The 144,179-nt window shown below is 40.4% G+C and overlaps 4 protein-coding genes across 9 annotated transcripts in view; 2 read left to right on the top strand and 2 right to left on the bottom strand.

Moving 5' to 3' along the window:
* Positions 1 to 31,012: 31,012 nt before the first annotated feature.
* On the top strand, positions 31,013 to 52,634 carry KDM3A (lysine demethylase 3A). 2 transcript variants are annotated; one of them, XM_075193997.1, is made up of 27 exons: positions 31,013 to 31,701; positions 32,532 to 32,710; positions 38,850 to 39,005; positions 39,461 to 39,571; positions 39,996 to 40,098; positions 40,260 to 40,384; positions 40,803 to 40,872; positions 41,117 to 41,196; positions 41,271 to 41,426; positions 41,933 to 42,093; positions 42,208 to 42,743; positions 43,712 to 43,913; positions 44,585 to 44,799; positions 44,886 to 45,038; positions 45,150 to 45,248; positions 45,391 to 45,509; positions 45,601 to 45,766; positions 45,893 to 46,062; positions 46,194 to 46,430; positions 46,714 to 46,885; positions 47,251 to 47,341; positions 47,969 to 48,099; positions 48,469 to 48,588; positions 48,683 to 48,822; positions 50,263 to 50,439; positions 50,628 to 50,762; positions 51,784 to 52,634. In XM_075193997.1, exons 2-27 carry the CDS (start codon positions 32,540 to 32,542, stop codon positions 51,862 to 51,864), a joined length of 4,077 nt encoding a protein of 1,358 aa, XP_075050098.1. In that variant the 5' UTR covers positions 31,013 to 31,701; positions 32,532 to 32,539; the 3' UTR covers positions 51,865 to 52,634. The 2 variants fall into 2 exon arrangements, with proteins under 2 accessions (XP_075050098.1, XP_075050097.1); XM_075193996.1 differs by having other exon boundaries at positions 31,014 to 31,701; positions 45,391 to 45,518.
* A 14,206-nt stretch (positions 52,635 to 66,840) lies between these two features.
* On the bottom strand, positions 66,841 to 111,446 carry LOC142113426 (charged multivesicular body protein 3). Of its 4 annotated transcripts, XM_075193992.1 has the most exons (8): positions 111,291 to 111,436; positions 108,637 to 108,891; positions 105,666 to 105,805; positions 85,135 to 85,195; positions 76,172 to 76,351; positions 72,524 to 72,645; positions 70,683 to 70,797; positions 66,841 to 68,549 (listed from the first exon to the last, which is right to left on the bottom strand). In XM_075193992.1, exons 2-8 carry the CDS (start codon positions 108,860 to 108,862, stop codon positions 68,404 to 68,406), a joined length of 990 nt encoding a protein of 329 aa, XP_075050093.1. In that variant the 5' UTR covers positions 108,863 to 108,891; positions 111,291 to 111,436; the 3' UTR covers positions 66,841 to 68,403. The 4 variants fall into 4 exon arrangements, with proteins under 4 accessions (XP_075050093.1, XP_075050090.1, XP_075050087.1 ...); XM_075193989.1 differs by lacking the exons at positions 105,666 to 105,805; positions 108,637 to 108,891; positions 111,291 to 111,436 and adding an exon at positions 87,655 to 87,793; XM_075193986.1 differs by lacking the exons at positions 66,841 to 68,549; positions 70,683 to 70,797; positions 72,524 to 72,645; positions 76,172 to 76,351; positions 85,135 to 85,195 and adding exons at positions 99,758 to 102,283; positions 102,803 to 102,918 and having other exon boundaries at positions 111,291 to 111,446.
* Positions 111,447 to 115,801: 4,355 nt separating this feature from the next.
* RMND5A (required for meiotic nuclear division 5 homolog A) lies at positions 115,802 to 133,481 on the top strand. Of its 2 annotated transcripts, XM_075193984.1 has the most exons (10): positions 115,802 to 116,084; positions 116,166 to 116,612; positions 125,409 to 125,551; positions 127,574 to 127,708; positions 128,924 to 129,024; positions 129,500 to 129,666; positions 129,875 to 130,040; positions 130,751 to 130,853; positions 131,420 to 131,574; positions 132,408 to 133,481. In XM_075193984.1, exons 2-10 carry the CDS (start codon positions 116,438 to 116,440, stop codon positions 132,469 to 132,471), a joined length of 1,209 nt encoding a protein of 402 aa, XP_075050085.1. In that variant the 5' UTR covers positions 115,802 to 116,084; positions 116,166 to 116,437; the 3' UTR covers positions 132,472 to 133,481. The 2 variants fall into 2 exon arrangements, with proteins under 2 accessions (XP_075050085.1, XP_075050086.1); XM_075193985.1 differs by having other exon boundaries at positions 115,805 to 116,579.
* Positions 133,482 to 138,151: 4,670 nt separating this feature from the next.
* The window catches only part of LOC142152192 (T-cell surface glycoprotein CD8 alpha chain-like), a 26,613-nt gene continuing 20,585 nt past the window's right edge, over positions 138,152 to 144,179 (bottom strand). Inside the window, exon 5 of the mRNA XM_075208990.1 lies at positions 138,152 to 138,312. Within this exon, the coding sequence (XP_075065091.1) occupies positions 138,152 to 138,312 (161 nt within the window). The remainder of the gene's footprint in view (positions 138,313 to 144,179) is intronic.

Here is a 144,179-nt window from a genome sequence, read left to right as displayed (position 1 = left end):
ATTTTATCTATGCTAAGAAAATACTGAATCATGAAATAGAAACTTTATATTATGTTAATCTGATATACTGTATAAAGCAATCCATTTACCATTAATAATATAAAAATGTGTTATATATGTTATGGGTCATGGCTGTTTGATAAGCTTCTAGAATCAGACTGGTAGAGCTCTTCACCTATAGTAGCCGCCGTTCCTGTAGAACTGGTATGTTCGGAGGTATTCGGATGCCCCCAGGACTGAGCTCTATAGTAGTAGAAGCTTATCAGAATTTACTGTAGCGCCAGGTAGAGATGAACTGGAATATTGTATGCGGCTACCAGAGACAGTCCAAAGGTCATGGGTCAGATGCGAGCAGGATAGCCGAGGGACAGGCAAAAAGTCAGGGCAAGTAGTAAACACAGGTAATTCAAAAACAGGCCGAGGTCAAGCAGTACAGGAGTTCAAAGATCAAGAAGAGTCCTGAGTCAAGCCAAAGGGTCATAACACGGAATCAATACAAGGTGGCAGGAGATACACAGGAACAGGGGAGCTGGTCAGCAATATGTGCAGGCACATAGAATGCTATAACCAGCAGGGAGGCTAAGCACTCCCTGCCTTATATACAGGTATGCACCAATCAGAGGGGTGCAATTCATGTAGGCCCCACTCAGCCTCAGGAGGCTGTTAATTAATTAAAACATTATATGCACACGCCCGGCTGCCCAGATGTGGTGAAGAGTACAGAGCGCCCCGGCCGTTACCATGGTGATAGCCGGGACGAGGAAGAAGGAAGTGATGTCCCGGCTATTACCATGACAGCCGGAACACAAGCCGGGGAGGCGAGCTGCGGGTCGCCACGGCTCTTAACAGCATATATGTAGAATCCAAAGTAATATACAATAAAAATGTATAATATAATCACTAAGTATTGGCATTATTGCAAAATTTATTACAATCTGCATTTGCGTGCAGATATAATTATAATAATAATCACAAAATTCATACATATATATTGAACTCAATAAATACATTATTCAAAAAATACAGTACTCATAAAAATACATTAAATATAATTTAAAAATTGAAAAAAATACTAAATCATCATGAATAATCAAACTATGGCAATATCCCCCATTCAAAGCAAAAGAAATAGGAGTACTGAGTTGGTGAATTTAATATTTTTTATTTATTTTTTTATATATTTATTTCATTGTGATTAGTCAATAGGACAAAAAGATCACAACAGTTTTCAATTATATATGTTGATAAATATAAAAATTAGATGTCAATACAGAATTAAATTTACTATTTACTACAAGAGAGAAAAAATGTCTATGGAGGTGAAAATGTGGTGGAACATGACTACGTTAAAAAGTATTGAGAAGTGGGGCAAATCTCTCAAAGGTTACTTTCAGTGCCCACTTCATGTTGGCAAACGCTACCACTCAAATAGTGTTTGGTGCCTTGAAAGATAAACTAGCAAAAAATAGTTAGATTAAAAATAATAGATTTGCTTCTTTAGAGTCTCCAAATACCCAATGGGTAAACATTTTAGTTTATAGAGACAGGCCATCAGAAACAGCCAAGATAACACTAGCAAAAAAGAAAAACTTAATGGGCTAGATTTACTAAGCTGCGGGTTTGAAAAGGTATGGGGATGTTGCCTATAGCAACCAATCAGATTCTAGCTGGCATTTTGTAGAAAGTACTAAATAAATGAAAGCTAGAATCTGATTGGTTGCTATAGGCAACATCCCCACTTTTTCAAACCCGCAGCTTAGTAAATCTAGCCCAATATGTGAAAACAGGTTCCCCCCAGGTACCCAAAGACAGTTCTAACCAAAAAAAGGCAAAACGGGGAGGAAGCAAATATTCAAAAAGAAGGACATTTTCTAAAACAGGTGATTACAGATTTATTTTTTTTACTTATCTTCTAAACCACTGCCACCATGACAAGATAAAATACTTAAAAGGATTGAGCTTTGCCTCCAGTGGTTACACTAATAGTTTAAAAATATTTTTAGAGCTGAGTAAATACATTAAATTTTTTACTTTGAATCTGCATTTATTTTAAAAAATAATTTGATATAAAGTCAAACAAATACAATATATATTCACAAAACAATTTGAGTTAAATTCTACCCTGTTGACTCATGTGGGAGTCACATTGATGTATTCTATGATTTTAGAAAAGTTTGCAATACTTTGCAATTGATTAGTGTTTTCCATAATATGAAAGACAGGTCCTTTCTGACCCCAAACATACTTTACAATACATATTGGACAAAATGAATGATTTTGGAGAAATGTCTGGATTTTAAATCAAACAGGACAAAACAGTAGCAATGTACCTAAATCCTATTATGAAATCCTCCCAGTTTATTCATTAATTCTCCCAAGCTAAAAGCTCTATAACTATGCAGGAATACTTCGATTCATAAGGGATTGGATCCACATGAAGGATTCATATGCCAACACACAAATGGAACAATTTCGGCAGTACCAAAATTAAGTCTCATTCTTGCATACTCACAAACAGGAAATTTCCAAGGACATTCTCCAAAATCCTTAATGTCAACATGGAAAGTGTGTCAACACACTTACCATAAATGGAATTTTAATAGTCATCATTCTTTATTTTAAGAGGGTCAAGCTCAATATCCATTTAACACATAGCTGAGATTGGGAATTGGTAATGCCTTCTCTCTATTCTCCTAACCTACCTGATATGAAAGTAATGGATTAATGGTGTTTCAATTTAATAAATAAGCCTCCTTCCTCTAAACCATGCCCAACTTTAAATTAAAAGCATTTCCATTTATTTTGCAGATATAACCCTCCACCCCCATTAAATTTCTCAAATTCCCATTTATTATGTAGATGATCTACTTCCCTACCCTCAACCCCGACATTAAATTAATAGAATTCCCAATTAATAAACAGACATATCTCCTCCACCAGCCCGACAATAAATTAATAACATTCCCATATAATAAATAGGCCTATTTCCCCCCACCAATCAAATTAATAGCTTACAATTTTTACTCACATTTATTAGAGACAATATTTGCTAATAAAGACATCACCACCTTTTAAACACTGATTTATTTTTAATAATTATATTTAATCACTAATTATGTTTTATAGTATTGATGTGCCATATATTTATGCATTACAAGTTAGCTATCTTCTTTCCTTTTTTCTTCTTGACACTTCTCTGCTACTGCGTCTTCTTTCTTCTTTGCTTCCCTGCTCCACTCGGCTCCTCTGCACTGACAGCGTTGTGAAATCACGTTACTGCCGGGAAGATGTTGAAATGGCAGCACTGCATTTATATATACCTAGGGCAAATAGCAGGTGGCAGTTGCACCCTGGGTGATCGCACCACAGGCACCATTTAAAATTTAAATGCAAGAAAATGTGAGAAATATTAAACATGTATTTTTTCGTTACAGTTTATTGAGTCATCTTGTTCAAATGCATAATATAAATCTGGCTAGTTTTAGAATTAAAGTTATAGAACATGTTGAGCTAGTTCCTAGAGGAGGCAACAGAGAAATATTACATAGAAATGTTCCTATGCTGTGACCTAGGATTATTGTTTATAGCTATCATTATTGTTTGTTTGCTATCATTCCTGCCTCCAGAATTTCAACTGTGTTTTTATGTTTTGGATTCATTGTTTGTTTCAGTGTTTTTCAAGCCTTTGTCCATTTTCCACGGGTCCTTCAAAATCACCATCTCAAGTGGGAACCACGGTCATAATAAAGTTTTGTTTTGCACTACTTCCAGGATAGATTAAATGTATTTATACATTCTCACTTTATCAAACACACATAATTGTGTCAATATCATCACTGGATTTTTAGTTTAATCCAGTTGCAAATACCTCACAATATTATGAATGTATTTATTCTTTTTTATTCACCTTTAATTAGAATATTAAATAACACTAAATAAATATATTATTAATTATTGTCTATCAGAAATATGTATCACAAATAAATGTATAAGGTATAGGGATGATCTTAATTATTAGTTTCACTTAATAGATTTAGAGTCAATTTTTGATTAATTTATTCACTGAATCATCTTACTCATGTTTTAATTCATTAGTATATCTCACAATTAATTACACCTATACCATTAATTTATGGAATCAATACTAATAAAACAATCGTCAAAAAGAAAACAATTCTTGAAAAAATAATAAAATATATAATAATAATAAAATATGAAAAATAACATACTTAATATCAATATGCAACTCTAAATAAATCTACTGTGCACATAATCCAAACAGATCATCTGTTTTTACATGCAAAATACAATATTGACTACTACATTTTTAAAGAATTTAATGATATATATATACTATTAATACTTCTATCCCAAACTTTTAATATTAATTAACTAGCCTACTCATAATATCCTATAGACAGATTGCTACATTAAATAAGCGAATTTCACCTTAGCAAAGTAAAAACAATTTATAGCAATACATGGCATCATTATTACGTACATCATAGGTATATTTTTAGAACCAGATGTACCATTCTCTCATTTTTATATTCTAAACTATTACTTATGCAAAATCCTTTTGATATTTAAAAAGATATATTTATTGTATAAAAGCGATAATGCATAAAGACATATCATTTATTAATTGTTCAATATACGTCACAATATATGATCTTATTTTTCCAAGATGTATTATGTTATGTGCAGATTTGCATTTTGAAATTACTTTATGCTATCAATATCTGTGCAAAAAGATTTTTAAAAACTCATTTAATTGTATAGATCGTCGCATAGATGGAGATATAACTTTCATTTTATTACTGACAGCATCCTATATCTGCTTAAGCAAGATTTGTTGAATCATCACTATACTCGAATTAATGAATATGGATTTCTATACATTTTAATAGTATGTATTAGTATACCTGAACTGGTGATATGAGGGTGAATAAGTCTCAAAAAAAAATGACCAATTCAGAGGCTAACATCTACTGGCCCCATGATTGGTCAACAGTGGTTTAAATGTCCCACTTTATTGGCAATCGGTTTGCCTTGAAAATGCAATCTTCAGAATGTGGCTACGAGAGTCAGAATAGTTAGTAGTAATACTCATTCACTACCCCTTGCTATCGTGGAGAGCAGGGAGTAATAAGTCTCTTAACACACATACAATTAATATTAAGCAATAGATTATCATATCTGAGATGACAATGCAGCATTGAATCTAGCAGAATCAATTTGGTATCGCTTACTATATATTACCATATATTATATATATTACCAAGATGTAAAGTAATAGGCTGGTTACATTTTATTATAACAGTTACATTGTATTATATATGAACCATCTGAGGCTCATTAGGATTCAGAGTATATGTAACTGTGAAGTTACTTAACAAAATCGTTTAAGATAGAAACTCCTTGGTAACGCATATTAGGAGGCATACTAGACATCTTCAAGAATAGATACTATGTTCTAAACATCAAATTCTGTGATCATTGTTAGGATTACAAGACCACTTTAATACCCTAATATTATTTTGTAAGAACTATTTATCACACTATTTTATATATTAAAGGTAGGTCCTCAGTGTACATTTTTAAAAAACCTATGCATACAGGGCCTGATTCATTAGCGATCAAATCTGCCGTTTTTTGCGGATCTTACGAAAATCTTCTCTGCGCATGGCCAGAAAAGGGAGATAAGAAGGAAAATCCGTTGCGTAAACTAAGATTTTCTTAAGTTAAGATGAAAATCCTTCTTAACTTCTCTTAAGAAGTTTTCTGACCACTTAATAAAAAAAGGGTTGGGAATGGGAGGAGAATGGGCGGAGATCCGAAATAAGTTAAGAAGAGTAGGTGTTATTTGTAATGACTTAAGAAGAGTAGGCGTTACCTCCGTATCCGTCAGATAGTTAAGAAGAAAAGCTATGAGTTTTATCTTAACTCCTTGGTTAAACTTAAGGAAGTACAGGGTCATGTTTAAATCCAAAGCAGCTACAGCAGCAGCGCTGAGGAACAACAATAAACTGTTCTAAAAGCACTGTTCGTTTAAAACACTCACAACTAAATATGCACAACCTACATCTTAATACACTTCACCTAAAAAATATTATTATTTTGGGGGGGAATTTATTTTATATTTATATCAAATATTAAACATTGTGTACATTTTTTTAAAAGCAACTTCTTTTTAATTACAACCACAATTGTAATAAATCGCAATGTAAAGTGGCTGATGTGTCAATAGTAGTTAGCTGAGGACATTTGTAAAAAACAGCTTACAATACGCTAGTGATAATATAAAAGAATAACAGCTTAATTTATGAAAATTGTACAGGTAATTTGTGCGAACTTAAACCAAGCGAACTCTTATATAAGGGACACATAGGAAATCCACACAAACATGGGAAGGATATATAAACTCCAGAGAGATAAGGGCGTTGGTGAGGATTCTAACTCAGGTTTCCACTGTTGAAAGGTGGATTGTCTAACCACTACACCAACGTGCAAGTGAAAACAATATGTGCATGAAACAGACTAGAAGGAAAAGCTGATCATCAACTTCTTTCATAACAATCTTTTTTCCTTTTTTAATTTTTAGCAATGTCAATAATTATATCTTGAAATATTAAAGACATTAATCATTGGTACATGCACAGTTTAAATATTTGGATATGGAAATTCAGTCATGAATAATAATAATAATAATAATAATTATAATAATAATAATTGGACTTCAAATTGATTGCCTTTTTTTGGGGGGGCACTTAGGATTTTAAGCTTTCATCTGTGGATATTTTCTATGTCTTTGCAATCAAGTTATTTTGAACAGCTGCTTTTCTGTGTTGTAGCTGCACACAATTTTCAACATGCAATTTAACCATATTCCACAAAGTGTAGCAGGAATCACTCATGAACCCACTGATGAAAAGTGGATTGTCTAACCACTAACCCAACGTGCAAGTGGAAACAGTATGTGCATGAAATAGACTAGAAGGAAAAGCTGAGCATCAACGTCTCTCATAACAAACAGTTTTACTTTAAGGGGCATATTCAATTAGCTTTTGGATTCGCGGTAATGCGCCGGAACAGCCGCGAAACGTAATACACGGTACCGCAATAGCGTGGATTTTCGTTCGCAACCCTATGGGCTGCGAACGAAAATCCACGTTAATGCGGTACCGTAATACCCGCAAGAACGCGCACTTTTCGCGGCAACGCGCGTTACCACGAATCCAAAAGCTAATTGAATATGCCCCTAAGAATTTTAATTAATGTAACAATCAATGAATTATATTATTATTATCAATTCTACAAAGAAATATTGGAGACCTAAATCCTTGGTACATGCACAGTTTAAATATTTGGATATGGAATTTCCCAACACGACACATGCATTACTGACAACATGAAGGTTTAAGGATAAACAATAAAGAATTTCACACACACATTCTCTTGTTCTCCATCAAGAAAAATGTAAATAAACGTAGATGCGCATGTAATGTCTAATAATTTGCAATCATAAATATGTCCGATACTCTAAAACCATATATTAGCGTACTCTTCTATAAGTGACACATCGGAGTAAATCCACGGAAACATGGGGATATACAAAGTCAACACAGATACAGGCATGATTTTGGATTTGAACTCATGACTCTGCTGTTGGCAGTTTTTTTGTCTAACCACTAAGGCAGGGTTTCCCAAACCCAGTCCTCAGGACTCCCTAACAGTGCAGGTTTTCCATATCTCCTTGCTGGAGCACAGGTGTATTCATTACTGACTGACACATTGTAACAGATCCACAGGTGGTCCTAATTATGTCACATGTGATCCGGAAAACCTGCACTGTTGGGGAGCCCTGAGGACTGGGTTTGGGAAACCCTGCACTAAGGCATACTTCAGATTGAAACACCCATACAACACAGCACAGGAACTATTGGCAAAATAAAGTGTTAATGAGCATACTTAAATGAACAATTGCACACACCTTTTTAGTAACAGACATAAAGGATCATGTTTTGTTTTATAAATATTAAAATATGAAAGTCTATGCTAATGCATATCAGAATAATTCACAATCAGAAATAAATGCAAACATTTTTTAATCAGTATAAAAGGAAGCAACAGATTTCCGTAATCAGCGTTGCATAGACCCAGCATCAGATCTTGTCATCTTACACCACAATGGGCTATACACATGCATATACTTGTTTCATTACAATCCACTATAAAAGCCTGCTTCATGCACATTTGAAGTTGGTTAGGACTCTATAGTGTTTTTCTGGTGTGGCTTTATATAGTGGTCTTTTAATTGTATTGAGAGTTATATTTTAGTTTACTCTTTTATAGACACTTTAAATGTTTGTGTTTGTAAGATATTTTATGTTACACAATAACAGTGGATCTCTAGTTTCATATGTAATGTGCATTTTAATGTGTGTGTTGTGTGACTTATAAATTGTAAGCCAATTTTTTTTTTGTTTTGTTGGGGGAGGGAGGAGTGTTGTGAAGCTTTTCAATCTAATATCTATTCAGATAATTCTTATGTGTTTTTGCACTTTTCCATGTTGCATGTTTATCCAACAGATCCCCAGCACTCTTGAAACTGTGGAGGCAGGCCACTTTAGGTTCAACACTGATTTGCAAGATAAAATCTTTTTCTAATATGGTTTATATCACACTTTGAAAATTCTCTGACATCCTAATAATACAATTGTTTGTTGATGAAAGTAAAGGCCTGTTTCATTTTTAAAAACATATACAAATGCATTCACCAGATAGTTTGGACTTACCCAAATATTTACCCTTGAAATTGTGCTGTAAAGGCTGCCTCTGCCCCTGCTGAGATTATCAGATGTGCCTTTTATAGCCATAGCACTTTGAAAACTAATGGTGAAGCTTGATTGTTAGTTTTGTTTAAAATAGACCAAATTAAAGGCTTTCATTGATGTACCACCAGGCCTTAGCTGGGACATGTCTGCCTCACCTAAAAAATATGCAGTAATCAAGGAGGTTTGGCAAGTTTCATTTCATGCAGAAGGATCAAGACATGGAAGAGTTATCTTTTACAGCATGTATGTATCTAGTTAACAATACTATTCCTTTTAGTTTATTGGGGGATCTGTGTTACAGTTAAGGCAACAAATAGTAGATTTTACTGCTGGAAAGTACAGGTTTGTACAAAGTACACAGTCAACAAATATTATTATCAAAATGGCCTAAGCTTGATTTTTTTTTTCTCTTATACTTTAAACAGAGAAAGAAGACACATATTATGGGTTCCAGCATGACCTGCCTTGCAACACTTATAACAAATGGGATTAAACCAACATACATGTGTTAATATTTTTTAATTTAAAAATGAGTTTCTATTTTCAGTTTGTTTTCATGTTGTGTTTCATTTGATTACTGTAATTGTGTTTATAAATATTAATTTATTTTTGCAATACTCATTCTCTTGTAACTCTCTGCTGCTTTGGACACTGTTTAACACCCTTTCTCCTACACATCCTTGACTCCAATGTCCATCTAGAAACAGTTCTCTCCTGGGACATTACCTCTCTAACCGCTCCTGTAGTGTACCCACTTCTGGCACATTCTCCCTCCCATTCTCACTCTAATGAGGTCTCCCAAGGATCCTTTGCTTTGCTAAATGGTGTACTTTAACATTGTACATATCTAGTCTTGGGGTACTAATTTGGTCATTTGGCCTTCAATACCACCTCTACGCCGAGGACACCCAAATGTACATTGCTTCCCCTGACCCACTGTCTTTCTGCATGCATCCCATGGATATCACTACGATAGCTAAAGCAAATCATGTTTTATACAGAGCTCATTCTTGTCCCTCCTGCCAGAGTCACCAAGTGGCCTCCAATCTCACTCTCTGACAAGAACTACACACCTGTGTAGGCTAACATTTTATGCCTCAGTAAGTTTGTGAGGATAGGAGGACCAGATTAATGAGATAAATGAGTGTCCATTAAAATTTTTACTTTGATTCTTGTCAAAACCATATCACAAAGTTAAGTTTTAATGTACAGACGCATATTTTAAATAATAAGTAAATTCCTGTCTACTTTTTGTGGCAGTTACCTCAAAAAGTTACACTTTATTTCTACACTTACATTTACAACTTGGCTATATTAAAAAATATCACACTTATAAATCTAGTGCCTGTTACCATTTGCCTGCAATTAAATTTTCCTGTTAAAAAGTGCCAATAATTGCGAATAGCAGAGTACATTTCCCATCGTTCCGCCCCTCGGTGCTAGGAGACGAATGAATGATAGGTAGACATTTTGCATACAGGTGTAGAAAAGATCTGCGAGTGACGTGAGCACGCCCCAACGTGATCTGAGTACCAATCATAGAGCAGATTTTTGGAAAAAACATCATTTCCAAAATGAGAGCCAGCACTTTCGCAAGGCGTAAGCTGTGGGTGTTAACAGAGATGAAACTGCGGGCATACCAGAGGGTGCGCTGATTCATCTGGTGGCGGTGCAACCGGCGCCGATCTGTGGTGCAACTACAGCGGCACTGGAGCGACCTGCGGCGGCGGCAGTCGCAATTATTGCAAGAGCTAAGGAAGGAGATTATTAGCCATGAGTTCTTTATTAATCGGATGACATACTGTGATATAAACACTTGCTTTATTTTTAAAAATACTGTCAAACTTTTTCCAAGACAAGGCCTACCCAAACATATCAATCTGTCCACAGATTATAAAAGTAAATCCCCCTCCAATGCAACATGCTTTTGGCCATGTGTCAAGTTAATTTGTTAAGGGCACGTTTGGGATTAAAATTCATGACCCCAGTGGTAGGAGGCCAAAGTGCTAACCACTAAGGAAACATGCTGATAATAAATTTCAAAACAATTTTAATAGAACACTAGGTCAACGCACAAATTAGTGCCACCCTCGTTTTTCCATATTATAGGGCCTTACCCAAATATCTCCCTAATCTGTCTGAGGGGGAGGAAGTGGCAGCCGTGCCAGAGAGGGAGGAGGACGAGTCCTATGTTGCGGCTTTGGAGGAATGTAAGTTTTCTCCACAAACAAAAATATATTTTTACAGGTGTGGGTAGGCCCCCCTGTATTAATCATAAAGCACTGTTTTCCCACCAGCCATTTAGCCAATAGCTAGTTATCCATTCCACAATTTTCAACCATGATGGCCACAATAGTTCTTATTGAATCAAGTTTCCTCCCACCTGGCCACCACACAAATATATGTGTGAATATATATATATATATATATATATATATATGAGACAAAAATGTATTTGCCCTTTGCCTACTAATGTGTTTACCATGCCATTAAACTTTGCAGCCAGTTGTAACTTACATCACACTTCGCACCTCTGCTGGTTCCGTCAAACAACACCCCAAGAAATAGTTTATGTATGAGAAATAACCTAAGCATGCTAATTGTGTTATTTTTCCTTGTTTTTAACAGCTCGAGAAGACACCAAAAATTGAGAGGGAAACCCTCCATCGGTGGGTTTCCCTAATGCAGAAAATTGGAAAATACAGAAAAAAAATAAAAATAACAAAAACTGCAAAAAAAAACAATTTTAGTTCATGAAAAATTTTATGGTTTAGTATAATTTTTTAGTTTTTTAATATTCTGTTTTGGTTGTTGCCTAATATTGGCGTTATTTACATTTGAATATGACAAAACAAAAAAAAATTGTGTGTGTCTTTTATGATGTAATTATAAAATATGTATTCATGTCACTTTTGCAAATAATGATTGCACATAGTCACATACATTAAGCTTCATTTTCCGTGGGTCACAACATGGATTGACCAAGGTTCAAGTTCCTGTTTGGTTTACTTTTTTTCCCTTATTCAGGCTCAAAAAGTTGAGACAGATAAGGGCATGGTTGGGAATTGAAAGTCAGAAGTGCTAACCACTAAGCCACAGTGGTGCTTAGGTGTTGGCTGCAAACATTTTTAGGGAAGCTGACATACATAACATAACATAAAAGAAGTAGATGAGTAAAAGGATTCGCAGACAATACTTGCATTAGCCTCAAAGGAGCATGTCCCCTCAAAATCAACCCCCCCCCCAAAGTCTTAGCCATTCATAGTAATAGATGTGCAGCATGCAGATAATGTGAATGAATGTGTCCTGTGGGCCAGATTAATTTTTGCATGAAAAACATTGTAAGCAATTAAAAAACCACCTTGATCTAACAAAGTGGCATTTGAGGGGGAGGTACATTAAAAATACGAATACCAATTTATAATTTTGTTAGAGCGTGTCGTATATAAACTATGAAGGTCAAAAACCAAGATTTTGGTATTCGAACTCATGACGCCAGTGTTGTGAGACAGAAGTGCTAACCACTAAGGTATTGGTGTAGATCTTAACTGGTATTTGTTTTGGGTAATAAGGAAGAGTACTATTATCTAGCTCTTACATCTGTTGTACACATGCTGTATTGTTGTGCTTCTCACTCTAGTCTATATAATGTATTTATATTTCCAAATGAATGTTGCCTTAGTGACTCTTGGCCCTTCTCTGTGTGGAGGTTGTATGTACTCTCCTATGTATCGATAATGGAACAGTACGCTACGCATTTTGTCACGGTCCAAATTTTTAGCATATTTTATTTCTTAATGTAATACATATTTATTTATGCTAGCTAATTACATGCATTTGCATTCACATGCGCTCAGTTCAACTCACACAAAAACAAACCCATTACACAATCTTTCAGGTAGATGACAGATCATGTAAGAAGGTGTGTTGATTAAAAACATTACAAATACTTCAAAGTCATTTGTTCTAGGTTCCATAAATAGGTAAGTGTTACAACGAATAATTAGGTTATAACTTTGCTGTATAATACATTCCTGAGTGTGTTTTAACATTTGTAAACAAACCCTTCGCACCTCCCACAAATGCCATTACGTAACCCACATTTTTCTTATCTTTAAATAAGGAGCGGAAGTTAAGATGTGTATATTAAAATGAGCTAAAGATCCGTTGCATCTTATATTTTGTTTCGTAAAGGACTGAAGGTGGCCGTGCTTTTCAATTTTCCGTTCCTTATTGAATTGTGAATTTCTTATCTCCCCGTTTGTTCTCAAAATGCGCATTGCAACTTCCGCAACATATCTGATTGCTAATGAATCAGGCCCATAGATTTTAATTAGTCTCTGTTTTAATTTAGTTATACAGACTGATATGTGGTATTTTAGTGCATAACTAATAAAGGTTACAATTTAATTTTGATGCAACCATCCATATATCTGAATATTTGACAGTATTAGTAAACTGATTAATACAGTAACTGTTGAAGTGCACTACACAGATTAATATTTTCTCTTACATTTTTTGTTTCTTCACTTTATCCAGGTAATGTGACGCAATGATGTATCAACATTATGTGGCATTCTTCTATATTATGGATTTCAGCTGGTATTTTTTCTGAAGAAGCGCATATGTATATAGTGGTCCATTAGTTTTGATCATGTTTTAATTGGTAGCTAGTGCATGTCCATATGTCCAAAGATCTGTTTTTATATTAAGCCAATTATATACAGTATATATACATACATATATATATATATATATATATATATATATATATACACATCGATCAGCCACAACATGAAAAACACCTGCCTAATATTGTGTAGGTCCCACTTTTACTGCCAAAACAGCTCTGATCCATCGAGGCATGGAATCCACAAGACCTCTGATGGTGTTCTGTTTTGACTGGCAACAAGACATTAGCAGCCGATCATTTAAGTTCTGTAAGGTGTGAAGTGTAGCCTCCATGACTCAAAAGAGGTCACTGCCATCAGGGAATACCATTACCATGAAGAATTGTACTTGGTTTGAACTAATGTTTAGGTAGGTGGAACATGTACGTGAACTGGTGACAGGGTCATGGATGCGTTCACTCCCTACGCACATCAATGAGCCTTGCACACCCATGACCCTGTCACCAGTTCACCAGTTGTCCTTCTTTGGACCACTTTTGGTAGGTACTAACCACTGCCTCCCGGGAACACCCAACAAGACCTGCTGTTTTGGAGATGCTCTCACTCAGACGTCTAGCCATCGCAATATAGACCTTGTCAAAGCCACTCAGATCATCACGCTTGACCATTTCTCTTACTTCCAACACATCAACTTCAAAAACTGGCTGGTCACTTGCTGCCTGATATATAATGAGATAATCAATGTTATTCACCTCTCATGACAGTGGTTTCAATGTTGTGGCTGATCCATATATATATATATATATATATATATATATATACACACACTTATATACACACACTGTATATAAATGCTGTATATTGTGACAAAGAGAGAGATTTTCCACAGGGGTCTAAGAGAGGAATTAGGTGTCCAACTGACACACACAGTTGCACACATGTATAGCAGTGCAACTAGGTTAAGATATACAGGTGTAAGATGTGTGTCAAAGGAAAATTAAGACTGATTTAACTTGCATGCATTGAAACTGTTTTGAAAGTGACTTTTTCCAACTCCCTTTAAAGGCAAGGTGTGAGCATCACCTGTCCATCAAGCTAGGATTGTGGGAGGAGTGTCAAGTATATAAACCTGTATTGTGCTACTGTGAAAGGCGAGCGATGCCAAATAGTGGCCGGTGTCAACCAGAATGGCAACCGCAATGGTGGTGAGTAAAATGTATTGAATACCACTATCACACACCAAACTGTTATACAGCTGTCAGTTGAAGTGGGAAGATTGCTGTCTTGCAGAAAAAGCAAATATTTTGTTTGTGGAGAGACAGAGAAGGGAGAAATATTACTGTAAACTGTTCAGCACCTGTTTTGTTTATCAAAGTTTTAAAAATTCTAGTGGTTGTAGTGCCATACCTGGGTATTCACTGAGTTGTGAGTCGGGTGTGGTCCATAAAAAAAACCCTCCTGCACAGAAGTTTGCTGTTTGCCTGTGTGGGATGCTAAAGCACCTGTTGGTTTTTCAAATTGCCTGTGGAAAGTACTGGATATATGTAAAGATCAAGTTTGTAATTGTTAACAGTGTAAATTGTCTCTGCTTTAGCCAAGATGGGCAAGAAAAAAAATAAAATATGCCAAAAAAGAAAGTTTTCAAGCGCATGTGTCTGAAATTCAGTCCCAGCAGGAAAATTTGAAAAACCTGCACAGGGGTTTGCAGAGCAGAGATAAAGTTAAAATATCTCATGCTCTCTGCAGAAACCTGGTGTTACCTGCATCAGATTATATGGCCAGGGAAGAGTATGACTGCTTAGAAAAAACTTTTAGAGAAGAAAACCGCCGTCTTGTAGAACAAGTGTGGAATTTAAAGCAACAGTATTATGAAAAGATAAAAGCCCAAGAAGCTGTTTCTGAATCTTTGAGAAATAAGTTGCATGCGTTGCAAGATTTATATGGAGAAAGAGGAAAAACAATGCAGGCTCTTAAAGAAACTGCAGAGAGATTGCAGCAGAGAGCGTAGGAAATGCTGTTTTTGAATCTTTAAAAATGAGTTGCATGAATTGCAAGAATCCTATGAAGAAAGAGGAAAAGCAGTGGAAGCTCTTAAAGAGATAGCATCAGAGAAAGACGGAGAAATTGCTGTTTTGAAACAAAAGCTTGTCATGGTTTAGCAGGAACTGCACACAGCAAAAGAGTCTGTTAAGGAACTTGTGGAGTGTAAGTTAGAGAGGCTTTGTCTGGCTGTAAAGTATGAAGAGTTTGAATGATTGCTACATGAGGAAAAGACTCATAGACTTACAGATACGCTGAGTAACGTGACCAAGCGGTGGCATTAGCATCCTCTCAGAGGGACTTGATGAACCAAGGATGAAAGACTCAAAGTGTTTAAACCCAAGGTCCAGCAGCAACAAGTCTATTTTCCTAGCTTTTTTAAACTTGCCTGAAGGTCTAAAAAGAAAAAAATGGGGTGATTTTGAACCTTATAATCAATGATACATCATTATTTCATTAACCTTAAGTAAGTACTGTCATTGACCACTAGGCCAATCATTACAACAAGGCCCACTGCAGATATATAGTGAAGAGAGAGTTAGCAATTTGCTACAATTATTCAGCTGCCTATTCTGAGATCATGACATATGTCCCTTCCAGCCATACCTTAAAACTATATTACCAGCTAAAGGGGTGAATATTTTTAAAATGGCTGCAAAATTGGTTTGTGAGATGAAGGACCACTGAGAAGTTGCAATGTCCGTTATTAGTTTCTAATTGGTCCTCTTGGTCATATGCCTCTCCAAATAGTTAAACAGTCCAGGTTTATCTAGGGAGGTGAATTTGCAGACCAATAGGAAGCTGTGATCACTTTGCTACTGCTCAGCGCAGTCACCCACCATCACCTTGCTTAATGTTACTCTGCACAGCCTTGAGATGGATGGTCCTTGTAATGGAATCTTAATGCTCTGGGCCATTCCTATTATTAACTGCCACTGAAGCTGCCCACATAAATGTATATGTATATTGCAAATTCATATAAAAAAAAATAAAAAATTTAACAAAAAAGTACAAAAAAGAAAAAGAAGATAATACATAACAAAACATTTCCTGCCCAATGATTGTTTCAGTTCCAGTTACTTTCATCAGGGGCAATGGTTCAACACTACTACTAAGCTTTTATACCGTTCAAAGGCGCCATAAATCAGCTGTCTTAATTAGGCACTAATATATACCAACTATCTAATATCTCACTATCAAAACAGTCTAAATAATTACTAGCAGCTCTCAATATAAAAATCAGTAATGAATCTAACATATATACTCAGCAATGAGTTACACACAACTAACTAAATATCGGATCATTAATCTATACAAACAAGGTCTGTCTCCCTCAATCGCGTTCACAGATCCATGGAAATCCCATACCAATGTAAATGGAGTGTCAAGGTTTAAATAAAACAAATAGTCTAATAAAGATTGCTTGATTTCAGCTGTAAAATCTTGGATAACGAAGTGATTAATTTAGTCAACAGGGAATCTATTGTGACTGCTGAATGGTCTAGCGACATTGTGGTTGAAATATTAGTCTGTGGATGCAGGGAGACATTAAAGTGATCTCCTATTAATATAAAGCCTTGATTAATTTGAGTTAATATTTGAAAGGAGTTAAAGTAATATAGGAGCTATATGAGGGGCATAAATATATGGTAAGATATTGTGAGAGTTAATAACTGATCCCAAAAAGATGAGGAAACAACCCACTACCTTGATAAATAGTTAAGAAAGTGGCGTGCACACACTGCTCAACAGCTAGGCCATGTCCCATGACAGCTACGGAGTTCCAGGTATTGCTTTTCGATCTACAGTACGATACTGCTCTAGTTAATGCTATATCGGAACCTTATATAAAAAAAACAACATTTCAGCCGCAAGACTTACTAAGTTAGAAGTTTTATTTTTATTTTCTTTGTCTTTACCTCAAACCTCTAAATGACCTGTATTTAATCCTGCTAAGGATATGTCTTAAAAACCACACTATTATATTGTATTTTGTTAATGGTTATTTATGAAATTAAAGTGGTCTTCTCCCCTTGTATCTGGACATGATGTATTTTATCAGCATGACTCAAATCATGTGTTGTTTTCCATGAATATAGACAGTTCTAGAAACAATGGGGTTACCTTAAATATACCCTTAATCTTCACGCAGTGCAAAGTATGTGCGTATCTAGAGCCAAATTTGAGATTATATGGAGCAATTGGCAAGCACCTATGTGCCCATTAAGTGGTCAGAACTAACATTATATCGACCTACAGAAATATTAGAATTTAATGTTAACTAATGTAATTTATATAATTTATGAAGCCAATATCATGCTATCTTTGATATGATAGAATATGTCAAATGTTGTCACGGTCTGCTGCTATAGAGACCCATCAAATCTCCTATGCAGTCAAAGTTAGTATATATTGCTCCATGGCTAAACAATATGGTTCCCATACATTGACTAGACTGGAGCAGATACTGGGAAATAGAAATTGGTACGCTATGATCCAGTCTCTATGCATATACACAAGAAGAAAGAATTGAAAATGTGGAAACTAAAACTGCAGACAGATTCTGCTGGAGTTGATCCTGGGTCTTGCGGTTTTGGGAAGCATGGTGCTTTCTGGCCAGCCACAGCAGCAGTTGTTAATCTCCACTCTTATTCAGAAGAACTTCTTCATTATGAATTTGCTGGGATAATGCCCAGTTTTGCCTACAGCCCACTTCCTATCATTAGCCAATTCCCTGTTGTCCAGGTGTATATAAATCTGCAGGCAATTGCACAAACTATCATATTATTGTGCCTTGGGCCTTAATCGGCATTCCTGAATCTCGCTTTTGGCTTTATATGACGATCCTCTCAGCTCTAACTCCCCTGGTGAGTACAATTACCCAATCTAGTTCTGACTCATTGGCTATGTCTCCAGTTATAATTTTGGATTGCCCTTCTGCCATCAGCTACTTGGATTCATTCCTACTTATAATCAGCCTTTACCTTTTTGACAAAATAATGGGGGCCACATATGGATTCCGTTTATCACAAATCCTCCTGAAATGACCTTAGTGCCATTTATGCAAAACCTGCAAACACAATTTATCTCCAAGCAAGGTCGGCAGCTCCTGCACAGTCAATACTGTTATTTACCATTGTCTGTAAGCACAGAACCTGAACCTAAGGTTGTGCTTCCTTAGAAACATGGAAGAGATAATGCCTAATATATGTAATGCTGCCTGATATTTCAACTAAAAACACATACTTACGCTATGCATTCTTTCAAGGTGGGAATGATGCTTACAATGTTCAAAGGGGACCCCATTTTTGATACAAGCCACAGTTCTGAATTCTCTACAGTTTTTGCTGGTCTTTGGTCAGACTGTTAATAATCCCCATAGGTTAACCATAGTCAAAGAAGTAATTTCTAATCTCTGCTGATAGCAAAGCTCTGTCCTGGTGCACACCATCAAATCCAACAATGAGTGGAGGACATAGACAGGAATATGGAAGCCAGACATTACCAGTACCACAAATTGCTCAAATATTATATAAAACACTACATAATCATAGACACTCGTCATACACAATGGCGTAAGAAGAAGCACATTGAGCAGCAATCTACAGCACTCTTGTCTTCCATGATACCTCCAGCCAAAAACCAAATCTCCAGAATAGAAGAACCAAAGCCAGAACCAATGCTGGTTGGGGGGTATAAGGCCCATTCACTAATAAACAATGGGCCTGCAGAAGGGAATAGAATCTTAGCCCATATTGTACTAACCCAAGGCATTTCAACTTTACCTCTGAAGATGGGTAAAAAAACACCGTGACCATAAGAGTGAGGTATCTGGGTCTTACCAAGTCTTATTCCCTGTGGATGAACCACTTAAGTCCACCTACTATGATCCCTCATTGTTATGTATCCCTGAAGCTCCAGCTCTTGTTCTATACTCAGACTCCAGTTGCTCCAGCTCTTATTGACTACAGCTCTATGTGCTACTTTATAATTAACAGATAAATTCAACAGCATCAAATTATTACCAGCCAAAGGACTAATTGTTTCAACTGGAGACTATTGATTGCTCCCATATCACCTGAGGACCTTTGACTGTTGAGAGAATTCCTTTTCGTTTGGAGGCCTTTAAAGGACACAATGAATTAATCATGTTGGATGTAGTCAAATCACAATTGTTCCCTACAATTATTGGAATTCCATGTTTGGTCACACAAACCTCCTTATAGACTGGGTCCAGAAGACGATGTACACATCAGTTCACTGCACCTAACAGTGACTAGGGACATTTAACAAGTTAAAGGACATTGTTCGATTCATTCCCAGTGGCGCTTCCATCATTCAGGAAACTTACCGGGACTATTATGCATCTTTTACAAAAAGGAGGACCCTTCATAAGCCTTATGATTGTCCAATTGATCTGTTGCCAGGAGCCCAGATAATATTTGAGCATATTTACAAACAGGGAAAATATAGTCTGCAAATTACGGAGAGGATTTATTTGTCCTTCTACCTCAACACCTTAAAATGTGGGGACAGATTTATAGTTGGGATACGGCATGTCCTAGATCAATTTTAAATTTCAGTGTAGAAATAAAGCTATCAAGTATTTGTGTGCAACATTAAAAAACAGCCAGTATTTAACTTATGTGCAAAATAAAACTCTACTTTGCACTTATTAAATTGTAACATGGTTTGTCCAGAAGCAAATTTACTCCATTTTTCTGCTTTGCTCTCCTTAATGACTCAGGCCCAATGTGTTGTTTGATGACACCCTAGACCGATATGTGTTAGTCTATCTGGATGATATTCTCATCTATTTCAAATCACAAGCGACACAGGAGATCAGGGGGTAAATGTATCATACTCCGGTTTCTTCAAGTCGCCGGAAATCGGCGAGTTGACAGCTAAAATTTAAAGCGGCGCTGCCTTGTAAAGGCAAGTTTCCCTTTACAAGGCAGCGCCGCTTTAAATTTTAGTTGTCAACCCGCCAATTTTCGGCGACTTGAAGAAACCGGAGTATGATACATTTACCCCCAGGTCAGTAATGGAATGTTCAAGGGAAGTCCGTTGATTTATGGTGAAATTTCACATGCATAATGTTTTGCAGTGGAATAGGCAAAAGTTCCTGTGATACAATATGAATTCTGCCAATGCTTTGCCATTCTGTAGAATGCAATTCCACGCTGTATATTTTACCTTATATTTTGCAGACTTTATAGTTAAGTGGAAAGGCCCTACAACAATTTTTATTGTTTTTGCTCACCATTCAAAGTTGACCATTTCTTAAAGAGACTTTGCACTAACATTACTGATATAACTTGAAACAGCACTGTCTTCACTAGTTTAAACTGGTTTTGTTATGTACAGACATATTGAAATGTTTAATAGGCAATAACTGTCTGATTGCTTATAGTTATGTATGCTTATATTGACACAAAACATATTTTCGGATAGTAATAACCTTCATTGGCATCTTATTTCTTTTTAAGATATTGCTGCATTTCACTATATAATTGTTATATAAGTTACTTTAAACCTGAGCATGCATATTAATCCAGTTACCAAAACTATTGCTATATTAGATTTGTTAAGACAGTCGCACATTGTCAGAGTTGTCCAGATTGAATACATTGTAGACTTTAATAAAGAATATCTTCTTTTTCAGGCCAAACTTATTTTTACTATTAGTCTATAAAAGAGCTGGGATTCTGACTGTTGTTTCATTTCACTGTGCACAGTAAGGCAAAATACTTCTGGTAAGTTGTACAAAATTTTGAGGCCAAATATGGACTAAGGTGAACATTTTATGTAACTTTTTGAAATTGTTGCTCACCTTTATCATAAACCATCTAAGGTAAAATCCATACCATTTCATATTTAACTTTAATAGTCAATTCCTGATTCTATCTTCAAACAAATATATAGCTTCTGACCTTCTAAAACATACAGAAACCCCATCTAAGTTACGCAAGATAAAGCCCATAAAGTCCAACTCAAGTGTCTTGTTATATATAACACAGTAATCATTACTCAGCATATGTTCTACATAACTTAAATCATTCACATGCTGTTTATAACATATCTCTTTTCTTACTAGCTTCCTGAAACCACTTAGAGTATGCTTTCCAATGTACAATACTTACTCCACTGTTCTTATCCAATGCACAGTGAAGGCTTTTTAATTTATTTAAAGTAAAAGCACTTTCAAGGGGAAACTGATTTGTTTTTTTTTGTTAGAAGCATGTTTCAGTTCTGCCTGTACTGTAAGGTTGTTTGTTTTTCCATAGCGTATACAATTATATTCTGCTGGTGTACTGGATTATGGGCATTTTCTTTTACCTGCCTCCATCTTGTAATTCCCAATTAATTCCTGCACATACTTCTAAAATTATTAAGAAACAAAATGAAAGTAGAAGAATTTTGCATCTCAAAATACGTGTCTTGGACAAACCAGGTTTCAGAGTGTACTATCAATAAATTCAAAACAAAGGGCTTTGAATCTCAGACACGTATCCTAGTCATGCCAAATGTATGGTCATCAATCACTTGAATTGAAGGCTTCCATCTTGTAACAGACCTTGTAAACCACAATTATCTCAGGAAAAGATAAAGGGTCAGAAAGTTCCATGGGGTCAAGACCATGTATAGTGTCAGACCAGGTAACCACGTTCACTCTATGAACACACAGGGACTCCTTAATTCATGACTTGTGCATTCATCATACCAGCATAGTCTATAGTACAACTTTTTTAACTATTCTTGAAGTTACTACAACAAAAATTCCTAAACAAAAGAGAATGAAACGTCAGGACTTTTGCAGTCACATTCAGTAAGGCCTAGCAGCAAGGAGAGAGACAAAAGGAAATTACTGAGACAAAATCATTGAGAAAATGTATCTTACCTAGTAGCATGTCTGGGTTTGAGAAAGGTCCAATGCGCTGGTTTTCCACTTCTGTAGCCGTTTTTCATCCCGCTTCTTACACCACACCAAGTAACTGCTGTGGTAATTGGCCACCTAACATGCTTCAGAATGTTGAATGATCAGAGGTTCTTTAGTCAAAAGCAATGGACAGATAAAATTATCAGAAGGCAATCTGACAGAGACCCCATTAAGGTTTTGCCCTGACAAGCATTATAAATGCAGAGTTTGTTTAAAAAAAATGTAAAAAAAATGTCATATGCTGTACATAATTAAACTTTAGCTTGTACAACAAGTACAAAGCAACATTACCAATATAAGAAAATCAGAGACATAGCATACGGTAATATGCGCGTAAATACCGTTAATACGGTAATTTACTCGCTGGATTTCAGGGAGCTGCGAGCTGAAATCCAGCGAGATATTACCGTATTAACGGTAATATTTTTAGAGCGCAAGTATGTAGCGGAACTCGCTAACAATTGAATAACCCCCATAATATTGAATGCACCTAATTCCATGAGACTTAAAATTTAATTTTTTCTAAGTCATATACACTCATGTACACATATTTATTTGCTAACATAGTTAGAAAGTTAACTATTAACCCTTACACTCTAATATAATGTGAGTCCTGTAACTACCTTTTTTTAAATCAGGACACTTCATGTACTTCATATAACTTGGCATTTGGTCCCCTTCCTTGGTCATCTCATGTTACCCTGCTGCCATAATCTAAGTATCTATCAAATTTTATTGAAGAATCATCTCACAACCACAGGTTGGCCCTACCACTACCACTACCTTTCCTGTTCCCTACCACAATTTGTTACCAGGATAACAAATTGTGGAACAGGAATTCATTTTCCCTCATTTTCATCCTGCCAACTGGTTTCCATTGTCAAAAATCATACTAACAGTGATGATGTATGCTTGACCCTTCTTTCCTCTTCTGGGAGATGGATATTGGAGTTTCCTGTCACTCTGTCATAGAGAAGTTTCTCAGCTCTTTACTCTTTCACTCCAGTCAGTTACAATATACAAGCTAAGATTAAACAGATTTGAGTAGTGTGGTCATATGACTGACTGACATCATAATTAGCTCTTGTGATGTCACTCAGCTGATAACTGACAGTTCTGAACCAGTGTTCCAGGCTATCAGTGAGCAAATGAATACTCAATGCTTATTCCTGTCACTTTGTCTATTAGATTTGACATCATACAGTTTAAGATAAGCTTATCTCATATATGAAATACTATTCACAATCAAGTTACCAAAGTTTTACACATTTTATAAAAACAATGGTAAAATGACAAATGAATATTGCTCAAACCTTTGGGATATAATTGATATTAAAATATATGTACTGCTATCACAGTAACCGAGGACAGCCAAATTGTTCTTTAAAAATTGTATGATTACATTCTTTATTATTTATTATCAAGCTGACTGACGTCAGGTCCATGTTAATGAAGGGATATAACCTAATTATGAAAAGCAATCTCTACACAGGATTACCACTCCTTAATACCACAATCACCTCACTGCTACAATATAATTATAACTTTGAACTGTAAAACATACTAAACTAATTTGCAAGTTAACTCAGTTTATTAAAATACTGAATTATCTGTGTAAACATCACAAGTGCCTTTCACATGTTAACACACTAGTGGTGTATGAAGTTTTCACCAGAGACAAATCATAAACTATATAATTTCCCCGGATTTTCGACACCTATATAAAATCACTTTGTGCACCTTCATAAGATCAAATCTTATAATTATAATTTACAACATGGGGTGCATTATTCCATTTATTATGTATTGTATGTCTTCTGTGACCCTTTGCTGCCAGGATATATGCTAAAATTGCACCCTACTAGGCTCTAGCAATTGTACTCTTTGTTTTATTTCCTACTCTACCCAAGCTAATTTTATACTGTTTGAGGCAGATAGGGAATTATTGTGGTACCACAAGCTAGTAAATATCTTTTTAATTTAAGAGCATTATACTGAAAAAGAGATAAATGTGTAAGCATATATATGTGGTTTATTTAGATTTTTTTTAAACAAAATGTTATTAATTGATTTTATTGAAGAGGGGGGATAGTGGGAGAGCAACTCTGATTCAAATAAGCAGATACATGGAAGTGATTAAAAAAAACAAAATTAAATATCCTGAGTCTTCAGCATCTGCATTATAGTTAATCTTGACACTTCTACACGAGCAGATCATGTAAGCAGATGTTTATGTACAAAAATATTTGTGTGTAACTTTGACTAGTTGGTTTGTAGGATGTGTCATTTTATCAGAGATGAGTACAAAAATCACAGAAGAGGCTGAAAATGAGACATTAATATAAGTGGAATATGATTTCTGATACTGAATTTGTAATACCATGGTAGTATGTTATGTGGAATAGCTTGTCTAATCGACTTCATCTGTTATGTATTCCAATTTAAGCGTCCTCTACACTTTTTCCTTCCAAAGAGTTATTAGGGGGAAACAAGCTTTTCTAAGCTGCCGTATTTGTAGCATTAAGGAGATGAGTAGCTAATCTATTACTAGGTGAATATTAATCAGAAGGGATACCCAGAAGGCTTGGCCAATTGGATAGCTGTATATTTGTAGCTAATAATTCAGTGATAATCATTCTATGCGGAATGATTTTATAACTTGGCAGTACTACCAAATGTGTGCCATTATGCCTCTATTGCTGCAATTTCTCCAGCATTTTGCTGAGGTTAACAGGCACATCTTAAAAAGCTAAGGGAAACGCGTGGTATGGGACGTAAGATTTATAGGGATGGCATCCTAAGTGTGGGATAGGCTTTGCAGTATATCCTGTGAAGATGCCACCGAAAGGTTTAAGATATTCTACCCACGTTTCTGCGAGACTGATGTAAACCAAGGACTGTGTCTACGAAGATATCGATACTGAAAAACTTTATTACAAGAAACTTTTCATCCAGATGAAGAATTGCTGATAGGTATCTTCATAGTAAATAAAATTAACTAAACATTTGTAGAGGATTACAAATGTTAAACAAGGTGTTAGATGTAAGGTGACAAAATGTATACAGTATTTATTAGTTGATTCCATATTTTGATTTAGAATATATAGGTTTGTATTTTATATATTATAAAAATGAATTATATATATTGAGAAAGTATGTTTAATTTATTGTTACAAATAGATATGATGTCAGAAAAGTGATAACTAATAATAAAGAACAGAACAGGGACCATAATTTAAGCAGTGATTACTGGTAAGTGCACAGGCTGGTGAGTGTTGTGCTGGAAATTAAGAGAGGCAGGTGACGGTTTGGTATTTGAGTATTCAGCTAGAGAAGTGAATTAGCAAAGACAGAGAGAGGAACAATAGTGGTGGATACAAAAAAAACAATGCAAGTCCCACAATGTGTTTCCCATAGCGACTGTCCAAAGTATTCATATGAATATTCAGCTGAGCTACAAAGGATTATCATAGAATTATTGTGCTGAAATACTCAGATAACATTTATATTGATTCTACAGCTGAAAGGCTATTACAGTAGATACGGCATGTGCTGTATTTCAATATTCATTTGGAAGTACTACACTTAACTAAAGACAAACAGTATGTATACAATCCATGATCTCCCATAATAATCAACATTTCAGTTAGTATCATTTATTATGTGGTGTTAATGTCACTTTTACATGCTAAGGATTCATTTAAAACTGTATGTTCAATGTGCAAAACATATAATGGCACAACTACAATTACAATAAATTAAGTGTATTATTTTTAATTAATTAATCTATTTTATTGGAAGGTGGATGGTGGATGGAGCCACAGCTCACACTGGTCGAGAACTTGGTCAATCTAGTTCTCTAAAATAAAAAACCATAGAGAGAACTTTAAATATTAAGTTCTGCAGCAATGTGAGGAATATACAGACTGTAATTCAGAGAATACAGAAAGAGATATATAATGAATAGCCCCTTTAATGTTTTTTTGTTTTGTTTTTTACCAAAACAACATTTTGTCACAAACTTAATATTAGGGAAGTGCTGTTAAAAATATTGAAAAGATGCATGTTTTAATGAGTAAAATCACATTAATTGATTTGCATAATCTATTTATCTTTTACCATGCTATTGATAATAGTCAACACGAAAACCAAAGCGTTTTAGTGAGAGGTGATAACTGTACCAAAGAAGGAAAACGTCAGCGAGAGTTGCAACTAAATAGAGTTCCAACACTAACCAATTGTAAAGCACCTAAAAAAGTGGCTTAATTGAAGATCACCCAAGAAAGGTGTAGAAGGCGAGAGACCAATCGGCAGTTTCTCAACATAAGAAAAACAAAAAGGCCCAACTCTCCCAGTAGTGGGCTTCTGGCATTCTGTTTTGGTTAGTGGTGAGAACAAGTTTAACTTACTGGTGCGGATGATTGATCAGGCCCTGAAACCAGAATCTACTGACTCAATAATTACAGGGATGTATACAAAGGTATTTTCCAAAGAACATTCATGCTGTCTGTGAAAATGTTTTTTTTGCAGCAAGATAATAATTTGGAGCAAACATTGCATTTGGGGCCTGCTTTAAAGTCGGACGCAAGTCTATTTGCGCCATATAAAAATGCAACTTGTGTGAAATTTGTTGCACTGTGCGTGCCACAACTTTCCCCTGTATTTTCAATTGAGCGTATCTTATATCGGTGCCTGCTCATGCTTGGAGAGGTGGGTCAGGGGCATTTACATGTATGTTTAAAATAGTAGCGGTATTAACATGCCCAACAACTAATTTCTTTAGAGATGCATCAGATTATGTCTAGCACATATATTTAACATATGCCTTTTAGGAGTTGTAGCGTTACTTGTCTTACGGGCCTGTTGCAAATTACTGATTTGATGATGATGGCTGTATTTTAGTTCCAGATGTATCTAAAATGTAAGTGTAGGGTTGCATGTTTGTGCAAAAGTTTAAATTTTACGTTTAACTTTAAATGAGGCACTTCATGAGGAAATATTTTAAAGATAATTTTTGTTAAAATATCAGTTTACTAAAGTGAATCATTGTTGAATCTATGTTTTATTATGCAGCCATAACAAAGATCTTCTATCAATTCTCATTGCATCCCAAGATGGCGATAGCAATAGAAGGATTGAGGCAGTATGTGTACCACCTTGACCCTTGTTTCATAGATTTCCCCATGCAAAGTTTGAGAAGCCCAGCAAATCTCTTCACCAGCGTGAGCTACCACCAGCAATATCATGTAGCCCTGGTTAGAAAGGGAGACAGGGCTTTTCTACCATTAATAAAATGACCTTTGTATCTTAATCCCATAGTGCATATATGGACTTAGAGAGAAAGAAATGTAAAAATGCAGATTTTTTTTTTTTTATATGACTGATTTCAATTGACTTGTGTGAAATTTGGGAACACGTGACTTCTTAAACCACCTGGAACATGGCAAACAGAATAACTAATCGACTGACAGCTGTTATTAAGGACAAAGTTCTACTAATGACAATTATTTTAACTTTGTACATTGCTTCTTGTTGCCCCAATTCAAATGTTGTGTAAAAATGGCTGTTGTTTTAGTAAACACAATTGTTTCTTATTTTGAAATTCCTAAAAAATTATTTATCAGGCAGATATTTTAAGTGCACAATTTGCACAATTAATTAAGAAACTGAATATCAAAGTTTAAAATGCACAAAATATCAACAAAATATGTTAATTAAAACATTTATATATATATATATATATATATATAAATTCCAAAATATATTTGTTATATGAATTTTTATACTTACCTTTACCAAAAATTAAATTTCATATTAAAAGAGAAACTTTAAGATGTCAACCCTTTAATCCATTATTCATTTGGCTGTGGATAAAGTAAAACACTTGAAATCTATAAAAACTACAAATAGATATTACTGTTATGACATTATATTATTACACATTTAAATATTGCACTAATTCAGTTTCTCCGAAAAGCTTTAAGTAAAGTCTATAGAGGGGGTTCTCGTTCAGTTGCTAAAGGAACCACTTCTATATTTTACAGTGTTCAGATAAAGTATTTTTGCACCAATTTGATGTAAAACTAAACACAGAGCCCAAAAAAGAACCACGAGCTCAAGCACTGCAATTAAACATAATATAACAAATACATGACAGTTTGGTTTAATGTATTGGTGTCAAATTAGGTGACAGCAGAATTTACTAAATTAAAAAAAAATACATAGTAACAATTAATTTTGGATAAACGTATAGGTGAACCTTTGTGGGGTTTATTTTTAATTCAATTTGCTTAATTTATTATTAGAACTACAATTGAAATCAAATAGCATTTTTTCTAACATTAATGTAGGAATGATGGTAATTTTCAATATAGATTTATATAATTAACTATCTGCTCTAGAATAGACAAAAACACCTCAAATAATAGGATTTATGCAAAAATATGCTGAAAAGAAAATTAATAAATATTAACTGTCTAGAATATACCTCATTAAATAAAAAAAAGGTCATACTAAATACATAAACGTACACAAGCATCATGGTAGAATTGTAGATATAAATTATAAGAAAAAACACACAGATTACATTAGGTAATTATAAACATCACCAAACACTAAATGGATGACAAAGTGGATTCTAATGTACATTTAGGAGTCAGTGGAATCATTCTTTGGAGAGCCAGTGGAATTGTTTACAGACATAGACCTATGTACCAGACCCAAATAGTAGGATATGGGTTCATTTTATATATCATAGGTTCTATATTGGTTATTAATGAAGGATAGGACCTCAATATAGCATTTGTTGGCGCCTCCAGAATGCCTTGACTCAGACAATGTTAATTAAATATTAATTTACTAATTTATTAATAAACTAGGTTTTCATGATATTGTAAGACTATTTTGTCCACTCCCTTCATTTCTAAAAACTCTTCTAAACAACATACTGAACATGTATACATACATACATACATACATACTCAACAGTATCAAAGGCAATATAATAATTCCATATGCATCCATTTTACACATATTGTGTATATTTAACCTGCGTGTGTCTAACTGAAGACGGGTTAAGACGTTCTGGTTAACAATAATCCAATAAAGTCTCTTTACAGAAATATTAAAGCTTATTATCTGACATTTCGATACATAGTGTACCTTGATGATGGGGTTAAGAATAACTTCTATATTAAACATCTCTCATATAAAATAAAATTAATATTAGAAGTATTCCTAAGAGGTTACTTTCGTTACAATATATCTCTAATCTTTAGATTTATGTGACAAAGTCCAGAAGTGCACTAAGTACACAATAAACTAAAGCTGGGTACACACTACAGAAATTTCGACTAACTTTTTATGCTGAGCGATTTTACATGTGACCGATGTTCCGATCGCTCGGTCCATGGACTGCATACACACCAGCCTTGTTTAGGACGATAAAGGGAAGAGCGGACGTCCCTTTAGCGACTTTTTACAGCCATGTTGTCGTGAGCAATGACTGTAATTTCGTACTCACTGTTGTGGATCGGTCGGAAGTTTATACACACTACACAGCGGAAACTAGATTGGAACGAAAATATTAAACGGTACGACCAACCAAATGAGGCGACAATCATCCATTTGGGCAGACTTTCGACCATCGTGTCACTACACACACTGACCCGACTTGTGAATGAGCGGTCGTATGTCGGCTGATTGAGCCGATTATTGGACGAAAACCGTGTAGTGTGTACGCAGCTTAAGATATCAAAGTTTTTGACAAGAGCAAAATGTAGCTAAAGTTTAAATGGAAGAAATCTATCTAAATATCTTGTCACTTAATTCAGATTATTGTTGAATTGTCATATATATATATATTTATATGTGTATATATATATATATATATTTATTTTCAAATGGGTATTTAAAAATATAAGTATGTACTTCAATATTGGTGTTATGTCCAAAAATATATATTATGTTCCATCTTCAATCCTTATAATGTATTAATAATCATTATTCAGTTGGTGTAGTTAATTTGCCTATCTGAAATAGTCTTTGTAGATGTACAAAATAAATATTCCTCAAATAATTGTCTTCAAATTCACTGTTACTTCTCCTAAAATGGGACTCTAGTGGAAAGAGAGAACAATACCACGTTTCCCAGTCATACAAGACATGTATTGGAAGGATCTGCCCAACCCGTCCTCCATTACAAGTCAACTTTACTTCATCACAACATGAGAGCACAAAATGGCCGCCAGTCTCTCATGGCTTCCTCCCCTCACTCCACGAGCCAGAGAGGGGCGTGGTGTCCACGGTTGGCCACATCCAAGAGTCATCGCTCAAGGACAAGTGCAGTGTCTCCAAATCAACTTTTTTATTGCCTGTATTGTCTTTAAGGTTATCGTGTTTCACTACTTGTGTTTTGCCAAAACGCTTCGTGTAAACCAAGATGGCAGCCAAAGACAACACAAGGCAGAGCCTCGTTCTGGTGGTGACATGAGTAATGGGAGCTCTTGGAAACACTCCTCCCCGACACCAGCTGCCTTCCTACCCCACCCCCACCCTCAGACACTTCCCCCGCTGCGGATGCACAGAGCTGCACGTACTCCAAGCCTAGAAACAACGTCGCTCCCTCCGCCGTCCGGAACTATTTACTCCCCCTTCTGTCGCAGTGACACCGAGTACGGCGCCGCGGAATAGCCTGCCCTTCTCATATGTCTATATTCGCTGTATAATGTAGTTATACAGCAGACGCTCAGCGGATATGGGTTAAATAAGAAGCGGTCTTAGTGCCAGTTGGGGACGGTGGACTATTTTCCAAGAGAGACGTGTGACGGCCCACGGCCGCTTGTGTATATTATTAGCTAAGCAGGCGGATGAATACGGTGTTGTGGTATTCGTCACTGGATTCCCCAGCGCTGTAGGGGGAATCGCTTTAACTTGGAGTGGAGGCGGCTATTGGGGAGGGGCTACGGGACTCCTTGGCAACTTGCGCTTGATCGGCAGTGTGTTTCCTCCAATCGCTGCTGGGAGTTGCTTCTGCCGCCCCGCCTCCGCCCTCTTGCGAACCAATGGCGGTCTGAGGGGGCGTGGCGTGGACGGTGAGCGTGCAGTGTTTGTCCTCCTACCCTGCATAGTAGTGTTCTGGTGCTGGACCGAGCTGGGCGACTGAGGGGGCAGCACAATAGACTGGGCAGCCCGGTGAGCGAGGGACTGGCTGACACTAACGTGCTGACAACCGGTGTATGAGAGCGTGACCACGGTGAGTACCGGGCAGCTAACGGCTGTAACTGCCGCCTGGGCTCTCAGCCACATAGGATGCGGTCACCGTGCTGACACTGCTGACTGCACTGCTGATGGGCTCTGGTACAGTGGGTAGGGTGAGGGGTGATGTGTCTCTGCCATGCACTGCTGTATGCATGATGGGCAATATACTAATATTATGTGTAATGCCTCTGGGCTGCATTGTAACAATTCGCTTTGTTGGACTTGTCTATTAGTGGGGAGGATATACTGAGCATGTCCTGTGTCTTTACCCCATAGTAACTGCATGTAGATCCTATGTTGCATGTAGATCCTATGTTGCACGTAGATCCTATGTTGCTACATGTTTTGTAGCCCCCTCCCCTTTTCATTCAACTTCTCCTTGGTAAATGTCAATAATGTCAAATGTCTGCCAAGTCCAGTCTGGCTGCCTAAATTCAACTTATACATTTGTATGGTAATATAGAAGAAATAAAGGGGGATTAAAACAGAATCAAATATTTGGTTTGCAATTACCCCCCTCCCTTGCAACCGTCATGTGTGTCACCTCTCTCAGAAGTAAACATTTAGCCATCAGTCCAAAAAGTTCATGTGTTGTCATTGGTATGCAATGAAGGGGCGTGTACTTGTGGTAGAGCTCACATGCACCCAATCCATCAGCTTGGTCATTGGAGTCATCGGTGTTTCTGAAACACCAGCAACGCCCTATTTTTATTTTTTCCTTTCTTGATGAGTAACACAAACATACACTCTAAATGTGTGCATTATGTTATGACCCTTTCATTGATATGAGAGCAGTTTCTAACTTTCATCTCTTTAATGCTTTAGGAGTTGCAATGATGGTGCTGACGCACCAGGAGAGCTTGAATGTCTTGGTTGGGCAGAAATTTTCTGCTGTGTTGGGGAATGACTTGCAGCTGGACCACGCGCAAGTGTTGGAGTGGCCGTGGAAATATGGTGTCATCCGAGCCGCCTCCCACAAAGATGTTAACTCTCCTGATTTAAAGGTATGTGTTTGTTTGTTTTTTGTTACAATACTGTTTGAGTTATTCTAATATTGCTATTGAGTAAGTATAATGACTTGTAACTAAGAACATTGTGTTGATGACTGTCTGGTCGTGATCACGTCAGCGCAATAGTCAGCACAATACTTCTTTCTTTTGTTAGTGTAGTCTGTCATCTACGAGGCTTGTAATCAAACTCATTGTTTCTCATCTTCTGTCATTTTACTTGGTGATGTCTTTCAATAGTTGGCTATCAAAGGCTAGTGACGCAATGGTAAATCTGGTGGCAAATATTATTGCATGGGCTTTGAGTCACACACTTTTCGTGCACTTGTAGTTAGGTATGTCTGGTTCTGTTTGCTACATACGTAGCGCATCAACTGTATTTTTCAGTTGGGAATATTAATCTGAAAGGAGAACTGTCGCACTTGTCAAAATCTGTGTACCATGGCTGCAACATGCTATTTTCTGATCTTCATTGGCCATCGTGCATTCGGAATAAGCCCTGTTTGTATATTGGGCTGGATATCTTTTTGAATCCCCAAACTCCTTTGGCAGTCGAGTATAAGCTGTGTTCACCATACTATGGGGGGGAATTCAATTAGTCGCAAAGTGTCTCCGGAACGTCGGTGAGACACTTCACGGTGGAGACTTGATGGAAATCGAGCAGAGATTTCTACTGTAATTGCCGGCAATGTGCGCAGCGCGATGTCTGCGTGCCACATCACTGACAATTGAATTCCATATGCAATGTACTAAGTGTGTGATATGTGCCTATATGTGAGCCCTCTCGATGAGCTTATTCTTCCTAAACTAGTCATTTTGGTGCCTGTCCTTGGGTGCCCTCAACAATGAAGATTTAGTAGATCTCCTATGAATTAGCTCAGATGTTTTAATTATTGACTGATGCATTTAATACTATTGATATGTGTTACTTTTAATTTGTTCTGTGTATTTTGAAAACATGCAAGTATTGACTAATAAAGTATTGTTAGAAACCATTGCTTAAACTATACAAATGGTGGAGTTGTGTTGGAAACAAATTACCTTGAATGTTTTCTGTGACATGTCTTACTACAAGATGGTAAGCTGCTCTAGGTAGGTAGGACTACATGCGTGGGATTCAGTTTTTGTGGTAATTCTAAATCCATAGATAGACTGACACGCATTTTGCTGTCTGCCAAAACTTGCCTTAATTTAACGGCGTGGTAGACATTCAGGAGCATGGTGCTGTGTCCACAAAAGCAACTTACAGTCCTGAAATGTTGACAAAATACATGGGGACTTTGACCCATGAAACGTGCAGCTGTAAAGCTCTACTTCTCATGTCATTGGTGATGCCCAGGACAGTTATGATTGGTTCTTGTAGGGAACACAAGGATGTGGAGCTTGCACATCGCTCTGACCAATCTGCAGCAGTGTAAACGCACGTGGTTCTTATCGTTAGCTGGTACACTCGGGTGCATGTGTATGTCCGAAGATGGCAAGGATTCTGTGAAATAGCTGCAACTTTGTAAATTTAATTGTACCAAGTGGTTCTAGCAAGAATTGTGGTGGGGTTGGAGGCTGGTAGCAGACAATCTTTACTTAGAGTAGCAATAACAACTTCTCTGATAATATGTAAATTTCTACAGTAAACATTACAAGTTCATTTACAGGAAGGAGTAACAACATGTTTGTGTTGTTCAGGGGAGGAAACACGGTAGACAAGTGTGTTTGGACATCCTTACCATTTTTTTGCCTCATGCCTTGTTGGTGACCCTTTCAACTTATATTCTAGGGGTGTTTTCTGGTACATTATAATTGTTAATATTCTCTTTTTATACTGTCAAATCTTCATGTAACATTGATTGACAATCTAAATATAACAACATTTTTAAATCGTTTTGGAGGTGCTTCACAGTACACACAGTAGTTTAAAGCAAGTAAGATTGTAAACTTTCTGCACAGCGTAATATTGTGTGAAGTTTATTGGATGATTGAAGTTGGTCAGCTTGTATTTGCATGCATTGATAGCTATGTCTGTACTGTCAATGTTTAGCAAGACAAAACACAAATGGTAACCAGCTTGCTATTTATTGTACTGAATAAGGATAATGATAGCTGTACTCTCCAAGGATTGACATATGGAGCCAATGACATGGAGGGGGGTAGAGATTGACATATTGGAAATTTTCAGGCTATGTGGTAGTTGGTCTTTATGTTGCTTGTATGATTTTGCCATAGACTAGCAGGAGAGTACTTAACGGTCTAGTCTGATTGAAAGTATTTAAATGTTGAGTTCTGGACTTGAGCGCTGATGTCAGATTGACCATGTGTGTTTCCACCACTGAAGTATGTTGGATCTTTAGTTGGTCTATTGGAAGGTTGACTATTTTCCAAAAGTCTGTATCACATCAGACACTGATGTACTGCCCGGCAATGAATGCTGCATGCTATACCAATGTACTGTATGATAATGTTAACTTTGAGAGATCATTCATTGTCAAGTGTGGGCAAATTATATAGGATTTAGGTGCTAATATGGTGTTTGAAGAGGCAGAGTAGATGTTAATCCATTGGACTTCATCACAATGACTCCTGAAAATTAGGCACCAGAAGTAATTTTTTTTTATGGCATATTGGGCTACTAGTATTAGTCCAGTCTTAATAATTGTGTTACCTGCCATCTTATGGGCTGAGAATTCCTCCTATCGCTGTATGTCTGTAATGCCACTTGTTTCTATTAATTGATGTTTGCTATATATGTGTGGGGTCGATGGTTGGGTATGTCATTATGCTTTGTGTTTGATAGTGTAACGCACATGGAAACACAGGTCCCTGTTTAATAGAGCAGTCTGCTTTCCAGTTGTAAGACATTGCACTAAGTACCCAGTGTTTTAAAAATGTTATTGATTTCCAACAAACCCCTTCCTTCCCTTTCCAGAGAAGTGTTGTGGTGATGGTTGTACTTGCTAGTAGTGACCTTCACACTTAGTTTGGTTCCATGTCTGCCAGGGCACCAGTAAGGGGGGATTGGTTACAGTTAGGTAAGTTGGCTGCAGGCGATGCATGTTCTGTCTGTTATCTGGCCCAGGTGAGACTAATATTGATCTCTCGGGCGCTATGATGGTCAGTATGGAAAACCAACAAGAATAATGAGAACTGTGTGTGATAACATGGTATTCTGGTTTTCTGTTATTTGTGGTTGGTGATTTGTAGTTTAACAGTTTGTTAGGCCATGTTAGAATGATAAAGGAATATCATTGCCAATTCTCCGTGGCTTGTTGACTGAAATGAGCTGTGTGACAGAGTCCAGGCCGTTGTCTTCCTGTGAATGTCCTATGCTGGCTTCTCTGGCCACCCCCAGCTGTTGTGTTAGGAAGCTCCCTGTGTAAGTACTGTCTGCCTTTCCAAGGAGGGGGTTGCTTGCTGCGTGTAAAGTTGAGACTAGCAGGATGGGAGGGAGTGTTTGGCTTGTTATACTTGAGTCATGTTAAGTTAGGGGTGTAATTCTATCAAACACGGCTTTGTTTATGACTGTTTTACACAGATGCTCATGTTTGTTTTAATGCACTGCATAGGAACGTGCAGATTGAGACACATAATATGTTCTTATTTCGCAACTTGCTTTTCATATGTTGGTGTATTCTAGGAATGGAAACTGCAAACACTGTATAAAATGACAGCTAGCAACCAATGTAAAATATATGTAGAAAGTTCTTCCACTCCATATAAGCTTTTTGTTTCTGTAATTTAATGTATCCCCTCCCTTTCCACTCTGCCCGTCATGGTTGCATTTTATAATGTTGCCTTTGTTAAGTGTGGGTTCTGGATAGTATTTCCATAGGGCAACCTCAAATTTCCAAGTCTGAGCCAGCTAGCCACGTGCAATTTTCATGCAGAAATAAAATTATGTAGTATAAATATGGCCAGTGCTGGATTGCCCAGCTAATAAGTGCCATGTAAACATACACTATTGGTAGAAATGCTTTAACCCTGAAATGTGTGTGTTGTTGGTATTATCAGCCAGGCAGCATGCTCTCCTTGCTTCCAGCTCTGTGACTCCTCCCACTAAGGGCTTCAGCCACAGTGAGCTGTTCTTTCATTTTCTGTCCTGCTGTCATTGGCTGGCAGCCACTAAATGAAGTGATGTAATCTGTCATATGATACCAGTTTAATCAATGGCTGTAAGCCTTTACACGTGGGTCATGTTTATCTTGCCCAAGTTGCTATTTAGCTAGTCCTGCTCTTTGGTTTATCAAAGTGTTTTAAACGGATCTGATATCTAATTATTTCTCATCGTAGGAGAAGGCTGGGTAGTAGAAGCTCTCCTCCTTGTTAGGTCTGCTATACCATGGCTTCTTCTGCTGGGGTCCTTTTACAATCTCTAAGTGGGGTTGTGGCATCTCCGTGGCCAGATAGCAGGCGTGAGAAAGGAGGAGACAAGAATGCTTGCATTGCAGATTGCATACTATAAAAGGAATGTGTCCTAGGCATTGTGCAGGCTACTGGAGGAAAGGAAGCAGAGGGTCTGAGCGGATTAGTCTGGCAGCTGTGCACTTGAATAGATATAAATATGGAGCAGAGATTGTATTATACGATGCCTTCCTTCCCCCCCCTCCTCAACAGTTTGTAGTTTTGTTTTATATATTTTTATTAAAATATCCACATAAGTATTAGGACAGGTGCCCTGTGGGTGTTAAAGTGCAGACCTTCATTGTGTGGGAACAGTAGTGTCTGCCCTGTTTCGATGTTCTAGTCACCACTGTACACTTGTGTGCTGCACATAACTTGTAATAATGGACCCAGTCTAAAAGAACATTCATGTCAACACAGATCTTTATGCATCATTGTCCGCCTTCCTGTATTTTAGATATTCTGCCACAATAAGGATCTAACTAGGATCCTTATAGGCCCACTCTGCCCATATGTTATGAAGTTTCTTTCCCTTCCTACTGCAAGATCACAAACGCTGATTCATAGTAATGCTACTTTAAAGATCATCCATTACTCAGTAATGTCGTGAAGCATGAGGTTAGTCACCGAGCTGTGGAAACTTGTATTACATTTGTTAATATTTAATAAAATGGCAACATTTTAAGCAGCAGTAACTAATAATGAATAAAATGTGTACATAGAAGTGGATGCTCCAGCTCTAGAGCTTACTGTTCATTCACTGTACTATTACTGTTCATGGGAAAACATGCAGCTTCTAATGTTCAGGCGTCTAAAAACACGACCTTTCTGAGCTGATGTTCATTTTGAAGACATTCTTCAGCCTAGCACGAGTCTCTTTATCGGATCAGATATGGATTTAAGCACCCATGTAATTTCCAGAAATTCTCAGATAACGACAAAGCAGGAAAAGAGGACATTTCTGGTGAATCATAGTCCTTACCCCTTGCTTCCGTCCTGGTTTGTGTACATGTAAACATACTACTCGCTGCCACATGTTGCCTCTTCCCTCCCCCAGCACGAGGAAAGGTTACAAGACACTCCCTTATTGTACCAGTGCAGCCTTCACACACTTCCTGCTGTAACATGCACTGTTTACCACTGAGAATTCCATCTGTAATCAACATTACTAATATATATATTTACAATCATTGGTTGGGAGACAACTAGTGATTGACCAAATTGCTTATTTTTCATTAATCTTAAGTGTCTCACCCTGTTATTATGGAGACTGGATATCTACAAACGCTGCTTCTCGGCTTCCATACAGTTATTGTTTCCTTGCCGTCTGCCGATCTACCTTTACCATACAGTATTTCTGTACACAGCGCACAAATAGAACGACTGTCTTTACAGGTGCCAATGGGTTGAAGCACATGTAGGTTACTGGTCCTAAATACATACAGCAGTCTAGTACTCCTCTTGTCTGTCTAGTCTATAGTATATTTTTTGCCTGGATGTACGCTTCTTGCTGACTTCCACATATTATAGTCTAGATGACTTTATCAGCAGTCTCAGAAATGTCATCTCTCTATGAAACACTGCTTTGTTGTGTGGAGGAATGTTTACTTAACACGGTCGTCAGACTGCTGCCGTTTAAGCTGCATGGCATCTAGTGCCCCGTATGCTTCTTGACAATGGTGCGTGGTGTTAGTGATTCATGTTGTATGGTGGTCGGTGTCTCACATGCTTCTTATGTCTGCAGGTCTGTGTGGAGTTTGACGATGAGCCCTGGGAGAAGAGGGAGTGGGTTGAGATGTATAGCTCTCGTGTCCAGCTGTTCCTGGTAGAGCACAGCTTGGCAATTGCAGACCGCAAATGTCCAAGTAACCCCACTGTGTGTGTACTGTGCCCAGCAATGGTGAGTATCGCGCAGCCTTCTCTGCTGTAAGATCTGACTTGTGTGGGGTGCTGATTCTTAGCAATAGTTAATCTCTATTAGCTACACAACCTCTGAGGTTCTACATCCTGGAACAAGACGAGGGACATTTATGAAGACTGGTGTTTAATGTACAGGGGTGGGGGTAAGGTTGCTGGTATGGCAGCCAGTGAGACTGTCATATTGTAGCGCAGCTTACACAATGGATGGTTTACATTTGTGTAATTTGTGCTCCAATTGTCCACAAGTCCATGTCATATAGCGGAAAAGCTTATATGTTAGTGTATGTTCTCTACACAAAAGCTCATAAGCTCATAACTACACGTTTTGTTTGATAAAAATGGATCTATACTTTTTTACTTGTGGATTGTTTTTTTTTTTATTCTGTTTTAAAATAACTTTTTGTATTTTTCTTCCTTATTTTCTCTTACAAACAGCAATATAAAACATTGGTGGGCAAGGTCTCTATGGAACCCTTCACATGCATACAGTTCCTTGGGGACAAAAACAAGGTCTTTATGAATACAGATGTCGTGCAGCCTGTGCTGGTAATTTTGTTGTCTTTTTGTATTTTTATTTCAATTATACCCACATTGTTTACTGAACATTTTTGAAAACATGATGAAGCCTTTTGTCACCAGGCCCTCAAGACCTTTTTTTTTCATTTTTCTTTGGCCCTATAATGTGAGCAAACAATGTGTGCAATTAGTACACAATACAATAATTATGTTGAAACTTGCTGTTTGATTTAACTAAAGGTGGACATGAACGTTAACTGGGCATTATAAAATAAAGTCCTATATCTTCATAATTGGCACCAAAAAACACGCCTAGGATTAGTAATCTTAATGAATATCCGTGTAAAGAACATGGGAGGCGTAACTGCTCCCCGGTACCCAGCTTTAGGGCGTGCTGTAGGGACAGGCTGCCTCGCACCCACCCGCTGAGTGATTCCCTATACTTGTATTGTAGGATCGTGAGAACTTGAAACAGTTTATGAATGGAAACAAGACCTTTAATAAACCTTTCCAGGATCTTATAAGGAAAAATGTGGATGAAAGTCGCATCCTGCAAGGTGAGCTTTACATCTCCTTATTTAGTGTGTGTGTTGTTTCTTTATGTAAAATGTGCATTTTGGTTTATGAAAACAATATAAAATATAGCAGGAGTTCTAAAAATTCATGGTGGTTCTTCCAATTGATGGCGCTAAATCTCTACCTTTTATTTTTTCTGAAGGTGCCAAGAATTTAGTTGGGACATCTGTAAGGGTGTACAGTATGAGTGAAGGTTTTCAATGGTTCACTGCACGTGTGGTGAATGCAAACAGCAATAACCGGACTCTGCAGATTAAATGTGAACAGGTAAACGTCTGAATAAGGGGGTATATATATATATTATTGTGTTTCGGGAAACTATCTTTGTGCTGATTGGAGTAGTCCGAGCAGTTATGCTCCACTGTACTGCCTCAGTTGTGTCTGTCTGGAGGGGATCCATTAGTGAGAGGTTTTACATTGTTGCAATTGATGTACTTTTCAGTAGCTATATTTGATTCCTAGGGGTAGATTCAGTTCGCCGCGTTGTTCCACAGTCCGTGCATTATTTCTGTTACTACAGTAATGTCTCCGGATTTTTACTCGCGCCTCATAGAGCTGTGATCAAAAATCGGTGGCGAAATGAACATAGTAAAGCTAATTGGATCTATACCCTAATGTCAGCAAAGCATTTCATACACATGATTTGTTTAAATATAGTTAATTTTTTTTTTTTTTTTTTTTTAAGGTCCCCAATTTAAAGATTATTGACCCAGCACTAATACATGTTGAACTTGTGCGTGCCTGTGTTGATAAAGGTAAGATTTATTTTCTGAATACGTTGTCACCTACACATTGTGTATTGCTTCACCACACACGGAAGCCCCATTAATGCTTCAGTTCACACTGTAGTGGGACATACCTAGCTGATCACATGGTGCTCTCATCCAATCATGGGACACCCTTTTCGGTCAGGTATGTCCTGTTGTCCAGTCCACCCAGAGATGTGAATTTAAGCTGTTTTCTACTCTTTAACTGATTAACCTTTGTAAATTATTTCAGCAAAGATCAAGAAACCTCTGAAAAGGTCACATGAGGACGTCCCAGGGAAATCTGATGCAAAGCAGAACAAAGTTGAACAGGTAATGAGTTGCTTAGGTAAGCTTTAATCTAACAGTGTGAATGTTTCTGTGGATACTTACCCTGTCCTCTTTAGGTACCTATAAATGAACCTGTTCAGAAGCCAAGCTTCATTACATACTCCAGAGATGATGGGAAGACATTGGTAGTAGTGGACAACCCCAAATCCTCAGGGAACCCCCTTTTGAATTTTCTAAAAGCACCGCTGGAGAGTGCAAAAGCTGATCATGCAGTGAGTGGACCTTTTACAACGGTTTCTTTTGTTCGCTAAATGTGATGGGTTTCCTAGTATAAAAATGGTACAATGAGTTGATGTATTTTTAAAAACAAAACAAAACTTGCTCATCCATGTAGAACAGTTGTCTGCATGCTGCCATGATTCTTGCTCTAATCTGGACTTTTACCTTTCTTCATACGTTGTCATTACTGTTCCGTGGTGCTACATCAACCCAAGGTTCATTGGGGGTGGGACTTTTTTTTATCTCCTGGGTTTTGAGGTTTCGTTCAAAGTTAACAGTACTGTTTTAACAACCAAGAAGCGGGCAAACAATACAATCCACAGTATAATTTCTTCTGTTAATGGTATTTGCATATTCTGGTTAAGATCAAATAGAGACCCCTGTTGTACTATAGTTTCCAGATAGCTGCCAGGGTGAGATGAAGCTTTTCATGTATTGTTAATTGTAATAAAAAGCTTATTCTGTTATGAATATAACGCCATACATTTTGTTCTTGTAGGTGGCTCCAAGTTTGTTTTCCAAGCAGTCTGTTCCGGTTGGGTTTGGAGAAGCACTGCTAGGATGTACAGCTACAACACCTGCCAGCCAAATCCAGACACCCCGTGCCACCCCACCACAAGCAAACTCCCCACCAAGCTTTGGTGCGGCGACGCCTCTAGGGTGAGGCCGGTTAACAGATAATGTTTATTATAACGGTTTATAATGCATTTTGGTTTGCTGTGGCTACTCTGTGAAAATGTATAGACTAAAAAAATGTTTTGTTTTTGTTTGCAGGAAATGTACCCAAAATTTACCAGGTGAAACATCCTCACTTCTCAATGGTGAAGCCAACGGCGAAGAGAAGAATTTGTTTCTCAGTGCTGCAATGGCACAAGGCAGTAAGGTGTTAGGATTTGGCTTGTCAGAAAAGTCCACCAACACTTTCGCATCGGGTGCTGGTTTTTCATCTTGGGCCAGCCAAACAAATGGAGAAAATGGACTTAAAGCTGAAAACCTCTTTGCAGCCTTTACAAAACCCTCAACTGTGTTCCCAAAGGGCTTTGAGTTTTCAGTGGAGCGGTTTCCTGAGAAGAACACCCTCTCTGTGATGGATTCCCCACGCCTGGGAAGCTCGGAGTCTTACAAGAACCTGACGCGGCAACCTGATCCCAGCCCTCTTGTGTTCAGCACGTCTCCCCCAACGGAGACAAAACCTGTCGCCACTTTAGCTTCGGGCACCATTGAGATCAAAAGCAAGCCACAAAGTATTGCTGCTGAACAGCCCCCAAAAGTAGCAGCTTCATGCAAAAGCCCCATTAAAAATGATGGGGGTAAGTACATATCGTTCAAAAATATGCCATCTCTACAACATAATGATTTACTGGGAAGAATTCCAATATATAGTATAAATGAACTTCACTGCATCACGTTTTTCTTTTGCATTTGTCAGATTCTAGAGTTTTATTCTTGTGCAAGTGTCATTTTAGGCTACTCATTTCTATAGTTCCAGTCCCACAGCTTCTAGTTGTGTCCTGTCAAATGGATGCTTTTTATTTAGTATAATTTGGAAATGAGTGATCCTTCACTTTGCGGATGCAGGACCATGTTTATAATCTTCTCCCCCTACTATATTTTGTCCCCACTACAGGAAGGAAGTAGCACTGTTTAATTGTCCTGTCTTTAAAGGTAGGGAAACTAGGGGAGTTCTTTGCTATGTGTGTGTTAGATTTGTAAGATGCCACAGCGCTTTGTAGCGCCGTACAGTAGAGAAAACAGAATAGACATGAAACAAGGAAGACAAAATAAAGTCGGACCTGAAAAAGGTTAGGAAAGGGCCCTGCTCATGAGTGCTTACATTCTAATTGGAATAGGGCACAGCTGTGACAAGAGGATCGACTGTGACTCAGAGTGGAGACTGGGACAAATGTGAGGGTGCATTGGTAGAAGTAGTAAAAGCGAGTAAATATGTGAAGGCTGTTGGAAAATCTGAGCGTGGTAGGGCATTCCATAAGTGGAGAGCAGCACAGGAGAAGTCTTGTCGGTGGGAATAGCAGAGATCACTATCCCAGGTAGTCACTGTGACTACAATGTACTGCTGGTGTAGTGGAGTAATATAATTGGTACTCGATGGATTCATCTCGCTTTAAGGCTTCTTTTAAAGTTCCAAATGGCCGTCAGTATGTGAAAAGAAGCCTTATGGCGAGATGAATCCATCGTGTACTAATTATATTGCAGTTATGCAATTATGTTGTAGTGTTTGTACTGTTGCTGATACAGTGCTGGTATTTTCTGTCTCTAGTTACATACCCAAGATCTATATTGCTGGACCCACAGAAGCTGAAGAGGCTCCATGCTAGTGGAGACTGCTTTGTGCAGGATGGCTCTTGTAATGACATTGCTCCACATCTTCACAAATGCAGAGAATGCCGTCTGGACCGCTTTGGGCGGAGCAAAGAACAGCGAGACGCTGCAGTCTTTTGTCGCTTCTTCCACTTCCGGAGGTGAGAGCAGTCTAAATGGCCATATTCCTTTGGCCACAGAGAGTTTAAAGAAAAAAATATTCTTTTAATTGGATGTCTAAATTATAGATGTCCGATCTGAATGCTGTTATTGTAGTGCAATAATAGCATTGATATCACATTGTCACGAGAAATCCCAGAGACGTCACCCTAGGTTAGTATTCCTGGATCCTAACTGATTCGGCTATTCTTGCAAAGCATTACTATCGCATCCATACTGACTGCCTTTGTAGTTCTCAATAGACCATTACCATGTATTTGTATTAAAATTAGGGGAGACCTATTAGCGTTCTAAAGGTCTGACTTGGCTTGAACTGAAAAATTAGAGAGATCCCTGTTTCTCCCTATAACTTCTTAGGAACTTTATTAAATGTACATGCTTGGTATGCCTGTAAACAAACTAAGGTCATTTTCAGGGATTTCTCTAAGAGGCCTTTGGTAAAATACTATGGAACAACCTATTTACTGTGAATTGTAGTTAATGGGTGTATAATAAAACTATCTTTCACTATTGTTGCCAAAAGAAACGCTCTTTCTAGTAGGAAGAAAAACTATAATATATGCTTGGATATGAAAACTTTAAAAAGCAAAACCCTGAAAATGGGTCTGGTGATCAACATGGCACCCAATAACCTGCTGTCTGTTATTTCTAGGTTACACTTTAACAAGCACGGGTTACTGCGGGAAGGAGGCTTCCTGACTCCTAATAAATATGACGCTGAAGCAATAAACTTGTGGCTTCCGTTGGTGAACAATGTTGTGGGTCTGGACCTAGACACGGCTAAATACATTCTGGCAAATATCGGGGACCACTTCTGCAAGCTTGTTTTATCTGAAAAGGAAGTGCTGGCTTCTGTAGACCCACAGAGTAAGAGCCTTGTGATACTGTCTCTGTTTGATTCTCTATGTTTTGCAAACTATATATTAAAGTACTTGCCCATTTTTCTGTTGCAGAACAAGTGGCCTGGAAACGTGCTGTGCGTGGGGTGCGCGAAATGTGTGATGTTTGTGACACAACCATCTTTAATCTGCACTGGGTTTGCCCTAAATGTGGCTTTGGAGTGTGTGTAGACTGCTACAGAATGAAAAAGAAGAGTATGAGCATTGGTAAGCATCACGTCCTGTGCTTAAATACGTTTAATAGATTTTCTGCGTTTCTTCATTATATATATTTCCATGTAAGTGATTGACTAAGTATTTGATTATTGTCCTCAATAGGTAGTGATGGAAATGAATCGTTCTCCTGGTTAAAGTGTGTTAAGGGACAGCTACATGAGCCTGAAAATCTAATGCCAACTCAAATTGTTCCAGGAAAAGGTAATTGGTTATCTCTTGGGTATCTCTTTGATCATGATCTCTCCACCCACCCACATCCATTTGCGTCTGTGTCCTTCGCAACAGCAAAGACCATAGGAAAGGACGAAACATGACTAAGTCCACCTCTCTCTCTGTCTTACAGCACTGTATGATGTTTGTGATGTAGTTCACTCTGTTAGAGGAAAGTGGGGAATCAAGTCAAATTGTCAGTGTTCCAGCAAGCACCAAAAGCCTTTATCCAAACCAGTAGTGAAAGAAGAGGTGAAGCAGGTATTTAGTCTGGGCTGCTGTGTGTGGGGCTTGCGACCTAATAAGTGATTGTTGCATATACTTATGAATGTTCTGTTTGCAGAGTTCTTCAAGCACTGAATCCACCAATGGATCCTTCCTGCAGCCGAGTAAGGTGACCTCACCGGATCCGTTATCTGCTTCTAGTAAAACGCCCTTGTCTTTTGGCTCTGGCCCTTTAAGTTGGCTAACAAACATGCCCAATGCAACTGTGAATAAAGAAAACAAAGGTACGTCTTCTACAATATTAAGTCATGTGACCATTTTTAAGCAAAATTACACTGTTTATTATTTAAGTGATTAGTACAGTCTCCCTCAATGGTCAAGTGTTTTTATTTATCTTGGGCCTCCTACAGATAATCTCTTCACATCCGCGTTGAAAACCGAAAGTAAAGCACTTCCCTCCTTTGCTACGTTTGGGAAGCCTGCATCCAGTCTGCAGACGTTCAGCAGCTCCATTCTGTCTCCTATGAGTAGTAACAGCTCTGGCTTCTTGCGGAACCTTCTCAATTCTTCTAGCACTAAAGTAAGAATCTACTTTTTCCTGACATGTTTCTGGTCTTCCTGATTTACTTCTAACTCTTCCTGCAGCTGCTTCTTACCTTGATGTTCAGCACGGTGCTCCTTGCTTATCTGGCAATATGTTTCTTTCTACAGCAGGAGAGCAGTGAGAAGAGCACGCCTAAGCTTCTTGATGACATATTTGCATCATTAGTACAAACAAAACCTGTTACTGACCCAGTTAGAAAGCCACAAGGACTTGCAGTCCAGCCCAGCCTCATGGGGTTCAATACACCACACTACTGGCTGTGTGACAATAGATTGCTCTGCCTGCAAGATCCCAGCAATAAGAGCAACTGGAACGTCTTCCGGGAGTGCTGGAAGCAGGGGCAGGTGAGTGTCAGATTAGACTTCCCTGCTACATCTTTAAGTATATGTAGTAACAAATCTGAAGGTGTAGCTGTTTAAGTACAATCCTGCGCTGTATGTATTCTGTTCTGCTGATTCGATAGAGGTCACCTGTTGTGTCTTGTAAATAACACTACACATTTTAGGCTGTACTGTGCACATTGTTCTATATTTAGTAGATTTAAAAATGCAAATCTGGAACTGGTAATCGAATTGGTCTGTATGTCGTAACACCTAAAACACTTCTTTCCTTTCTTGTCCCCTCCAGCCGGTCATGGTTTCTGGCGTCCACAAACAACTGAATAGTGAGCTTTGGAGACCGGAATCTTTCAGGAGAGAGTTTGGGGATCAGGAAGTGGACCTGGTGAATTGCAGAACTAATGACATAATCACAGGAGTGACTGTCGGGGATTTCTGGGACGGCTTTGAAGATATCTCCAGTATGTATGATTTGCTATGAATTGTTTAAATTCCTATAGGAAACGGAAGTTCTGATATTAAATGGGGGAATATATTAAACTGTCAAAAGCATTGCTAATGCTTTTGGCAGTTTAATAAATAGTCCAATATTGGCATTATTCTTAGCCTTGTGAGCCACACCCTCTCTACCTCCCTGTCTGTATGACCCAATATTGTTGTATTACTGTGTGTTTCCAACTGTAAAGCGCCACAGAATTTGCTGGCGCTATATAAATAAATGATGATGATTAGTCTAGCTGCTGCCTCATCTAATCAGAAATGGATCAGGATTATGGTGGTTAATCTGCATTTGAGGTAAATGGGTGTTATGTTTTTTTTGTTTCAGGGCGCCTTAAAACTGATTCTGGGGAAGCAATGGTGCTGAAATTGAAGGATTGGCCTCCTGGTGAGGACTTCAGAGATATGATGCTGTCGAGGTGGGATTTATTTTTATTTTGTATTTAATTTTATATTTTTTTTGTTTTATTTTTCTGTTTGTTTTTGATTTCTTGAATCTCCAGTGCATTGATACACTATGTGATGAAGATCAGTCTTTGGTAGTGAAGGCTCAGGTTTATGTTTTACATATGGGGCAGCGTCACCCAAATGTGTACCGAACTGTCACCCCATTGACTGACTCCTGACTGACTTATACCCTTTACTGAACTGCTTGATAAGATTCCTAGAGATTTACCCACATTGTCCAACATAGAAATTCAATGTATCGTTTTGATCATTATACTAATGAAAAAATTATAATGTTTGGGGTGTTTAAATTGAGTTCTCTTTCATATATTAACGTAGATGAAGATCTGAACAAATTTAAAGTCACATTAATGCAGAGATTTATAACGTTCAGTAGGGTTCCCAAATGTTCTTGCACCACAGTTAATCATCGGTAGTTTGAGTCTCTAAACATATTCTAGAGCTGCTTACTCAAATGAAAACACAATGGTATGGTAATTAAATACAACTCTAGTAAAAAAAAATACAAACCAATATACAAGTATTGCTCTCTTCTATATTCTTTTTGTTAATGGAAAGTCTATCTTTTTTCCTGGCAGGTTTGATGATCTAATGAAGAATATCCCACTGCCTGAGTACACTAGGAGGGAGGGCAAGTTAAACCTCGCTTCTCGGCTTCCTTCTTACTTTGTCCGCCCTGATCTGGGCCCCAAAATGTATAATGCTTATGGTGAGAAGAAAAATTGTTGTATTCTTATCCAGAAAGATACGAGCTGTGACTAAGGACATAGCTCCTAAAATGCTGTCTCTTTGTATCTTGATGATTTGACTGCTGCAGTGTTATACTATAAATATTTGCCTTTTAAGCTTATTAAATTTGATAAAAATCTAAAATTGTTAGTTTTTTTCGGAACTGGGATTTTAGTCACACGATTGGTTTCCGATGATATAAATCCTGATTAATGAATTAAGGTCCTTCTACCAAATCCAAGTTAAGGGGGATATCAGACTAGGCCTCATGATTATTGTGTTTTTTGTTTTGTTTGTTTATTTCTTTTTAAATTCTATACATTTTAAAGTGCCTTTCCCTCTTGAATAGGTTTAATTACTCCAGAGGACCGGAAATATGGCACAACGAACCTCCACCTGGATGTGTCTGATGCTGCCAATGTCATGGTCTACGTAGGCATTCCAAAGGATGAAGGGAACCAGGAACAAGGTATGCTTCTTCTTCCTCTTGTTTCTATCTTCAAGTTACCCCTTATATTACACCAATACCAACCACTATTGGGTCTTGTTTCATCTTGAAACAGAAGTGCTTAAAACTATACAAGATGGTGATGCAGATGAACTGACCATTAAGCGATTTGTGGAATTTAAGGAGAAGGCTGGAGCTTTGTGGCACATCTTCGCAGCGAAGGACACAGAGAAAATCCGACAGTTCATGAAAAAGGTATCATACATTGCTGAACGGTAACATACAGATATGTGGTCATGGGATGTCCTGCGTGTAACTTGCAGTTGTGGAAACCTATTTCTAATTCTGCTTGCTCATATTTTATTCTAAGGCTGGCATCATAGAAAAACAATGATGAATTTTAGTTAGGTGTAGTACACTGATATAATTGGGATGAGCTGCAAGTTAGCACTATCATCAACATTTATTTATTTAGAACCAGCAAATTCCATAGTGTTTTAAAGTTGGTAATAAAACAATACTGGGTAATACAGACAGAGGCAAGAGGGTCCTGCTCGCAAGCTAACACTATACTTATAGAGCTTTCTTCATTTATCCTTAATTTATATAGCTCTGTACAGACTATTTGTTTTTCACATCAGTTCTTGCCCCAGTGTAGCTTACAGTCTAAATTTCCTAGCCCACAAGAAGAGACGAGAAGTGCAGATTTTCTCTGTGTTTCTATATCTCGCCTTTCAGCTCAAAGTGGACTGTGATTCTGCCCTTTGTCCATGTTGGGTCTCTGGAAGAAGAGGTCTCTCTTCACTCCCTGGACATTATCAGAGTCTTGAAGGACCTAAGTCCATAGGACCATTGATGTACACAGGACAGATGACTTTTTGGTCTTCTGTGGTGCCCACAAGAGTGGGTTAGCCGGTGTCCAAGCGCACCAATGCTAGATGGGTTACCACTGTAATTTGTCAGGCTTACATTGGGGCTGGAAAGTCTCTGAAAATGTGATGGCACATGCCACCAGATCAGAATGCCTTCTGGGCATTGAGCCTTGGCAGAGCAGCTGTCAGGCTACCTGGTGTTGGCAAAGGTACAGTTTTAATGTTTTTGCATCCAAAGAGGCCAGTTTTGGACGTAAGGTGCTATGCACCACTACTTCTGCACGTTCCCTCCTGAAGGGACAGTACCCCAATGTTTCTATTGTTACCCATGTGAATGAAAGGGAAAGCAGGATTATTTTATTTTACCCCACTCTTTATGTTCTTGTTCTTTGTTCCTGTTATTTTTTGTTAGGTTCTGTTTTTCTGTTGGAGAATTTTTTCTTTCCTTTCTCAGTCCTGCTGCCTCTGTCATTGTTAAAAAATAAAATTCTGAAGGTCCCAGCAAACTATGGTGTTACGATAGGGAGGAGCTTGAACTTTTGAGCTACATTTTAAATAGCCAAGTTTCAGTGCAATTTCTATATCCCAGTGTTTCTAGTGTCCCTTGATGGGCATAGAAAAGAGTATTTACCACAAGTAACGCTTCATATTCCTGTGAATTCTGTAGAGAGCGTTAATTGCATATATGCTTAGAAATACTGCCATAATGTATGTTGTGACAAAACAAAATAACATCATTTGTAGAACATACGGATGGTGGGTGCCACTCGCAGAGAAAGAATGGGATATATGAAGTTTGGTTTTGTTCTGTCTCTCTAAATAGATAGCAGAGGAACAAGGCCATGAGAACCCTCCTGATCATGATCCCATCCACGATCAGAGTTGGTATCTAGATACTGGATTGCGGAAGCGTTTGCTCCAGGAATATGGAGTTCAGGGCTGGGCCATCGTACAGTTCTTGGGAGATGCTGTCTTCATTCCAGCCGGAGCCCCTCATCAGGTAAATAAGTCCATAGCTAACGCTGATAAAAGCAGTATACCTTATGTAAGTGAAATGCATATTTAAAGGAAAATTTTACTGTGGAAGTTGAATACTAATTGATGGCTTAATGGATATTGGTCCTTTTTGGAATGTTGTATATAGATCACCTTATGATTTTTTTTGTTATTTGTTTTTTTACACTTTAGGTCCACAACTTATACAGCTGCATAAAAGTGGCTGAGGACTTTGTATCCCCAGAGCATGTGAAGCATTGCTTCTGTCTTACTCAGGAATTCCGCTATCTCTCCCATACACATACAAACCACGAGGACAAGCTGCAGGTACCCATCACCTACAGGGAATGCCTCTGGCTGTAGAGTAACTGTTGTATATTCACAGCAATATTCTTTGTTTGATTTTTACTAAGTGACAAATATTAACATTTAAATGTTTCTGATACTTTAAATTTAAACTTAATGGGGACCTCTATTGACCAGTCAGATTAATTTTCATTGTCTGTATATCCATTGGATCTACACAGCCGATCTGCTGTCATAGTTGTGCAAGAGCAGTGAAAATACACATCTGTCTAGAGAATAAAATTCTGTGAAGATAAGGGTTGGCTTGTTTTTAACACCCTCTGTGGGATTTTATTGTTTGGGTCATTCTGTGGAAGGATTCAATGTCAGTGCTTGGATTTTATCTGTAGGTTAAAGAACCCCTTAGTGTAAATTATAGTCATATTGAAAAGCACAGGTAAGGTTATTTTGCTTCGGTATTCAAGCCCTTCAATTTGAGTTAAAAAAATAAATAAGATTAATGCTTGACTAAGTTTTAATTGATTGCAAGTGCTTACCATCTACAACTTGTGACACCATTACTAATTGATAATAGCAAGTGATTATAGTAAATTGCACTTGTAGCTTACACACAGCAGAGGCAATCCGTTTGTTACCTGAAATGATATTCGGTCTCTTTTCTAGGAACTAGTGACATTTCTGAGGAGTCCTTAGTGTCTTCTCTAGGAACTAGTGACGTTAGTGAGGAGTCCTTAGTGTCTTCTCTAGGAACTGGTGACGTTAGTGAGGAGTCCTTAGTGTCTTCTCTAGGAACTAGTGACATTTCTGAGGAGTCCTTAGTATCTTCTCTAGGAACTGGTGACGTTAGTGAGGAGTCCTTAGTGTCTTCTCTAGGAATGGGTGACATTAGTGAGGAGTCCTTAGTGTCTTCTCTAGGAACCAGTGAGAAGTCCTTAGTGTCTTCTCTAGGAATAAGTGAGGCTGAATAATGGCTCTGCTCACTGAGCAGGCAATAGGTACACTTTAATGCTACAGTTATGTAATGCAGATTGTCTCCATACAGGTAAAGAATGTTATCTATCACGCTGTGAAAGATGCAATTGCAATACTGAAAGCAAATGAAGCCAGCATTGGGAAGGTTTAACACTGAAGCATAGATACCGCACAATGGATGGACTTCTTCTGGCAGCTTCTCTATATCCATCACTAGTTCGGTGAACATTTACCTCGTACACCATGTACCCCAACATGAGCTTTTAGGAGACGTTTACAATCCCTGGGATGGTTAGAAGATGACAAAGCAGAAGTGAACACCCGATTTGCGGATCAGTTCTCCGTAGCTGCAGTATCCTACTACTAACACCTCTTTAGAGGTGCCATACTAGATGATAATTCATTTGTTTGAAAAACCAAAACACTTTTTTTAGACTGTACAAAAAATACCTCTTGTTTTTGGACACTCTCCAAAAATATCCTGTAAATCTGATTTAAATATCCTGTCTTTTTTTTTTTCTTAAAATTTTGTGAGCTTATACGGAGGTAACATAGTAAAGATTTTTTTTATTATTATTTTTAAAAATAAATAAAAGCTATTGTAGCCATGAAGCATTACTGGAATGTGAGTTCTAAGTAAAATGTAAATAAGCAGGATCTTATAATTTTACATTGATTTAGAACTAGCACTGACGTGCCTGGAATTCTGTAATTAAATGCATTTATTTAGATTTTGTTGACTTGTATGACTTTAAGTTAATTAACATTTCTTTGATTTATTACTTTGGCCGTATGGGAGAGGGAAGGGGAAGACAAAAAGCCCTGGTTAGATAACGGGTCTTTGAGTACACTTGTATTTTTTTTTTTTATTACTTTAAGTACTTGAAGAAAAAAAAAAATAAACTGTAACTTGTGTTCGTATTTATGAATTTGATTTATTCTGTTGAATTTCATTGTTTAGCTATAAACAATAACATTAAAAGGTTTCATGGACACTTAAAGTTGCCCTTTAATTTTTTTTTAAATGAAATAACTGGAGTTTAGTCAAATACAAACCTATGTTAGGAAGGGTCTGTGCTTCTCTCGGAGCAAGTACATTGTGTGGCTTGGAGGATTTGTACAGAAGCATAGCCAGCCAGTGATGTCGCAGTAGCTCAGTTGACCGCTTTATCAGCTTTTTGACCTGTATAAGATCAGGACACTACCCTAAAGATGCGGAAGTCAACAGAGTCCCAGAATCTCCATGTTGTAGCTTGGTTGAGCTTTAGTTTTGATGACTGAGAGTGGGGGCAATAGAGGCCCTAGCTGCTATGAAGATGGGGCCTACCACATATATCTTATGTTGCTGAAAATACAGAGGATATATGTGTGAAGCAAGGCTATTTCTGAGTCGGGGAGTTATTAAGCAGAAACCCATAAAATCTGCAGTTTTGTACAAGACCAGAAGATATGGAGTAAGCTCCCAACCCCCGCCCCCGGTTTCTCCAGCAGAACTTAAGACACAGTAGGCATAAACTTATGGGTGAATAAATACAACATATCTATTTAAGGAGCATTTCGAATGGTTCATACATTTCAACATTTTAAACATGTTCAGAAAAATGTGTTTCCAATCCTCATCTGAGTGTGTCGTGTGAAGGTCTACTTTCCATTGGAATTGAACAGGAAGCTTACAGTCCTCAATGGAGGAGAAGTGGAGCGTGTACCATGAGGAGATTCCCCTAGATGGTTAGATGGGGATTGTTGTAAATGTATGCCGGTGGGGAGGAGGGGATTGAGTTGGGACTGAAGCCAAAGGTGGATTTGAAGGTATTTATGGAAGTCCCTAGCAGGAATCGTGAAATGGGCTTGAAGGTCGAAAAGGGAAGAATTGACCATGATGTGGTGTAGTTTAACATTACCCTGTGCATGACCGGATAGTAGGCTCAGGTTAGGTATCAATTTGAACAAACCTTATATAGACAGATTGGAGGATGGAAGAGTAAAATCAGCGGTTAAATGTACCAGTTTATCCCACGTCCTAAGGGAGTCTCAGGTACTTGTAAGAGAAGGCCGCTGAGGGTCTAGACCTAATGTCTAGCCACAACAAATCTGCCAGAGGAATCAAGTGAGAAGAGTTTTGCTCAAAGGAGGCTTAGGGCTTGGTAGGGTTTTGGGCTAACCAATCCCTGAGTTGCTCCAAAAATACAAGTCTAGGTTGGGGGAAGAAATTCCTTCTTTCAATTTGGACTGTCACTTTAATATTTGCCACCTTAGGGCCTTTACCCCTTATAAAGCATCCTTAGATTTTATTTAAACATTTTTTAAGAAAGTGGCAAAGAGAGAGGTAAGGAATGGACAAACAGGTGTAGGATTTTCAGAAGATGCATCATTTTTACTGCCAAAATCCTGCCTACCCATGAGCCCTCATTGCGTTAACAGGGAGGATACTAGCAATAGAATTGCAAGGAGTTTCACGGATATTAATAAATAAGTCAAGGATGACGTTTGCTAAATCATCATTATTTATATAGTGCTACTAATTCTGCAGTGACACACACACACACACACACACACACACACACACACACACACACACACACACACACACACACACACACACACACACACACACACACACACACACACACACACACCCCCCAAGAGAGACTATGGTCAATTTTTATAGCAGCCAATTAACCTACCAATATGTTTTTGGAGTGTGGGAGGAAACCGGAGCACGCAGGGGAAACCCACGCAAACACAGGGAGAACATACAAACAGCCACACAGATAAGGCCATGGTCGGGAATCAAACTCGTGACCCCAATGCTGTGAGGCAGAAGTGCTAACCACTAGGCCACTGTGCTGCCCACATATCGTTTTACTTGAGAACCTGGTGAGCTAGGGGAATAGCTGTAGCTAAGATTTTAGATTTAAGTTTGTAAAAGGGTGCCTGAGAGTATTCAGGATCCCTGTTAGGTGCCATTAGAATTATCAAATCGGTCAGATTGAAAGCAGTTACTAAAGATACTCTATGATGGACCAGAGTACAGCATGGAGAAAGCATCCACAAACGCATCAGTAAAGGAAAATTTGATAAGACGGGGCATATACACTATGTGGATAAAAGTATACGGACGCTTGACCATTACACCAACAGGGACTGATATGACATTGTATTCAAATACATATACTTTGATATGGAGTTGGTCCCTCTTTTGCAGCGATAATGGCTTCCACTCTTCTTGGAAGGCTTTCAACAAGATGTTGGGAGTATTCTGTGTGAATTTTTGCCCATTCATTCGGTAGAGTATTTATGAGGTCAGGAACTGAAGTTGGACAAGAAGGGCCTGGCTTGCAGTCTCTGTTCTAGTTCATCCCAAAGGTGTGCGATGGGGTTGAGATCAGGGCTCAGTGCGGTCCAGTCAAGTTCTTCCACAACAAACTCATCAAACCATGTCTTTGTAGTCCTTGCTTTGTGCACTGGGGCACAGTCATGTTGGAATGGAAAAGGGCCTCCCCCCCCCCCCCCCCCCACACAAAAAACTGTTGCCACAAAATTGAAAGCATAGCATTGTCCAAAATTACTTGGTGTGCTGAAGCATTAAGATTGCCCTTCACTGGAGATAAGGGGCCTAGCCCAAACCCTGAAAAACAGCCCCATACCATTATCCCTCCTCCACCAAACTTCACAGTTGGCATAATGCAATCAGACAGGTAACGTTCTACTGGCATCCGCCAAACCCAGACTTGCCTATCTGACTCGCAAACAGAAAAGCGTGATTCGTCTCTCCACAGAACACGTTTCTACTGCTCCACAGTCCAGTGTTGGTGTGCTTTACACCACTTGCCACCATTGGTCTTGATGTGAGTGTCACGCTCCGGTCCTGCATACGGGCACCTGTCTCGTTCCCTGCCTCTTGAAACTTGATCTTGAAACTGGCATGTCCTGGCGTCAGGCTCACACCATTCTTTGATCTACAGTCAGATCTGCGCAGGTGCAGGGTCTTGTTTTCCTTCAGGACCTTCTCCCTTTTCCTTATTGGCTGTGTTATTGGAGCACTATTTAAACCTCCTGGATTCACTTGTCTGATGCCTGTTCTTCAAGCTCACTTTCTGCAGCCTGTGGTTCTGGTTCCTTTTCTCCTTGTGGATTGCGTGCACTTCAGTCTGCTCTCAGCTCGTGGCCTGTGTTGAACTATTGCTGCTCCAGTATCTCTATTACCATCTCCAGAGTACTTTATCGTGACAGCCTCGGTTCACAGTTTTTGCGCTTACATTAATACCAGTGGAAGTTCTGAACTCTTCAGCTATGGAATCAGCAGAGTGTTAGCGAGTTTTACGCACTATGCACCTTAGCAGTCATTGACCCCGCTCTGTGATTTTATGTGGTCTTCCGCTTCATGGCTGAGTTGCTGCTGTTCCTAAACGCTGCCATTTTCTAATAATCTCACACAGCAATAATTTTGGATTCATGCATTTCTTTGGGAACGCGGACAACGTAGTTAAACAGTGCTGTAAGGGCATGGGACAGCTCAGGTCTGAATGGAAGAGAGAAATTATTTGTGAAGCCATCTAGGACTGGTGCTTTATATTTTTTTAGAGACTTAATGGCCTGTTCAACCTTGTCCACAGAGAGGACAAGGAGACCTCCACATCCAGGGGAACTAAGAGGAGTGTCAGGTTCCAGAAAACAACATATGGATTCCTGTGTGGGTTGCGGGCTGGACCTATCGGTATGCAGGTTAGACAATTTTTCAGAAGATCCGGCAACTTTCAATTTGCAGGCCAACAGCTTACTGGCTCTATTACCGAGAGTGTAAATTTTCTGTTGGCAACTGACTACAGCAGCATGCATTTGGCTCTTAGATAAAGTTTGCAACTTCTTACGAATGTCAGTTAGTTAGTTTAATTTCAATATAAGAATCATAAGGGGATAGTTTATGGCGAGTTTCCAAGATCAGAAGTTAATGTTCAAAGGATTTCTGTAGTTCAAAAACTTGAGCTTTGAGTTTCAAGTCTAACATTGCCCATGAAAAAATAAGGCTCCTATTGTGGCATTTTGAATCTCAGTACAAAGTTTCTTTAAGAAGAATAGTTGATTAGAGTTAGGGGCAGTTAGGAAATACCAGTGTGTCTTTTTTGTTACCCAAGGAGCCTACCAAAATCGGATATCTACCTTCCCTATCATAGACTTTCTTGTCCAGCTTAAAAGGGTAAGATTGGTGAAAAATGGCAACACCATTCCATTTAATTGGGCCAGAGGAAACATGGCATATCGGGTATGTGAGATTAGAGAGCTAGGGAGTAGAGAGCAATAATGTCAGCCTTATGGAGGGCAAAGTAACGCAATGCTAGTCTGTTTATTATGGGAGTTTAGACCCTTAGTATTAAGAGAGCGAGAAAACACACCATTATAGGGGTAAGGACAGAAGCGAGAAGAAGTCAGTGTGTTTCAAGGAAAGCAAAATACAGTTGGGATTCTGACCACAATATCTGAAGGGTGGAAGAGGGAGAAAACCATGGGAAGTGGAGGAAAGAAATAGCTTCTATATTGGAAACTAGAGATTTTGCTACAAGGACAGTGTAGCAAAAAAAGTGGTTTGGGACCAGGGGCAATGGCCAGACTTCACCCGATCTGACAACCAATAAAGAAAATATGTGTAAAGCCTAAGTGCAATGAATACGAAAACCATGAACAGAAATAAACAGTACAAAACACAAGTGCAGAACAACTAGTGCTGATGTCAATAAAATCAGAGTCCGTTTCATTCAGATCGGAATTATGAAAGTATCTTTGATAAAGTTTGGTCTGAACGAAACGCGTCTGTAAGACTTATAGAGGCAGTGAACAGGAGCTGATGTCCTCAATGTTAAAGAACTTTTGTGGAATCATTATTATCAGGCTGATATTGAAGGGAGGGATATAGCGCTGTATTGGAAATGTTTACAGCACTGGCGAAAGGAGACAAGGAATTAAGGGAGGAGAACGGATCAGGTGGCCACCTGCGCTTTGAGAGTGCATCGGAGAGGAAAGAGCTGCAAGTATTATACTAACAAATATCCCAGGATCTGGGTAAACTGAAAGTTTTTATACCTTCATTGTTCTGTGTACCGTACTGTACCGGTTGCTAATCTCGTGAAGTGTTCCCTAAGACTTGTTGATACACATCAGGTTACTAACCTACTAATAGAAGCCAATGCACAGTTGGAGATACTAATACTCTCATATAGAGAGAATATGCATGGAGAAAGATATGTTATGGATGGCTCTTTTTTGAATACTGATATACAAGAGGAGCTATTGGCTGAAATCTCCGTTAATCTACCAATATTATATTAATCTGTATTTATTTAGTTTATTTGTTTTATTATTTTTGTTAAATATCTTTTTTAATGTATTTTGAAGTTTATTAAATTCTTATACTTTTGTTATATATTGCAACTTGTGTCCAGTTGCTAACTTTGCCAGCTGTGTACGGTTCACTGATTTACATAAGGGTTTATAGTGCTGTCCTCTTGTTTTGTATTTGTGGTGTCTGAATTTTAGGGGTTGTGGCAGCCCCTGTCATGACAGCAGCCTTATGCTATTTTTTACTTGGTTTGTTTTTATTTTTTTGTATACTATTATATATTAGTCCTGACCCTTTGCGTCTGACTTTTTTTTTTTTATAGTTTTCAGTCGGCACTAGCCCACAGGTACAGACCTGGAAATAACTTACGCAAACATGATATTATGATATTCAAACAGCCAAATATAGCAAAACCAAATCAGACAGTACCGAAAGTACCCTGGCAGTGTGTAGGGACCAATGTGATAACTGTTGGGTAAGATACTATATAAAGATGAGAAGATTAGTAGTAGACCTCGGGGCGGTCAACTCACATATCTTGAACTGGAGGCATCAAATTACTCTGGATAACATGTTCCAACCCTGGAAAAGAAAAGGTTTAAGCAACACGTAGACTCCACTTAGTAGAGTCTACAGAGGAATCTCAAAACTAAGTCAAGTATCCACTGACATCCAATCTTTCCGAACTTGTTAGGGGACCACAGAGAGTAGAGTCTGAACTGGGTTGTTCCATTCCTTCAGCAATGAAAGGGAAGATTCCGGCGATGAGACAGTTGTCTGAATCCCATTTCTGTGAATGATGAGGCGACTCAGAAATCCCCACTTGTAGGGAATAGCTGCATTTCGTAGGGCCGAAGCAATGGAGCAAAATTGTCTACTCTTTGCTAGAGTGGTAGGAGAAATGTCTGCGAACAGCTGGAGACAATCGAGAAGAACATTGGTGGAGGCAGTAGGCAGAGGAGGACCTGTTCCTTTATATGAAAGAAATGGAGATGGAGACGGTGTCCTTCGAACAGGAAGGGTGAGCCATGGATTATTTAGACAATCTATGGATCTAATCGATGAGAATATCTGAAGCAGATGGAAGATGTTTACTGAACAGGGAAGTCGCAATTCCATACAGTTAGCATTGGCAACCAGGTTGTAATCTTCTCCTTAATAGCCGAATCGTCTTCTTGGAGGGCATCGTGAGCAGAGATCAAGTCATGAGAAAAGATGAAATCTTCCATTTTGGTTTCAAGATGGTCAGTGCAGGTACCCAGCTCAGCCACCTCAGAATTAATTTCTTTCACTGTTAGTCGGAATTCAGAGGTAATTTCATGGAGGTTATCAATCTGGATAGAGTGTAGAGTTGTCACAAACTTACCTGCTCCTGTGCTGCTGATTTCCCTGCCTCTGTGTACAGCTCAGCACTTCCTGGTTTGGGCGGTCACATGATTGTGGTTGGGAGGCGGCATATACTATCTCCAGACTATATAAATCTCACCTGGACAGTGCAACCTTGTCATAGCAACAAGTTACCACTTGGTGTCTGGCTCTCCCTGTGTATCCTGTGCTGTTTCTGGTGTTTTCCCAATTTAGGGCACAACTTGTATCATACAAACAAATATCATGCTGGTTTCCTGCAATCTGTTTTCTTATACACTTCATAATTTAATATAAACTCCTTTAAAAAAGAATAATACACCCTCATAGTGTGAGCAGCCGCGACTCTCTCTGCCTTGCTGGTGGCGTTTCCTCTGTCGCCGGGACGCCACCAGCGCCGATGCTTTGTCCAGTCCGCAGATCTCTGGTCTGTCTCTCCTCTGTGTATTACCTCCCGTACCTGTGTGCTGCCGTGTGAATATAAACTTGTACTACACTGAGTGTAAGTCCTGGGGGCATCTGAGTACCTGTGAGCATAACTAGTCTCTACGGGAAAGGCGGCTGCTATAGGTGAAGACCTCTTCTCCTAGTTCTACAAGTTTATGCCGCACTAGTTGCTATAACACATAGTAAAGTATTTATATGCGTGTAGTAAGCCATGTCCCTCAAGGTGAGACTGTGATCACGTTGCCAACATGACCCTTTCTCCCCTTTAAAGCCTTTTACTCTTTGCTCTATTTCACTAATTTCAGGTGGGTTCCTCAGTCTGTCTTGAAGAGTTGCCTTTTGATCTGTTGGTTTTTAGATGTTTTAGCAAATACGTACAGTAAATCTACAATTTATCCTTCTACTTCAGAAGAAACAGAAACTTTTTATTAGAGGATACACAGCCATTTTCAGCCTAGACTATATGGATGTAGATCAAATGCCACTAAGCCTTTGTCCAGCTTGCATTTACCGGAAAACCTATGTCTTATCCAGCTCACTAGTGCCATCTCCTGGATGGATGGTGAACTGAAACTGTATTCAAACTTGAATAAATATTTAATGAAACGTTATTTCACCTGGGCATAGCACAGCAAAGTTTAACGATCATCATAGTTGGTTGATGGAGTGAACAGTAACAAATTCTGCTAACTTCTTATATGAAAATAAGTGTCTATGCAGTTCTTAAAAGTATGTGTTTGGTCAAACTATTATTTGTAGAAAGGAGTATTTATTAAACAATTATCTGTAAGAGTATTCCAGTATTAACATAATATTTTATTGTGTCCTAGTTCTATTTATACTTCAATTCAATGGACTATTTACTTCTTTTATTTAACTATCACAAACAACTCACAGAAGGGCACTACAAGCTACCAAATATGCAGTAAAGGGGAACGTGGTTGATGGAATCTGAGCTTGGCGTATGGTAGTCCTAATTTGCTCTACTTGGAATCCTCAATTGTTACAGCAAGGGCACAAATTATGGTCCTCATCACAGAAACACTTTCAGCATTTAGAACCAAATAAGACTGACAGCAGCTAAGATTACCAGATGGCATCATATTTAAAATCATTACCTCATCAGAGATAAATAATATATTAAATCAGTTTGCAAAGAGAGAATTGCCAAATTCTTGGTTGATTTTAAGCAAATTCACAATAGGGTGGTGGATTTGAAAATTGAAGACCTAAGTGTTTAAAGCTTTGCATAAGAAACACAAGCAGGTAAACTGCCAACAAAGCAACAATGACCACAACTAAGATTGTGAAGAAGAAAGGCAGCTCAGAGGTATCTAATACTTCCTAGCTATTTTTTTAATGCAACAAATTTTAGGAATAATGTAGTACGTACATAAAGATATATTCAGTGTGGTATTTGAAATAGAATGTAAAGTAATATTGTACACTAAATACAAGCTTGTTGATAAATAAACGAATAAATAAGTAAAGCAAAAAATGTCATTGGTTAATGGTAAGAATTAAAAAGTGGGAGGTATTGGAGGTATTAGTAGTGTATTGTTAGAAGGACCTGGCTAATTTATTTAATGCATGAGCATCACTTTGAGAAACTCAAGGAACAGTGGAAGTAAGTAGCTGTCGTGGGTGGATGTGAAACCTTCTTTAAAGTTAGAACATTTGTCTACGAGGCCTCTAGGAGTATAAGTTGTTTTTGTACATTAGAAAGTAGTGTATAATAATTGAAGCCACTCCAGCAGGTGGCACTCGGAAGTATCTAATGTAAAACCATCTCCTTTATGACTATGGAAGCAATTCTTGGAGAAATACATGAGGGGTCAGGTATGCAATGTATCTCAAATAGTCCAAGGAGACAAACCTAAAGGTTTCCTCTTTCAAACAAGTGGCTTCCATTACATACATTCAGCCCAAACATACATATTGTAATTGCTAATACAGCCTGGCACCAGTGAGTATTAATATAGAAGATTCTGGCCTACTATGGAGTAATATTGTTTAGTTTGATTGTAATGGGTAATAGACACTGCTGTGGAACCTTGGGACTATCTGGTCTACTACTTCAAACCTCCTCTAGCCACACATCATAGTTGCGATTATACTAAATGTTGGCCATAGCTCAACACTAGTTTTCTAACAGGTGGCTCAATATTGCTGCATCACAGAGGTCTGGACAGAGGTTAATGTTTACTAAGTACAGGGACCTACGATGTTTTCAGGTGATCCATGGCCAAAGCCTTCCTCCCAGGCTGGATCTTTTGGCGCCAGAGGGGAGGTCCATTGACACACTTATTCTGTTTGCTATATTACTTGATTACTGCAAGTCCCAGTTATTTTTCTGACTGGAGTTCTATCCTCAGTAGCTCTTGGCTAGACACAGTAATCAGATTCTTCATCCTTTGAGGACTTATCCGGATTTGATTCGGGCTCAAACACACATACCAAGACACAGCTGAGATCATACAAGGGCAACTTAAAGAAATGTAATGCTAAAAGTCAAGGCTAGTTCAACAACCAACAACTCCCATAATCCTGAGTAATTGTACTGGTATCGCCAAAACAATGGTTTTGAGGATTCTACTTAACTCTTCATGTGTCCAAGAAAAAGGAATCATTTTGTACCAATAGTCTCGGAGATCTGTGATCAGCTCTATGGAGGCAATCTCCTTGAGATCATCAGGAGACATATCGCCTTACCGCCACTTATATATCTCATCAACATTCTCTTAAGTTCACTGTGGATTACAATCATTTTCAATCTATAGCATTGCCGTTTGTGTTGCACGCTGCCCCAAGAGTATTTATGAAGATCTTCTCAGTATTAGCAGTTTTTATCTGTAACAGCTTACTTAGCCATTCTGATCAGAAGACCCTCATGTTCAAGCCAAAAGGGGCATTAAAATATGTCTGTTAGGTCCCAACACCACAGGTGATCAATTCCAGAAGAGCTCCTGGCAGTCACATCAAGGATTCTGTTCCTATTTCAGGACATTCTTCCCTTAAGACACAGTATTGAAATGAATATATCATCATTTATTTATATAGCGCCACTAATTCCGCAGCACTGTACAGAGAACTCACATCAGTCCCTACCCCATTGGGGCTTACAGTCTAAATTCCATTCCATGGGCAGCACGGTGGCTAAGTGGTTAGCACTTCTGCCTCACAGCGCTGGGGTCATGAGTTCAATGCCTGACAATGGCCTTATCTGTGAGGAGTTTGTTTGTTCTCCCTGTGTTTGCGTGGGTTTCCTCCCACACTCCAAAAACATACTAGAAGGTCAATTGGCTGCTATCAAAAATTGACCCTAGTCTGTGTGTGTCTCTGTCTGTCTGTCTGTGTGTGTGTGTGTGTGTGTGTTAGGGAATTTAGACTGTAAGCTCCAATGGGGCAGGGACTGATGTGAATGAGTTCTCTGTACAGCGCTGCGGAATCAGTGGCGCTATATAAATAAATGGTGATGATGATGATAACACAGACACACACAGACTAGGTCCAATTAACCTACCAGTATGTTTTTGGAGTGTGGGAGGAAATCGGAGCACCCGGAGGAAACCCACGCAAACATGGGGAGAACATACAAACTCCTCACAGATAAGACCATGGTCGGGAACTGAACTCAGTCGTCCCTTAGTGACATCATAGGACTGACTTCACCTTCTAAGACTGACGTTCTTTCTCTTTCATATCTGACCATTCCAAATATATTTTTTATCAACACAAACCAAGAACCAGAAATATCTATCCCAGCTAATTTAATGGATGGATCCAGTCAGATTCCAAGGTGGCTGCCCATGTTCTCTTCGAATAAGGCATGTAGTAACAATAGATGTCAGGTTATAAGATTTCCTCATCTGACTTGTCAAGGACAATGGTCCTTTAAGGAATCCCATTTACCCACCAATATACTAGAGCAGGCCTGGCCAACCCGTGGCTCTGCAGGTGTTGTGAAAATACAAGTTCCAGTATACCATGCCAGCTATCTGGCTATTGGCTGGCAATGCATGCTGGGACTTGTAGTTTTGTAACACCCGAAGAGTCACAAGTTTGCCAGGCCTGTGATGGAGCTTCCCAGGATCTCTAGTTCACATTTAATCGGACCACATTACAGTTGAGGCTGTCCTGTTTCAACAAGTGGTACCTAAAGCAAGGCTACAATAGCAGAAATAGCTTGGTTTATTCAATGTGTAGAAGTTCATTGTTAAAGCAATAATTGGATTTTCATACCAACAGAACCAAGAAAATTAAAAAAGATAAATGGTTTTATTTAGAAAAATAAAAGCATGCGCATATTAGGTCATATCTTGCTTCAATCCAGATTGCAATCTAAAAGTTTTTCTATGAACATATTGATTTTATCAGACTACAGAGCAAAGAGTGCTTTAGAACAATGACAAGGCAATCATTCTTAAATCTGTGTACTCCATTCGTTCAGAGTCTCATCTGGGCTGGTCGTGTGGGTATGGCTCACTTCTCGGCATTCTGGGAGATTCTTCTGAAGATGGAATTCCTTCGTCCAACAGTCTAATCTTTATGTCACATGGAAGTTTACTTTTTAAGTCATTATATACATGTGTCTGTGTACATCTAGTGTCCTCTAAATAAAACACATACATTAAACATTTTCAAAATAAAGATCATTATATTAATTCTACAATCTGCTATTAAATGTACACTTAACTACATTCAAATATATTTATCTTTAGCATTCATGTACCACACATCTTGGCGATACCTAGAGTTGACAGGTGGATTACCTCAATACATCTCAATGAGTGGTCTCTTCGGATGTCTTCCAACAAATCTGTATTTGCTGGGGGGCAGTCAGACATTGACCTTATGGCCTACAACTTAATTTCCAGTGATCTTCATGGATACTCTCTGGGCAAAGGGTATTTCAATCATTTTTTTTTGGTGCAGACTAGCCATTAAGTTCATGGTATGAAGACCTGGTAAATCTGACCATATGCCCAACTTGGCAGGATCCTTTCAGCAAGGACCCACTCCTGCACAACAACCATAACTTGGAAGTCAAGTCATGGACACTGTGGGATGCTCCCTGCCAGCTGCCTCTACCTCGCTGTGAGCACACAGATTAGGGTACATGCACCTCCTCTGGCTATTTCTTGTCTCACACAATATTCTGCCATATTGAATGGCATCTCTGCTTTTTCAAATATCCTTGAGTTTATCCACCATGGATTCTATCTCGGTGTAACGCCTACATCCCTCAAACACAAACTGTGGCTTGCACAGTATTGTCCCAATACCAATAAACACTTTCCCTTGATTTCAAACTAAAATTCCAGGCTCTTTTGCAATTACGTTCTACAATGCTCGCATCCCTTCTACAAACAATTTACTGATGGGTGGACTTGGTTACTAATGGAGAAGGGGAGGACCATCCGTTGTTGTGTTATCCTGCTTCCACTGGTGATTTTTAAGTTAACCCACACATGACACCAGCAGTACAGACCATAGAAAAAGAGACTTAATAAGTATAAATCTCCTTGGTTTTGCAGGAAGTATAGCTTTTAATTCTCCTTAAATCTTCTTATTGTTCTAGTAATGCTGCCTATAGAGATCAGTGGACGTTGTAGTTTTACAACCAACTTTGCTGTGGTAAATATTAAATGACAAATTATAACTCAACAGAGTCTCATTACTTCAGTCATGGAATGGGGGAGGCAGCATCGTATAAATATAGTAATTGTATATTCTTAAAAAAATTCAGATGTTTTGCTTCTGTTCCTGGAACATATAGATCTGCCAGAACCTGGTCTAACAACCAGACTTCAGGACTTTCATGAATGCACGGCTTTAAAACTGCGTTCGGCAGAAAGCCCCTGCTTCAAGTAAGAAATAGGAAGGGTTAAATCCAGATCAAGGCCTCAAATGTTTGCAGCCAGGAGGACGAGCGAAAGTAAAGAAAGTTACCTCACTGATTTGTAAAGACAGCAAAGCATAGTAGAATAATGCTACAGTCATGTTATGGTTCTACAATTGTTCATACTTTATTATAAATAGTGATAACCGTGTTACATTGTATATACATGCTCAACAGTTGTATATTTGGAACCAAACTTAAATCTTATCTGTGTAGAAAAAAATTGTTTAATGTGGCTGTGAGTATATATTATCATGTCTCAATGCAGACATTTAACAAGATCATGTTTGTTTGGGGCAATTAGACTTCAAGTTTTTTTGCTATCAAATGTAGATTTTTTGACATTTCATAATATTTATTAACATGAGATGAAGGCACTGTTTCACTTTCTGTACACTAATATATTTCTTTATATAAACTTCATTGTTGTGCATTTTGGACTATTTGATATACGCATAACAAATATGTAATGTTGGGGTATAATCATGATTGCCCTCCACCCCCAGATACAATTATGATTCATTATGTTTTTAGCTACAATCCTAAGATGCCATTGTAATCGATTCATTGGACACAAACAAGCAGTCAATTCTCTCACAGGTACAAAAAATGCAATTCATTAAGTTATGAATAATTGTTTTTCGTATATATTTATGCATACACCTGCCAGCAATGAAAGGGATTAACCCCATAAAAGGGTCTGTGAAGCAGACAATGACATTGTGACCTCCGTGGGTTAATGCAAGTCATGTGACCTACCCAACAATCAAGAGACAACTTTATCATGGATGAATATATAAAACCAGTCACGTCAGAGCGTGCCCTGCCTTTCAGACACAGATGTTTATGGGTTCTATGAGGCAGGCATAGGGGAAATTCATTTTATATCATTCTGTCTATGACCACTAGTATCTATTACACTGTGCAGTATACAATATGAACTGACCACTGTTGTATTCTATGCAATGCTGTCACACTTCCTAAGGCGAGAATGAAGATAATAATACAGTCTTGTGTTCCAATGACCATTCCTCTAAACAGGATCTCATCAAATGGTCTTAGGAAACAGAATACAAAAAGACAGCATAAAAACAGCCTTTAATAAAGTTACAGTGTCACATGGTTCCATCTCATATAAAAATACCATCATTTGCACATTTTATGTACATTCTCCCATATTGGGCTTCGCTGCTAAACAAAAAGTGCTGTTTTATATTCCATACGACAGCCAAGTCATCTGATCATCACCACCGCCATCTTTCATCTACACCCATGCTAAGTGTATATAAGAACCAATATATTCATCTATCATGGGGTACACCCTCCCTCCCTTCGGTTATTGTTGAGCACGGCTTAGTTTATGTCTCATTATGGTGTGATTACTGTTTGCACTCTTCTTTGGTTCATATACTACTTCTTGTTCTGGTTAAAAGCCCAGGGTGGTGTATTATTAACTGTTATACCTCTCAAAAGTAAAAAAAAAAAGGTCAGTGTTTTCAGAAGGGAGGGCGTACAACCCCCCTTTAAAGCACTTAAAACCCCAGTTAAAAAAACCAAAAACAACCACCCAGATATAAAGTAACATTGAACATTCTCCAAACTCCATCTTCACAAGGACTTACCGTCTAGATGTTTATACAAGGCAATGCTGTCGCCTAGACAAGCACACACTCCTGAATCATTGGGTATATGATTATAATTAGGTACGTAACTTTATTTCAGATGGCACCTGGAAGTTTTTAGGTGTAGTGTTTACAAGGCAGTCTCTAACAACGGCTGCGCCTGTACCTCCCAGGGTTCCTGCGATTAAACTATTTGGTGAGTATAGGAGGATTATGAGCCTTAACAGGTTTAAAAGATAGAAATAGGGATCGATCATGCACTGACCATTTAAAGAAAAAAGTCATGTTTATATAACAAAAGAGAGCTTTTTTTTTTCTCTGCTTCCAGATGGGCACAAAATAATACCTGTATTTAAAGGTAAATCTGCACAGGGAGCTGGAGCTAGTGTCCTGGGGAAGGGAAGAGGTTGGGGAAATCCTCACCCCCTTACCAATTATAAGTCTGTGGAAGAGGTGGATGTACAAACCCCTCTGGAACAGTTTTAACCTAGCTCAGGTCGTAATGCAAAAATACCATGCACCAGATAGAGGATGCATGGAAATCTGCAGCGCCCTCATGTGGAAGAATAATGAATATGCGTAGGCTGAAGCAGCAGATAAGGGTCAGGAATTTCAGAACTGGGAGGTTAATAATCGATTTTATATAGTACAATATAATTTATCTGATAGATTCAAAACCCGCTGTCTTAGTCCATTGTCTGTCTAATGCACTGATCTCCCCCAGTAGATAAAAGCCCAAGCCCTCCTGTTATGTCCTGCTGTAGATAAGGCCCATCCAGCAGCAGTGAGCAGAGAGAAGTGCATAATCAACAGTTGCAGTCATGTCCGTAGTTGCCCCCAGCATGACTCCTGCAGGTGCGAGTAGTGGGAACCAGGGGAAAAGACAGCACAGGGGTGATGCCACCTTTATTAAGCCAAAGATAGATAGATAGATATAGAACCCAAAATACTTTCACAAAAGAAAGTTTCATGTCAAAGAAAAGTAGTCTCTCCGGATAAGTGAACTTGTACAAGGTGCCATTAGCTCCGGAGAGCAGCCAGCCGGGTCTGCATGGCTTCCAAGTCCTCTTCCTCTTCTTCATCAGACACGGCCCCGGCGGTGGCACCCATCGGTTCCGGTTCCGGTAAGGCATCAGTGACTTTGTTGGGAGCTTTACCCAAGGCCCCTGAAAAAAGAAGTCAATGTTAGGCAGGTTTGCTAGTAAGATCTCAATCCTATGCTTTATACTCTGTAAAATAAACAGGTGTCACCAGACGATGACATAGATAACTACAGTCATTGTGAGGAGCGCTGCTGTACAAAGTGACAAGGAGAATGTCATACACAACGACAAGATCAGCAAACTCCTCCTCCTAGTTACTGTGAGGAGCGCTGCTACAAAGTAATGAGGAGGAGAATTTCATACAGACGGACAAGATCACTGATTGCTCTTCTCTAAAATCACTTTTTACCTACGCAGACAGTGGAGGCTGCCATTTTGTGAATTGCACCAATATTCATTAGAATGCAGCCCATCCTTTTACTAGGAACAACACACTTTGCATTCTACCTTTGACAATAGGCACTTAAGATTAGCCATCATCTATTTCTTTTTCTGCTAACTCGCGGCCGCTACACAGGGCTGGCCCGCACGCTATCCGAACTATACTCCAGTAAGACTTCATGTGGGATATTATCACCTATTTGATTTTGGTAGGGAATCACATAAGGACTGTCTGCTGCTTCCTAAGGCAAAGGCTTCATAATCAGCATTTCAGGATAGATATGTTTAACAGTTTATTTACTGATCCTGTTAATGTTTGTTTAGCTGTGCCTGGCTGAACACTGTATATTTATGTTTTTTCATAATACATTTTTGTGTTACTTTCCTTTTAAGTCTGAACCATCAAGAATCATCTCTATGTATAAGATGAATTAATGCAATGGGGATTGCTGTCTATACTGTAAGTAAAATAAAATAGCGGTTGTTCAATTGGATCTTCAAATTCACTCATATTTACTAATAATTTTGGTTTAATATATTGCAATATTTTAACTTAGGTGTTGCATGAAAAGAATGAACGATGTGGCGTCTGTGTCAACGGGTAACCTTGGGGAACGGTCATGTAGACGAAGAGTCTTGTTATACTCCCATCCTCACACCTTCTTGGATCTGTTTCTAACCTGTGCCTCGCCTCAGATATCCACCTCTGACTCCTACCTATGGAAAACTTGATCAGACCACACCCCCCCCCCCCCCCCCCAGCCTCTGAAAACCCGTCTCTTTACTAGAACCTACTCTACTTCCTCATATACTTCCTCAATGGTACACCCTTTCCTAGTCTCAATCGCTGTTCTCTCCTCTTGTCTCTGTCCTTTCCCCACTAGAATGGAAACCAAGCAGGGCCACCTACCTTCGTTTTTACGTCTGCATTTTTTGGGGGGAGGGGAAGATTAAGTTGCAAACTTCATCTACATATCATATACATTTAAACTAGTGAAGGTGATAACTATAAAAGGTGATTCCAATGGATTGTCACTTGTTCCAAGACAGATTCAATTAATAAAAAAAAAATCTAGTTGAGGTGCCTCTGGAACGGCCGCGAGGCACCTCGTGCAGATTTTTTTCTTTTACAAAGTCAAGCAGATTTTTTTTGCTCACACCCCATAGAGGAGCAAGCAAAAATCCGCTTTAATTTTTACCGTAAAAAGTTCTTAGGAACATCGCGGACAATTGAATCCGCCCCTTATATCTAGAGATGAGCGGGCTCGGATTCCGCTAATCCGAGCCCACCTGAACAGTGTGGATCCGAACACAGTTCGGATATTTCCGGCGCCCAAAAAAATGAAAACGAGGCTCTGTCGTCCAAGTCTCGCGTCGAATCTCGCGAGGGGTGGGAGGGAGGGCCCAGAACAATTCCATCTTGTACTTCTTTTTTTGGCATTATGTGCTCAAGCTACCTCGGTGCAACCTTTTGGCCTAAAAACAATATTGTGAGGTGTTCAGAATAGACTGGAAATTAGTGTAAATGATTGTTATTGAGGTTAATAATAGCGTAGGAGTGAAAAAAAAAACCCACAAAACTGGTTTTTAGCACTTTTTATGTTTTTTTCAAAATAAATCCGAATCCAAAACCTTAAATCCGAACCAAAACCTTTCGTCAGGTGTTTTGCGAAACAATTCGAACCCAAAACCTCAAGCAAATCCGAATCCAAAACACAAAACACGAGACACCAAAAGTGGCCGGTGCACATCCCTACTTATATCTAATCATATTCCTCGTATATGAATAAAAGAAGAGCTGAACAATCCATTTACCTGCTGTGATTTCAAAAAGGATCTTATCTATCTCCTTCTCTGCTTGTTCTTCCATTTCGTCCTGGTCCTCCATTCCTTCAAACACGTCCTCCAACATCTCTTCTATGATGCCGGCCTGCAGGAATTTCCAGAACAACACTTTACACCTCCCGTCAGGTTACCATTGTTCTATTATACAGAAACTCTCATTCTTCCAATATACAAAAACTCTATAGAAACTGCTTATTAACAGGAGATCTCTGCAGGATGGTAGCAGAGAAGATGCAGAAAATATGACAGGTATCGGACTGTGTGTTTAGTTTCCAACCACATTGTCATATGCAAGTTACTTATAACCATATAGAACTGCAAATTGGTCTTTGTGATTTAATTCATATTATTATGTTGGTGTGGCTTACAGGAACTCTGTTTTCAATCATGGGTTAAAACCTGAGAGGAGTCTATATTATATGGTTATCTCTTTGATTATCTCTATATTCTTCTGCTCTACTCATGAGGTATTTATAGAGAGCTATCCAGAGATGTAGTTACATAGGAGTGCCCAATACCAATTTGTGGCATGGGTCAAAAAAAATCTAAAACTTCTTCAAAACTCTTTTCAAGTTTATATCAATATCAACAATAATATCCAAACAGACCCCTCACATTCTTCATGGTTCTGTGATTTCTCAGGACATCTCAACTGGGTGCCAGGAGGCTGAGCAGCTCAATTTAAATTTAAGTGAAGGGAAATAAAGACATAGGAAAATTTTCTCAAATACCATAGTTATGACCTGTTGTGTGGAGGTAATATCATCTTTGTAGGACATTCTGGTAAGAAGTTTGGCCAGTGTAAATAAACCCTGACTTAAGAGGCGGCCATAAAAAACTAATTTGCATTTACACAGAGCTTGTAGCACATAGCAGTGACGGCGGGGCTGTGTGCATCTGAAGCACGTTTAAATGTACTGTAAATTTAACAGTTTTTGTTCACTTTTGGGAGTCAATTTCACAATGGGCAAGTGTTCCACTGAATTCATGCTCTCCCAGCAGATAGAAGTTTCATTATTAGTGAGTTTACCATTTTTCTGTTTTCTCCCTTTTCAGTATTGTGTATTAACTTTGTATGCCATTTTTGTTAATTGTTTTTTATCTTAAGCATTGTGGATTTATTTTCCATATTAAAAATAACACTTTATAAGTTCAGGTCTCTTTGTTCTTACGAATTCACATGCATTAGAACGCTACATAGCTGAAGCAGATGAGGTCGTTTGGTTTATGACAACTCTGATTAAAGCAAATTGTGGGAGATTAGTCTAGATCAAGGGAAAACCAAAAGCTTCCAGAGTAAGAGTGTTTGTTCTTCACAAATAAATCTTTGTGGTGGCATTATTGACGAGACAGAATTGGTATATAGGATATGCAGGGAGCGTTTTATTCATTTTTAAAAAGTCTAGGTGGCTGTTTTTTATTAACTCTTGGTTACACACAGCACACAGACTGGGGCAAGTGCTGGATCGTGACACACACACTAACTAGTGAAGCCAAAATTGGTTTTGACACCTTGGCCCAAGAGCACTAAAACCAAATCTGCAACCCCCACCCCCACCCCCACCCCTCTCATGTCACCACATTAAATGATGATCCAGCAGCTGGATCAGACACATGAAGTGGTATTTTATTCAGCTGCAATAGTAGCGTCAAGATAAGTAAGAGTTCTACAATTAGACCAGATGGCACTATTACGATACATGCAATAGATTTGACTGCACATTGCAGAAGAAGTTTTTCTCTGCAATGCTATACTTTAAGAACTCACTAATGCATTGTATTTTTGGAAGACTGTGCAACACCACTCTTACCTTCATCATTTCTTTGGACAGCTCTCTCATGGTTGCTTGAATCTCTGGGATTTTCACAAGGTTCTGCATAGCTTTCATAACCTCAGTGCTCTTCTGCAAGGAGCCAGAGACCCTGAGCACGGCTGTAACGGCACATGAAGGTCGTTAAACAAAGCTACACTTGGTCAACATTTCAGACATGAAACAAAAATAGTAGCATTGATACAACATTTTACTGGACCTAAATGACCATCACACTTGCGATTTTGTTGCCAAGTAAGAAGTCATGATTAAGTCCAGTTTACCGAGCTTTCCAACACTATGTACAAGATGAAGCATCCAGATAATCAGCACCTCAATAACAACACACAATACTTCCCTTTGTTTCCTCTCCGGCATCTTTATGTATTTAGTTACGTTTAACACTCTAGGTTCATGTACATTATACAGCTCAGTAATACATAACTGTGTCTGAATTTCCCGTCCCCCAATTGGAAATGGCCAGAAATAAATTATTGTATATCTTACGTCTATTGACAGTGTAGTACTGTGTTTTCGGATGCCCATTAGATACGCAGGTGTGTTTCTCTGGGTGTTATTTGGTCCTGGATTTCAGCATAGTTTGTGATACATGGTATCTAAGTGTTGGCACCAGGAGCTGGGGGAAGGCATTACCTTGACAACCACATTCCTTTGCAGAAGCACTGGCCATAAACCCACACGGGGTCATCCTCTATAAGGAAAGTCTAGTAGTGGAAACTGTCCCAACTTATGAACCAAACTTGTGTGGGCACATGCAGTCACTGGGGAATCACAAACGGAGGAGAGGTCTGTCCTCATGACCAACCAGCGGAGATATTAACAGAATGTCATTGTCTGTTTGTTGGCCCAGTCAAATCTAGTCCTGGTTGGTTGGCTCAGTGCAGTCTAAACCCTCTCACAGATTGGCGATTCTGATCACATCGTCCTCTAGGATTGGTCCAGCTTTATGGCAATGCCTATCTGAATTCATGGCAGGGGTGGAACTGTTTTTGGTTCTATATAAGGAGCCCATGTTGATGGATCTCAGTGTACTACCTTCAAGTGGTTGTAAAAGCTCTCATAAGTGCCTCTGGCTCAAGAGGGATTTCCCACGCTCCTCCCCCTCTCCCTCTCCCTCTCCCCCTCCCCCTCCCCCTCCCCCTCTTCTCTTTTATCTTCCTCTTTTTCTTCCTTCTCCTTTTCTTTTCTCTCTTCTCTTTTAAATATATTAAAATGCCGGTCTTTATTTCATAGAATCTGTGCTATTTTATCTCTGAAACATGAAGACTTCTGCTTCACTATACAATGCACTGATTATACTCTGTTTGATATAACATGTATCCTTTTGCATTGTTAATTCTATTTTGACCGCTAATAAACACTTGTTAAAAAAAAAAAAAAAAAAAAAAGCTCTAAAAAAAAGTGCTATTGAGCAAAAAAACATCACTATACAGATCCTGCAAGATATCTATACCAGCTATCATGTGTTGAAGTCAGTGTCCACTATCCTGAGTGGTTTGTCCTGCTCACTTGCATAGGGTAACTAACAACTATTCTCCTACAACTGGGGGTACCTTGCGGGTGTAAAATTAGCACTTATTCTGGTGGCCAAGTAGAACCATTAAGTGTGGACAAGAGTAGTAGATTGCTGACAGTAAGAGGAACCACATGACGAATCTGTAAAACCAACCCCCCACACCTAAGAGGGAAGCGGAGTAAGCCCATCCTGTCACAATAATCTGTTATATATGTATTAATGTGAAATAGTGGCTTTAGTTGCTCCCTAAACCAAACGTAGTAGTTGGCACTGAGATGCGTAAAGTGCGAAAGAATTTAGGGCCGGTGGTTTGGGATATTTATTTTTTATTAAAAAGAAAAAAACATGCTAAATTTCTTTGTTTTCTACATTTTATTTTCCAATGCAGAACGAGATGACTTACGGACATTTGTGTTCATTTTCTTTGTTTGAAAAGAAACATTTTAAATGATCTTCACTGTACCACTAAGTATTCACAGTACCAGTAGTCGCGTCTGCCTGACAAGCTCTATTATGTAAAATAAGAGAAGGGATTGGATGGGACAGGGTGTTCTATCTTAAATAATAAAAAAATAATAATCAGCTCACAAGTAGATAGGCTGGGGTAAAAATAAATAAATAATAACCACCAACAAACTTTATTCTAGGCTTCTTTTTCCTCCCTAAAAAAATCCTTGTAACAATAATTTTACATTTCAATGAACCATTAAGAAAAGTAGGGATCTCCGATTGTTTAATAAACAATGAAAATGAAATACATAGGGGCATATTCAATTGTTCGTGTTACTTGCAAAAGTAACGTGGCGTTAAAACTATTACCGTTATTGCGGTAATTCTAAGCCGGATTTCATCTCGCAACTCCCTGAGCTGCGAGCTGAAAGCCGGCATTAAATGTACCGTAATAACGGTAAATTACGCGCACTATTACCATAATGACGGTAATTGTGCGCACGCCACGTTACTTTTCAGAGTAACGCGGACAATTGAATATGCCCCATAGATTACATGGTCCATATTGGTGATTACTTCAGTACATGATGTTTATCAACGCTCGCAGGAATTCAAGTTCAACACCACCAGGTTGTGTCTCTTTCATGAAAATATTTTCTGCAGCTTGAACTGACAGTTCATGTGACAAATAGAACCCTGACTGTTTAAAAAATCTTAGCAGTGTCTTAGATAAAGTTCTATTATTTTCTACACCGTTTGCAACCTAAACAACGTGCTCACTATCTACAGACAAGAACAACTATTTTGTTACCGCTGTCCATAGTATCATTTAGCGTGAAGGAGTTAGGCAACATTAGTATGGGAGAAATGTCAACATTGCAACTAAAACTGACAGGGACTGTTACTATTTTTAAACAAATCTATTTCTGGCAAAAGTGGAAGTAACTACTTGAGAGGAAATACCATGTTACAGCTGATTTACCCGTTCCTAGAAAACATTTCCTTTGGCCATACAATACTACATGCAGAGACCATCACGTTATGGAGCTACAAATGGCCAGCATATTATACTGCATCAAATAATACACAGTTGTTGAATAACGCAGCCCCCATCTGAGCGGCACCCCCGTCTCCTTTGCAACCACTCAAAGGATTTACAGCAAACTCAACGGCAGAGGTTAGATACAACCATAGCTTTATACGGTTGCACTTGTACACTCTCCTCTAGAGAACTCCAGCAGCCAATCAGAATCCACTGCTTTTCTGTACTCTCCTCTAGAGAACTCCAGCAGCCAATCAGAATCCACTGCTTATCTGTACACTCTCCTCTAGAGAACTCCAGCAGCCAATCAGAATCCACTGCTTTTCTGTACTCTCCTCTAGAGAACTCCAGCAGCCAATCAGAATCCACTGCTTATCTGTACACTCTCCTCTAGAGAACTCCAGCAGCCAATCAGAATCCACAGCTTTTCTGCAACGTCTGATTGGGTGTTGAAATCCACAGCATAATATTGTACAGCACTTTATAACTGCTGTTATATACAATATAGGGATGTAACTACAACAGGCCAACACATGGTGTAAGGAGCACACGACAACCACACTTTATACAGCAGCCTGCATGCGATAACGTCACCCACAATGTAACCGTGACCCCTTACCTAGCTGGTTCTTCATGCTCATGAGTACGGAGTTCATCTGAGCCTTTGAGGCGTACAGTTTATTTACCGCCCGCTTCGATTGTACCACCTCCTTGGCCAATATAACACAAGCCTCCCGGTTGCCTTTCTTTGCCGTGTCCTTTATGGAGTGCTTGACTTTTTCTTGCTCTCTCTGGATATCTGGAAGAAGAACACAGTCACATAACTACCCCCCCAATAATAATATAAAGGCACATAATCACCGATTTCAACTAAATGCAAACATACATTTTATGCATCAATAAGATTAAGGGAATAATTACGAGAGCAAACACTGTTACATTGTGTATGAGATTATGTACGTTCATTATTTATTTATTTTTTTAAAAGTTTTATTTTTGAGAAGGTCAATAATGAGCATCAGTCCAAGACAAAATCTGTTACAATCAGGTTATAAATATTCAGGGACTAATACAAACATTGTGTATCATAATGAGAATATTGAGATTGACCAAATTTTAGCTATAAGGATAGAAGAAGAAAGAAACAGAAAGGAGGCCAGTCAGAGAAAAGTGGGCAAGATAGATTAGGAGGCGGTGTGGCAGACCGCCAATAGAAGAGAAGAGAAAGGAAGCAGAGCAAGAAATAGAGAAGTGGGGGGAGGTGGGGGGAATGGTAACGGGTTGAGGGGGGATATCAAGTGGAGTGTTTTAGAGGAGTCATAGGGCAAAAGGAATTTGGATTTGAAAAAATGACATCCACGGTTCCCAGACTTTATTAAATGATTTAGAGGTGTTGCGCAATATGCATGTCATAAACTTCATTTTGTATGAGTGCCAAACTCTATTAATAATTGTCTGCATAGTAGGCGCGGTGGGTTGTTTCCAGTTAGTGGCAATTTGACATAGTGCTGCAGAAACTATGTGGCGGAACATTTTTGTTTGGTGTTTAGTTGCGGATGGAATTCCAAGTGGGAGAAGGAAAAATCTGGGAGAGACCGGGATGTCAATCTGCAGAATCTGAGATGCGAAGTTCCGTAGTTCCAACCAGAATGGGGCAAGCTTGGGGCACTGCCACCAAATATGGAGGAAGGACCCTTCTGATGAGCATCCTCTCCAACATGAGCTGGATGAGTCCAGAAAGATTTTTTGTAATCGGGTTGGGACCAAGTACCATCGATAAAGAAGCTTATAGGCATTTTCTTTCAGCTTCACACAGATTGAACTAGATGCAGTGTTGGCCTTTATTTCATCCCAATCTTCCCCATCCAAGGGACCCCCCAGATCCTCCTCCCAGGCTCGCTCATGGGAATCCTGGATGTCTGAGTCAGGGACTCTCAGCTCTCCGTATAGCAGAGATATAAGGCCATTGGTAGAAGATCGCCAGAGGAAAAGTGACTCGAATGAGGTCAACGGCCTGATTGTTAAAGATAATTTAGTGGTGGAATGAAAATTTCTTAGTTGTAGGTATTGAAAAAAAAAAAGTGTTGGGAATATTGAATTTGGTTTTTATGTCTTCGAATGAGGGAAAAGAAGCATCTGTAGTGATATTATTAAGATAGTAAACATCGTTCCTTTTCCAAAATTCAAAGGACGAGACTATACGACCTGGCAGAAAATCTGGGTTATCAAAAAGAGGAACAATTGGACCAGGAGCCGGGGCGAGATTAAACTTAGTGTTTGCCCGGTCCCAGAGAGAGAGCGAATGCGATACAATTGGGTGATTAAGAGCGGACCGAGGACGTTTAGTGCGAGGGAGCCACAAGAGAGAGGAGGCGGAGGAAATACCTAAGCTTTCGGTTTCGATCGAGACCCAAACTCTGGAGGAGCCCCGGGAGTTCCATAAAATACATTCGGCGAGTTGCGCTGCCAAGAAATAGTTTTTAAAATTGGGGACTCCCAAACCGCCCTCCCGCGTCGACCTTTGTAGGACAAGGAGCCGAACTCTTGGACGTTTTCTACCCCATATGAATTGTGAAGTGTAGTGTTGCAAAAATTTGAATACATAAGGGGGGATGCGTATGGGAAGGGCTTGGAAGAGATGGAGCAACCTGGGCAAAATGTTCATTTTAACTGAATTGATTCGTCCTATCCAGGAAATTAGGTTTTTACTCCAGGTTTCTAAGTCAGATTTAATTTGGGATAGTAATTTAGGATAGTTAGCTTGGAAAAGCTGACTATATTGTTTAGTTATGTAGATACCTAAATATTTTATCTTTTTATGGTGCCATTTGAAGGGGAATTGTTGAGTGAGAGAAGATCTCATACTTTCTGTAAGATAGAAATCAAGAGTTTCTGTTTTTTGTGGATTGATTTTGTATCCCGAGATGTAACTGTAGGTTTTGATGTCTGCAAGAAGGGGGGGGGGGGGGGGAGAGAAACAGCGGGATCCGAGAGAGTCAAAAGAACATCGTCAGCATATAATGATATTTTATGTTCGGATTTCCCTGTTTTAACTCCGCGTATCGCCCCGTTAGATTGGATTTTTGCCGCTAAAGGTTCTATTAACAGGGCAAAGATTAAAGGGGATAGTGGGCATCCCTGCCGCGTCCCATTGGAAATTGAGAAGGGGGAAGAGAGCGACTCCGTTGGCCACTACCGTTGCTCTGGGAGATTGATATCAAGCTAACAGGCCATCTAGAAACTTACCAGAGAAACCCATTGACCCCAAAACTCTAGACATAAAGGTCCAAGAGATGCGATCAAACGCTTTTTCGGCATCAAGTGCCATGATCAATGACGGTAATTTACCAGAGTGAATAGAATGTATGAGGTCAATAGCCCATCTGGTGTTGTCTATAGCTTGGCGGCCTGGTATAAATCCGACCTGATCTGGGTGGATCAGAGAGGGGAGAAGAGTGTTCAAGCGGTTAGCTAAAATTTTGGCATAGATTTTGAGATCCACGTTTAGTAAGGATACAGGCCTATAACTGGGACAGAAGGTAGGATCTTTATCTGGTTTTGGTATAACAATGATAGTGGCCAAGGTCGTCACCTCGTTAAAAGGTGAACCCATTAAGATATTGTTAAAGAAATCTGTCATATGTGGGGCAAGGTCCCTGGCAAATTTCTTATAATATTGTGCCGTGAATTCATCTGGGCCTGGAGACGATGATGATTTTATCATTTTTATAGATTGTATCTGTCTGGGTGATATCAGCGTTCAAGAAAGTGATATCAGTGTCTGAAAGATGTGGTAGTGAAAGAGATGATAAAAAGGATGTAATTTCTGTATCAAGAGATTGGACAGAGGATGAGGTCTCAGGGAGATTGTATAATGTTCTGTAATAATCGTGAAATTCTTGAGCGATTTGCACCGGGTCATACATAGGCTGCGAGTTTGGAGATTATTTGAGTTTTGTAATCTGTCCTCGAGATTTTTTCTGCCGCAGTTTGTTAGCGAGCATAGAGTCGGCTTTGTCAGCCTTTTCGTAGTATTGCTGATTTAATTTTTTGAGAGTATTCGCTGCTCTGCGAGAAAAAATTGCGTTTAGCTGTCCTCTTATTGCAGAAATTTGTGTAAGTAATGTCGTGGATGGGTGGAGTTTATGTTGATCAAGAAGGGAGGTTAGTTCGGTCTCAAGGGAATTAATTTCTTGAGATGCTAGTTTTTTAGCTGCCGAACTTTTACTTATCAATCTACCTCGAATGGTAGCCTTATGGGCTTCCCATAAAATGCCTGGGGCAATTTCCTCTGAAGTATTTAATTCAAAATATTCCTTGATTGCGTCCTTAATTTCTTGATGAGTCGATTGGGCCAACAAAAGGGAGTCGTCAAGACGAGAACGTGGAGCAAATTTTATGAAATCAAACGTTCATTATTTTTTTTTCAAAATTTCCACCCAGTTTGGTGCAAAATTCTAGCAATGTGCATTCGGTTGCTGGATCGCAGCCGTCACAAAGTCAGGAGACTTCATTGTATATCCAGAGTACACTGTTGGATAAAGGAGTGAATCAATCCAAACTCACTAACCAGAGAGAGATTGATAAATAAATCTAGGCTTTCTATAGATTTCCACTTCCTATAACTGCTCAGATAAACAAAGGAGCAGAAATTGTTCCGCACTGGGAGTCTGTATAGCAGTATTGATTATATGGGTTGATGGCAGTTCAGCTGTGATAAATGTGCGAGTGTGACGTTATCTGTCAAACATAGCAATACCCTTCTTTACTCAAGTGTGTTACAATATATATCATTTTCACTATACTATCCCTTTAGATAATACTGACTAGTTTGAATGGTTTTAGTTTCCTGGATCACTCTGCTCTAATATTGCACAAGACTCATGCATGTCCATCAATACACCCCAACAACATACAGCAACTTCCGGGTAACAAGTAGCAGTGAACATTCCGAGGTCATTTATGTTTGACAGTCAATTGGACAGCAGAGGTGCTTTGGAGGGGCGAGTTCTTTAGTCTTACACATTAAATTGTGTTTTTTAAATATATTAAAAAAGCCTAGATTTAAAAAGGAGACTAATAGGTAGTAACTATCCACACACACAAGATCTGCAGCTAATGCCTAGATCAATGAGAGAATCACCCAAAACTCTCCAGAACAACATGTAATATCATTAATAACAGATATAGCAATACAGCGCTAATCTCTTGCACAGAGATATATACTTCTGATGAAAAATTCCTAATAGATATAGGAAAAATGTACTATTCCAATAGCCGTTAGTCCAGAGAGAATTTTGATACCCGTCTCTAAATGTGGATTTCGATGCAATCCTCAGTCTTCCCAGAATCCACAAATATTATTTAACAGTCACTAGGCAGTTGCCTACAACGATGTCCCAGAGCACATTGTAGATATGCTCAAAAAAAATAATAATAATAATCGAAGAAAACAATCATGGTGTAGTATATCAAGAGTATTCATATGTCTACATCCAGTGTCCACAACACCTTCACTCGCCAGGTTCCCAGACGGAACAAGAGTGAAAACAGGAGAGTGAAAGAGGTGCACACAAACATATATAATGAGGGGATCTCCTTCACCTGTTGATCGGAACCCTTCTTGTGAATGCACTTACACACTTAGAACTTTCACAAGCTTCAAACGAAAAGTATAACACCGAAACTCCTCACTTCCTTCCTTCTGAACCTCTCTCTTTCAATGCATCTAAATACGTGTATACTCCATTCATGGATATAGAGATAGAAGGAATGGAGGGAACAAATAGGATAACATAGTGTATTACCCTTTATTAAAAATCAACTAAAAAATAAACCTTAAAAACAACAATAAAAAGCAATAATATCCAAACTCAATCTTATACTGCAGCACATACTGCAAGGCCACCTACCAGAGTCCTAAGATTAAACAGCATGTAGCCTGTAGATCCACGCCATGCTATCACTCGCACAGATGACAATATGTGCTGGAATTACAGTATGTGGGTAACGTCACAAAACAACAGGTTTCGACCTGTCAATCGTGGTCTTTCTGAAGACTTTCTCAAAGCAGCCAATTAACCTACATACTGGTAGGTTAATTGGTTGCTAACAAATTGACCCTAGTCTGTGTGTCTGCCTGTCTGTCTCTGTGTCTCTGTCTGTCTATGTCTGTGTTAGGGAATTTAGAATGTAAGCCCCAATGGGGCAGGGACTGATGTGAGTGAGTTCTCTGTACAGCGCTGCAGAATTAGTGGCGCTATATAAATAAATGGTAATAATAATAATAGTGTCAATATACAGCCTTTTATACTGGCATTTCCAATAAAAGTCAAACACTCCTCTTAGTTGAACTTCCAGGATCCAAGTCTCTATATCAAAACGAGACTTGGCTTAGACTATCCTCCAGAGTCCTAGCCACGGTGTCAAAGTGAGGTCTAGCTTATACTACACTGTCTGGCTCTTCCGGATCTACGGTTCAATGTTCATACAACAGTTGACATGTAATTAAAAAAAAAATATATACAACAAGAATCTTCCAAGTGGTGGGTCAGTACACTAATATCACGGTCTTTACTAAGATCACACTATAATTGCCATATAATATCAGTAGTACAAATCCTGTAAGAATCAGGTATAACCTCTTCATATAAGGTCTTAGAAATACTATTTCCAAAAATTTGTCAAGGGAAAATATATCATTTATATACATTTAAGTGTGCATTTATAAAGAACTAATTTAAAGAATGTCCTTAGCCTAAATTTGGAATGCTCTTCTCAGTTCTAAAATTCAAATAATACCACAAGAATATACACAATTCTAATATCCACTATATACCATCGGTAAATATCCCATATTATACCATCCATTACAAGATCCCTATTTTAAGCGGGTATAATAACCACTATACGAATATAGAACCAATCCATAGTATTAAACCAGGTATTAATTTAAATGGAATAATACATTTTTCCTATATCTACTGGGAATTGTTCATCAGAGGTATATGTCTCTATGTGCAAGAGATTAGCGCTGTATTGCTATATCTGTTATTAATGATATTAAAAGCCTAGATTTATTTATCAATCTCTCTCTGGACTGGTAACACTGTTCAGTTCCCATGTCTGGGATTCCTGAAGCTCTACATCCTGCAGAATTGTGAACCTATCGCTCAATGCAAATGCATCAATGCTTAGACAACAATCAGCTTTAGTGATACATCGGCAGTGAAGGGTGTATGGAGAGAGGTGCACTGAAGTTGTTGTGATGAGCACTAAGGAAATGACAGTAATGACAGAAGCAGGTTCTGGGGAGCTATGTTGGTCTCAGTTATGGTGGTCTGTGGTTCTGCCAGTCCTGGGAAGAGTGGTTGGAAAAAAAACAAAAAAACAAAACGTAGCTGAAGTTTTATTTATTAAATCTATATAAACGGTGAGGACGAACAGGCAGCATAATGGTCAGCATTTTAGCATTACTACCTTACAGCCCTAATCCGATAACATACATAACTGTTAGGGTAATTGGTTTATTACAAGAATGTGTCCTATGCAGGCGAGTTGGATTTGTGGGCCCGGGGCAGGGAACTCAGCTTGTAAGCTCCATTGGGATTGAGGTGTATGAATGATCTGACTGCAGAATACCTTAACACTATACAAGTAAAACAATAACAAGTAAGAATGATGAGAGCTCTGTAATACAGTGTTGTTATGCAATCATCAGGTGAGCTTATATTACAGCAAGCAAAATACTATGACTTTGAACTCATTAACTTCTTAGTATTTCTATCATCTGCAATATTGATTTCCTAATAGGAGGAGAAAGCTGGATTCTCGGGACAAGGAGGGATATTACATCACCACCATAAGTGCAGAGAAACAAGTTTGTAACAGCCGAGGTGAGCAATAATCCTATTTATAGTCTAACACGGGCAGCCAGGCCCCAGCTCCAGTCACAGGACCTGTTCATGTCAATCTTACTAATCACCTATGAGGGAGGGTGCAAAACTCTTCAGAAGCCTAATACATTTACCAGGAAATACATTCCACTTATAGCCTGTATATGGTCACTTACTGGATCCATCTCCTTATACACTGTATATGGTCACTTACTGGATCCATCTCCTTATACACTGTGTGTGGTCACTTACTGGATCCATCTCCTTATAGCCTGTGTGTGGTCACTTACTAGATCCATCTCCTTACAGCCTGTGTGTGGTCACTTACTAGATCCATCTCCTTACAGCCTGTGTGTGGTCACTTACTAGATCCATCTCCTTATAGCCTGTGTGTGGTCACTTACTAGATCCATCTCCTTATAGCCTGTGTGTGGTCACTAACTGGATCCATCTCCTTATAGCCTGTGTGTGGTCACTAACTGGATCCATCTCCTTATAGCCTGTGTGTGGTCACTAACTGGATCCATCTCCTTATAGCCTGTGTGTGGTCACTTACTGGATCCATCTCCTTACAGCCTGTGTGTGGTCACTTACTGGATCCATCTCCTTACAGCCTGTGTGTGGTCACTTACTGGATCCATCTCCTTACAGCCTGTGTGTGGTCACTTACTGGATCCATCTCCTTACAGCCTGTGTGTGGTCACTTACTGGATCCATCTCCTTACAGCCTGTGTGTGATCACTTACTAGATCCATCTCCTTACAGCCTGTGTGTGGTCACTTACAAGATCCATCTCCTTACAGCCTGTGTGTGGTCACTTACAAGATCCATCTCCTTACAGCCTGTGTGTGGTCACTTACAAGATCCATCTCCTTACAGCCTGTGTGTGGTCACTTACAAGATCCATCTCCTTACAGCCTGTGTGTGGTCACTTACTAGATCCATCTCCTTGTACCCTGTGTGGTCACTAGATCTTCTCCGCATTGAAAATGTCTAAGCAACTCATCATTAACAGGGAAGATTGAAGATTCTGAGGTCATTCATGAGCGATTGTTAAGCAGATGGCAGCAGGGGTGAATGGATTTTATGGCAGATGGCAACAGGGAAATTGCCGTAGCACACATACTTGGGTTAAGTCACTTTATTTCACTCTAGTTGTCAGCAAAACACAGCTATTTGTCAGATATTCAGGTTTTGGAAAAGTGACAACACAGACATCTCAGAACTCAGAAGTGAGCACAATAGACGCTAACAATGCACCAAATTAGCACAACTAAAAGAGGGTTCCTCAATCAGTGGTCCAGGTATCTCATGGGGGGGTTACATCAGACACATTCAGACGGTATATCCACCATTTATATAAAACTGCAAGTTACACTATAAACTATAAGTAATGCGTAAAACATGTTCAAAACAAATTAGAAGGGGTATAAAAACGTCCTTAAAATATACTCAGTGGTGATAATCTCAATTGATATGTTATACAGGCTAAAGACATCTACACAGTCAGAAACAGTTCAATTGACGGAAAAAATACATTTAACACACACAACACTACAATCGACACGTAAATTACACATACAGTGTCAGGATAACTAATTCAGTAGCAAATCACATACCCAGAAACATAAAACTAAAAACATTTTTATAAAAGAATAATAAAGATCGAGCAGATAACCAGGCTCACCTCTTATTTGTCTGTCAATCACTCGCATCTCTTTCCGTATTTTAAGTGACCACTCATTCACCTAGGAAAGAAAACAAATCATTTGTTAGACTACAACAATGTAAAAAGGGCTCGCTGCACATTTATCTCATGGTACGTTCATATCGCTGGCAGGGAGGCAAACAAACTGCACAGGTTTCTATTGGAAGAGAAATTAGATTAATCTCCTAGAGGAAAGGGTGAAATTATTTTGCAAATTAGCATACACAACAGGACTGCACTTAAAGTTTTATACATACTAATTATTTATAAACTTATTTTCATACAAAGGTGCAACTGACATCACAATCTTCCCATATTCATGGTACAGCCCATATTAGTTTGAGAGAAACCTCACATCACTATTTGTGCTATTGGGGACCCTGTCCCTTCCACTATCTCACAGTCTGTGGCTTCCTGCTGCCTCCATTCTCCTCCTCACTCCACTGCCCCTGTCACATGCAGCCCTGTCCTCACTAACACATCACTCATCTCCTGATATACTCTGTGCTGCTGGGAGACCCTGCTCAGTCCACTATATAACTCTCAGTCTGTGGTGTTTCGCCTCTGTTTCTCTCCTCACATCATACTGCTGTTGTGAACATTCTGTTGTTCCAACCTCACCCACTCAAATACACTGATGAAGAATCATAACAACAGGTGCACTGACACTAGTCAATCAAATATTTAAAAAATACCATTATAAATACAGATCATAAAGGTACGGTGACTGCTCTACAACTGTGACTGATGTCAAAAACATGCTTGAAAAGAAACTAAAATACTGGTGGTTAAATATTAGAGTGTGATGGACATGAGCATGTTATAGACAGAGCAGAGTGTGATATATATACCGATCAGCCGCAACATTAAAACCACCTGCATGGTGGAGGTTCTTTGCAAGTTTGGGGCTGCATTTAGCAAATGGAGTTGGGGATTTGGTCAGAATTAATAGTGTCCTCAGAACTACAGGCAGGTACTTATCCATCATGCGATACCATCAGGGAGGCGTCTGATTGGCTCCAAACTTATTCTGCAGCAGGACAAGGACACCAAACATACAGCCAATGTCATTAAGAACTATCTTCATCGTAAAGAAGAACAAGGAGTCCTGGACGTGATGATATGGCCCCCACAGAGCCCTGATCTCAACATCATCAAGTCTGTCTGGGATTATATGAAGAGACAGAATGATTTGAGCAAGCACTACATCCACAGATCATCTATGGTAAGTTCTCCAAGATGTCTGGAACAACCTTCCTGCCGAATTCCTTCAAAAACTGTGTGCAAGTGTACCTAGAAGAATCGATGCGTTGATGGTTTTGAAGACAAAGGACGGTCACACCAAATATTGATTTGATTTCGATTTCTCTTCTGTTCATTTGCTTTGCATCTTGTTAATTGATAAAAAAAAATAAACTCTCCTAGTCTAGAAAGCGTTCTTACTTTGCAGCATTCTTTACACACCGGCCTAAAACTTTTGCACAGGGACATGTTATAGTCACAGCAGTGTGATATATGTATATAGTACAGGGATATGTTATAGACACAGCAGTGTGATATATGTATACAGTACAGGGACATGTTATAGACACAGCAGTGTGATATATGTATATACAGTACAGGGACATGTTATAGACACAACAGTGTGATATATGTATATACAGTACAGGGACATGTTATAGACACAACAGTGTGATATATGTATACAATACAGGGACATGTTATAGCCACAACAGTGTGATATATGTATACAATACAGGGACATGTTATAGCCACAACAGTGTGATATATGTATACAATACAGGGACATGTTATAGCCACAACAGTGTGATATATGTATACAATACAGGGACATGTTATAGCCACAACAGTGTGATATATGTATACAGTACAGGGACATGTTATAGACACAGCAGTGTGATATATGTATACAGTACAGGGACATGTTATAGACACAGCAGTGTGATATATGTATACAGTACAGGGACATGTTATAGCCACAACAGTGTGATATATGTATATAGTACAGGGACATGTTATAGACACAGCAGTGTGATATATGTATATACAGTACAGGGACATGTTATAGACACAGCAGTGTGATATATGTATATACAGTACAGGGACATGTTATAGACACAGCAGTGTGATATATGTATATACAGTACAGGGACATGTTATAGACACAACAGTGTGATATATGTATACAATACAGGGACATGTTATAGCCACAACAGTGTGATATATGTATACAATACAGGGACATGTTATAGACACAGCAGTGTGATATATAATGTACAGGGACATGTTATAGACACAGCAGTGTGATATATATATATATATATATATAGTACAGGGACATGTTATAGACACAGCAGTGTGATATATGTATACAATACAGGGACATGTTATAAAAAAACCAGTGTGATATATAATGTACAGTGATATATAGTAATGTTATATTACGAGGTGTGGGCTACACCCCACCTCCAGACTCACCAGCTCCTTGGGAGGCCTCTCTTGACTTTTCCCGAACAGCCCCATATCTACCTGTCCGACAACCCGACACACAGAGCCTGTATCCCCGACACCACTTCCCGTGCCCGGCACTTCCGTGTCCCACCCGACTCTTCCCATTGGTCACTCCGCTTCCGCCCTCACTGTGACGTCACAACCAGGGCACTCACTGCCAGGAGGAGGGCGGGGCTTCAGCTGCAGGTAGTGTGTTGTGTAGATGCACTAGTGCAGGCGCTTAATAACATTTATCATACACTTTATGGATTCTGTTCTTTATTGAAGTACTCATGCTAAGAAAGAACTATAAGTCCCAGCATGCCCAGAATAACAGGACATGCTGGGCTCATAGCTCCTCAATACAACCTGTTGATTGCCTCTAATTAAAAGCATGGTTTCCAGCGTCTGAATTGAATTTGCAGGGACACATTAGTACTGAAGAATCTATTCCCCCCTATGCACAGTGCACTTTTAGCACTATAACCATTATGGGTCATTTACAAAGCTACAAAAGAAAAAAATGTGGTCCTGCAGTACAAATGACAATTTGAGACATTATGCGCCTACTCTTACGCCAATGCACCCTTTTTTTTTTATTGAAGGTGTGTTTAGATGGCAGCATTTTCGTAGCTGCAAAAGTTTGGAGGGGAGGAAAAATGTTAGTAAGTGTGGGAAAGAGTGGGTGATACTGGGAAATCAGGATATTCCTTGCCGTATGTGGGCTGGCCGCTCACATGTTAAAATAATTTGGGACGCACTAAAAGTAATGCCAATAGACTTCTATGATAGCAAATTTAAATTTTATGTATGTTTTAGAAAATCTTGTACTTCCTAAATATATCTTCCGCACACTTATTGCTAAGGTACTTGGTCATGTTTTACATGTGGAATGACATGGAATGACGGCCGATTACTATGGAATGAGAGCTGATTTATACGCAATGTCAATGCAAAAATGTCAAAACAATTGCTTTTCTGTCATTGAAAATACCCCTATTTCTCCCACATCCCCTATTTCTGCATTGACGTGGCGTATAAAACAGCTGTCATTCCACAGTAATTGTCCGTCATTCCACATTATGAGACTTGTGTGGTGGGGTACAGGTATGGGGGAGCGCATATGCAAAGGTATTAGTGTGTGGGATTAGGGGATATGTGAGAAATAGGGGTGTTTTTTGGGGAGAAATGCAAGTTTTTACTGATATTTCTGCATTGACATGGCGTATAAAACAGTTGTCATTCCATAGTAATCGTCTGTCATTCCACATGTAAAACATGACCAAGTACCTAAGCAATAAGTGTGTGGAAGATATATTTAAGAAGTTTAAGATTTTTTAAAATATACATAAAATTTCAATTTGCTGTCATAGAAGTCTATTGGCATTCCTTTTAGTACGTCCCAAAGAATTTTGTGTTGTGGGACCAGATATTTAAATATGATTCAAGAGGCAGCGATTGCACATGTACTGTAGTGTTCACCGGCTAGCAGGACCACCAACTTTCTTCCCCAGCAAAAGGGATTACCAATTACAAGCATCGGTCTCTCAATTGTATCTTTGGTTGGTCCTCCTACTCATGCTGAGGCTGTCAGAGGAATGGAGGAGCCCCATTGGCTTTCTAGTGCTCGGCCAGCTGACTGTATCATTACGTCAACAATTAAGTGCCAGGAGATGGGATGGTCTTCCCCTGTTCGTGTCACAGATGGTAGTGCTCATTCAGAACTTAACGGAGCTCTGAAAGAACACTAGTGAGTGCATAGTCCAGATATGCTATATTCACATCTGTGGACTACAGGCACATTCGCCCTGAAGTGCACATCCATCACTTTGTGGTCAAAAGTGCATCCACGGTACCTGGCTACAGTCAGCCTATTACTGAAGACTATGCCGTACAACAAGACCTTGATTGTGGAATGATTTCATTAAATTCACAAGCTGAGCAAAACCTTTGTCCGATTCAAACACATAAGGGAAAGGCTCATAATTGGTGATGGTAAATTTAAGTTACCTTTTACATGTCATCTGTGAATGACGGAAAACATTTGAATCATCGCTGATGCCATAACTCCCGACATCTCCAGCGATAAGTTTGTTTCACGGTAACAATAAGAAAAGTAATTCTGTTACCTTACTCCTGCGGATGGATCCCGATGGCTGGTCAGAGAGGAGTTCCTGATGAAGCTGGCTGAGGAGTGATCTGAGAGGCTGCTGAGATGATGGTTCCAGGAAAGTCAGGGGCAAATGCAGGATTTGGAGAGGGGGGTTTCCACTCCACACCACCAGTGGGCGTGACCAGCATGCATGGCGGTGTGGCTATAATATTAGACAGTGCTTGGCTGGTCTCCAACTCTTCCTATCCCTATAATATACATGGGCAATGCTGCCTGCACTACTGTTAGGTGCACGCAGCTCTCCCTTTTCAAGCAGAGCCGTGTGAAGTGGGGGCAGGGTCCAGCCATCTCAATTATACAGTGCCCCAGGCTTGGAGGGGGGTTTCCAGGCACTAGGAACCCCCCTCGGTTTGCCTATGAAAGTAGTTTCTGGTACAGATACAGGCGTGGAGAAAAACTAAGAACTGATCTTTCACAATTATATTAACACAGTCCAGAGTCCCAGCCAGTTGAGCCTACAAGGTGTTAGTAGAAGAAGGTGAAGCTCTAAGGGATTAATCATACAAGTCCAAATGTCCAGAGCTACATAGGTACAATATATATAGCAGTAATTTAGTCGGGAGACCTCCCTGAGGTTTTAGCTGTACCGAGTCCAATTGTCTAGAGCCAGGTCAGTAAACAGTATAGCAGTGTCAGTAAGCAAGTTCTAAGTGGTTAAACAGCAGCAAGTCCAATTATTCAGAGCCAGGTCAGTATACGTTATAGCAAAGTCAATAAGCAAGGTTCCAATGGGTTAAACAATAGCTGGTCCAAAAAGTCTAAAAGCAAGGTCAATAACATAGAAGTCAGTATCAGATACAAAGGCTGGATAGTGACCCAATTAGCTAGCAGGGTCCGCATGCTTGTGGCTCTTTTTTACAGTACCTGTCAGTGCTCTCTACACATCAGCAGGATAGTTTTTAGAATGAATGGATGAATAACTGGATGAAGTTCTGGTCGTGCGCAGTACTGCCGACCGCATACTAGGCAGCCTATGAAGCTGGACGTGTCTTGTGACGCAGAGCCTGTGTAAGACAGATGAGATGGGAGATTTGTAGCCTGGAGAAGAGGCTTGCCCTGACAGGTAAGGAGCGGCATGTCCGGATCTGGGACGGACATGCCACTACTATGTACTCCTATGGCCTACCAGTTTGTAATTGCTATCTACAATAGCCATCAGTATTAATAACAAATATATAATTTTTATATTTGTAAACTTTTAAGCTCAAATTTTAACCTTCTCACGCTTACCATCACTTGCTCCGGCACATTGTAGAAACTAGTGGGTATATGTACTATGCGGCGGTTCCATAGAACTGCCGATTCCCGGCGCTTCAAAAGTATTTTTAAAACGGTACCTTTATTAAAGACAAAGCGTATCTGGTTTTGTTTTTAATAAAATTGCTGTTTGAAGAAAATGCCTTCATAGCCCCTCGAAGTGACTGCTCTACGGAACCTCCGCATAGTAAACATACCCCTAGGTGTGTGATATCTTCACTTCTAGCTCACCACATCCCTACAGGGTAAACATGCAAAACATAGATAAGTGTCATAGATGAAGATATAGATAGAGATATAATAGATATAAACATGGGTAATATTAACATATGATACACATTTTACAGGAGATAGTGTTTGTACAGTTGCTCTTAGTATTATAATAGCCGAGTATAATGCCTTGCTAGTGCCGGACTATTTGAAGTGAAGTGTTTCAGTACAACTTAAGGTTAGGCTGCATAATTATGAAAAATTTACGTGGAGAACAAATAATAACAGACATGGAGTTATAATATGCAGAAAGAAACAGTTGCTTACTTTACTATGATTACAGTGGAGGAAATCCCAGATAAAAGCCAGTACCACAGCCATGCACGCCAAACGTTCATGGCACATCCTCATTTTTGACAGGTGCCAGGGCACCTGTATCTGTCCATTTAGAAGATTTCAAAGTACTCCTGTTGAAAACGGCTTTTATACTGTTTGTCAAACGCTGTAATAAAAGACATTAGCTGGCAGTATTACTCTATCTAAGCATACAATATTGGATCACTATACACAGTGACAAAATTACCGCCACTACAGGGGGTGTGGTCAGTGCAGGGCCTGGAGTTGAGGGGGAACCAGCAACACTGGGTCACCAGTCCTAGGACCCACTCTGTTCGATGGGGCTTGACTTCGTGCCTGCTCAGTAAAGTCCCCCCACTCTCTTCCCGAGAGCAGGCCCGGGCTGCGACCTGTACGTGACTCTGTAGGACAGTAGATGGCAGCAGTATTACACGTAAGCACATAGTAACGGTTCATTCTAGAGCACAGCCCATCTTGAAAAATATTTTCCTCCAGTCACAGGCTAGATGTGATATTGGTATGCAAAGTCTTTAACATTTTGGTTTTGAAAACCTTTCTCTGACCATGTTAAAGTAAAACATATACACATAAAAAACATTCATTAAGTTTATGTCTGCACCTATCGGTTATACGTAAATTATGGTAAAGCCTTTCAGAAGTTACGATGAAGCTTTGCCTTATTTATGTATATCTATAAAAAAAAAATCTGAGCTTAATGCAGTGGACATCATGAAGCCTAAACCACCCTTTGTTTCAAGATGTTACCGGAGTAGATAATGATGGAACGAAAAACACAAAGAAAACATAAAAAGAACATCAAAAATGTAGCCTCTCTGTTTTTTCTGTTTTTAAATACTTTTTAAGACATTTTTTTTTTTTATTCAAATTTAAAGAAATAACAAAGAAATGAAATCAACAAGGACATTGTATATGAAATCAGTTACATACATCAATAAATCCTTACACAGCCAAGAATTCCAAAACAATCTGACATAAGTATCTATCAGTAAATAACTTTACAATCCGATTGAATGCATTTGTTAAGTTGATAAGAAATGCAGGTAAACTTACAATCATTCAGTTATATATGAAACAATCCAGAAACAGTAACAATAATTGGATTTATAGGGGTACTAACATAAGGATGGCGGGGGAGGGAAGGGGGGCAGTAGTTGTCTGGACCGAGAAAGAAGGTGTTTTTAATAAAAGATCATCTGTTTTTAAACCTTTATTTTTTACATTAGAGGAACTGAATGGCCAATTCAATGCAGAGACTGGCCTGGCAAGGCCTGTAAGTTACCCCTTAGCCGGCGTTGTTGGAACCGCGGAGCTTTGAGTATCGGTCTCGCCTCTTATGGCAGGAGTAGCGATTTGTGCAGCGGAAAATATCCATAGTCGGTATCACGATTGTCAGCTAAAACAACAGCAGCAGTACCACCTGGTCGCCACACTATTATTTCTGCCTGCCTACCCTACCCTACCCTACTCTATGTATTTAATGCATGGGGGTACCCATATTGTCTGCCCTGTCTGTGCTGTGGCTATCTGCCATACATGCCCATTGCTGGAATAGTCTCACAAAATTCCAATACGCCCAGTTCCTCCCACTCCCAGTCTTCCTACATTTCTTTGGTGGGAATGAACAGAAGTGTAGAATGAGGGGATATGTAACATATGTACCTAGGTATGTTTCATGATGTAGCTTGTAATGTCCGTTTCTATCGTCACTAATAAAGATCGTCCGATGCGATTAATGTGGTTCCAACGCACAAAGATATTTAACAGCAACATATATCAAAGTATAACAAAATACAAGAAAGTATAACCGAAACATTACGCCGCCCACTGGATCCAGTAACAGTCATTCAATCTTGAAGTCTGCTTGGTGAGAGAGAGCTACTGGGTCCAGTGCCTGTTTATATGCAGTTTGTGTTTAAAGAAAACAGTGATGATGATGTCACAATGGACACAAAGATAACACTAAAAACATCCTTCATTGGTGCAGGGTTTCTGATGGTCAAGTCCAATGCAGGCCATAGGTCAGTTCAAACGATACTTCTCTTAAGGTGGGGGCAACTCCAACAGCTGGGAACATGGAACTGCTTAAAATCTGGTTCAAACTAACCTGTTAAGTATCTTTGAGAATTAATCTTATACTAATCATAATTTGTGACCGCGATGTGCGGTCGCTTCTCCGATGGTACTGGATTCCTGCTGGTGAAATGTGGATTAATATAAGACCAAACACAATACCTTTCTTATGACCTGAACCATAAATAACTTTAATGTGGGTTTACCTTTATGTAATAAATCTCTAAGTCAAAATAATAAAATAATGTGAGTTGGAAACTTTATTAAAAGTGAACTATTTACAAATGTGGGTGTAAATGTAAGTATATTTACTGTGTTTTCTTATGTGATTGCGAAATTAGCAACAGTACGCTGTAGTGTACTAATCGCAATCGCATAGGAAAATATTACAATCGGTATTTATTCATTTAGAATGACTTTAATTATTTGACTTCGACAAGCTGTTCTTGTGATTGCATATAACTGTGTATTCTCTGATATTCCTTGACATACCTCCCAACATATAGAATTCTGAAAGAGGGACAACATAACCGCCACCTCATTCTGCCCAAAAACGGGCAAATTAGTGTAAAACTCCACCCACTTTCCTGTTAACCCCTCCCCTTTTGTGGCCAGCGAGATGGGATGTCCCACCAAAATCGAGACAGTTTGGAGGTATGCCTTGATGTGTTTGGGCTGTTTGCAGTTTCTACGTGTCCCGTTTTTCTGTCACCATCACCTCACATTGTTCGAGCTGGTTTCCCCCCTCTCCGGTTACTTTCTATAATGGAGTGCTACCTGCTAAAAGCCTCTTAATCAGGAATGCCAGAGCCTGTGCACGTACCTTATCCTGTCCTCTCAGTGTGTGTTTAGGTGTGAGCTTACATATCTGCTCTTCTAACAAACCATTCATAGGCTGAATAAAAATGACAGCTTGTGGGTGGTAAGGGATATGGAAGATCCAATGTACTCCATTTTCTTGTGGCCATCATTGCACCTTTTGTCCAGTGAAGTGGCTTTTGTAATCTGCTTGCTTGAATTTCTGTTGGTATCCTATAATGTAGTAGAAGTCTTTGTAGTAACGTCAAAGTAGTCTCTTGGCTCACATGAATGGCTGGTTGTGCCAGCGTCACTACTAAGTGCCCACTGCAATTACCCAATATTATATTATTTTTCCAACTTTTGGTCAGGGGCCTTGTGCAGTTTTTGTTCCATGGTAAATGTGTCCTTCACCTCAGGCATGTTGTCTAGGCCATGATTTCAGTGCAATCCTTTAATATGGCCATGTAGCGTCAGCCCCCATGTCGCCTGATCTCTCATGTACCCTATTTCCTACATAGTAACATAGTTGATGAGGTTGAAAAAAAGACACCAGTCCATCAAGTTCAACCTATTTTGGATCTCCTGCGATCCTGCACTTCTATTTGAAATTGATCCAGAGTAAGCAACCGCCAATCTGTTTCAATTGTGAAAATCCCCCCAGACCCAATATTGCAGTCCTATTTTTACCCTATATTCACTAATATCCTTAATTTTAATTAACGGTCGAATCCCTGGATACACTTTTCCGCTAAAAATTTGTCTAACCGTTTGTTAAACATATCTATTGAATCTGCCATCACAACCTTCCCTGGCAATGAATTCCATATCTTGACTGCCCTTACTGTAAAGAACCCCTTCCTTTGCTAGTTGTGAAATTTCCTCTCCTCTAACCTTAGGGAGTGAACACGTGTCCTGTGTATAGTCCTTGGGGTAAAAAGTTCCCATGAAAGTTCTTTGTATTGACCCCTAATGTATTTGTACATAGTAATCATATCTCCTCTTAGACGCCTCTTTTCTAAAGTAAACATGCCTAAACTGGCTAACCTTTCCTCATAACTTAATGACTCCATACCCTTTATCAATTTTGTTGCCCTTCTCTGAACCCTTTCTAGGTCCAAATTATCTTTTTTATAGAGTGGTGCCCAGAACTGTACTGCATATTCAAGATGAGGTCTTACCAACGATTTATACAGTGGCAAAATTAAACTGTCTTCCCTTGTATCAATGCACCTTTTTATAAATCATTTGAGGTAATCTGCAAGCAAATGCGTCTATGCAGATTTCCCCTCTCCTGTCTTACCTGAGGGGTGGGAGAGAGGACGTACAGGTTAACATAGGCCTAGTACAGTAAGGGAGTGTTTGTGCAATTGTGAACACATGCAGACCGGGGATCAGAATATATCATTACCATTTATTTATATAGCGCCACTAATTCCGCAGCGCTGTACAAAGGATCTTTGTCATTCACATCAGTCCCTTCCGCATTGGAGCTTACAGTCTAAATCCACTAACATACACACAGACTAGTGTTAATTTTGCCAGCAGCCAAATAAACTCTTGGAATGTTGGAGGAAACCAGTGCAAACACGGGAAGAACAGACAAACTCTACACGGATTAAATGTTTATTTTTAGCAGCTGCTCAAGGGTAGGTGCAAATAGAGGATGATGACGGCCATCACAGTGAACGGCTTGTGATTTGCTGTTTGAGTATGCTCCGCTGACTGGTAGGGTGCTCGTGCATATATTACACTTTTGTGTGTATGCTTAAGCAGTTTTTGGGTTTTTTTGGGTGGGGAAGTTGATTATGCTACAATAAGGTTTTAGCAGCTTGATGCCTAATAGTGACTGGTGAATGGTTAGTAGCAAATAAATGATTAAAAATGTGCACAAAACGTGAACTTGTCCCAATTTATCCCTCTTCCTCTAGACCAGGGTCAAATATACCTAAGCCCTCTGGTTCTGGTTCATGACCTGTTCCTACTGTACTCACTGAACACTCTGTGCACAGTGCAAGGTGCCTTGGGACTTTCAGTGCCTTTTAGGAATAGGTGAATTTCATATTCTAAAACATTCTACAGGAAACAGACTTCCTGTGCACAGCAGAATAGAATTACATTGAACCGCATGACAAGCCTTTGATATCCAGGCTTTTTCTATACTCTTTATGTTTTCAAGACAAAAAGTAAGAACTGAAAATGTACCCAAGTATCAACCTCACAATCAAATTTATCTACCCCAAAGAGAACTGCAGCCACAATCCCAAAAAACTTGCTCTGGTCTGTCCCAGGCTTCACTGGTACACTGGCCAGATCCACAGTACTCCTCCTGCAATTCTTAAGATTGTGGTTTATCTGCGGGGCTCGACTTTCAATGCGGTCACCTAATTCAATACTGGATGATAAATTACTCCTGGTTTATACCCAATTATGGGATCTGCTGAAATAGTAGTCTCACTGCAAACAGACGTAGATGCTAAGGTCAGACCCTACACTGTAATAAGCAACAACTAAGAGATCACTGCATAATAATGTTTATTTTTGAATCTTTAAAGCAGGCCTGTCCAACCTGCGGCCCTCCAGGTGTTGTGAAACTACAAACCCCAGCATGCTTTGCCAGTAGACAACCTGTTGATAGCTGGAAGGGCATGCTGGGACTTGTAGTTTCACAAACATCTGGAGGGCCGCAGGTTGGACAGGCCTGCTTTAAAGCCTTGGGGCAAATTATTCCTAGAATAACACGCCCGGCACAGTATTACCATTACTACGGGAATTTTAACATGGATTTTTGATTGCGGCTCACAGGGGTGATGTCATGTGAAATAGCAGCAAGTGCTTCTCATGGAGAAGTACACCCGAAACGCAGGAACAGACATTTTTTTTTTCATTGGTACACGGATCATCCTTATGGCACAGAATAATAAAGAACTGGCTGTAAGGACCATTTGCATCAGTCAACCTCAAGAACAGCTATTAGCATGGGAAACTTTGCTCTTTAAGAAACCAGATTTATCAATCATCAAAAAAACATTGTGGTTGGTCAACAGCTCTCGTATATTAATAAAGAAAAAAGGTATTCTCACTTTTGCAGAATCACCAGGATTTCACTTTACAGCAACATATGTCACTTATAAATTAGGAGAAAATTGGATATGGACGGAAAAACCCCCAGCTTTGCATGTCTTTTTGCAACAAAAATAAATAAATAAAAACAAATATATAAAAATAATACATCCAACACTTCTCTAAAATATATAATTCAATTCAAGTTTAATCATAAAGTATGACATTATACAGGTATTCCATTTATATTCTCTATTTTTCAGAAATTAATTTTAACACAATTTTTTAGTCCCCTTCACATGTATAAAGAAAAAAAAAAAAAGACAAAATAATATTACAAGAATAAGACGACATCCAATCATAAATTGTACATAACTGTATTTAAAATTAAACTTAATTTATTACGTTTTAGTCTATTCTGAAATCATCAGTAGCCGTACTGAGGCCTTGCACAAAAAGGGCTAGAAGACTATTTACAACTGCAAATACAGTTACTCAGGGCAACAAGTTATCAATCAGTTCTCATGTGGTGGTTTAAGTGTACAGGTCGCCTCACGTAGGGGGGCAGCCATTTTGTGAGCTAAACCAATATCCATGAGTAAGCAGCCTATCCATTAGCTAGGGACCAATGACATCACAGATAGTTGAATTGACTACACTAAATACTGGTGTGGTGCATGTAGTGGATAAGTACACTTTAAAGTAGACCAGTCACCTATATACAATGGAGCAGCCATTTTGTGGTCTAAACTAATGAGAACGTAGCCTATACATTGTGAGTAAGTGACAGGTTCACTTTAATAAAAGCACATATTTGATTGGTGGTCCTGATGTTAGTAACTCACCATCAGTAGGTCTCCTAACCAATTTTATTAAAACAGAGGCATCATTTTTACTCTTTAAAAACCCTGTGCCATGATTCTGAGCTGCTACTGTAGTAGAGGATTTGATCACCTAAAAATGAAGTCAGTTTTTGCTGGAATGTCCAGCGTGCAACGCTGGGGATTTGGCATTCTGTCTATCCAGTGTCCCGATAATAGGTTTAGAGTAGAATAGAGTACAGGAGCGGAAGGAGCAGCGTCGGGCATGTGGAAAACTTAGAGACCCATCATAGAGCTTGGACATCAGATCTCAGCTCAGTAGCCTGTTGGGAATTTTCAGTTTTGGGTGGATTTAGGGGTATATTTACTAAACTGCGGGTTTGAAAAAGTGGAGATGTTGCCTATAGCAACCAATCAGATTCTAGTTATTTAGTACATTCCACAAAATGACAGCTAGAATCCGATTGGTTGCTATAGGCAACATCTCCACTTTTTCAATCCCGCAGTTTAGTAAATCCAGCCCTTAGTCTTTAATAGTTCTCCAGGTCAGAATCCAATTTAAAAAAATACCATTCGTCTGCTTATACATCCTGTCACGACAAAGAAATTCTACCCCAAATGGCCAAAAAGTGTTGTTTTTTTTTGTTTTTTTTAATGGAAGATAGTGAATGAAAAGTAAATGTGTGTTTTATTTTTCTAAACACCAAGAAATATATTGTGGTACTTGCTTTGGCATCAATCTACACATATGTCTTCATAATTGAAAACATAATCATGCATTTTTTATAATTTGCACTCTTGAATGAAATGCGTATAAATAATTTTGGCAGCCCATGTTTAAAAATAGACAACCTAATGCATCAACTGAGGGTACCCCTGTGCTTATTGAAGCTATGATGGGGGAGATCTGGTCATTAGACACCCCTAATCTTTGGACTTCTTAATGTTTTCTGTAGTGTAGGGGGGTGCTGCCTGTTGATCAGCAGACAATTAGTACTAAGGGGGTACATCATTCAAAAGATGGGAACTATTTGCTTTCAAATGAGTTGTCCCCTTAGTTTCTTGGAGCCAGGATGTGCATTACAAAAACCCCTCCCTTACCCTTAATGTTTTCTGTAGAGTAGGGTAATCACCAATAACTACGACCACATGACAAGTACTACCCTCTTTTATATTAGTTTGACCCCAAGTTTATCAGTCAGGATAAATTCAGTCCCTGTGGTTCAGTTTTTCCATGAATGATGCATTTGCATTTGATTATATACTGTACCTACTTCTGTACACTAATACAAAGGAATAATTACAAAATATGACAAACAGATAATTAGAAATAGTTTATTAGTCAGGAGCATGCCATCAGCTGGACACAACGTTCACCAGTTTTCTTGCGCTGTTTGTACTGCGCGTTTCGCCACTATCCATGTGTGCAGTACGGAGGGTCTACATTATTTTCTTTTTCACTTAATGCCTCATTATCTAGTGATGTCACCCATTGCTAATCAATTGACAGGCAGCTAGGCCTAATATTGGTTTATCCCACAAAATACAGATAAAATCAGGTCTAGCTTCGTCTTGTATCATTTGTATCTACCCTGGCTAGTACGACCGGTGAGTAATAATGTCCCTAAATTTATATACACTCTAAATTGATGGGGAAAAATGCTCCAGTGAGTGAATATTGTGGACGTTTAAGAAAATTGGTGCAAATATAACTGCAAAAAAGTGCTGTAAACAATAGCAACCAAAGCCTGTCAGTTTAGAAATGAAAGCACATCTGATTTGTTGCTAAGGCTTATAGCACCTTTTATTCTGTTACCAGTTTTTAGCTTTTTTTTTTTTTTAAATTAAAATAAACATCATTAAACCAGAGTTTGCTGCTCATTGGATGGAAGGTGAGCTAAGGTTTATTAAAAATAACACTTAAGCCATTGTTTTAAACTTTCATAACGTACCAAACGTTTGAAAACACTGAGCAAGGTCTGCAGAAACAAGCAGTCAAAACTAAAATCAACCAGATTTCCTTTGCGAATTTGGCAGACAGTTTAAAAAAAAAAAAAATGAATACACTGAGCTAGCAATAATGTTTGTGAAATCATAAAAAACAATTATTTTTGCTTACATATGCATTTACACTTAAACACACAAGGCAACAAAATGAATCATGGACCTTAAGATAATGTGCATTAGTCCACTGTATTAAGATTGAAAAAGGACAACAAACCACTAAGGTTTCTAACAGATACAAGCAGCTACAGGCCAGGAGAGCTTTCAGGCAAATGGCAAACGCTAAGAAGAGGGGGAACTTGACATAGATGACGGATGAGTGCGATGTTTCTTTTTGTAGGATGCCCAGCGACAAACTGGGCAGCAGTGTCTACCACCCACCAACCACATTACAATGCAGTTTTGGTGGAACACATGACCACATGGTAGACCCATAAGCAGAGAGCCATTTTCAAAATTCTCTAGACACACAACACATTCTGAACAGTGCAACATGTTTTCCGGCCATGTGGACCAGTTTGGTTCAACGCTGTCCTTGGTGCCATAGGACCCATCGTTTCTTCCGCATGGGCTACCTTGGCTTTGTGTGTCGACACATGAGCAAGTCTGGCCAGCGCAGTCTGATGAAGGCTTGTCTGTACAACAACTGGTATGGACCCCTTCAAGTAGGTGACTCTTACAAGTTAGACCATTACGCTGCTCGGATTCGGAGTCACTGTCACTTTCTGGTGAGCTTTCGGAAAGGTCTTCTTCTGCATGATGGCTATGAGACTGGAACTGCCAGGTTGGTAGATTTTTTATGTAATCCGTAGGGATGAGAGGATGAAGCCATAAATCAGGAAACGCTAAACGCTCGAGGAAGAGCTCTGGGTCTTCATCCCAGTCAGAGTTGTTGGGAAAGTGGTGAAAAGAAGCAATTGGGTGGATCAAGTAGCTGGTGTACCAATCCCAGAGACTGGAGAGCCACTCCAGGTTATTGGCGTTAACTTCGTCTGCGTTGTTGTTACGCCGTCTCTTCTTCTCAAAGTAATCGATGAGCAAACCATGACCGAGATAAGTGCCTAGGAACAGTGCAGGATGAGAAGAATAGAACATCCAGTCGGCTCTTACCCATGACGCCAATGTTGTGGTGTTGGAATACCGGAGCAGTTTGAGGCTGTACTCGTAGAAGCTGTCGAGATAAGGAAGCTGCAGAAAGCCCAAAACTGGTAGCCAGGAAATAATGAGCAGGGAATTGTATGTCCCTAAAGTGCTGATCAGAACCACGAATCTCTTTATGGTGGCTCCTTGGGTGATAAATAAGTCCATCCAGGCCATGAGGTTGACCAAAACCAGGCTGAGCACAAACAAGTCATTGACTTCCGGCTGTAAAGTGCGGAGAAAGGAATCCATGGCATGAAGGGAGACATATTCTCCAGTGTTATTCCCATACTTGTATATTCCCTCTGGAGTTTTCAAAACGTAGGATGGCATTCTGGATATGCCGATCTCTGCCATGTAACTCGTATTGTCCCAGTGCCCGACATTGACAAAGATGAATTCTACTCTCCCGGTAAACTTGACGCTCAGCGCGGAGAAGAAAGCCGGAGGCTGGTCAAGATTTGCAAACAGGTAAAGCTTGACCTTGTACTGGTCACTTTTGTCCCACTCCTGCTTTAGATGCTCAGAGTTATAAATGGTCTTGATCCGAGAGGCAGCGTGCGCAGTTATCCACTTGAAAATATGCTCCGTCTCAATCTTACGTCCGCTGTACTCTTTGAGCATGACTTTTCCCTTCGACGTGCTGGTTTGAGGCACTGACATAATGAGGGTCGATCTCATCCATCCTCTCTTTCTGCAGTATCTGGAAAGAATGAAAATGCCACATTGTAGGTGTCAAAATAAATGGGAGAAATGGGGGATTCATTCTGAGGCATATTTTTTGGGGTGCACTAAATACTTGAAAATCACAAATATCATGATGGACATATTGTTTACTTTTTTTGTTTTAACAATTTCAGCTTATTTAATTGTATCTTTAATACAGTTGTGAAAACTGTAATAATAGTACAGTCTGAATAAAAGCCTAACTACAATGTACAGTTATTAACACACATACCAGTATAACGACAAATAAGCTATAACATTGTGCCCTCACTCTGTAGTTACCTGCGCTGACTCTGCCCTCATGTAAACATTTAGGGCCCGACTTACTCTTGAACAAAGGTGAATACTTAAAATGTGGCAGAGAAATGTGCCTGAACCCTTGTGGGTTTACACGTTTATGTTGACCTGTGTATACGTTTACATATGTGCATCTTAAAGTGACATCATTTAACGCCAGAGGTACCGGCACCGTTTGGTGCAACGGAGCCCAACTCACCTGGGATCACTCGAGCAGTTGAAGGTTCCCGTACGGATGCCGAATTTGGTCACTTTTTTCACCATTTTCTCCCAGTGGACTCTGCTCACAAGAGGACTTCTGTCATTTGCAATCACCTGTGTGTAAGGAGGGAGGTGAGTACTCTGAATCACAAACAAAAAGCCGTATGTAACACACTACACTGGATGAGGGGCAAATGCAGCTCCTTGAGCCAAAATCCTGATTTGCAGGTCACAGGTACGGGATATACAAGGATAGGATTGTTTGGAATGTGTGGGACTTTTCTTCTGTAATCCTGTCTACTTTACAATATACTGGATTGGAATTAAAAATTTCCAAACGCTGCCCTTGGTATTCCCCGGTTTAAGTAGCAGCTCTCTTCATAGGGACAGTATAAAGAGACACTCAGTAATCAAGACTGTGCCTTGTAGAGCAGCTCTCCTCAGTGGCTGCAGAAGGTGGTGCTCAGGGATCATGCGTGTGTGTATGACATTTCCCGTGTTACATTGTATAGCAGTGCTCCCCACAGTGACTGCATAAGGATATGCTCAGTGATCATGACTGCATAACATTCCCCTCCTCATTAAACTGTATAACAGCGCTCCTCACAGTGATTGTAGGGAGGAGGCAGCTGGTGGTCATTTCTATGTGTATGATATTCTCCTCCTCATTACACTGTATAACAGCGCTCCTCACAGTGACTGTAGGAAGGAAGCTGCTGGTGGTCATGTCTGTGTATAAAACATTATCACATCAACACAGCTTTTATTTATTTATTTATTTTATCCTGCTTTTCAGAACTTCCTGGATAGTGGATTTCTCCATAAAAGATCCCATACACATTTATTATATTTCTATTCATTTTCTGTCTCTCTCTAGTAATACTCTATTTGGATGGTAGACATAAACGTATTTACAGGACACTATGCATGTTCTATATGTCTTAACAGGAAACAGTGTGTTGTCACAGAGATAAACATGTACATATCAGTACATGAAACACGTGAGTGTGTACAATATCACGTCCCAGATGAAGACAGTCTTTCCCATACCTCTTGTAAAGACTGTAGTAAGAAGTATATGCCCTTGTCTAACTGTATAACCATGAAACAGCGTATTGTTCGGTGTGTATGTTGTTCTCCTTACCCTTTTACCTAGCAACAAACCTCAGCTCTAGAACAGGATTTTGCAACGTCTGTACAATGCAGTCAGACAGGTTCTGTGTGAACAATTGTAGTATATTTCTGTAATGTTGCCAACATGTAATGAGCTTTTTTAAAAGGTGCTTTTCCAACTATTAGCCCCAACTATGTTCACACAGAGTATGATAGAATAAGAGAACAAACTGCAACCAAGGAGATGAGTGTACTAAATGTGTGCAGTGTTTATAATTGTGTATGTAAGGACAGGGCTGCATGTGCTGCTGGGAATGGGGTCACGTGGGAAAACACAAATTGATAGTGGAATGGCAGGTCCGCCACAAGCACAGAGTATTTCAGGAAATGAGTGTGCTGTTCATCATCTGTACACTCATATGAATATCATGTATACCAACTTTTTACTCACTCTCTCCGGGAGAGCCTCCAGGGATGTTGAAGTTTGCGGATGAATGACAGGGTCTGGAGCATGGCAAAATGTGTACCTATGGCCCCGTAACGCAATTACGTGACAGTATCATTTTGCAGCGGTCCCAAAATGATGTGATTCACAGCAAATTGCATCATGTAGGCTCCTATCCTCCGGACTTCGCTAGGAAGTGGGTAGAATGCGGGAGAATGACCTGCTCTCCCTGGAGTCCTACCTGGAAATTGGGAAGTCTCCCGGATATTCTGGGAGTGTGGGCAAGTACGATGAATATATTATTAGTGAAGACATGGCTGTGAGTGAAAAGGTCATGATGTGAGGAGGGGAATGGAGGCAGCAGGAAGACACGGACAGAGTTATATAGTGGAAGGAGCAGGGTCCTCCAGCAGCACAGAGTATATCAGGAGACAAGTGATGTGTTAGTGAGGACAGGGCTGCATGTGACATGATGTGAGGAGGGAAATGAAGGAAGACACAGACTGAGAGTTATATAGTGGAAGGAGCAGGGTCCCCCAGCAGCACAGATTATTAATGTGAGTTGCTTCTGGAAGTAATGACACTACCTTTGTATTACTCTCTCTCACAGTTGATATTAAAAACGTTAGAACAATTAGTAAATCACTATTAATGTTAACAAAATGAAAACTTCTGCAAGCTGAGGGAAAACTTGGTTACGTGTTGTACTCCTTATATTCAGATACTTTTAGTAGTATGTTCCCATCACTTACACATAGTTAACGCAGCCATTCGTCAGCTGAACCAATATTCATAGCCAAGCAGTTCACAGGGAACTAATGACATTAGTATTCAACTCACACTAAGTGTGGGGGGCAAAATCTAAGCCAAGACCCATCTCCGCACTCAGACCCCTGGTTCAGTTGTGAACAAATAATGTTTTTCTCTTTAATGTTAAATATGTAATTTTTATGACTGTTAGGATATTACATAATTGTAGAAAATAACAAAATAAAATAATTAGTACCGTACATAATTTGTATTGTACAATAGTTTTGTATAAAATGGTCAGGGGGGCAGAGGTTTTGGGCGCAGGGGAGTAAGACCACCTGACTTATTGTAGGGATGGAAAAGAAGCACTGTGGTTTGTTACACGTCTGACTGTTCTCTACAGCAGAATGGCGAACAGTCAGTAAAGGTAAAACTGTGTAATAATTACTGAAATTTACTGGAACTATAACCTCTACCTAGTTTTACTGGTTGGGTTTCATAGTTTACACAGAGGATAATAGCAGACAGTAATAAAATATATAAAGCCGGCTACCTGCACCAGCCAGATGCCATCTTTTGTATCCTCCACCAGCTCATAAAAGTGCATTTCTCCACTGAAGTTAGTGCTGGATCCGGCTTCCAAGGCCTCCTCTTCTTTAAGGGCAGAGTACAACTCTCCTTCCATGAGATCCCCTGTTAATCACAGTCAGAAAATAAGGCGACAGGAGCAATGACCATGAATATCACTACACAATGAACCCTGTCCCACTAACTAATACACTACACCAGTGGTTCGCGACACCCTTAGAGAGTCTCCATAATTTTTTCAAGGCACCCCTCCAAAATAATTACCGAGCAGTCCCGTTTTATAAGAAGTTAGGTCAAAATAACATAGTAAGTATTTAGGTCAGGACAGAAATACTGTTGTTTGCAAAAATAATACACATAAATCCAAAGGGAAAAGAATATTTTTATATATTTTTCTCAATTCTATTTCTGTCAAACATTAATTTACAGCTAATATTAAGAGGAATAAGATCAAACAAACTAAAACACAATAACATGTACAAAAATCATCACACTGTGCCCCTTCATCCTCACACTCTGTGCCCCCCCAGATCCCAGACACACCCCGAACCTCGTCCCCACCCTCACTAATAATACCCTCCAGATCCCACACCCTGAACCTCGTCCCCACCCTCACTAATACCCTCCAGATCCCACACCCCGAACCTCGTCCCCACCCTCACTAATACCCTCCAAATCCCACACCCCGAACCTCGTCCCCACCCTCACTAATACCCTCCAAATCCCACACCCCGAACCTCGGCCCCACCCTTACTAATACCCTCCAGATCACTCACCCGGAACCTCGTCCCCACCATCAGTAATACCCTCCAGATCACTCACCCGGAACCTCATCCCCACCATCACTAACAATACACTCCTGATCCCAGACACACATTGAACTTCGCCCGCACCCTCACTAATAATACACTCCAGATCCAAAACACACTGAACCTTGTCCCCACCCTAACTAATAATACCCTCCAGATCCAACACTCCGAGTCCGGTCACCACACTTACTACCAATGCACTACAGATCACCAGGAGTTAATTTCTAATAATACCAAGCAACTAATGTTTTCAGCATAGAGAAGTTATATAGATATAAGCAACAGTAAAACAGCTGCAGGTCCAACAGTAAAATGTTAGACTTTATGCAAAATTATATGCATGCAAAATAGCTATAAATTATGTTTCCTAAATGTATGTTTAAACAGAAAACATATTTATTACAGGCTGATGATAGTGTTCCTTTAAGAAATCAGAATATACAACATATACATAACCACCTATGCCCTTCCTCATGCCTCACAAAACAGATTCCAACACAATACAACCAGTGCAGTTTAATTTACTCTACTTTTCATGCGATTGGGAATATTACAGGACAAGAATCACAGCATCGGGGTTAAAAGAACAACTAAAACACAAAAATGGGATTAAAAATATTACGCAGTTTAAAAAAAACCAAAAGGGTAGATTTAGCAAACCTTCTAAAAGGAAAATTGGAGGTGTTGCCCATAGCAACCAATCAGATTCTAGCTAACATTTTATAGAATGTACTAGATAAATGGTAGCTATAATCTGATTGGCTGCTATAGGCAACATCTCCAATTTTTGTTTTTGGAAGATTTGATACATCTACTCAAAAGACTCATTTATTAACCACAAAAAGACAAAGATGGGCACAACTTCTTTATTTGTGAAAGAGCCTAATATTCCGCCAACTGCATTTCAAGGTGCACTTCTAAATCCTGATCCTTGGAACCAGTCGTGTAAAAGCGGGATGTACTTAAATTTGCACAACCCCCGGTAAAGTTAGAAACAATAAAAATATCCAAAGTCCAACCCACTTCCACTTTAAGTCCTTCCTCTTAATGAATTTCAACTTTTATTTCCTAGGTACTATAGTCTTATTCATTACATCTCACATTAATCATTAGAGGGACAAGAACACAAAGTTATTTATTACATTTGTTACTTTTGCGTGTTTGATTGGTCAAAGTGCTTTCCACAAAACATGCATCTCAGTAGACGAATGGGGCTGAGATTTAGTATATGACACCTCTGACCAACCGGAGATACAAAGCCCTTTTTTGCAGACAGAAAAAGTCTGTGCGCTCACCAGTAACATTCCCTAAATGTGCATTCTCCAACGTCACCCGCTCAGTTACATAACCCTCCCCTGACACAAAATATATGTTCTTCCATTAATCCATATCCTGATCCACCCAACTGCTTCCATCAGTGAGGTAAGATTACCTTCATTTGTCTGCAGGGGAAAAAAAATATATACATCGAATTTTTGAGTGTAGATTAAAAAATTAAAATGGAATATCCGACAAACCCATGAAAATGGGTCTGGTGGTAGAGGTGTAAACCACCTTCAGTCTTCAATTTAATGGGAGAAAACAGAATTGTACACTTTGTGCTGGATAATCTGACCGGGTGATAAATAGGAGATTTATTTCCAACAGGTTTTATTCACTCTAATGTTTGTGTAAGGACTGCAAGGTGATTTCCAAGCCCAATAATACTTCATGTTCACATTCATAAGTCTTGTGATAATAAATGCATTACTCATTATTACATCAACAGGTATACGTGTTAGACACACATTAAAAAAAAAAAAACCCACAAAAAAAACAAAACAAAAAACACACAACAAAAAAACCCCCACAAAACAAAACAACAGGTTGTCCACTCACCACATATTAATGAAGTTGTTAATAGTACTAGTACTTAACAAGTCACATATAAAGTCTTTAAAATGAATCATGGTTATTAAAAGATAATACACTTAGAGGATCTCAATCAAACTAGTTTATAGCACAAAGATGACAAAGTACTGAAGAGCTGACAATCTAATTTTGATGCTTTATTGAATACTCATACCTATTGTTATCCTGTCAAACTCTTTACATAAGTACCAGCAACAATATTTTTGATCCTCTTACCCGATTTTTCCACCAGTTCTCGGACATCTCTCTTCTCTGGGAGCCCCGCGTACCCCAATCCTCGGCATTCCAGGATGGTCTTCAGCTGGTGAAAGCTTAGCGTCACTGGGTCCACCAGCTGGCTGGCAAAGATGCCCGTCTCATACCATACTATGGTCTCAAAAAACCTTGCCAGCACGAAGAGGATTAGGAAGTAGAGGAGCAGAAGAAACAACTTCAGCCACATCTTGCCAGTCTTGAAGGAGTTTTTGTGCCCTGCAGGAACAGAGAGAGGTATAACCTCTGTCAGTATGAGCCAATCACAGGACCTCACATGTGTCACCAGCCTATAGAGACTGATATCTAATAAACTCAACTTCCTCCCCTTAGGCTTCAGAGCAGACAGATAATTACAAAGCACTTGACTTATTGATTTGCATGTCATGCATATAATGAGCAGCTTGTTGGTATTACTAGGAAGCATGCGAGTGACGTATGCAGAAATCCAGTGACTGGACTTTAATATATTGAGCTGTGGCATTTAATGAAGTTTAATGAGACCAGTCTGATGTCATACTAACAGACTACAAGCAAGAGGTCTGTATTGTTTGTACACTTATTTTTGAACTAATTCGCTTAGATGAAACTACATTTCATGTAAAGGTGCCCCTTATTCACAGTGAAGGCAGTGATTTGTGGGCTTACCTAATATTCATCAGAATGCAGCCCATCAGGGAAGCCCCTACACATCTCAGGCTCTGCCACCCTCATACATCGACAGGGGAATGTGAGCAGTCGGCACCATTGCTGTGAAGCTCCCAGTTTCTGCTCCTCTGTCGCAGGCAGTGTGTGTGACATCACAGCAGAGTGCCACACTGCCAGCCTATCACAGACAGGAGCAGAAGCTGGCAGCGTGTGTGACATCACAGCAGAGTGCCACACTGCCAGCCTATCACGGACAGAAGCAGAAGCTGGCAGTGTGTGTGACATCACAGCAGAGTGCCACACTGACAGGAGCAGAAGCTGGCAGTGTGTGTGACATCACAGCAGAGTGCCACACCGCCAGCCTATCACTGACAGGAGCAGAAGCTGGCAGATTCACAGATAAGAAGGAAACAAGTGCCGCTGAATTTAATTTCAAATATTAAAGTCGCCCTACTCCCTTACCCATTGTCAACAAGCGAGGAAGGAAGGGCTGTGTGTTTCATTTAAATTCCCAGGGAGGCCGGCACTCAGGAAAAATAAAAATACTAAATGAGTGACATGATGGCTTCAGTCCACAAAGTGGCTGCTTCCATTGTTAAGTCAGTGACGTGTCAAGTACTATTTAACCAGTAAGTGCCCATATCGTCTCTATCCCACTTTATACCTTCAGCAAACAACATTCTCATTACTGGAAAACAAATATGAATAAAACAAAAAGGATATCTCGAGGAGAATGTTGATAATATCATAAATAATAATATATTTTTTAAAAAATATATTAAGAAACTAAGAATAACTACATGAAATAACTTGGTGTTCTGCAGTAATCACCACAGTTTTGCACTGTTTTAAAGCGTTCAATTTTTTTTTTTTGCGGGGCTCTAAATTTCAGCACTGAAGCACTGAGTTTCTGACAGCCGGGAAGGAACGTCTGCTGTGTAAACAGCACCAGACTGACAGGTGCCTCAGGCTTATTACGTGCAACATTCACTAAATTAATTTGTGAATATCCTAGCAGCTCATAATTGAAAACAGCATGGACTTACATTAACCCATAGGTGAAGCTGGAGGTCCCAACAGAGAGAGCCCACAGGGGTCACAAACTAAAGCGGTAGTGATGTCACAAAGTGCACAACCTTTTTCAGGGTACAGTATCTTACATTATGTCTGTAAATTAATGATTTTAAACCAGTTTGAACATGTAGGAAATAACACCTGTCAAAAAAAACATTAATTTAAGTCAATAAATTAGTAATAATAATTTTCTTCACTCAAAATATTACTTTTCTAACAAAAAAAATGTAAGCCCATTAACCAGAGAGTTCAGAGAAAAGGTAAATACTCACTTATGTGCCTGCCTCCTTCAGGAGCACTGCTGAATAATATAATGATGGAAGGGTGTCTCAGGTGTGCAAATACAGTGGCAAATGTTAAAATGTCATTTAGATGGTATACACAGTGCTCCAAGGTGCAGAAAGTCCCAAGACCAGGGCCATTCTGCATAACAGATACCTGCACCATATTACAGAGAGTGATTCTACAGGTAACTATAGGGAATAATATTAGCTACAATATAGTACTATATATAAAATAATTGCACAGCAGTATGTAAAATGCAGTAACATTTAATATAAGAGAGCATTACAGCAATGTGCACGGGATACAGTAGAATGCAATATAATAGTATAGCATAGCAATATGCATAGGATATATATATATATATATATATATATATATATATATATATATATATATATATATTAAGAGATCAGCCCCATACAAGTTATAAGGGTGTAATGTGATCCATAGATGCACAGAGAGCACAGAAGTGTTGCATTGGTTGGGGGTGTATAATGGTTTGGGGGTGATAGTATATAACAGGCTGAGCTAACACCTCTAGGACCCAGGACACCTCCAGGACTCGGGGGTGCAGCGCAGCTCCAGGACACTATGGAGCCCTTCGCACTTACCACATCGGTGGCAGGAGAGGGCGGCTCAGGCGCTGCGGTGCAGGGGCTCCTGCTCCATCCCCGGCTGACACTGACGGTGTTTACCGGGCTGCGATCAGCTGAGCAACAAGACAACAGTGACGTCACCGCGACCCCTGACCCCGGCTCTGTGTATATGTGTATCTGTGTGTGTGTGTGTGTGTGTGTGTGTGTGTGTAAGAGGCGGGGCCCCACCATAGAGTGTGAGAGGGACAGATAGACGGGACAGTAGGGGAGAGTAGAGATGGTAGGAGGCGGGTAGACAAGACAGGAGAGTAGATCCTGGATTGGAATGGGAGATACATATAAAGACATGCTTTGTTTTATAGCTCAGGGCTACAGGCTTAGGGACAATGCTTGCACTGCAGTAATTCACATGCATGCTGTAGATGGCATAGGAATTACAGGCATGCATGCATGCAGCTTGTGTGTGAGCTGATTGCAACACAGCCAAAGCAGAACAATGGTTTTCTTCTTGCACTCCTTGGTTGCAATATGTATTGGTGTAATACTGTGTTGAATCCTCTACCCTATGTCTTATGTCTCCACACTCTTTGTCCCTGTTTTTTCTTATGCTGAATTGTTCTTGTATATAATGCGATTTGTTCTGTTAATTGCAACCTTGCATCTTGTATTCATCATCACCATCATTGTTTATTTATATAGCGCCACTAACTCCGCAGCGCTGTACAGAGAACTCACTCACGTCAGTCCCTGCCCCATTGGAGCTTACAGTCTAAATTCCCTAATATACACACACACACAGACAGACTAGGGTCAATTTGATAGCAGCCAATTAACCTACTAGTATGTTTTTGGAGTGTGGGAGGAAACCGGAGAACCCGGAGGAAACCCACGCAAACACAGGGAGAACATACAAACTCCTCACAGACATACACTTTTGTTTTTATCTACCCATTGTGCTTATCAGTATGTACTTTTGTAAATGTGTTATATGTTCTAATCCCCTATGTACAGCGCTGCAGAAACCTTGTGTTATAAACAAAAGATAATAAAAGGCTGTGTAAAGGTTGTGTATTTCTGCTCTGAAAAACATATCTGAAATAATAATTAATTTTTAAACTGATTTTTGTACTGGGAATCTTGGGAAGTATGCTTTAATGCCATGGGGAGTTTATATTTTATTGGGCTTTACTTTTTAACATAATTGATATGGAATGTCAGGGCAGCATGAAATAATGTAGTTTATCCTCACAGGTTTGCTGTAGCCTGATTACGTACACACAATACGACAGCATTTGCCTGGATTGCATGGTGGATAAACACAGATTTCATGGGCCACAAATTGAAACTGTTCAGGCAAAACGCGAACATGAGAGCCCTATCCTGTTCTATCTTCAAACCAATAATTAAAATCATGGATAATATATTTAACAAACATGTGATATACTATCTCTAAGTGTTGGTTAGACACAATATATAACTGGTACCATTTACTAAAGAACCTTCATCTTCACTGGGCCGAACGAACGCACCACAAAGTCTGCGCCCGGCAACAACTGTAGCTACATAACCCATATAATTGGGTTTAAACTGACCAACACAAATAGCGTTTTGTGATGGATCCAACTGCTGACGTCGGGCAGATGATGTGGTAATGGTTGCCAGGCATATGTATAGGACTATGTCCAGCCCACTTTACCAAAAGGTACTAAGAAGATAGGTGATTCATTTGCATATTGTTTATATTTCCATTTGTTTAACTGACCTGGGGCTAGATTTACTAAACTGCGGGTTTGAAAAAGTGGAGATGTTTCCAATAGCAACCAATCAGATTCTAGCTGTCATTTATTTAGTGCATTCTACAAAATGACAGCTAGAATCTGATTGGTTGCTTTAGGCAACAACTCCACTTTTTCAAACTCGCAGTTTAGTAAATATACCCCCTGGAGTGAAAATTACCACATAAAACCATGGGGGCAACTTTAATACATTAAATAAATTATTTATTGTTGACTAAAAAAAAGTTATGGCGCTTTATGATAACGGCCGTCCCTTCCAGAGAGCTATAGCCATCACAGTGCCCATTTTTGGATAATCCTTCCCTAAGAAAGGAGAGGGAGACCACTTTGTTTCCTAGTAAACAGGAAGACTGGAGCCAGAAGGCTGGAGGACTCAAGTCTTAAGCTGGATATAACAATATGGAGGTCCTGGAAATCCACCTTACTAAATTATGTCAAAGTGTCCAGTGGTGGACAGAAACTACCAGACTTTCTGCTGAATCAACCTCTAATTTTGGATGCATTACCATTAATGTTAAAAGGAGGTACAAGCACCTGGCCGTATGGATGGGGCATACCAGAGCCTTCGGTCCCTCTCTTGGAAACCTTCACTACTTATTTGTACCAATCAAAGGAATGATCAAACACATAAGGCAAAAATAACAGCTGTCTTCTTACTGGATGGCTGTGGCATTGTCTGGGTCTAAGACGGGGCTGGTGCAAAAAAGACCAGAAAATGTCCTGACAATGGAAAACCCTTTCATGCTGGATTTGTTAATTTCGAGGTATTGCTCTGCAAAAGGAGGCGCCTGAGCTACTCATTCCACACAAACTAACAATGACACCTGTATATGAGTGATGTGCAGTTTAAAAAATAATTGTAGACATTTTAAGTATCACCTTGCACCCGTAGTTAACAACTCTTCCGAATTTCCATGGACAGTGTTTTTTTTTTGTCCCAGGAAATGTCCCTATTTTTCATTATTACGCAAATGAACATTACAATTAGTTTTCGTTCATGTCAAAAACAAATATTACCCACTATTTCTATTCTCTAGGCTTTATAAGGTGATATGTATTAAAAAGCAGTATATAAAAAGCAAAAGGATATATTATAATCAAATACACCAAATATAAGATTGATGGGGTTCCAAAGTCCGCCAAGGCTGTAATGCACATTATGAGCTTAGATTCCCCTTTTCAGCAGCGACACGTCCCTGGAAAATACTTTAAAATGCTGTCAACTCTGCATCAAGAAAATGTAATCTGGGCAGCACGGTGGCTTAGTGGTTAGCACTTCTGCCTCACAGCACTGGGTTCATGAGCAGGGCCGTCCTAACAGCATTATAGGCCCACGGGCAAAGCAGTGCAGTGGCACCCTACCTACACAACCACGAACAGGAATAAAAATGTAAATGATCGATAAAATAAAGCTTATATTTATTGGTATCTCCAACAAGATCAGTGTTTAAACATTAAAAAACATGCCGTACATCAGAGATTAATCCACACAAATGTTTGGACAATAAAACATGAGCCTTGAAGTTGAAAAACAAGAAATGTAACATAGAAATGGTACTCAGTTGGTAAGTCATATAGACGGAAATGGCACAGTACAAAATTACTATGAATTTATTATTACTCAAGTGTTCAACACAAATATTTGCAAAGTTTCTTTGCAGATAATTGGTTTATAATTGGCTTGAAGTCAGTGGTCTTCAGGATGTCATTTTTCCCATGCATAAGTGAAAGCCAGTTCAAACGCTGCTGTCCCATTGTGCTGCGAAGCTGATTTTTTTATTATCAGTTTCAGTCTTAAAAATGAACGTTCTCCTGCACAGTTGGTTACTGTCATGCACATAAACAGTCTGCGTGCAATTTCCAGGATAATATACTGAAAACATAGCAAGCCTATGGGGCCCCCATGCTTGTGGGGTCCCTGGGCAGCTGCCCAGCGTGCCTATGCGTTAAGACAGCCCTGGTCATAAGTTCAATTCCGCAATGGCCTTATCTGTGTGGAGTTTGCATATTCTCCCTGTGTTTGCGTGGGTTTCCTCTGGGTGCTCGACTTTCCACCCACACTCAAAAAACATACTGGTAGCTTAATTAGCTGCTATCAAATTGACCTTAGTCTCTCTGTGTGTGTGTGTATATATATATATGTATGTTAGAGAATTTAGACTGTAAGCTCCAGTGGGGCAGGGACTGATGTGTGAGTTCTCTGTACAGCGCTGCAGAATTAGTGGCGCTATATAAATAGTTGATGATGATCTTTTTATTTTTCTGCATTTTGCTGCCAAAATCTTCCTGTCTGAGACAGAAGCCCTTTACAGCAACACCAGCTTTGTGTTTTTTGTCCATTTTCAAGGAGAAAATGGTTGTAAAATGTCACCAAGGATATGAAAATAGTAACTCTGTGGCATAGTTCAAAATAAATACAGTAACTTTTTGTGAGAATATCTAACCAAGTTATACTTTAAATGAACTGTTCAAACACATAGCAAAATGAAGCAATGTATATGCTCCTACAAAATGACTCCTGTAATGAGGACACGTTGGCTGTTTCTCTAGCAGTAACACGACAGTGACGCACTGAGGGCAGCTTCTGAGGCCACGCCCAGCAACAACAAGCAGGACCCGGATGTTGAAAAAAAACACCCGAGGATGCAATCATAACTGCGAGTAGGAGGAAAGCGTCTGTTGCGTCATCACATGGAACATTCCATTATGTGTCTACAGGGAGGGGGGTTTGTGACGCACCATGTTTTTACTGTCGGCAGAGAAAAAGTAACGGAGCTTTGGGACGACCGTTCGCGGTGAATTCCTATTACATATGCCGTGACCGGCTGAACGGAGAGGGCTTTTGGAAGATTGTATGTGATAACCACGTCATTAAACATGCCGGACCTCCCTACGTGGCGCAGTGGTGCGGTCCCGGTAAAGCAGGTCAATGTTGAGCTCCGATAAAAACAAAAACAAGCGGCTGTGACGGTACCGGCTCCCGGCGGTGACAGAGCGGCCCCGGCTCCCGGAGGTTACACAACGGCCTCGGCCAGTGTCGGACACCGGAGGTGACAGAGCGGCCCCGGCCAGTGTCGGACACCGGAGGTGACAGAGCGGCCCCGGCCACCGGAGGTGACAGAGCGGCCCCGGCCAGTGTCCGGCACCGGAGCTGTTTCGCGTGAGCGGCGGGGGACCGGCTGCGGTGGGTCACCCGGTAACGGGCTGACCGAGCGGTGAGGCCGGCTCCTTCCTGTACAGGCCGCATTGGCGGGGGCCGGACCGGCCCGGGCCGAGGAGCTGCTCCTGTTGCTGTCTGAGGAAGAGGAGGCCCCGGGGCCCCCCCGCCCCGCTACACCGGGCCCCGCTCCCTCCTATTCCGGGGACATGGATCAGTGTGTGACGGTGGAGCGGGAGCTGGAGAAGGTGCTGCAGAAGTTCGGGGGGTATGGGCAGCACTGCGAGAGGAGCCTGGAGGAGCTGATCGAGTACGCGGGGGGGCTGAGGAGGGAGATCATGCAGGCCTCGGGTAAGAGGACCGACCCCGGGGAGGGAGATGGAGGTACATTACTGATGGGGGAGGGAGAGGTGTATTACTGGTGGGGGGTAGGAAGAGAGGTGGGTATTATACTGATTGGGGGGGAGAGGGGTGATGTTAGAGCTGTATGACAGACTGGAGAGGAGGGGTGATGTTAGAGCAGTATGACAGACTGGAGAGGAGGGGGTGATGTTAGAGCAGTATGACAGACTGGAGGGGAGGGGGTGATGTTAGAGCAGTATGACAGACTGGGGGGAGAGGGTGATTATAGAGCTGTATGACAGACTGGAGAGAAGGGGGTGATGTTAGAGCAGTATGACAGACTGGAGGGGAGGGGGTGATGTTAGAGCAGTATGACAGACTGGAGGGGAGGGGGTGATGTTAGAGCAGTATGACAGACTGGAGGGGAGGGGGTGATGTTAGAGCAGTATGACAGACTGGAGGGGAGGGGGTGATGTTAGAGCAGTATGACAGACTGGGGGGGAGGGGGTGATGTTAGAGCAGTATGACAGACTGGGGGGAGGGGGTGATGTTAGAGCTGTATGACAGACTGGGGGGAGGGGGTGATGTTAGAGCTGTATGACAGACTGGAGGGGAGGGAGTGATGTAGGAGCTGTATGACAGACTGGAGGGGAGGGGGTGATGTAGGAGCAGTATGACAGACTGGGGGGAGGGGGTGATGTTAGAGCTGTATGACAGACTGGGGGGGAGGGGGTGATGTTAGAGCAGTATGACCGACTGGGGGGGAGGGGGTGATGTTAGAGCAGTATGACCGACTGGGGGGGAGGGGGTGATGTTAGAGCAGTATGATAGACTGGAGGGAAGGGGGTGATGTTAGAGCAGTATGATAGACTGGAGGGAAGGGGGTGATGTTAGAGCAGTATGACAGACTGGGGGGGAGGGGGTGATGTTAGAGCAGTATGACCGACTGGGGGGGAGGGGGTGATGTTAGAGCAATATGACAGACTGGAGGGGAGGGGGGTGATGTTAGAGCAATATGACAGACTGGAGGGAAGGGGGTGATGTTAGAGCAGTATGACAGACTGGGGGGGAGGGGGTGATGTTAGAGCAGTATGACAGACTGGGGGGGAGGGGGTGATGTTAGAGCAGTATGACCGACTGGGGGGGAGGGGGTGATGTTAGAGCAGTATGACAGACTGGAGGGGAGGGGGTGATGTTAGAGCAGTATGACCGACTGGGGGGGAGGGGGTGATGTTAGAGCAGTATGACAGACTGGAGGGGAGGGGGTGATGTTAGAGCAGTATGACAGACTGGAGGGGAGGGGGTGATGTTAGAGCAGTATGATAGACTGGAGAGGAAGGGGTGATGTTAGAGCAGTATGTGATAGACTGGAGAGGAAGGGGTGATGTTAGAGCAGTATGTGATAGACTGCAGAGGAAGGGGTGATGTTAGAGCTGTATGATAGACTGGGGGGGAGGGGGTGATGTTAGAGCAGTATGATAGACTGGAGGGGGGGGGGGTGATGTTAGAGCAGTATGATAGACTGGAGGGGAGGGGGTGATGTTAGAGCTGTATGACAGACTGGGGGGGGGAGGGGTGATGTTAGAGCAGTATGACAGACTGGAGGGGAGGGGGTGATGTTAGAGCAGTATGATAGACTGAAGGGGAGGGGGTGATGTTAGAGCAGTATGATAGACTGGAGGGGAGGGGGTGACGTTAGAGCAGTATGATAGACTGGAGGGGAGGGGGTGACGTTAGAGCAGTATGATAGACTGGAGGGGAGGGGGTGACGTTAGAGCAGTATGATAGACTGGAGGGGAGGGGGTGACGTTAGAGCAGTATGATAGACTGGAGGGGAGGGGGTGACGTTAGAGCAGTATGATAGACTGGAGGGGAGGGGGTGACGTTAGAGCAGTATGATAGACTGGAGGGGAGGGGGTGACGTTAGAGCAGTATGATAGACTGGAGGGGAGGGGGTGACGTTAGAGCAGTATGATAGACTGGAGGGGAGGGGGTGACGTTAGAGCAGTATGATAGACTGGAGGGGAGGGGGTGACGTTAGAGCAGTATGATAGACTGGAGGGGAGGGGGTGACGTTAGAGCAGTATGACAGACTGGAGGGGAGGGGGTGACGTTAGAGCAGTATGACAGACTGGAGGGGAGGTGGTGACGTTAGAGCAGTATGACAGACACGAGGGGAGGGGGTGACGTTAGAGCAGTATGACAGACTGGAGGGGTGGGGGGTGACGTTAGAGCTGTATGACAGACTGGAGGGGAGGGGGTGATGTTAGAGCAGTATGACAGACTGGAGGGGAGGGGGTAATGTTAGAGCAGTATGACAGACTGGAGGGGGGGGGGGTGATGTTAGAGCAGTATTACAGACTGGAGGGGGGGGGGTGATGTTAGAGCAGTATGATAGACTGGAGAGGAAGGGGTGATGTTAGAGCAGTATGATAGACTGGAGAGGAAGGGGTGATGTTAGAGCAGTATGATAGACTGGAGAGGAAGGGGTGATGTTAGAGCAGTATGATAGACTGGAGGGGGGGGTGATGTTAGAGCAGTATGATAGACTGGAGAGGAAGGGGTGATGTTAGAGCAGTATGATAGACTGGAGGGGGGGGTGATGTTAGAGCAGTATGATAGACTGGAGGGGAGGGGGTGATGTTAGAGCTGTATGACAGACTGGAGGGGAGGGGGTGGTGATAGAGCTGTATGACAGACTGAAGGGGAGGGGGTGACGTTAGAGCAGTATGACAGACTGAAGGGGAGGGGGTGACGTTAGAGCAGTATGACAGACTGGAGGGGAGGGGGTGACGTTAGAGCAGTATGACAGACTGGAGGGGAGGGGGTGACGTTAGAGCAGTATGACAGACTGGAGGGGAGGGGGTGACGTTAGAGCAGTATGACAGACTGGGGGGAGGGGGTGATGTTAGAGCAGTATGACAGACTGGAGGGGAGGGGGTGATGTTAGAGCAGTATGACAGACTGGAGGGGAGGGGGTGATGTTAGAGCAGTATGATAGACTGGAGGGGAGGGGGTGATGTTAGAGCAGTATGATAGACTGGAGGGGAGGGGGTGATGTTAGAGCAGTATGATAGACTGGAGGGGGGGTGATGTTAGAGCAGTATGATAGACTGGAGGGGAGGGGGTGATGTTAGAGCTGTATGACAGACTGAAGGGGAGGGGGCGATGTTAGAGCAGTATGATAGACTGGAGGGCGGGGGGGCGATGTTAGAGCAGTATGATAGACTGGAGGGGAGGGGGCGACGTTAGAGCAGTATGATAGACTGGAGGGGAGGGGGTGATGTTAGAGCAGTATGACAGACTGGAGGGGAGGGGGTGATGTTAGAGCAGTATGACAGACTGGGGGGAGGGGGTGATGTTAGAGCAGTATGACAGACTGGAGGGGAGGGGGTGATGTTAGAGCAGTATGACAGATTGGAGGGAGAGGGGTGATGTTAGAGCACTATGACAGACTGGAGGGGGTGTTGTGAGAGCAGTATGACAGACTGGAGGGGGTGTTGTGAGAGCAGTATGACAGACTGGAGGGGGTGTTGTGAGAGCAGCATGACAGACTGGAGGGGGGAGGGGGTGACGCGAGAGCAGTATGACAGACTTGGGGGAGGGGTGACGCGAGAACTGAACGACAGACTTGGGGGGGGAAGGAGTGGGACGCAAGAGCTGTACGACAGACTTGGGTGGAGCGGGGACGCGAGAGCTGAACGACAGACTTGGGGGGGGGGGGGTGACGCAAGAGTTGTACGACAGACTGGGGGGGGTGACGCGAGAGCAGCATAAAAGACTGGGGGGTTTGTGAGGGGGTGCTATAGATTTGATTAGGTGCTGTTCTTGGTTAGTGTAAAGGCTCCAGGGCCTAATTTAATCTGTGGCCAGGGGCAAAGGGGTTCTTGACTGATTATGTGGCTGGGGAGACATATTGGATACAAAGAAGATTTGTAGCCAGCGTGGTGGTCACCAGGTGAAATCTGTGTAGGCAGGTGGCATGGTATCTGTGGCGGAGGAATCTGGGGCTGAACATGAGGCCTGTGGGGGGCACCAGGTAGCATCTGGCAGTGTGGTGGGGAGTGGAACTTCAGGCCAGGGGAGGGTGATACACTGGGTAGGTGAGGGGATTATGGCGCCAGACGGGGCCTGTGGAGGGAGAGGGAGATTGGAAGGAATCTGTGGCCTGGCTGTGTTTGTGTAACAGTCAAATATATCATAGGAGAAACATTTGGGCATCTGCATTGGATCTATAGAATTAAGAAACATAAATGCCGTTGTCATCAGTGAATGTGTGTTAAGATGCTGGTGAATTAAGACATTCTGAGGTTTCCATGCAGTGTTTGAACACAGTGTGATTTCGATCATGTGCGTTCACCATGTATAACAGATCCCCCCTGTCCATTCTGATAATTCAATTGTTCATGGCAACACTAATGTATCCATGTGAGCAATGTGCTGGTCTTGTGGGAAGACAGTGTTCTGTGCACTAGTGTGAATATGTTATTGAGGACAGGGGCAGTCTTTACAGGAGGGGAGGGGTTAAGACATCTTGCAGGATGGCAGCCACTTTTCAAAGTGATTGACAGCAAGTGTAGAGAGTGAGGATAAAGGAGTGTTTGCAAATAGAAGCCTTCTAATCATAACTTCAAAGCTGATTTGTCTTTTTATTTATTTTTACAAGAGAATCATTGGAGGAGATGTGGTTATGTGGTGTCTGTTCAAACTGGAGTATTCTAATTAACTGTAGGTTATTTACTGACTAAGTGTTTAGTAACTTATTAGATCAAACCAAACGGACTACTTTGTGCTATATGTAGAGAATGTAATCAGTTGTCTGGTTGCTATGGATTAATGCACATTTACGAAGTTTTCATTGGACCCCATTGGGTGGTATTTTTCTGAACACTTAACAACTGCTGTAATCTGACACGTTCTAGGCCCGTTTACCAATTTGGTTTTTTTTTTGCATACACCGTTTAGAAAACCATTCAGTTTTGTTGCTTAGAATAGTAAATTTGGTTGGAAGATAAAATACGTAACAAACTGCTTTGTAGAAATAAATGAACCTATTTTAGAAAGTCCATTGTTCTATGTTCCTTCAATGTAATGTTTTGTATTAGCAACTTGGCATTAGCTCAACATAGTTTCCATAATGGGTGCGGGTTGTTAATTGTCTTTGGGTCTATATATCTGAAATGTCCGGAAACACAATAGCTTCCACTGCTGCAAAACAAATTCAAATACAATATTTCCATCATGGCACACGAGCTTTGAAAGCAAACGATATGTTAGTGCTACAAGATGCTGTTTTTATCATTTGTTCTGCTTTTATACGTGGTGGTCTTAAAGGCTTCCTGAATCTTGGATGTTAATGGACTTTCTCCTTTGAGGTTCTGCCTCCCTGAGTTCAAGCAAGCTGTTGTGGACTTTATAGTAGATCACACAAGATTATTCACGTAGGTCTCAAGCCAGATCCCTGCACTGGATCCAACAAAGCTCTTTTATCATTATCATCCTTTGTTTCCAAGCTGATCTGTATTCTACTGAGGGCAGATGCCGTTCTCTCCCCACTGCTTCCCATATATCAGATAAAGCTCCTACTTATTTCTCTACAACCCATATTAAACTTTTGAATGGACCTTTCGACACTTTGACTCGTGAATAATTAATGGCTGTGATCAAATCTGTTCCTTGGGGTCAAGTCCATGATGACTTCATCACATTTTTACTAATCATTTATGTCTAATTTGGATTTTTTTTTTATCCCTTTTACACCTTAAGACATTTTATCCATGTTATGTATTAAGCTGTTGAGGCCCAGTAACTGTGATGCTGAATCCTAGCAAGGGCTTCTTTCAATACGATTGGCTTCAGTGGCTGTAAAATGATCCCATATCTGTTCAGCTCGTACTTCAGAAGCATGAGTCATAAAGTCCCTCGAGGGTCCTAACTAGACATTTGTGGGCCACATAGTAACATTTGTGAAGGCCCACATGTACCGATCAGTGGTGATAAGACTTGCATGTACCATCGACAGGGAAGACAGACCTCCATCTATGGTAGTAGTGACCCTGGATGCCTATGATATGTTCATTATTTTGTCTGATGCCAGGAAGACTTTCTACTCTGGCTGTTGATTATTTTTGGCTCCTATTTGTGTTTAGAGATCATGGTCTATTATCTTAAACCATTGCTAAGATTAGCCTCTGTAGCTCGTTCTTTGACTATTTACATTGGGACTAGCCAGGGGTGCTCATGGTCACCTCCCCTTAGCATACTGATAATGACTTGGCTGCTTGTAGCCATGACAGAATGACCAGTGTAATTCACACTAAAGGTAGCAAATCCAATTCCCTAATTTATTGTAGCAGAGTACTTAAAAGCACAATGTTTTATCAGGCCATACATGCAGAGATGAAGCGTTTTACTGTTATAGACTCTGCTATAATAAGGTAGGGATAGCTTAATTGGAGTAGCTGCTGCGCTATAGTGTTTCTTTGATATAAATGAGCAATCTGGTGGAATTCCAGCTTAGCCGGGATCTGTGTCATTACAGGAAGTTATTTAGATCTTGTCCAGACCGCCAAGTTCCATGACAGCTCCCAAGGTGCCACACATGTTCTTGCGCTATGAGTAGCAGCCACTGGTGCTTTGTGCACTTGTGTATTTGCATGTACCTAGTCATCAATCCAATCACTGGATATCTCCGGATACCCCGCCTGTGTGTTCATTGTGTATCAGCCGTGGTACGGCACGTGGACTATACGTGGCCACATAAAACACCATTCTCACATCAGCCTTACTCTGGTTAATTGAAGAATTTAACTGGGGTGCCCTGAATGTGATCATTCTTGGACACTTCCTGTTTTATTAACAAGCATCTTCTGTCCTCGGTTTAGGCATTAATATCCTGTCCCAGCGAAACAGAAGTAGCAAATCTATATGTGGAGGCAGATATGTATTAATAACTTATTCTACATTGCTGACTTCAGCAATACTTCAAAACCTTTCACATAAGCTACAATAGAGTGCATCTGTTAGTTTATAACATAGCCAAGTCAGTTTCCATCTCGATCTACAAGTTAGGAGCCAGCAACTTTGTAAGGACTTTGTGGCAGGTAGAGTGTGATGCACAAAATCAGTGTTGGCTTTACCCAACATATGTATCCAGCAATAGCCAGCACGTTTTTCCCCAGAGTGTGCCAAAAGTGTCCGCCACTGTTACCCAGCATAAACTTGTAGTACACAGAGAAATGACAGTGCCTGTAGCTCCCAGCACCCACAGATTCCCAGCATGTGCCTGTACTGGTCATCACATCTTAGCAGATTTCTGCTCTTCCTGCCCTGTTCTTCTTAAAGACCACCCCCCTCCCATGCTGTCTAGAGCAGCACAGGAGGGACAGCTGGGTTTTGTACAGAACAGCACTTCTGGCATTTCAAGGAAGATCCAGGGGGAATGTGCTCTGTCCCTGGTAGATGTCGGGGTTGGGATAACAGTTTGCGGCAGTCGTACCATCTGTAAGAAATTGCTCTTAATAACAGGCCGGAGGTCACCATAGGACTGTAATGCATTGGTCTCCACTGATTGCTACTAGTGTGTATTTTATAGTCATGACTGAACTCTGATCTAATGTGGTTCATGAACCAGAGAATAGCCTCCATGAAATAAAGCCCTGTAGCATGAGTGTTTTATAGACATGGTTAACAAGCAAAGCTTTGTCTGTAACTTTGCTAATACATTAGTCTGTTCCTGGTATATGTCTTATGTTTCCTTTTACTGTATTGATATACAACATGACTATTTCCCTTCTCATGGACACACGATGCAGCTTTTATGTACTGAACAGTCTCGGTGGGGAATCCCAGATTTTTCTTTTTCAAAGACTTTTGGGTCTTTGATTTCTATTAAAGGCTTTTTGTGAAAGGAGGGATGAAACATTGACCTCTCGTGTGATGATAGTATATGATGGAATGCCCGTCAAATCGCGTACTTGGTTTTACCATCATCAGCAGCTATTTATATGGCGCCACTAATTCCGCAGCGCTGTACAGAGAAACTCGCTCACATCAGTCCCTGCTCTTTGCCATCAATTCCTTGCTAAATTCACTTTGAAAATTTCCTCCTCTGGGTGTTTAATCTCTTTCAATATTCCACTACAATTGTTCAGACACGGTAATGGCATGCTGAGAATAAGCAGAGCCTGTGTAATGAGTCTGTGTGAATAGACAAACAAGCTCAGGGGAGAAAAATAGCTAATAATGCCTAAAAATAGTAACTGGAGTATATAGCCTGGGTTCAGGATCAGCTGACAGATGGTCTTGCATTGTGGGACAGGGATGCTGACAGCTGGCCTGATAGTGGGACAATACCTGACAGTGATACTGGGTGCTTTCTTTTCTTTACTGTTCCTGCATGTTTTATTACAGGGAAAATTAATATAATATGGAAATCTGACAACCATGTGGTTTGTGAAGAAGCCCAAACACACTTATTAAATAAAAGGAGTGCTGAATTTATGGAGTTATCTGTGTAGAAACGCAGCAGTAATGTTCTGCTTGGTCCAATGGCGACATTTTATATTTTTATCGGGTTATTAAAGCGGTCGTTCAAGGAAAAGTGGGGAGACCCGAAGCTGATTGCATAGTTGGCGAGGGTCACTAATTAGGATTTAGGGGGCGTCCAAAGTTTGTGTAAGAATCATTAGCCATGTCCTAAATACTATTCAGGGCTGAGCTCCATGTGTACTGTGTCCTAGTACATGTGATCTGTGACCACATGATGGGTGTAGAATAGGAAAGTAGCTCCCTCAGCTGCTGTTTGGGAATAACATGTATTTCTTTTCTCCTGCGTAGATCAAGATGGACAGTTATCTGGGACGCTATCCCTGGTCTTAACACAGTGCTGTAAACGGATAAAAGACACAGTCCAGAAACTGGCCTCAGACCACAAAGACATCCACAGCAGCGTGTCCAGGGTGGGGAAGGCCATTGATAAGGTATGTGCTGCTACATATGTCTAGTCCTGCATGTATTACAGCACTTTTATGTTAGACATTGGGGTTTGTGCACAATGTGATGGGTAATATTACAGCTTCTTAGTCTACATCCAGTTCTCACCCACACCCGACGGAGAAATGCAGAGTCTGGGCCACAAATGATGTCTGCTCATGTTTTTCTGTTTCTCAGTTATTTTGGGCCCTGAGTCTATTCTAGGAGCCCGTGCTCTCCCTCTGTAGCCCTGCTGCTAGACTAGTGCTCCTACCAGAGAGAGAGCTCTGCATGGAAGTGCAGTAATGGAGTTGGGGATATTTATGAAACTGGAATAAAGAAATCCTGCAATAACAAGTGGGGTCATTTGAGAAATCCATACATGTAATTCTCCATTCTGACTCTAGTTCTCTTTATTATCACTTGGCCAAAGGGGTGATACTGAAACCTACTAAACCGCCCACTCCTCTTTGTTTTGTGGTTTGTTTGTTTTTTTGTTTTTTTTTCTTTCACATTTTTAAATGCATGTTTGTGTATTTATGGGAACTGTTGCTCAGATACATGTACAGGACATGTCCTACACTCACAGGTGATTTTTGAAGATGAACTGTTCCTGCACAAAGTATGTGCACTATATAACCTCCCAAATAGTAGAACCTAAGTCGGCTAATTATCAGGCATTGAGTTGTCAGTTACCACGTTACTGGAGTACCTGGGCTGGTAATCCTGACCTCTTACTATGGATCAGGGTTGCTGTGGATGGATCCCCCCCTGGCCTATCACACTGACCAGAGCTGCAGGGTAGCAGGCAGAGCGGTGGTACCGGAAAAGCTGGGCCCAAACCTCAGAAACAGCCGGGAACGGATTAGATTTTGGGTCTAATCTGTAGGTCACAGGATTTTCAGCAAGATTTTTTCAAACAGGTGTTTGAAGCAAGTGATGTTTATTTGCAGTCACACTGATTGGAGGTACCAGTGCTAAGGTCAGATGAAATCAGAAGAACTTTCAATTCAAGACAATACTTTTTATACAGTTTGGACACAGCCTCAATGGGTAGGCCAGCCCCCTTGAGGTCTGAGCTATTTTTAGAATCAGGATGCCAGTTGTTTACACAAACATGGATTTACATGTATTGCAAAGCTAACAATATTTACACTTATCTGTGAAATTCTAGAAATGCTGTGATGTCCTGCATCTTGTTTTTAGACGCAGGAAATTAAGTAGCAAGGTTTTAATTAAACATTCCTCTGTCTTCGAGTGGACCCTTGCACATCAAAAGATCTAATTAACATGGGTACTTTCTTCAGACAGTTATAGAATACACATTCCTATAAAGTCACAAACCCCAAACAAGCCATTTTCCCACATCACAATACACAAGACTTCCGCCCACAAAGGCTTATTGTATCAGATATATATCTTAGCAAAAAATGCATTTCGTCTAGCAAGGTTAAACAGGAAATAAATTTCTTTCCCTTGTCTCATATAAATAACAATATTCCTTTTACCAAAACACCCGCAATGTCAAAAATAAGTACATTTGCAATTATATAAATAAGCGCCCTGCGTTGTTTCCTTTGATTAAATTTATACCATAAGTTATTTATAAGTGATCCAGTCACAGGGTGAGACGGTTATTTTGCTCTAGTACGTTTTGATGTAGTTTCTTTTTAAAATAAGTAAAAATAAAACGGTCTCTGATGCACCGGTAAAGTGATGTATAAAATATGCAGAGCGGGGGAATACTCTGGTCGCACTTAGTGAATGAGGTGAGGACTGCAGTTCCTGCTGCCCTAGTCTATTGCTTCTGTGATTTATTGACCACAGGCAGCTGTAATAAGCCTTGAGGTAATGTCTGCTTTTAGCCGTCTCTCGGTAAGTCTAATGAAAGCTGATATGCGAATGTTATGGGTAAATGCACATCATTAGTGTTAATACTATTTTATTAAATAATCCCCCATGTCTTCCAATCCCCCTGTGAGTGCCAAGCAAGATCTTAATGTTACGACTGCTTGTCCATGTTTGTCTAGAACTTTGATGCCGACATTAGCAGCGTGGGGATTGATGGCTGCTGGCAGGCGGACAGTCAGCGCATGCTCAACGAGGTGATGGTGGAGCACTTCTTCAGGCAAGGAATGCTGGACGTGGCCGAGGAGCTGTGCCAGGTATACGTCACTAGGGTTACTACCTACCCTTCCTTCCCTCTATCTACCATTACACTGTGATCAGTGCTCACTATATAATCTAGGATGTTGTGCTGTAACGGGGCTCTAACCCCAGAGAGTGGTATCTGCTTAATTGTGACCAGTGCAGGGGAAATAATAATAATCCACAGAGAGGTTTCTATTATCTCTGTGTAGACTGTGTACTTGCGTAAAGATGGCACTCCAGTGTGACGTAAGCCTTGCAGCTGAGTTATCAATTACAGTCTATAGAAGTAAGCCCTGCAACAGAAGTCTTCTATTTATCTGTAGATATACAGAACACACATTTGAAAGGAATATGAAAATGATATAAGGTTAGTTTGCCTTTCCTTCAAATATACAAACAAATGAGTCTATTGGGACTAAAGTTACATCAGGGATTATAATAAAATGTGGAAATCTATAAAATATAGAAGAACTGTAGTCTGGAAATAAGTATTTAACCTTGCACCGAGCAGGCAGTGTCTCTTGTTGCATCACTCTGTATTCTGTTCAGATAAAACACCGACTGCAGCTGTCTTGATGGTTTGTGTGCATATTGTCTGACACCGCTATATGCTTAGGGAGCCCCTGTCCTCCTCTGTTACATCACTGGCCGGTGACAGATATATGTGACACTGCTATATGCTCGGGGAGCCCCTGTCCTCCTCTGTTACCTCACTGGCCAGTGACAGATATATGTGACACTGCTATATGCTTAGGGAGCCCCTGTCCTCCTCTGTTACATCACTGGCCAGTGACAGATATATGTGACACTGCTATATGCTTAGGGAGCCCCTGTCCTCCTCTGTTACATCACTGGCCAGTGACAGATATATGTGACACTGCTATATGCTTAGGGAGCCCCTGTACTCTGTTACATCACTGGCCAGTGACAGATATATGTGACACTGCTATATGCTTAGGGAGCCCCTGTCCTCCTCTGTTACATCACTGGCCAGTGACAGATATATGTGACACCGCTATATGCTTAGGGAGCCCCTGTCCTCCTCTGTTACATCACTGGCCAGTGACAGATATATGTGACACTGCTATATGCTCAGGGAGCCCCTGTCCTCCTCTGTTACATCACTGGCCGGTGACAGATATTCTAGTATGTTCAATGTTCCGTAAGCGGAACACTTACTCTGTTACAGCGTCTTAGATCATTCCTGTGAATCTGTTTCTGTACCGCAGGAAGCCGGACTCTCCATAGACACAAGCCAAAAGGAACCATTTGTTGAACTTAACCGAATATTAGAGGCATTAAAAGTGAGAGTGCTCCGACCAGCATTAGAGTGAGTATCCTGCGGACGTTTTCTGGCAAATGTAAAAATGAATGTAGTATCAGAAACAGAATGTTATAAAGTTATGTCATAATATTGTGATTATTGGGGAAAGCATTGTTCCATGAGCATCAGAGTTCTAAACCTGTTAAAGAACAGAATAAGAGCCATAGGTATAATAACTCAATGAGAGCCTCTAATAGAGGATAAATAGCTTAATTTCTGCTGTAGTACAGAAAAGTTTGCCTACTGTCTCTAGATGCCTTTTTATAATTGCCTTTTGTAGTTTTAGCAATGTTTAAATTGGACCTGTCGCCCACGCACAATGGAGATGTGGACGCAGCCATTTATTTGGACCGGAACCAGTATACAGCCTATCTGTGAATGACTAGGTTGCATTCTCATGAATACTGGTTCAGCCCACAACACTGTACCTTGTTTGTCTACATGAAGTGGGAGCTGATTGTTCTATGATTTGTCCCTACAGATGGGCCGTGTCCAACAGGGAAATGCTGATGGCTCAGAACAGCTCCTTGGAATTCAAGCTACACAGGTTGTACTTCATCAGTTTACTGATGGGGGGAGCAGCCAATCAGAGCGAGGCGCTGCAGTATGCCAAAAACTTTCAGCCTTTTGCTTTAAATCATCAGAAAGGTGAATATCTCGCAGAATACTCTGTTATACTGTAATCTGAGTAGGGTTATTGAACATTTGTATCCTGTTGTTCAGATGTATACAGTTCTCCTTCCACTTCTATTACTGGTGCAGACTACTGCTACTATGGTGTTTTATTTCACAGCTCATGTTATAAAGAACTGACTACTTCCTTGTGATGTAACCCTGTACCTCTCTGGTTCTCTAGACATTCAGGTGCTTATGGGAAGTCTTGTGTACCTGCGACAGGGTATAGAAAACTCTCCCTACGTTCACCTGCTAGATGCCAACCAGTGGGCAGACATCTGTGACATCTTCACCCGGGACGCCTGCGCCCTGCTGGGCCTCTCTGTTGAGTCTCCTCTCAGTGTTAGGTGAGTGCAGAACTTGTGTTTGTAGACCTAGAGAAGATGATTTGCCTTAAACCTACTTTTAATGTGCTGTTTTTGTGTCCTCTGTGAGAGCCTTTTAGCAAGTTGTGTAAGTGAATATTCAAGGAAAATTGCACATGTAGCAATATAAAAGGTGCACACCAGTAGATGGTAGGCTTAGACCAGAACTGAAAGTAGTAACCTTCACTAGGACTTTCCCTGACCGGCTTTGACTGACAAGTCCAATTTTCGAAGTGTTGTTAAAATCGTGGTCGTACAACCTTGAAGGAAAAACCTTTTGTACAGTGAGTTCCATGCACATGTTTCTAGATGCCTTCCTTATCCTTTTCTGCCTGTGTCTGGCTGACAATGTATGACTTTGAGACAAGATCTTGCCCTACTTCCCCTCCGCTAACTAAACACTTAGTGCATTGCTCCTTATACAGTGACTACATGAGGAAGTGGCTGGTAACGCACAGATCAGTCACTGTAACAAACAGTGGGGGTCGGTCAGTACTGGGGACGGAGACTAAGGATCAGTGGTGTAGAGAGACGGCCTTCGGCAGTATATAGAGCAGTGACACCCCCAGACTATTACATTAGATGGGCTATTAGGAAGATATTATTACTGTTGTTCAGTCTGTAGACTAACTTGAAGAAACATTGATGTAAAATCTATAATATTTAATGTCTGTACATTTGATCCTGTCCAGCTTCTCCGCCGGCTGTGTGGCCCTTCCAGCCCTAATTAACATAAAAGCAGTAATTGAACAACGACAGTGCACTGGGGTGTGGAATCAGAAGGATGAGTTACCGGTGAGTACAATGTGTCTGTGCAGCCATGTATAATACATGTGAAAGTGGCCACCTGTCGTATGAAACAGGAGCTTTGTCTATGTTATATATTTGTGTTAATTTAATGAACAATTTCACTCTCAACACACATTTGTTTTTATTACCTTTATATTGTAAATGAAAACCTGTGGCTCTAAATTGGTCTATAAACTAAAAGTCCCAGAATGCTCTGCGAGCCATGAATAGTTTAAAGAACAAGCCGAAGGCCCTGTGAGCTCACAGCATAGGTAACGTGAGTCTGTGTGAGGAATGGACAGCTCACTCTTCCCACACTCACAACACAGTAGGCTTCTGCCTTGAAGAGCAGTAGTATTGGTAGATAGCAGGGACTCTTTAAGCCTTATGCGCATGTAGTCTCAATATATTGATTTTATATACTTTATTAAAATGCAAAGGAATCTGCTGACTAGACGTACAATGTAGACCTTGCTTCAGCTGCCAAGAGAATATAATATTGATTAGCATTAACATCATTTTTACCTACTTCAGCACTGCAATGTATATATATATTTCTTTTTTCTTCTCAGATTGAAGTGGACCTTGGTAAAAAATGCTGGTACCATTCAATATTTGCCTGCCCGATCCTTCGTCAGCAAACCACAGACAATAATCCTCCCATGAAACTTGTCTGTGGGCACATAATATCGAGGGATGCGCTAAATAAAATGTTTAACGGTAGCAAGTAAGTGTCTGGTTTCTAAACATAAATGGGTTAATTTTTTATTTTATACTAAATCTCCTGTACCTTAAGAGTAATTTTTTAGCATGCTTTTAAAGGGTCAGTTTCGTCGTAATAACGCTATTGCGTAATAAACCTATTAAATAAATTAGAAAATGTATGAATTGTGGATTGGTCGTGTACACCCAGCAGTTGCAGCCTCCAGGTAGCGCTTTAGTCCACAATAGGTTTCTACTCTCCCCTGCTATACAACTAATTATGGTCTCATTTGTTGGGAACGACCTGTGTTGCTTTATCTGATGTAACAGTCATTGTATTAGCTGAACCTGTGCTCATGAAAATGTAGCCTATTCATATGCTAGGAGCCTGTGCCTCAGTGATGTCGTCATCATTGTCTATTTATATAGCGCCACTAATTCCGCAGCGCTGTACAGAGAACTTATTCACATCAGTCCCTGTCCCATTGAAGCTTACAGGCTAAATCCCCAACTTACACACACACACTTAACCTACCAGTATGTTTTTGGAGTGTGGGAGGAAACTGGAGCACCCGGAGGAAATCCACGCAGACATGGGGAGAACATACAAACTCCACACAGATAAAGCCATGGTTGGGAATCCAACTCATGACTCCAGCACTGTGAGGCAGAAGTGCTAACCACTGAGCCACCGTGCTGCCCATGTCCCGGGTTCTTAGGGAATTGATAGGTTGTTATTTTCTGTATTGGATTTCCCCTATGATGTGTAGGTGTTATGATGAGTAAATCTCCAATGTAACGTTTTTTGTTTTTTTTTCTTCTTTACGTATGTCTTTTTTTAAAAATCTTTTTCTGCAGATTAAAATGCCCGTATTGCCCTATGGAGCAGAGCCCAGGAGATGCCAAGCAAATCTTCTTCTGAAGAAGGTGGCTGGTTCCGTCACATTTGGAGGCCTCACGGGTTTTTAGTGCATTTGAAGAAAGTTGGAAAGTTTCTTTGTTTTCGTTTTATTTCTTCTCCTATGTTCCTGTTGTTGAATACAGAAGACTAGGATCATCCTGAATTTTGGTAAAGGCAATGCCACAGAGAGCCTACCGACAAGGATAATCCTGACCGTAAAATATACTATGTCAGGGTTGATGTTGTGCGTCCCAAGGACTTTCCTGTAAACTTGTTCTGTGTATCTGACCGAGCACCAGCACTGGTCAAACAATGCAGGTTTTTGTACTTACAAAGCAAGACATGATGTAAACTTTTTATTGTCAAATCCCAGAGCCCTCTCCTCATCCTATTCTTAATATTCTACCCTCGTTATCTGATTGCTAACTGTCCATATTGAGCAATGTTGTGAGTTCTATTCCCTTGTAAGGTGTATATAACTAAACAATTCTACAGAGATGTCTGGTACAGACCATAGTCCATAGAAAGTTTAACATGTATTTTTTGCTAAGAGAAATTGCTGTAATATCTCCAGAGTTTCCTTTTTGAAAGTTTTTTGTTTCCCTGCTGTACTTAACACGAGAGACATGTAAATAAACCAACCCCATATCTATAATTTAAAGAAGAGTGAGGAGCTATTTGCTGCTAGAATATAATGGGGAGTTATATTGTGCTTTTATTAATTAAAAAAAAATGTTTGTGTGAACAGAATACTCAATAAAAAAAAAAGACTTTGGCGTGTTTTGGTGGGGGGTAGATTAGATCAGATCGTCTAGATGCGGACAAAAGACGACTCGTTTTATGGGCTGGACATGCTGAAAAGAACTATTTGGAAAATTGAACATGAATTGTGGGGTGAAAAAAGGATTTAATATTATATATAAAGCAGATTTGTTCCAAAGTTACTTTGTAATGCTAAGCAACCATTGGAGTCTCTTTTCAGTTTGGAAACTTCTACTTCATAATAAAGGCAAATATGCTGAGAAATGAGACTAGCGACACAACTGTTTGTGTGTATAATGTGGGAGGGGTGTGCAGACTTTAATGAACAGCTGGGAAATACATCTTCCTTTTGTTGCAGTGTTATCACAATGTATTTCATGGTTGTTTTATAAACTACATTGGACAAGAGTTACATTCTTTTTGCTGTAGTCATCGTTCATCTTGTTTGGTTACTATAGCCAGTTACTATACGCCCCGCTCCACTCTATACTCAATGAGGCCGCAAGACTCATCTTCCTCTTATGCCGCTCCTCCTCTGCCTCCCCTCTCTGTCTTGCCTTACACTGGCTCACCCATCCCCTACATAATTCTTTTCAAACTCCTCACCCCCACTTACAAGGCTCTCCCAAGCTACTGCCCCTTATATCTCTAACCTCCTCTCCATTCACACTCCTGCCCGCTCTCTGCACTCGCCCAATGACCGCCGCCTCTCCTCCACTCTCATCACCACTTCCCACTCTAGAATCCAAGACTTCTCCCGTGGGGGCCCCCCTTCACTGGAACGACATCCCTCGCTCCATCCGTCTCCTAATCTCTGCTCCTTCAAACAAACACTCAAAACGCACCTGTTCCTCAAAGCCTACCAACATTCGGCTTAACCCCCTGATCTCTACTCGTTCTCCCCTCTCTCCGCCTGGCCCCCTTTTTCTCCCCCACACTTCAACTGCCTCTCCTTGTGCCTGTTTGTCCCCCCCCCCCCCCTTTAGGATGTAAGTTCATATAAGTAGGGCCCTCTTCCCTCTTGTTTACACTCCTGTTCTTTTAATCTGCCTCTACTGCATTCGCCTGCCAGAGTTTCTGAAGTATTGGTATTTTTTGTTTATTCTGTATTGTCTCTCCCTGTATAGTCTACTGTTTGTTCTGTGTACGGCGCTGTGGAAATCTTGTGGCGCATAACAAATAAATGATAATAATATAGCCAGAGATTAGCCGGCAATGCAACAAGTTGTGGCTCTAACAATCATTATGACCATTCCTTCACCCAGCCCTGACCAGGGTAGAAGAGCTACTTCAGCGAGCTGCAAACCTCTTGGTGTGCATGTGACGGCACCTGTTTTGTGTTTGTTCTTTTTTTTTTTTATAGAGACTTTATGTTTGCAAAAGTCAACGATAAACATCAGACAATGACGTAGGGAGTAGCATGAGGCATATGAACAGTCAGGCAATAAAACAATAAGCGTCTATCGTAAGAATTGAAGAGTCTAGGCATTGAGCCAATTTTTCCAAAGGCAGAGACGAGAAGCTTTGAAAGAATTTCGATAGTAGAGACCGAGAAAGAAAAAATAAAGAGACAGCAGAGAAGAAGGCTGATAAGAGCAGAAAGAGAAGGGGAGGCTCCAGGTGCAATGATGTTGAATAGTCATGTTAATAAAGGAATTTGGAAGTATGGAATGCACGGCGCTCACACTTTGTTAAATGATCTGGCTGTATTGATAATACACGTCATGTATTCTATTTTAGACGTGTACCATATTCTGCTAATGATTGCAGTTTTGGAGTGTGGGGTTGCTTTCAATCAGTGGCAATTTGACATAGGGCAGCAGAAACTATTCGACTAAACACCTTCATTTGATGTCTAGTAGAAGGTGGAATTTCAAGAGGTAGGAGGAAAAACCTGGTGGAGAAGGGGATGTCAATTTGCAGTAATTGTGACTCAAAGTTCCGAAGCTCCAGCCAGAATGGGGCAATGCCACCATATATGGAGGAAGGATCGCTTCATCAGACATCCTCTCCAGCAAGTGGTGGCCAAATCCAGGAAGAATTCAGTTTGGTTGGGACCAAGTACCATCGATATAGGAGTTGATACGCGGTTTCTTTTAATTTCACACTGATTGAGCTGGAGGCTGTACTGGTTCTTATTTCTTCCCAGTCTTTGCTATCTAGAGGACCTCCCAGGTCTTCCTCCCAAGCCCCTTCATGTGAGTTTTGCTCGCCTGTGTCAGGAACCCTAAGCTGGGTACAGAAGGGATATGAGACCTTTGGTAGAGGGCCGCCAAAGGGAAAGCGACTCAAAACAGGTCAATGGCCTAATACCTTGGCCTAATTTATAGGTAGACAAAGTTTTTTAGTTATAGGTACTGGAAAAGTGTGTGTTGGGAATATTAAAGTGTGCATTTAGGTCATTGAGTGAGGGGAAAGAAATGTCCCTGGCACTGTCATTGAGATAGCGGACACCTTTCCGCCTCCAAGGCTCTACAGATGACAGTGTACAGCGTGGTTGAAATTTAGGGTTGTCAAAGAGCGGAATGATTGGGCTAGGAGTAGGAACTAGCTTAAATTTTGCATTCATCTGGTCCCAGAGAGAAACCGAGTGAGCCACAATTGGGTGATGAGTAGCAGACTGTGGGGGCAAGGGCGAGGGAGCCACAGGAGAGAGGAGGTGGAGGAAATACCCAAATTCTCAGCTTCGATCGAGACCCAAATTCTGGAGGAGCCAGGAGAGTGGCATAAAACACATTGGGCAAGTTGCGTTGCTAAATAATAATGTTTAAAATTGGGAACCCCTAAGCCACCACTCTCTACTGATCTCTGTAGAACGACGCGCCAAACTAGGGCGTTTCTTGCGCCATATGAATTGTAATGTTGCAAAAATTTGAAGACATGTAGGGATACATACAGGCAAGGCTTGAAAAAGAAAGAATTCTGGGTAAAATATTCACTTTAATCGAGTTTATGTGCCCTATCCAGGAAATAAAATGTTGACTCTGGGTTTCTAGATCAGATTTTGACCTGGGAGAGCAGTTTTGAATAATTAGCTTGGAAAAGCTGACTGCATTGCTTAGTGATGTGTATACCTAAATATTTAATCTTTTTTTGGTGCCATTTGAAGGGGAATTGTTGGGTGAGGGATAATCTAATTCCATCCATGAGGTAAAAATCAATAATTTCAGTTTCACGATGAATAATTTTGTATCCTGAAATGCGGCTGTAAGTATTGATATCTGCAAGAATGGGGAGTCAAAGAAGCAGAAGGGTCCGAGAGTGTTAGGAGGACATCGTCAGCGTATAAAAGTTTTGTTTTTTTTTATGGTCGGACTTCCGAACTTTAATTGCGAGGATGGAATTATTGGAGCAAATTTCTGCGGCTAATGGCTCAATTAAAAGGGCAAATATTAGGGGTGAGAGAGGGCATCCTAGCCGTGTCCCATTAGAAATTGAGAAGGGAAAGGATGTGACTCCATTGGCCACCACTATTGCTATATGTGATTGGTATAAGGCTAATAGACCATCTAAAAATTTACCGGTAAAACCCATTGACCTCAAGACTCTAGAAGGTGTCTGAAATACGGTTGAAAGTTTTTTCAGCGTCGGGTGCCATGATTAATGATAGCAGTTTACAGCAATAACTAGAGTGTATGAGGTCAATGGCATATCTGGTGTTGTCTAGGGCCTGACGGCCAGGTATAAACCCAACCTGTTCCGAGTGGACCAGGTAAGGGAGGAGAGTGTTCAATCGATTGGCTAAAAAATTTTCAAAAATTTTAAGGTCTACGTTTAGTAACAAAATAGACCTGTAATGGAGAAGGAAGTAGGATCTCTATCTGGTTTTGGTATGACAACGATAGTGGCCAAGGTCATCGTCTCATCAAAAGCGGAACCAGTCAAGATTTTATTAAGTGTCGTGATGGGCAAGGTCCTTAGCAAGTTTTTTGTAATATCGTGGAGTGAGGCCATCAGGACCTGGGGTAGAAGATGATTTCAGCAACTTAAGATCGTTTCTGTCTGAGTGATATCTGCGTTCAACAAGGTGAAGTCGGTGTTGGAAAGGTGCTGGAACGGAAGAGAGGGTAAAAAAGATGTCTTCTCATCAAGAGTATCAGCAGAAGCTGAGGCTCCAGGGAGATTATATAGTGCTTTATAATAGTCATGAAATTCTTGAGCAATCTGCATTGGGTCATACACTGGCTGAGAATTAAGGGCTGTTTTTAAGTTTAGTAATTCGTCCTTGAGCTGTTTCCTAGTTTCTTGGCGAGTATCGAGTTGGCATTGTCAGCCTTATCATAGTATTGCTGGTGTAATTTTTTGAGGGTGTTTTCTGCCCTGCGAGAATTGCGTTTAGCTTGCAATTTAATGTGGTAATCTTTGTTAGAAGTGTCGCAGATGGGTGTAAATTATGTTGGGTAAACTAGGAGGTTAATTTAGTCTCAAGGGAGAGAATCTCTTGAGATGCCATTTTTTTAAGGCTTTACTTATCATTTTACCTATAATGGTAGCCTTATGGGCTTCCCAAAGGATGCCTGGTGCAATTTCATCTGAGGTGTTAAATTTGAAATATTCTGTGAGGGCATCCATAATCTCATGACAGGTTGCTGAGACAACAGAAGAGAGTCATCGAGACGCCTTCAACGAGATTGTGGAGCTAGGGTATAGGCGGGAAGGGGAAAGTAGGGTAAGAGAGAAATACATTCAATCTAATAAGAGACATATATTGTCAAACTGTGACCATTATAGCCTTGCCGGATATACAGTAATTTGCCTATATTTTTGCTTTCTTAAGGGAATATAATATGTGGGCGAGGGTAAACAGAGAATGTGCAGTAGAAGGCAATAGTCACTGAGAAAATTTGGTAAAAACAATAACCTCAGCAACAAGGGACATTAGGTTCATCGTGTCCACGAAAGAATATGGATACTTTAGGGAGCTCTCGAACTTTGTCAATCAGTGCGGTGTAGTGGGTATTCTTGCAGATCGACGTTCCACCGTTGTCCAGTCAGAAGCCGGTGCCAAATCTCTGGGAGGTCTTGAAGAATTGTTGCGGGTTGTTAACAGGGCCGCTTCCCGAAGAATATTGAGCTTGGAGAGAATGTCTTTTCCTTGATCTAAGGATAGGGGACAGAATTCCCCGTGAACACTTGTAGTTAAAATAAAAAACCCCATGGGTAATGAAAGTTATGTTGACGAAGTATCCGTGTCACCGGTTGGAGGTCTCTATGTTACTGGATAGTGGAGGGGGCCAAATTTTAAAATATTTGAAGTTGCATATCTTGAAAATTGAATGTGTCTATAGATCTAATTGCATTAAGCAGTTTTTCTTTCGTTTGGTAGCAATAAAGGCCCACTATGATGTCTCGCGGCCTCTGGTCAGTCACTGGTTTAGCTCTAAGGGCTTGGTGAGCTCTATCCAACAGAAATCCTGTCTGGGAGGCCTGGGAGTAGGCGCTTTAAGAGGCCGAAGAGGAAGTCAGACAGAGAAGAGTTTGTCACAGACTGGTACATGACAAATCCTCAGAATATTCTTCTTGTTTTCTTTTACAGACTTCATCTCAGTACGAAGCAGTGCTAGTTCTCGCTCAAAGATCACCTAAGCACAACAAATATAATCAGTTTTCAATTCAAGTGTGTCAGTCCTAGTACTGAGAGCTGCTATTTCTGATTCAAATTTGATAATCGCTTTCTTAAGTTCTTGCTGGAAAGTAAGTTTAACGTCATGTGCTAGGTTAAATCACAGCTATCACAGCTGATTGAACTGAAGGGTCTATGTCCGTGTCCAATGGGGAAACAGAACTTGAAGAGCGAGGGGATCAACTGGTGATGAAGAAGTCGCCAATTTCTTACAGACAGCTGTAAATATGGAGGCTGTTCCTCCTGCAGTATGCCTTATATTTTTAGTGGCCATATTGGCTGAAACTTTTTTGTAAGATTTAAAGTCTGTGGTAGCTCTTCGTTATTTATCTTTATGTATTTGTCTTGTCTCTACTAACTTCCTCTATCAGTGCGGTGGAAAAATTAAGAGGAGGGGGGAAATGAAGAAGGGGGACTGGTCACATATGTAGAAAAGGGGTTAAAGCACTCAAATCAAAGGCATCATGGCCCCTCAGGATCAGGGGCTTACTGGAGGTCTACATCCAATTGCCCGATTTGGAGCTACAGGGATATAAGTCACAACATTATTGTGCTGCAAGGATTGACAGGAAACGAACAGCAAATGTAATGTGAGGAAACTGCAGTATTAGTAAATGACCACTGGGTGACAGCAGAGTCCACTCAGAAAATATTGTGCGCGAACTGGTCAGGTCAATCAGATTGCTAAATTGGGTAGAGGGAAAGGACAACAAATTGAAGAATGGTACTCACTGTACAATGGCCCCACAGTAGCAGAAAACATCCACTAGATGGCAGCAGAGTTCAGATAGAAGTTACAGAGAGCACTCTGATCGAGTCAGTCTAATTGCTAGGTTAGGTATTATTATTATTATTATTATTATTTATTTGTTGGGCTCCACAAGGTTTCGCAGCACCGTACATAGTACAAACAGTAGACCGTACAGGGTTAAACAGTACAGAACGATAAGCACAAAGTACCAATGCTTCAGTAACTCCAGGACAGCCATAAGGAGTAAGGACAGAGCAGAAGAACAGGTATGGAGACACGGGGGGAGAGGGGCCCTGCTCATAAGAGCTTACATCCTAAGGGAGGGTGGACAAATCAGACACGAGAGGGAGCTGGTGATGCCAGGGGAGTGAGGGAATAGCGAGCAGAGTAGATGAGGGGTTAAGTGGACGGTTGATAAGCTTTGAGGAACAGGTGAATTTTAAGTGCTCGTTTGAAGGAGCACAGATTGGGAGCGAGACGGATGGAATGAGGGAGGTCGTTCCAGTGCAGGGGAGCAGCTCGGGCGAAGTCTTGGATGAGTCTAGGTAGAGGCACGGGGATATAAATGCTGTTGTAGCACGGTTACAGACTTGGTACAAATGAATATTTGGGCACAGAAAATGGAGACAAAATGATAGCTGATTTCTCTCCCCACTGTTATTGACAGGTCAGTCCAATAATAATGCACGGTACTTTACTGTGTAAAGTGCTTGCAAATCAGGTCTCCAGGGACCTCAGGGCAAGACAATGCAACCACCGATACTTGGTAGTATTGTGATGTAACGCCTGCGGGGGAACGGAACAGACGCACACGGATGTCTTACCTTCTAAAAGATGACCGCCAACCGTCCATTTAGGATTCTTCCCAGCCGCTCTCCGTCTCTGCACTGTATCCAGTGAGGGTCTGACTCCTGGACCCTCCAGAGGACTACACTAAAGGCAACAGGTGAGTACAAATAACAAGCGGTTCAATATGTCACTTGCAAGTGACCACCTTACCAATGGCCACCGGCTACTTACCTGGATACGGATCAATACCACTCTTACCTGCTCTAGGCCATCCGTGGGCCTCCGCCCACGGCTTGAACCCTGGCTGTTAAGCCCGCTTTGTCTTGGCGCTCAGGACTTTAGGTGCCCTTTCGGATGGGTAAAGGGGCCTTATATGCCACTCTCAGCAACTTAAACATTGAATTGTCATGGAACCAAGTGTCCCCTACACTACCAAAGACCTGGCATCCTGCCAAAACAAGGCCTACCGCCTGCTGTCAACTATAGGGGCCTACTGTCCCTCTAACCACAAGGACCTAATGTCCTTCTAACAGTCAGGGCTGCAGCCCTGCTACACTATCAGGAGTCTCACGCCCCACTGTGCCTCTCTACACCTCTGGGCCTGGTGCCCTGCCTATGCTCAAGTGCCTTGCGCCCTATTCAAACTCACGGGCTCTTGCGCCCCCTCTACTTCTAAGGGCTTTGTGCCCAAGTAGCTGCCTATTGGGCCTTGTGCCCAAATAACTACCTATTGGGCCTTGTAACTACTACTTGGGCCCCCTCCCTAACTATGTGACCTATGGGTCTACTGCCCAAAGAAACCCTGCCTATGCCGTAACTGCGCCAGGGCCTTGTGCCCACTACTTGTGCCACGGGCCTAGTGCCTGAATTGCGCCCAGGGGCCTTGTGCCTGACCTAACCAAATTATTTTATACTCACCTGCTATGCGCAGGATACTATGCTTGCACTGGCGTCTTTGGATCTTCCAGACCCTCCAGCTGGCGGCACCGCTTCTCGCCTTCGGCGCTCAGGTCCACGCTGTCTTCTTGGCGGGGGTGCTCTCAGCTCTTACAAGGGCTCCCCACCGGTGAACCCTTCTTTTACATGATCCCGGCGTCTTCTGCATTCTTACCGGCGAGCTTCCTCCAGTGTCTTTCTTGTTTGATTCGCCATCCTCTTCTCGTGGCAGGGTAGCTCCCAGCCCTTACAAGGGCTTCCAGCCACTTCCGCTGGTGTCTCCTTTTTCACCGCTGGACATCCCACGACTTCCTCTTCTGTTTGCTCCGCCGGCGTACTGAACTTAAAATGGCCACGCCCGGTGGCTTACATATCCGCCGGCAAGCTGACGTAATTCGGCATAGCCGCAGGCCCTGGTTGGCTCACCACGGTGCCAACAATTCAAACGGCCGGTGATGAGCCAGGATTGGCTCACCTATCCGGCCGTCAAATTGGCCAGCAGGGGAAGGAGAGCCCTGATTGGCTCACTCGCCCTCTGCTGCCGTAACCTTGTTGGATGTAATTGTCAACATTTTAAAAATAATTAGCAGCTCTTCCAACACACCCATGAGGTGGCTGCCCAGTGTCGTTTTTGTTTTATATTAAATGTTATCCAAATCCATCCAATAGAAGGCCTAGAACAGGCTCCCTGGGTCAAACTTCTGGCCTGCGTTCACCAACGGGAGGTCTGACCTGGACCTCAACCCCCCTAATGTGTCTTCTGGGATGCAATGTCACCAGTCTTTTGAAATTTTCTTCTAAACTCATCCAGTGTAAGGCTCAGAACAGTCTCCGTGGGTCAAAGTTCTGGCCAGTGTACACCAAACGGGAGGTGTGACCGGGTCCATTAACCCTTTAAAATCTGACCGGGATCCAACTGGGCCACCTCACATTTGTTTCATCCAAATCGGTACAGGCGTGTTGAAGATATTCGCCTACAAACAAACAAACTTCTTTTATAGATATATATACAGTACTGTACAAAATTTTAGGCAGGTGTGGAAATATGCTGCAAATTGAGAATTCTTTCAAAAATAGAATTGTTAATAGTATATTTTTATCAATTAACAAAATGCAAAGTCAGTGAACAGAGAAATCTAAATCAAATCAATATTTGGTGTGAGCACCCTTTGCCTTCAAAACAGCATCACATTCTTCTAGGTACACTTGCACACAGTTTTTGAAGGACCTCAGAGTGGAAGTTGTTCCAAACATCTTGGAGAACTAACCAGAGATCTTCTGTGGATGTAGGCTTACTCAATTCCTTCTGTCTCTTCATGGAATCCCAGACAGACTCGATGTTGTTGAGATTAGGGCTCTGTTGGGGACATATCATCATTTCCAAGACTCCTTGTTCTTCTTTACGATGAAGATAGTTCTGAATGGCTGTATGTTTGTGGTCTTTGTCCTGCTGCTGATTAAATTTGGAGCCAACCAGACACCTCCGTGATGTTATTGCATGATGGATAAGTACCTGTATTTCTCAGCATTGAGGACACCATTAAGCCTAACCAAATCCCCAACTCCATTTGTTGAAATGCAGCCCTAAACTTGCAAGTAACCTCCACCATGCTTCACTGTTGCTGCAGGCACTCATTCGCAATTCATAATTGTATATTCGCCACTAGAGCAGAGGGTTTGGCCCAATTCCATGCTAAAAAGGGCCACAGTGTTCCAGATGATATGGATGGCCAGTCTATGATCTTGTGCAGACCTCAGGGCTCTAAGGTTGAAACCCAATAACAAAGTGGAGTGCGGTAGACTTGTTTTGGTTGCCAATCATCTGTTTGCAACAGTGTAGGACTACCACAAACGAAATAAAGACCCAACATCAGGACATCATCTGAAGCATTTATGGGAACCAAATCGAGGAACGATCCTACATAAATTTTCTAGGTTTGTTCTTTTGTGAGAGCGTAGAGGTTAGTCTGGGGATGGGAATTGCAGAACAGGAAAGAATCTGCAGTAAAATAAGGTCAAGTGGTGAGATTCATATTACCTAATACTGTAGAAAAAAAAATCGCAAACACCACTTACATAAGAGCCTCCAGCTCCCTTCTGCCTTATGCCTTGTTAGGCCTTTTCTCTGCTTTATGTCCCACCAAGCTTCACCCATGGCCCAGCTTTTAATGAATGCAAGGGTAAGGCTCGACAGGCTATGAAGGGGAGACTGAACCTGATAATATTTGCCCAGAGCGGCTGACTTCTCCATCACATGACCACCTCCGCTTCATGTGGTCTACACAGAAGGCATAGAGGTCATGCCAGAAACACATTCAAAATCAGAGGAGAAGTCGTGGACTCTGCAGAGCGGAGAGCAAGATAAGGAATTTTTAGGCAGCGTTGTATTAATCATTGGATTAGTGTTGTGTCACTGGTTCTCCCACTGAAAGTTTAGTTGTTTATTTCAGCTAAGTTTTTTGTGTATTCTGAGGTACATGGTGAACTTGAGAGGTGAGTGGGAAATTGCAGGGTATTTTATGAGATGTGTTTGAGGCTAAAGGACATATGGGGTGTTTTGGGGTAAATTTATATGTTTCACATTCATTCTGCAAAACTTTTGTTCTGCCACATCCCAAAGGCGCTGTATTGGATTGAGACATGGTGACTGTGGAGGCCATTAGAGTACATGGAACTCATTGTCATGCTTGTGGAACCAGTTTGAGATGACATGTGGTTTATGACATATCCTGCTGGAAGTAGCCATTAGAAAATGGGTAGACTGTGGTCATAAAAGGATGCACATGGTCAACAAAAATCTCTAGTTGGCTTTGGTAACAATATTCCCTTTGTTTACATATCGACAATGATGCAAACAATCTTCTGTCC

The sequence above is a fragment of the Mixophyes fleayi genome, chromosome 1 (assembly GCF_038048845.1).
Source record: "Mixophyes fleayi isolate aMixFle1 chromosome 1, aMixFle1.hap1, whole genome shotgun sequence".
Taxonomy (NCBI): Eukaryota; Metazoa; Chordata; class Amphibia; order Anura; family Limnodynastidae; genus Mixophyes; species Mixophyes fleayi.
The sequence above is the reverse complement of the archived record's forward strand: the minus strand, read 5'-3'. Positions and strand labels throughout refer to the sequence as shown.

Bases quoted from the DNA above. Each gene is read 5' to 3' on its own strand.
- KDM3A (XM_075193996.1), top strand. From the start codon at position 32,540: ATGATGGTGCTGACGCACCAGGAGAGCTTGAATGTCTTGGTTGGGCAG. The intron at 41,427-41,932 runs GTGAGTGGACCT...TTGTTCTTGTAG, and splicing joins GTGCAAAAGCTGATCATGCA to GTGGCTCCAAGTTTGTTTTC. The intron at 46,886-47,250 runs GTATGTATGATT...TTTTTGTTTCAG, and splicing joins CGGCTTTGAAGATATCTCCA to GGCGCCTTAAAACTGATTCT.
- LOC142113426 (XM_075193986.1), bottom strand. From the start codon at position 108,862: ATGTGGCTGAAGTTGTTTCTTCTGCTCCTCTACTTCCTAATCCTCTTC. The intron at 102,919-105,665 runs GTAGCCGGCTTT...CCTTACACACAG, and splicing joins ATGGCATCTGGCTGGTGCAG to GTGATTGCAAATGACAGAAG. The intron at 102,284-102,802 runs GTGAGTTGGGCT...CATTCTTTCCAG, and splicing joins AACTGCTCGAGTGATCCCAG to ATACTGCAGAAAGAGAGGAT.
- RMND5A (XM_075193984.1), top strand. From the start codon at position 116,438: ATGGATCAGTGTGTGACGGTGGAGCGGGAGCTGGAGAAGGTGCTGCAG. The intron at 129,667-129,874 runs GTGAATATCTCG...CTGGTTCTCTAG, and splicing joins TGCTTTAAATCATCAGAAAG to ACATTCAGGTGCTTATGGGA. The intron at 130,854-131,419 runs GTGAGTACAATG...TTTTCTTCTCAG, and splicing joins ATCAGAAGGATGAGTTACCG to ATTGAAGTGGACCTTGGTAA.